This window comes from Syngnathus acus, chromosome 3 (genome assembly GCF_901709675.1).
Source record: "Syngnathus acus chromosome 3, fSynAcu1.2, whole genome shotgun sequence".
Lineage (NCBI taxonomy): Eukaryota > Metazoa > Chordata > Actinopteri > Syngnathiformes > Syngnathidae > Syngnathus > Syngnathus acus.
Window position 1 is genome coordinate 15,211,486 of NC_051089.1, and position 121,573 is coordinate 15,333,058.

The window sequence follows — 121,573 nt, forward strand, 5'->3', positions numbered from 1 at the left end:
CAGCCCTTCAACAGACAATAACAATGTGAGTGCCTTGCTTCCCTCTGAATCTTCATGCACCTATATCATATTCATTCCGTGCAGAGTTTCTCCTTTTGAAACTGTACAACATGCAAAAAAATGAACAATGTAATTCACAATTTTAAATCTGCAGGTTAATCAACAACTTTTATGTATTTATTTATTTATTTGACAATGAAGTGACGAACCAAGAATACTGTCCAGTGCAATGGCATAATAGAGGCGTAAATCCTACCCGACAAAAAATTAATAAAAATGTCAAACTCTACTTTGCGGATTTTACTTATTACAGGCATGTTTTGGAGGAAATAACCCTCGCAATAATCCAATGAACACTATATATACCCTTTCCAACTTTGACCACTAATGAATGTGTGAAAACATTGATACACAACATACAACAACTAAAATAAATTAAAACTTACCCTTTCAACATTTAGACCAAAGGAAAAAAATAAATAATTTGGCCACCTGTAAATTCTTTGGATGAATAAATTTTGCTTTTGTTCTTGGAAAAGTAGGACTTCATTCAATTACGGCCCTTTTGTTCACCCCCTCCCCCTTTATTTTTGGATTTATAAGATTATACAACACAATCATATCGGCGATTTGAGTTGACCCAAAGGTGAGCCAGGGAGGGGCACATTTTATATAATAATTTATTGCAATTTATTTTGTGAACAACTACAGCTTGCGGGCCACTGGAGGGATCTAAATTCGGGAACCAATACTCTTTCTAGCATACATTTCTGCCGAGCCAACCAATAAAATAGTCATCGTGTTCATTTGCCTTTCCAAAAATAACCTTTATCTTTGACTCATTCACCAGCCAGAATAATAACCCTTTACAGAACACAATTATTTCATTCATAGATAAAATAATTGCTTGGCATTTCTGCATTCATTTTTTCTTACATATGGAAGCATAGAAATTTATGCACGTAGGGAATTAACGGGTGGATGACGAGCAGGCTTTGAATTTTTTTTTTCCATCACCATTTGAACAGGGTTACCAGCATTATGAATTATTCAAGACATGAATGCAACTTATAAGGGATAGTTATGAGGATTGAATAAAGGTGACGGACCTTCAATGAGATTGTATCTGATATGAGGGGAGGAACAAATATCTTTTTTAGGGCAGCTCACATAAATGAATGAATGGCATTGGCGCAAAACTGCCATGACTGATATCCACATTTTCTGCTTCATGCATATAAAGCAGGCCTACAGACATGCAATACTCTGTCAAATATAGACTGAAATAGAAACATCAAATGAGATTTTTTTTGTCATATAGCACCCTTCTAGCCTTGCCCTTTCTGCTGGAGTAAAAATTAAAAATAATCTTCATTTTCACCATCAGATATGGGAAGTTCAGCTCACTGATGAGCTTGTAAATTAGTTGCTTTACCTGGCGGTTGAGCAAAAGCACCTGTGGCTAAAGCCATACTATGATAGGGTGTTACTTTCTGGACCTGGATTTCCCATCCCTGGTCAGCAACCAGGGCTCAAAATTATATCTTATTTACCTGTGACGGCATGGCTGCACACTGGTTAGCACGTCTGCCTCATAGTTCAGAGGTTATGGGATCGATTCCACCTCCGGCCCTGTGTGGAGTTTGCATGTTCTCCCCGTGCCTGCGTGGGTTTTCCCCGGGAACTCCGGTTTCTTCCCACATCCCAAAGATATGCATGGTAGGTTGATTGAGCATTCCAAATTGCCCATAAGTGTGAGTACAAATGGTTGTTTGTCTCTGTGTGCCCTGCGATTGAGTGGCAACCGGTTCAGGGTGTCCCCTGCCTACTGCCCGATGACGGCTGGAATAGGCTCCAGTCCGCCCGCGACCCCCATGGGGACAAGCGGTACAGATAATGGATGGATGGAAGGATGGATGGATGGATGGATGGATGGATGGATGGATGGATGGATGGATGGATGGATAGATGGATATATTTACTTGTGCTTCAGTGTGAATTGTGCCCCACGCCAATCTGCTTCCTTCCTTGTCCACTTCCACTTTGGTCTGTGTACAGCTGACCATACGTGTGCGTAAGTCGTTTATAGGGGTGCTGAAGGATCCCATAAAAAGAATCTAAGCACCCCAAATATTTTTTAGATCTATTATTATTGTTTTTACTGTGTGAGAGAATCAGTAGTGGAGTGCCCTCTCTAGGTCAGGGATGAGATTGTGCCCCAACTGCAGCAGTTCAACCATCTTGGGGTCTGCAGTGGGAGATCATCAGGCGGATCGGAACGGTGGCTGCCTTGATGCTGATTTTGTACAGTTACTCATTGTAAAGAAGGAGCTGAGCTGCAAGGCAAAGCTCTCGATTTACCGGTCAATCTTCTTTTCTGCCCTCACCTAGTATATGGTCATGAGCTGTGGGTCGTGACCGAAAGAACAAGATCTTGGATACAAGAGACTCAAATGAGTTTCCTCCGAAGGGTGAATGGGCTCTCCCTCTGAGATAAGGTGGGAAGCTCGATCATCCGGGAGGGCCTTAGGGCAGAATCGCTGCTCTTCTGAAATAAGGGGAGCTAGATGAGGTGAATCAAACATCTGATCAGGAAGGGCTGGATGAAGTGATGAGGAAGAGATGCAGGAGTTTCTGGACACACGTGTCCAGACTGATTCCCTCAAAGCTTTGAGAGATGCTGCAAACACAAGAGGAAGCTGCAGCGTGTACACGCTCTGTAACAAAGACAAAGATTGGATGGAACAAGCAGAGAATGTGCATGTCTCTCTGACAGCGTTATTGCATGTTGCTTTACATTATGCAACAATATGCAGCAATGGATGACACATGACAGTCGTGTGTATGTGTGTATGGGGGGTTCTTACCAGAGAGTTGCAGTTACTACTAGGCAAGACAGTCAATCACTGCAGCATGACCTGATGTTCTGTTCCATCGGTACTGTACAGTGACACACCCATAAAAGAGCAATTACACAAACACGTACAATTCAATTTTTCCCACACAACTTCAAAACACAAAAATCAACATGAATAAATAGATGCTTGCATTAAAACACAAGCACACACACACACGCCTCTTCCGTACATTCACACAATCATCCTATTTTTCATTTTTTTTCTGATCTTGCTGCAGTGACAGTATCTGACCAGTTGAGGGCAATGCCTTCCTTTCAACAGCATGACACAAACTATGCGTGTGTATTGTTAATATTTGAAAGCATGCTGACTGTTGCCTCTAGCTTGACAAAACACAGAGTTTTAATAATGGCATCAGTGATAAGAAGATATCTGGAAAGAAACATGCTTTTCATCATTCTTTTCCACGCATCACTGAATATAGAACAATGCAGTTTTTACTGTTACGTGACAGGAAAGGTTTTGGGGTAAATTGCAGTTGAATTATATTATTATGCATGCATATTATTATGTACAGTACGTAGATTCAGTTAATGTTACAAGCTTAATGCTCATAGATCCCTGCGGTGATCTCAGTGGTATTTTATATGCTCATCTATTGATCGAGTGATTAGCAGCCCAGCGGGGTCCGCCAACCTCATGTTCAGATGAGAGTAATGGTTATTGAGTGAACTGTCAATAGTAACGAAGGACACCGACCTTGGGGGGATGGTAGTTATTGGGGAAAGGGTAGCCTTTGTGACCTTCACCTGCCCTCTACACCCTGAAGTCCACAAGATTTGGTCAGACAGCAGTAGCTATGGCAACTCACCCCTACTTCCATTTTCAAGCACTGCTCATCTTTCAAACTTAAAATGGAACTTTGCCATCTATACGTAAAGTGGGTGCTGCAATTCGTCTTAGACGTAGAGCCCCCTGGTAGTGTGATGATGCAATTTGTGAGCAATGAATTAATTCCACATGACCCAGAAGCATAACATGAGAATGTATCAAATAAATGTCTATATTATTTGATAGTTTTTCAGTATTTCATCATCCTGATGCAATACAATCCACTATTTAGCCTAATTAGAAAAAGTAGTTAGATGAAAGATAATGGATGGTAAACTCTGCATCTTTGAAATTTGTGTTTGGTTCATCATTCCTCCCTTGGCAATGCATTTTGCCCAAAAAAAACAAACCAAACAAATGCCTGCTGCATCCATGTAAAATGTGCCAAATCGTCACTTACGTCTTGTTCGGCTAGATACTAAATTGTACAAGCAATAAACTGGCAAGCAGTCCATGGCGTACTTTGGATCACCCAAGACCGGACTGAGAACAAGTGATACACTGAAGAAAATAGATGCGTGGATTTCGCATTTTACATGTAAACTGGCCTGTTCATTTTAAAATGACATCAAATCACATTTTGTTTTACATGTGGATGACTGCAGTAGTGTCCACACAACTGACAGAAATGAGTTTGTTGTAAATAAATCATCTGTCTTCATCAGTTCCAGGACAAGTTCACAATTCATAACTCAAGGTGCCACTCACAGGTTAATACTTTAACTTCAAATGTAGTTGAAACGTTGAAGTCAAAAGCAACTGCAGCCAACTTCACCAGCTTTAGATGCTACATTGTACAAAGTAGAAATACATCAACTCATCCAGATAAACTTCTTAATTGATTCTGTAATCAATTAAGATTGGGACTATACTCATTATTTCTTCCCCAATCTTCCTTTTTGTCAAGACCTTGGGCACAATTGTATGCTTCCAGCTTTGCTCAAACAATTTGCAGAAAGTCCTTTTCCCATGACTGTGGCGTACGACACAAAGCAAGATCTATGAAGACTCCTTTGGATGATTTTGGTGTGGTGAAACTCATACAAAACTTCTATCTTAGGTTCAACATCTTTGGAATGAACTTGACCAGTGACCAACGTACAGCTGTGACTGTGGATGAACGAACAAAAAACAAAGCACAGGCACACTCCAGAAATCTTTTGTGGCTTGCCTCAACTGCTCAAGCGGTTAAATTCAAGGATACATTTTCTTGCACTTCCCTTTCTGTAGACCAAATACTTTTGTCTAGAACTGTATCAACACAGTCTTACTTAATCATACCATTAGACAGACAAGTAAGCCAGTTTCTGACCAGCAAAAGCTAGCCGAGGCCAGCTTTCTTCCTTTCCAACTCCCCAGGAGACAGCTGGGCAAACACTGACCCGTATCTGCCCCTTTCCCCATGACCCTCTAAGCTGACCTCACCCCATCAACTCCCTGCGTTGGCCCCCCTCAGTTCAAAGAGGCTACCTCAGCAGCCAAGCAACTGGTCCTGATGCCCACCCAGGACTTCACTCCCTCAGTGAGAACGATGCGTGAGACTGAGGGATTCCAAACCCTTAAGAACTTGAGTAAATAGAAAAGGTTGCTCCAGGAAAGGAGGGTCAGCCCGTTTAGGTAGGTAACAGCGGGCAAGACACTGGTATCTTTCTTTCCATCTTAACATATCTGCATTTCTAAACTTTCACTTCTTTGTTGCAGTTTACTCTGCTCTACAATGGCTCACTGGGGACTGAGCTAGTGTTGGCTCGTGAGTGAACGATTCGATCAAAAGAACGATTCTTTCAGTGAACGAGAGTGAACGAATCACTTCCTAAAGTGATTCGTTCTTTTTTCAGTTCATATGACTTCAACCAATAGGTGTCGGTAATGCGCATTGAAGCTGGTGCCACCTCGCCGTAAATCAAAACGAAGAAGAAAATGACGTAACTTCCCGTTCACGAACGAGTCGTGAATTGCATTTCCCGTTCACCAACTGAACGGATCTGTGAGTGAACGAGTCAGTGAGTGAGTGATTTGCATTTCCAGTTCATCGCGAGAACGGATCAGTGAGGGAACGAATCATGACTTTCCCGTTCGTGAACGAGTCAATGGGTGAACTGCCTTCCCGTGCATCAACGGATCAGTCAGTGAAGGTGTTGCGTCTCCTGGCGTGAACTATGTAAGCCAGAATGTCGATTTACGATTTGCCAAGAAAAGAAAGAACCACTCACTGAAACACCACTTCTTTTATGCACGTTTTCTCCAAGCTAACGGCTAACTTTATTGCATGAAGGGATGCGCCGTTATGCAACAACGGGGAGATTATGCTTCTCTTTGGCTAATCTTGATTTTATAACACTTGTAGTCGTTTTTAAATAACGTGTATGCATATATACGCCTAAATATTGTTATCCAATATATCTACTGCAATTTCACATTAGATTGCTGGTTTGAAATTTACTTTTAATATTATTATTTTCAAATAAACATTTATGTTAAAACTTGTCTGGTGTTTTATTCCTTGTTTTTTTTATTCGCCAATTAAAACATAAAAATCAGACATATGGTTAACTGCTTTATATGACAATATGTGTAGGTACACCTCATGGACACTTCAATAGGTACACTACACGAGGTAAATAAATAAATAAATAAATAAATAAATAAAGGGTTAATTGCACAATAAAAGCACATTTATGTACATTCTCACACCTGGGATCGAACTAAGTTCTTACCGAGCAAGAGCCCATGTCATTATCCAGTCGGCTATTTTGACCTGGAAACCCATGGTCGTCTGCACTGTTTTGTACTAGTGATGTGCATTCCAGTTGAGAACTGAATCTTTAGAATCGGTTCACTCAAAATATTTGTTCAAAAGAATCGTTCACCGAATCGTTCACTACACTTTCTTATTTATTTATTCTTTTTTCTTTTTTTTACCTCGTGTAGTGTACCTATTGTAGTGTCCATGAGGTGTACCTAATCACAGGCCACTTCAATAGGGAAAAATCTTAAGTGAAAGTGAAAAGTGCCACACCCGCCCTCACCCCCACCTCCTGATTGGCTGTTTGATCTGTGACGTCACTCGGACACTCCATTAGGTACACCGCCATTTTCAAGTGTACCTAATAACAGGCCACTTTATTAGGGAAATATCATGGTCAAAGGTCACAGGTGTCAAGCTCTAGTCCTCGGGGCCGCGTTCCAACATGTTTTCCAAGTGACCCTCGTTAAGCGCACCTGCGTGAAAAGTTTTTGGTCACTTTCACGTTCCGCAGGAGCTAAAACTTTTCACGCAGGTGCACTTAACGAGGGAATCACACGGACACTCCATTAGGTACACCGCCATTTACAAGTGTACCTAATAACAGGCCACTTTATTAGGGAAATATCATTGTCAAAGGTCACAGGTGTCAAGCTTTAGTCCTCGGGGCCGCATTCCAACATGTTTTCCAAGACCTTTGACCATGATATTTCCCTAATAAAGTGGCCTGCTATTAGGTACACTTGAAAATGGCGGTGTACCTAATGGAGTGTCCGTGTGATTCCCTCGTTAAGTGCACCTGCGTGAAAAGTTTTAGCTCCTGTAGAACGTGAAAATGACCAAAAACCTTTCACGCAGGTGCACTTAACGAGGGACTCTTGGAAAACATGTTGGAACGCGGCCCCGAGGACTAGAGCTTGACACCTGTGACCTTTGACCATGATATTTCCCTAATAAAGTGGCCTGTTATTAGGTACACTTGAAAATGGCGGTGTACCTAATGGAGTGTCCGGGTGATTCCCTCGTTAAGTGCACCTGCGTGAAAAGTTTTAGCTCCTGCGGAACGTGAAAGTGACCAAAAACTTTTCACGCAGGTGCGCTTAACGAGGGTCACTTGGGAAACATGTTGGAACACGGCCCTGAGGACTAGAGCTTGACACCTGTGACCTTTGACCATGATATTTCCCTAATAAAGTGGCCTGTTATTAGGTACACTTGAAAATGGCGGTGTACCTAATGGAGTGTCCGAGTGACGTCACAGATCAAACAGCCAATCAGGAGGTGGGGGTGAGGGCGGGTGTGGCACTTTTCACTTTCACTTAAGCTTTTTCCCTATTGAAGTGGCCTGTGATTAGGTACACCTCATGGACACTACAATAGGTACACTACACGAGGTAAAAAAAAGAAAAAAGAATAAATAAATAAGAAAGTGTAGTGAACGATTCTTTTGAACAAATATTTTGAGTGAACCGATTCTAAAGAGTCAGTTCTTAACTGGAATGCACATCACTAGTACAAAACAGTGCAGACGACCATGGGTTTCCAGGTCAAAATAGCCGACTGGATAATGACATGGGCTCTTGCTCGGTAAGAACTTGGTTCGATCCCAGGTGTGAGAATGTACATAAATGTGCTTTTATTGTGCAATTCACCCTTTATTTATTTATTTATTTACCTCGTGTAGTGTACCTATTGAAGTGTCCATGAGGTGTACCTACACATTTTGTCATATAAAGCAGTTAACCATATGTCTGATTTTTATGTTTTAATTGGCGAATAAAAAAACAAGGAATAAAACACCAGACAAGTTTTAACATAAATGTTTATTTGAAAATAATAATAATATTAAAAGTAAATTTCAAACCAGCAATCTAATGTGAAATTGCAGTAGATATATTGGATAACAATATTTAGGTGTATATATGCATACACGTTATTTAAAAACTACTACAAGTGTTATAAAATCAAGATTAGCCAAAGAGAAGCATAATCTCCCCGTTGTTGCATAACGGCGCATCCCTTCATGCAATAAAGTTAGCCGTTAGCTTGGAGAAAACGTGCATAAAAGAAGTGGTGTTTCAGTGAGTGGTTCTTTCTTTCCTTGGCAAATCGTAAATGTACATTCTGGCTGACATAGTTCACGCCAGGCGGGAGACGCAACACCTTCACTGACTGATCCGTTGATGCACGGGAAGGCAGTTCACCCATTGACTCGTTCGCGAACGGGAAAGTCAGGATTCGTTCCCTCACTGATCCGTTCTCGCGATGAACTGGAAATGCGAATCACTCACTCACTGACTCGTTCACTCACAGATCCGTTCAGTTGGTGAACGGGAAATGCAATTCACGACTCGTTCGTGAACGGGAAGGTACGTCATTTTCTTCTTCGTTTTGATTTACGGCCAGGTGGCACCAGCTTCAATTCGTTGAATGAGTTACCACCTCAATCTGCTTTTTCTTCTCAAGAGTCATGCGTAGACTTACAATACCCGACACCTCACTTTAAAGTTAAGGAATATTTTTGTTTTCCTCAAATGAGAAGAAAATGGAAATGGTCTGTTTCAACAAACTAATGACATCATGCTGTGTATGTTTGTGGCTGTGGCATTTACTGAGTGAAGCTGCGTCCTGGGGTCTAATTAATACGCACCATTGTGAATTTATATGGCTTTGCGTCATTAACTAGAATGAGAAGCAATGGGAATTACAGAAAAAACATAGATTGGAACGGCTAAGCCGTGTGACCTCGGGCACGGGGTGTGCTTCCTTTATTGATGGTGAGGAATTTATTGCTGCCTGACCTGATATTCTCAGACTGTTCTGGTCAATGAAACAGGAAGCCAACCTTAGCACAAAGGAACGCGACAAGGCCCTGAAAAATCAAATCATCAAAATGTTTTGGTCAATCAAACAGGCGGTCGATTTTCTTCGTTTCATTTGTATCAAACAAGGCCGGGTTCATCCTAGGCTTTGCAAAACAAACGTATCAAAACGGTGGATTTCCTCCTGAGTACGGATTAGAGATACGTGAGGACTGGGGTTAATGAACGGAAACATCAGAGGGTCATTTCTGGAGTTGACCATGAGAAGCGAAAAATGTAGTGGTGGTAAATGACAACTCCAATGATTGAGTTGCATCCACTCGGGTAGTCCAGTTCTGGGTGTTTAGTTTTGAGTCTAAGTAGGTTAACAATGGTAAATGATGGTTTCACTCTCGCACATGTCTGGAATCAAATTGAAATGCTGGGGGTCCTTGGTTGACGCCCGCATCGAGGGGTTTGTTGATACGGGTGGTAGGCAATGAAATTTGCAACACTTACAGTGTCCAAGCCAGCTATAACAAAGCAGTAGATGTTCTTAGTGCTTTTTTTTAGTGACGATGCTCAGGTTGGCAGTCAAATTATTTTCAAAGGCCACGTAATTGTGTAGAAAAAAAAAGACCAACATACTCTTATTCAGGCTTTTAAAAAGCATCATAGTCATTTATGTGCTTTTTTTTTTCAAACTGAGAATCGATAAGAGAATCAATAAAGAATTGCATCGTTAAACAGAATCAAAAATAGAATCAGAATCGTAAAAATCGGATCAATTCCCATCCCTAGGGACAAACAAACGCGCTGTTCCGAATGTTTCAGAAATTGGGATTTTGACCTAAACCTAAATATTGACTTTCTGTAAACATAGTCATTGTTTTTCATCTCACCATTAAATTTTTAATATAATTGTGATTTTTACTCCAGACTTAATGGGCACAAATTGAGGGTACATCAGCGTTGTAGGAATGGAACCCCATTGTAAATCAAGCACCCCCTATACATCCCTTTCACATTTTAACTGTACTTCTCTTAAACCCAAACTAAATGAAACACAAGCCCTCTATTTTTAAATTTAGTTTTTCACCCGATGACATCCATTGCTGCCACCAACATCATTCCATGTTTTTGTCTGAGCGCTTCTTTTTCCTTGGCTGCCTTTCTCTCACTGTTTCTTTGTCCTTTGTACATGTGTAGGAGATGTGATTGCACACTCTCCTCCCTCGGCCACACGACTCCTTCTTCCGCCCTTTGTCTTTCTTCAGGGCACTTGGGTATAGTATACTGTACACTCTATATCACAGATGTCAAACTCAAGGCCCGGGGGCCAGATACGGCCCGCCACATCATTTTATGTGGCCCGCGAAGACAAATTGTGCATCAAATTCGTGTGTCAATACTAGAATTGCAAATTGTCTTCACTTTTAATATTATTAGTTTTTTTAAATATTTGACCAGTTTTTACTCATCTGATTTGAAAACGAGTTATTTGTCAGTTTGTTTTGTAGCTTTTACTGTATATAATATGAGGTGCTCATACATTTATTTGGGTTGACAGTCATAATGGCCCTCCGAAAGAAGCTATGACTACAATGCGGCCCGCGAAAAAAATGAGTTTGACACCCCTGCTCTATATGGTAACCGCTGAGTAGTTGCAGTGTGAGCATGAGTGATAAATGAGAAATCTGACTGCTGGATCAGGGGTTTGGGGGGGCTGTGTCGTAGATGATGATTGCATATCTCAGCATGGGCGCCCTATGCTCAATTTCATTGTAAAGGCCCACCGATTTATCTCTCAAACACATATAAATGTGTTAGAAGGGTGTCTACAAAGTCTGCATGGTCAGCTTGAGAGAAACGATTCCCTTAGCACGCATTGCAATCACATCAGGACTCCTCTTCTCTGAAACAGTCACTCCATTAATGCTTTGAGTGCCACGTCTCCCGTGGCCTCGGCATGTTAATGTGCACATTCTCCATCACTCACAATCCATCATATGCATATTGTACACTTAAACCACAGGCAAAAGAATGAGAACGGAGAGACAGTGAACTATAGAGTTGTGTTCGGAATAAAATCAGTGGATTATAAAAAAAGAGTTGAACTTTAAAAGTCTTACAATGATGTTCCCTATGCGCACATTCTATGCCAAATCTAAATTGATCAAATTGATTATGAGAATAAAAAAGAATCTGAAATTGTTAAAAGAAAAACAATACATGGCTTCATGTTTTTTGGCCAGAATCACTGAACAAATAGTTTAGCAATATTGTAAGAGATAATTCACGTCTGGTGGCACGGTGGTTGACTGGTTATCATGTCCGCCTCATAGGTCCAAATGTGGTTCTTGTCGTCCTGTGTGGACTTTGCATGTTCTTTCTGTGCCTGTGTGGGTTTGTTCCCACATTCCAAAAATGCCAGATGGACTTTCTGCCACTCAGGAGTTGCCCTCGGTGAGAAGTGCAGAGAGGGTTAGCCTCCCTCGACTTTCGGGTTTGGAGTGGGTGCTGGCGAATGCTACTGCTGGGTACCCCATCATTCTACTGGGGAACTTCAGTGCTCGTGTGGGCAATGACAGTGAGACCTGGAAGGCCGTGAAACAGTGGAAGTTCTGTAGGGGGTGCTTCAGGAATATGGTGCACCGACCCCCCCTTGATACGTTTTTTTTTTGGGGGGGGTGCTTCAATATCCCCCAGAAGAGTTAGACAAAGGGGCTACGGAAAGGGAAATCTGGGCTTACCCTCTTAAGCTGCTGTTGTTTAATGTGTTAGTGGCTGTACTGTAAGTGCATTACAGTAATACAGGCAAAGGCAATTAAGGCAAGGATTAATGTTTCAAAGTGCTCTTGTGAAAGGAGAAGCTTAATTTTAGCCTGCTATCTGGTAAAAAAACAAACTGTAATAAAAATAGCAATTTGACAGTCCAATTTAAGATCACAGCCCGATTTAATACACAAATATGAGACTGTTGTCTTTAGAGGGCCAAGTTATTGGGTGGGATGTACGAGGGCCACTGGTACCAAACACCATAACTTCTGAGAAGAGGAGTCTTATTTGCTTTGCGGAACATAGATTTGTCATTCGTGTGGCAGTGAGAGGAAATGCCACACTCTGTTAAGGTTCCTAAAATTGATCCCTGTGGAACACCATAAGGCAGTGGGGCAGAGTGGGACTCAGAGCAATCAAGGCTATCACAAAATGTCCCAGGTGGGTCAGTTGTCTCCTAATCATATAAAAAAAAAAACAATTGTGGATTTTTTGTTTGTTCACAAAATATTTCATGAGGTGGCACGGTGGAACTATTCCGGCCTCCATGTTTGGAGTTTGCACGTTCTCCCTTGTGGGTTTCCTCCGGGTACTCCGTTTTCCTTTCATGGTCCAAAAACATCCATGGTAAGCTGATTGACCACTCCAAATTGCCCGTAGACGTGAATGCCAATGGTTGTTTGTCTCTGTGTGCCCTACGATTGGCTGGCAACCCGTTTAGGGTAGTCAGCTGGGACAGGCTCCAGCAAATTGCGACCTATGTGAAGAAAAGTGGTTCAGAAAATGGGTGGATGGAATATTTTATTAATTTCCATCTGCAATTTCAGCTTTATTTCCAACCTCACATCTTTCAATGCCAGAACTCAGGTTTGCTACACAATTATGGTTATACAGTACAATACATAATTGTTCAGTCACTTATAGGTGCATTCACTGATTATCTGTGGAATCCTACTAAAATCTTGTTTGTTCTACTCCAGCTCAGTAAGATGGCTGTGCGACACACCCTGTTTCTTCTTAGCAGTCCTTGTGGGAAGTGTCAGTCTTTTATTATTTTGCTTTCTTATCGAGAGCAGCAGCTGTCCAAGTGGCGATGGTGAAGATGAAGATGCTGAATGTGAAGGATGATGTGTATGGCAATGGTGGAGAAATTAACATTAAATTCACAGGCAACAGCTTTCTCAGCTTTGTCTGTTCCAACTCAAAATTCTCATCATGTCAGGACGAGGCGGGGTACAACAAGGACTGTTTGGCAGCGAATCGCAATATGTGATGTATTGACAAGCTACTCACGTATACCCGAACGGCCAATTAGACTCCTTAGTTAACCTAGTATGCATGTTTTTTTTTGTGGAAGAAAATGAATCAGGTTCTTTTCTCATAATCATGCAGGCAAGTGAGAAAAACAAATCAAGCTGGACACTAGAGAGCGGGGACAAGATTAATATTTGTGTTCATATAAAGGCAACTAAAACTTTCGATTTATCCACACAGTTATAATGAATTATTTCATTCACTATCATCTATTGTAAGAAATAATTATTGTTTTCTCAAGGTAATTTCATTCATGCTTTTCAGTTATCTTTGCTTACTTCTTGTGTTCATATAAACACAAAAACATCTTGTTGAGTCACCTCTAATGTTGGTGGGCCACACTGGATACCTTTAGGTTTGGTTGTATGTACATTGTGTGGCTCAACAGGCAATTTGGCAGGGGAAACAGAAAACACACACACGCACATGGAATTGGATATCTGAGACCGTCTGTATCTGATATGTACCGATGTGCAGCAGAAGCACAAATATCTGATATATATCAATCCGAGTTTCATCAAACTACACCCATTGTATTGTAAACACACACACACTCCTGAATCTGCAAAAGAAAAAGACAAACACGCCCCCCCACACACACATACACGCACGCACACACAAAAAGACTTTAAAACAGCTGTAAATTGAAAGCATAGACCATAAAATAAGATGTAAATGTGCTACTACATCAAAGGCACATCTCATTAATTATGCAAAATAAATGCAGACAAAAGTCAGTGAAGTAATGTGGAGGTTACCCTAATTTAAATGAAAAGGATGGACGAGTCAGGCTGACTGCTATGTCATGTTTCATATTACCACCGATCCGTTTAATATTTGTATTACCGTATTTTCCGGACTATAAGGCGCACCTAAAAACCTAAAATTTTCTCAAAAGCCAACAGTGCGCCTTATAGTCCGGTGCGCCTTATATATGGACCAAATTCCTAAATTTAAACTGGCCCGAAGCATTGTGTCATGAAATCAATCATAAGTGGCCCGCTGAAGACTATGAATCATGAATCAAAAAGACTATGGATCATTATTTTGTGATTATAAAGTAATTTGTTGCATCTGAAGTTGAAATAAAAGAGATAAAATGGAGAATGATTTGATTTGGATTAAAAATCTGACATGATGCATTAATGGTGCGCCTTATAGTCCGGTGCGCCTTATATAAGGACAAAGTTTTAAAATGGGCCCTTCATTGAAGGTGCGCCTTATAGTCCGGTGCGCCTTATAGTCCGGAAAATACGGTATATATTTTTTCCACTTCAATATTTGGGTGGCTCCCACATAGTTCTTTCATGTGTTCTGTCAATGTAAACACAGCCATATCGGACTTGTCACTTGAAATAGGAAAAATGGAAATACAAAAAAAAAAAAAATCATTGGACTTGGGCATTAAAATGAAATCAATCAATCAAACTTGTAGTGCAACTCCAGCTTTAGTTCTTTACAAGTTGCGTGGTTGGTGCATACAATGTTTAGCACTCTAAGTCAGAAGTCTCAAAAATTCAAACTTTTACACATTTTATTATCCATTAAGATCTGAGTTTCTCACTCAACTCAATAAAGATAGGATCAGTTTTTATCACTAGAACTAATTTATTGTTGATTTTCTTCAATCAATGTTGCACAATGAAACTGTAAAACAATACAAACCACTAAACTGGTCTTGTTTTCTTACACACATACAATATATGTGGACATTTATACAAATGTATAAACTGGCATCCCAGCGAAGAATTGTGCAGCGACATTTCAGTAATGATCCCTGACAATAATTCACCTCATATTTATAACCTGAAGTGTGTAAAGAACAATAAAAGCAGTGACATCAGTGCTCAATTATAATCGAACACGCGCACAAATGTGGGATCTAATGCTGATCACTTTGGAAGTAAAGCTCCTTTTTGCAATAGGTGAAGTTTAAAAATTGGAAATGCTTTGTTTGTTTCTTCTGGACACCCTTTGATTTCTACAAACAACTGAAACACACACAGGCCAAAAAATGAACACAATGTATAGATTCTACGTCTTTTTAAATGGCCCAATGTTTTAATGACACCACCATGTTGACCGTTTATGAGTGAAGATCTTCCAACCTTGCCCATGTGAATTACAAATATAAAAGCAAAACCAATCTGGTGTGATGTGAATAAATCATGTATCGGAGAAAGCTTCACTATGCTTCACGATGCCTAACTCAGAGTGCAGGTGTTGGAGTCAATCACACCTCCAGCGCTCCACTTTTATTTAATATCGAAACCCCTTTAAATCGTGTTGACAGCATCGATACAGAAGATACATTCTGTTCAAGCAAGCATGTTTTACGACAGTGGAATGAAGACAGTTTGTCACTTTCTAGGTAACAGAACCCGACCCCCGAGTCATTCAAGTGAGGATGACTAGTGGGAGCAAGATGAGGATGAGGAGCTCATCGGGCAATGGTGAAAGCAAGACAGATTTAGATGAAGGAACCAAAAGGTCGTTCAACCTATTTTCATCAACCCACATCATCAACAGCGCTTGACCAACAATGTGTGACAGGTCCATCAACAGCCAAAACCATATTGACATCATCACGTTTGCTTGCTATCATCTGGCTACATAGCAAGTCCAATAATAATAATCAACACTTCTTTTCCAGCTAAAATATCACAGTAGCTTTTCAGTTTACGTACAGATGTCATGTACTTTTGTCTGCATACTACCTTTCATACATTCACTTTCCTTCTTTCTCGACAGATTACGTATATACTAGCTACTAAGACTGACCTCAAATATTAAGTTCCTAAGTACAATAGCATTATATCACCATAAGACAAGAGAATAAATTACTTGGGAAATTTCAGCATTATACGTACAGACCAAGGGTCTCAGCAGGAGATGAGAGATGAATGCATCGAACAACTTATCAATTCTCAATCTTATGGAATGGTAATTTGGTACCACAATGGTTAATAACACATCATGTAAAAGGTATTCTGAGCAAATGTTAAGTGTGCCAGGCTGTGGATAGAAACTGTACTGTGAATACTGCAGTCTTTCAATTTACACAGTTTGAGCAATTAGTTATTACAAAGCGTTCGACTCTTATTGAACTTTTAGGCTTGGAGTGGTACCCTCAATGGTCATGCCATTCAACACATATTCTTATTTTCTGTATATTTCTTGACTTGCAACAAGGTGGAAATTTAGCCCTGATAGAATATGTAAAATAATTTGAGGTACAGAACTTGCCTTCACTGTAATATATAAAGCTAGAGAGTCTAACATGGATCTTATGTTTACGATGTTTTTTTCCACTATAATAAACATAAAATATTAAATAAATTCTGCAACTGAATAAAGTGATCATTTGTCTTTCTCCCCACAAATACAGTGTCGCTAATCAAACCACCATATTAATAGCATGGGTCCATGAAAAAACATTTTCTATATCCCAAATTCAGTAGCACCATACCAGCACTCGAACTGTGTAAAGTGGAGATAAACTGTTTCCACTACTGCATTGCTTATAAGAATTTTGTTAAGATTTGTAATGGAGCAGAATTTAAAGACACCAAGTACTGTTACATTTACTGTATACACTGATACTACGTAAATGCTGTGCTATTAGTACCTGAGCCACTGGAAGAGTTTCTTTCCTTGACGGGGGGCCATGGTGGAACTAACGATATATCAGGTTTCTTTTTTTTACAAAAGCCCCAAATTCTTCAAAAAAATCAGATACAGATTCATTATATATTGTCTTCAGGGGATGGGTGGAAACGGGCCAAAAGATCAGACCCCGCTAGCTCCATCACTGCCCCAAGTAAAAAGCCAAATTCCTGAACCAAGGTAATGGTGAATGGGCTAAAATAGGCTAAAAAAGAAGAAACATTTTTCAATGTGCCAAAGAAATGAAACTGTAACCTCTTTTTTTCCTCTGTTGTCTTGACTAATGGCCGTCACAACATCAGTCAGGGAGCAAACAGCTTGAGCTCATTACATCTTACAGGTTGCAATATACAGCCACCCAACAACCTGACCGATTGGAATCTAATCACCGTAAACATGATCATCACCGTGGTACATTGCCAGTGAATCAGGTTAAATAAACAGTGTGGCATTCAAACTTGACACATCCACTGGTGCCGCATGAGCAATTTCCTGTGGGAGATGAACCCAAAATTACAATGACTAACTAAATAATACAGAAAGAAAGGACAAAAAAGCTCAACGCTTGATTGTAATTTAAATCGTATTTTTTACAAAATCTTAAATAGTTATCAAGGCTGGAACAGCCTCTGAGATTCCACATCACATCAGTGGTTCTTAAATGCCCAAGTAGAGTAAGTATTATTTGGAGATGCTTTTTTTTTTTTTTTATACAAGCAAGTGATCCAAAAATGTAACTTCTATGTTTTGTACTTTCAGTTTATGTGAAATTAAGTGTGCATTAATTTCCAAGTCAGTGTCGAAATACAACTTTGGGAGCAAACTGCAAACACAATACCTTTTGACTTCTAATTTATAAATGTTGTCTTCCCTTCAAAGATATGCTATTTAGCTAGCGATCAACTTTGCAAGATTTGAATCATTTTAAAGAGTTTTACTTCAAGCCTGTGGCCAAGACCACACTTTGAACCAAAGGCACACATGCTTGCCACACTATTCAATTAGCTTATGTGAAGCAGGAGTCATTCTTTAAGAAATACCATAAAGATGAAGGCCAAATGTACATATGACTGATTTAAAATACGCTTTCAATATGATGTGATGGATAAAACGAGGGTTAAGGAACACAAAACCCAAGTAGTGTTCCTGATGCTTTGCATTTAAGAAGCTAACAAGATGTTCTCAAAAGGATGGACCTATGAATATAAAGTACGTTGATGTCTGTGCATGATTCACTCTGAGCAAATAAATGAAAGATAGTTTCTTCATTTTGTGTGTACTGAGTTTTAAGTCCCACCCACTTTACTTTTGACAGTTTATTTATTCAAAGGTAAACAATCACCAGTGACAAAAATAATTTTGACATTTTGTGATGTGAAAAAAAGTCATATGAAAAAGCCACACATTCACTTCAACTAGAAACTAAACAAGAACCTAGACTGTGATGACTGGTGCATTAAAGAGGGATTCAACATTATGTGTGTGTGTGTGTGTGCCATCCTGACTATTTCACCATCTAGTGAATGCTGACTATTTGCATATACAGTATTTACATTTGTTTGTACTGTATATGAGTGTAGTTGTGTTTCTACTCGGCATGTTTTCATAAAGACACAAAAAAAGAACAGAAACTACTGAGGTAGATTACCATGATGCATTTCAAAGCGAGACCCTGTGATGCCACTGGACCAAGAACTGTGGAGAGACAAGAACTGCCGAATGATGACATCCACCTCCCCCATTTAGCTTTTTGTTAGAGGTCATTGACATCCCGCATAATTCTGTTTCTGACACCAGTATTTACACAAGACAGAAGGCCAGTAGTGATGGTTTGTGGAATAGGTTAAAGGTAGGCTAGCGTGATGAACAACTATCATGGCTCGTCAACGTCTTCATTTTCATTTGATTTTAGTAAGAAGCTTACTGAGATTGAAGATTCAATGACACTGAATAAGTCAACATTTTGGCCAAACAATTTTTTCCCTATGTTGAGAAAGTTAGCGAATGAATCTGCCAAAACCAAAACATTAAAAACATTTTAAAAACTCGAGGAAAGGCAATTCCTTCAGTATTCAAAAATAACAACATAAGGATTGCCTATAGGTGTGAATGTGAGTGAGAAAGACTACGATCAACTCGCTACCGGTCCTGGATGCATGTACCCCGCCTCTCGCCCAAGGTCAGCTGGGATAAGCTCCAGCTCACCCGCGACCCTGATGAAATGGACTGGTGTAGAAAATGCATGAATCAAGGTCATGAACAGACTTTGTCTGACAACCCAATGGTTAAAAAGAACGTTATGTGTATTTAAGCATGCTAGCATGCTTCTCAGGATTTATTTGGGCAGCCAAAAGAGGTGGCACACATTTTGTTATAAGAGCAATGTAAGTCCCAGTATGTGCTGCTACACTGAACCTAATAACCTACTCTTCGTCACAATCCAATTAATGAAGTGCCATTGTCTGTCTTATCCAATTTGCTGTAAGTAAATGATTGACCAAAATGTTGACCTATACTTGCAAAAGTGGTTAATACGTCTTGGCAGTTTAATCAGATTTGTGCTTGTTTTTAAAACTAAACAACAAAACCAAAAATTGGACTTGCACATAACATCTACATTGATACACACACAGTCATACCATTAATTTGTGTCATTTTGCAGTTGTCCAATTGAGCATTAAATATCACATTAAGCAGTAAATTGTCTGGAAAATATTATGTCCATTGCAGCTTACGTTTAGGAGTGTTTTATTCTATCTGCTAAAGGATCTATTTCCCTCAAAATGTAAAACAAAAAACAATAGTAAAATAATCCTTCAAAATGGAACAACAGAGCTAAAATCAATAGCACATGACATCACATACATGACATATTGCATGTGGAACTGAATATGTTTGTATCCACAGACAGCAAATTCTTCAAACTGAGGAGATCAGAAACAAAGATAAACTACAACAGTGACATGAACAATATGTTGAGGTAGAACATTGACTTCAACATTTGGAAGTGCTTTATGTTGGATACTCGTTTTTTATTCTGCTTCAAGAAGCACAGGAGGAGAGAGGATTTTTGACATCTGAGGTAGAGCGGCACCTGATCTTCTAATTCTGACCCATCGGCTTCTCTGCATGTACAGTTAGCGTGAACACAGGGGAAGATAAAGTCCCTAAAGGCTTCCCACAACACATTCATTCCGGCTGAGGTAGGTTTTTGTTGAATAAAAGGTTCACGCATGCCTAGAACCTGTATGAGGGCCCAGAATTCACAACGGTGGGGAAAAAAAAGTCCTGAGACAAAACTGACTGAGTGCCTGGAAGAAGGTTTCGGTCTTCTGTGAGCAACAAGATGAAATCGTTGCTATGTTTCAGCAGGTAGCTGGCGTCTTTGATATCCACAGAAGAGTAGTCCAAGAACCACTTTGACAGAGAGATGATAAAGATACAGTACAGTATATATATATGCAAATATATTTTTTAAACTTAAAAATGATATTATCTTTGTATAACAAGGACATCTGGGGTCTCTCTTCTGTGTGCTGCCAAACACCAGAAAAAAACAAACAACCAGACAGTGAGAGTAAAGAACACTTAACTGGTAAGCCTGGCGAAAAACAAGTCCCCCAAAAATGAGTTCTAGACTCTCTAGAACATTTTAACTTACCAATAAAAATCTTTGCACAAAATGCAAACTACTTTGAAAAGAAAACCTGAGTGAGAGAGAATCTGAGTGGACACTTGGTACATTGATTAGCCTTGGTTCTGTTGAGCCGTTCGTGTCGCAGGCGACGCTTGGAAATGCGTCTCTGTGTCCTGCTCCACATGAAATTCATCCAGTGGTATTGTGGACAACTGGGTGTCATTTGGCGAGTAGGTCAAAAGGGTTGTGTCAGCCTGAAAAAAGAAAAAGATTGTTTTAAAAAGTCTGTTTTGCTTGGTTTTGATTCAAACGGATTCCAGTAAGAACTTTATTGATGGACTACGGAGTGATGTTGGAGAGACCACCTGAGTGGGGCAATGTATTGCGCCCGTGGATCGAGCGGCTGGTAGAGGAATGAAATGGCAAGACATTGATGGGTCATTTTATTTTCAAGCTATTTTTCCCAGCAAGTTATGTATTTCACTTCACTCTTCACTGCGCCACACTTCCTTTTTTTTTAATAGTAGCTCAGTGGCCCCTAGCCTGAAATTTTAGGGGTGTAAGTATAAGATGTAGGGGCGCACACTGCAAATCAACTTGTATAAATGTTCACATTTTCCACATTCTTACTATACATATTCCTGATAAATGGGCTGAAATGTGATTTGTCAGCAACAAAATACATTCAATCTTGTCGCCACTGCTCTATGAAGACTCACCACGTGTGGGTCTTGCGTGTTGGATTGAGGGAAGAGTCTCTCCAGCTCGTTGCTGTCAACCACTTTGTTCCCTTCGGCGCTGCAATTGACCTCCATTTCTCTTCTGTTGGCTGTGTTCAGCCCAGAGCCCTCCTGGGAAGAAGAGGCTTCTAGCGCTGTACTCTGTGCCGCCTGGGGGGTGGCCTGAGCTGCCTTACACATCATCAACCTGAGGATTACCATGGTCACAATTTAAAACACTCGTCTACACTTGTGACATGGAGACATTAATCCTTAACATGGGTTATTGGAACACACCTGCCACGGTAGCTGAACACCAGGAAGAGCACACAGAAGATGATACAAGTCACTCCAATGTGAATACCAATTATGATGCCAGTGGTGGATGTTTTGCTCTGTTCATCTTGCACACAGTCACAGGAGGCATCTAGAACTGGTGAGACAGGACACATTAAGTTCCAACAAGTGCACACGTTAAAGTGCATCACAGTACTCGTAAAGTACATTTGTGCCAAGCAATTACCAGATTTCTCCAAAGCCTCTCGGAGTGAAACAAAACGCATGGTGGCATTGCCATCTCCGTGTTGGTTGTATGCCAGCAAATTTATTTCATAAACCATTGAAGGATCTGGACAAAAGACACATGGCAGATATTCACACAATGAGTAAAGTACTCTTGAAAGAAACATCCATAATATTTAGTTCAAGGAGTAATCTGTTGAAGCCTCTCACCCAGCTGAGTGATGTTGTACTGGGTAGCATTGCGCGGTAAGAAAATAGGACCAGTAAACACTGCCGTGTGGGCTCTTCTGTAATACAGCCGAAAGCCTTGGTGTTGTCCCATCTTGGTGGAAGCTTCCCACATTGCTTGCACGACACTGCTGTTGACAACTTTGGCAAAGAGAGAGGGAGGTGCTGGAACTGCAACACAAGACAAGACATTATCAAACTTGGCCAAGTAGCAATGATGTTGACTACCGTATTTTCCGCACTATAAGGCGCACCTAAAAACCTCCAATTTTCTCAAAAGCCGACAGTGCGTCTTATATATGGACCAATATGGATTCGTGGATGAAGACTAACTTATTAAAGTAAGCTTTACGTGTTTATTTTGTGTGTTGTGTGATATTAACGTTTGAGCAATGTTGAGTTACTGATATATTGTTTTCACTATTTCGATTGTTACTATATTGTGATTGCATTAACGTTTGAGCAACGTTGAGTTTTTTATTCTATGCGCCTTATAATCCGGCGCGCCTTATGTATGGACAAAGTTTTGAAATGGGCCATTCATTGAAGGTGCGCCTTATAATCCGGTGCGCCTTATAGTGCAGAAAATACGGTATTTCTTTGAATCCTACTTTTAAAGTGTGTTGGATTGGGGCATTGTATTTTTCGTCTTTCTAGTAACCTCGTACAAAAAAGTACAAAAAACAAGACTCATGATTGTGGATCTGCTAAGGTGCTTTTAAAGAAAGGCACAGCAAGTCCAAAGATGTTGACACCTTCACTCTGCCTCTTATTTGGATCTCTACATAGTGCAACAATACTTGGACATCCTTTTGTGGATTTGTGGATGAGGTATAATAAAAGAATACAAAAGTCTTTGCTGTCTTTCATTGCTTTGACTAATGGTATGACGGGTGTATTCTATGTTTAGTTTTCTGCACTCACCTTCCCCATGAGTGATCTCTGCGGCACCGTCCGATGGCTTGCTGGCCCCGTGGGACGTGTAGGCTTTGACGTAGAAGGTGTAACTGGTGGAAGGCTCGAGATCGCGGATGACCTGCTGCAGCGTCACCTTACTGACTGCCTCCTCGTACTCCATTTCCATTGGGTCTGATTGTGAGCAATTAGAGCGATACGCCATAAAAACGGATGAAGTCGCAGAAAAATATGATTAAAATTTGATTATTCTTTTGCATTCCTGTGATGTTAAAAAAAGCTCTAGAGAGGAAACAATATATGCATTAGTTTCTATTACAATTGAATAGTTCTCGCTTATTCACTGGATTTGCTGGCTGGTAATTAATAGCGAATGTACTTTGGCCTTGGTCTCGGGAATTTTAGCCAGAGGTAGAGATGGGGGCGTGTTATTGCATATTATTGCTCTTAATCCAGAGACACCCAACCATAACTGCGGTCTACCTCCAGCCCTAAACTATCAGGCTATGCCATCCTGAAAGTGTAATTGCACCAACCTTATTGAATCATGCCTAGGGCCTTTAATTACACATGAGGGAGATCAACTGAGAAGAGCAGCTGGGACTGATCTGAAGCTATATAATGTACGTATTCTCTTCTCCATACTAACGTTAGCAAACGTGCGACCAATTGCTTTGATCATTAAAATGTTTTGATGAAATGTATTTTATAGAATACATTCCCCTTTCATTAGAATTTTCACTGCATACCTCTAATTGGCTCTTAATTTTGCAAGGTGGGATTTCTGGCATTAGTCAGGCACTCGCATCCTTGCAAGTCATTTACATTTTGCTCTCTGGCTTTTGATTGCATCCTCACCTAGCGTCCTGCGGATGTGGAGCACGTAACCGATGATGTCTTGTGTGTTCTGATCGGGCTCCCTCCAAGACACTCGGATGGTGGTAGGTGAGAGGGCCTTGGCCTGCACGTTGGTGGGCACACCGGGGAGTCCGTCAGCCCAGAGCACCGTGAGACGAGCGCTGGCCTGCGTGGAGCCGGCGCTGTTCTCAGCGATGCACTGGTAGATGGCCTCGTCGTCCTGACTGATGCTGTATATCGTCAGTGTGCTGCGAGAGGGAGAAAAATGAGCTTCATTATCATTTGCATCATAAAATAGCAGTAGGTGTATTGTTGTCTTAATAATATGAACCCATATGAGCTTTGGGTGGGTCTGATTCACCAGTATGGCTTCACATTTTTTTGTCCTTAAAAATTGACCTGATTGGGAAGTGTAGTTCCAAAGTTCTGTCGTCATCTTTTGACTCAAATAAGGCAGAGGGAATAGGGGGCACACTGACCAGCAACAATTGCATTTTTTTTAATTGCATTTATCCATTACGGTCAAGTGCCATCAAAAAGGTACGTATGGTGGGAGCCGTGGATTGAATTTGAAGGTCATCAGGTGTGTGTTTAGCATAGAGTTTTTCCACTATGCGGTATATGTAATTTACCGAATTGGTACTGCCAGACTTAGAATGTTTAACATTGCGAATGTAGTTAAAATGAAGAATGAATCTGAATGAAAAATGCACGTACAGCACAAATATTAAAGCTTATTAAATTGAGCTAGTGTAGCTAATATGGCCAGGGAGTGTTTATGCTGTTGTGTAAGCTGTTTTTTCACTTACAGCCAATGTCAAAGCAAATCCTGAATTCTCCCTTCACATATGGTATACAAAGCAGAAAAAAATGAGCGCCACCACCCACCCCTCAAAAATAGATTCTGTGCAGTTCTTATGCAAATGGTAAAACAAATCAATATCAAATATTGCTTTCACTGTGTACGGGCAGAGGGTTCACAGTCAAGGAAATTGTCATGCACACTGCACGCACCTCATCCAGAGCATATATTTCAACCTGGTTTGTCATCTACTGGAACTCCCTTTGGAGCATAAATCGATTTCGGAGTTTCAAAAAAAGCAATTTGCCAACATCAGTGAGCCTTTTTTTGTGTACACACACACCACACACACACACACGCACGCACACACACATGCACACGTATACACAGTCGTTAACCACAAAGCTGAGACAAACACAGCTTCCCAGACAAGGTAAATCTTTTTTCCTCTCAATGCTTTTACTTGACAATCTCGCCATTCTATCACTGCCACTGACTGTCGATCACGGCAGATTTCTCCTTCCTGGATTGTGAATTGGCTGTACATCAGACAATATACATTTTTGTGTGTGTGTGTGTGTGTGTGTGTGTGTGTGTGTGTTTGTTCTTGACAAGTATAGAAATGCAAAACAAACCTGAGTAATACAGCCGCAAAAATCAAATACATATATGACGCAGTTTACCATATTTTCCAGATTAGGAATCGCTCCAGAGTACAAGTGGCACCAGCCATAAAATGCATAATAAAGAAGAAAAAACATATAAGTCACACCGGAGTACAAGTCTCGTTTTTTGGGGGAACTTTTTTTGACAAAATCCAACACCAAGAACAGACATGAATAGGCAACAACATGTTAAACGATACGGTATGTTAACGTTGCATAAACACAAACGAGGAACTGAGAACGTGCCTGACGTAACATATTGACAGTTATTCAAATAACTATAACACAAATAACAAGTTTATCAAACCGTCCGTGTCACTCCAAATCATTAAATCCATTGAAATCTTCGTCCTCTGCATAAACAACGCCGCTGCTGACTCCGTAAGTACATGCAGCGCTGACGTCGGACTCTTCGTCAGTTGCGGTTCCAATTATTCCACAGGCCTCTATAACTATATATAAACTATAAATCAAATAACTATAACATGAATAACAAGTGTATCCGTGTCACTCCAAATCATTAAATCCATCAAAATCGACGTCCTCTGTGTCACTTATAAACAACTCCGCTGACTCCGGAAGTCAGTGGATAGTAGAAGTCAATGGATGAGACTCATCGTCAGTTGCGGTTCCAATTATTCTACAGGCCTAGAGCGCCCTCGTGCGGTTTAAAATGGACATAACATGTGAAGTGATGAGTAATGTGTTAATGATCAAGTAATAATGTGTTAATAATTTAATATAAGTCGCTCCTCATTATAAGTCGCACCCCCGGTCAAACTGAAAAAAAATGCGACTTATGATCTGGAAAATACGGTACTTCAATTGAAACAGTTCATACAAATAGTACATTATTCATTGTAATCATTTTTCTAGGAAAATGTAAATTGCAGGCTTAGAATTTTTGTAGATTTTTCGAGGTTTTTACAAAATTGCAATGCATTTCAACAGGCATCAATAATACACTGATTTTTACGATTCGCCGGCAAAGGTCCATTAAATAATTTTAAGTTGTAATATGAATCTATGTATTTAACAGTAGATGACAGACATGTCAAGTTGCATTTGCACTAGTTTTTATACCCGCCCTGTACTACAGCGTGATTAGGCTTAATATTTATTTATTTATTTATCTTTTTTGGTGTATTTGGAATGACACTCAGGATAGTACCTAAATAGTTTTAGAATTATGAGTGAGTTGATTTTGTGAAAAATATATATATATATTTTTTCATGCACTTAATGTAGGTTTGGTGTTCTGCAGTTTTGTGCCATTCTTGAATGGTAATTAATATTCACGAGAGCGCTTGGCACTGTGGAAAGCAAAGCCACAATATGTGGTTATTGTTGATGGTTCAAACCCTTTGTCATAGAAGCCTGGATCTTTTATAAATGGAATGTGAAAGTATTATGAAAAATGAAATATGTTATGAGCATGCATTTTGCATGTACGCGCGTATTTTGTTCACATGCAATGGCATTTTTTTTCATACATCTAGCTGGGAAGTGTGTGGTCCTGTGAAAGCCACCCACCCCCGGTGTCAGTAAAGGAAAAATTGTGGCATCCTCTATCATTCAAATTGCCCATCCCTGACTTACTTAAATGAAAAATATGGTGCCTTGACTGATAATGCAAAAATGTGCAAAGGCATCATCTTCAGCACCATCAAGATTATGTTGGTCTTGGTCACAATTGAATTACATGAAACGCAAATTCATTTAGCCATTTAACTTAAACAAGGGCAGCAATATCCTTAAGTGTTTGTTTTTCACATTTGCGGAATCGAGTTTCACAACAATTGTCATACCATCTTCACAACTCTGGCAGGATCATTTGAACATTGCCCAATATTATGTGTATGTATGTATATATTCCCTCAAAGCACACAAATGGGAGCGAAAAAATGAGCTTTATTCAGAGTATATAATCCATTATTTGTGGACCTTTGTATTGGCCATATGGAAAGTGGCCTTTTAGGATAGGCATGGATGATCCAAAAGTGCTCTTCTTAGTCACCAAGCCAAAATGAAGATGTGAATGATTCACTTTCCTTGTCAATTACATATAATTACATCATTACTGTTTCTTATGATGGACAGGATAAACTGTGCAATGGAGGTGTAATTATACTCTTCTGTCTGCCAGGCGGGTTGAATTGGCTCAAAAAGGACTTTTGCATTAACACCCTTTCTAAGCCAATATCACCTTTGACCTCAGAGGTGGCCGCAGTCTCCAGTCTTCCAACAACTGCTCAACCATCACACCCTTTCATACCAGCAACGGATGGAGTGATTGTAGACAGGCGACGTGACCAGGCGTCAGAGATGAGAGAGGGGCCGCCAGGGAAGCTCGACCTGATGCTGTTACCAACACACCCAGAGAGTGTGGGGGGAATTCAGTGTGAATTTTTTTTCAGCAGGTACACTATTCCGAACCTAAACACAATGATACTGTGGATGTGTAGGCTTCAGAAATACCACATCTGCTGGCAAAAAGTCGGTCCAACATTCTGAAAGGAGCTTTTGGTCTTCTCCACATTTGGAGCACAAGGGAGAAATTATGTGATTGTCTTTTTGTTGCCTTGTGCAGCTATAGAGCTGTACCATAGTGAGACATAAGAGTCTGTATGGTATTTTGAAGCATTCCAGTTAATCACAGGCATATATTATATATTACCTTTGGCGATCTATTTTCTTATGAATATGAGATATTCTGGTGACAATTTGCCAAACCTGGAAGTAAGACGTCGTTCCTGTCGAGGTGCGTTCAGTTACCGCTCACAAAGTAGGACATCTCAAAATGACAAGAAAAACTCATTCAATGTACTCAATAGCAATTACTACTACTTGAGCACATTGCACGTGTACATGGAAATATGTTATAATTTATTTGACATACCAAAATCAGAAGAGCCACGCGTCAACTCAAGTGGCAGAGAAAGATGCTCTGAGAACGTGGGTGTGTTTTATCTGCTAGGGTAGTACAGGGGTGGCGCCTCACTTTGTGATGTCACAAAGTGAAGCACCAGTCAATTTCTAGGATCGGGCGGGGGCTGCTACTGAAAGAGGTAGTAATGTGAGCAGGAATGTTCCAAGATGAGTGAATGAAGGACATTCCCACATTGTTTTTGGTTAGGAATTGGCATTTTGACATGGCTAAAAGGTTAAAAAGTTGATTTAACGTGATCATATATTTGTAGCTCACCAAATATTAACCAATCTAGATCAAGTGTCATTAATCTCAGTTAGGTCAAGTGTGATTTGTGAATTTTTTTGTTTGATGCTTAGATTTCTTGCTAATTATTGTTTGAAGAAAATTCAAATGTTGGCATCTTGCTTGGGCTAGCTATTGTTATACTTTGTAAAGCTCAGTGGTGGCTGATGAGTGCGCTGATTATTTCCACCCAAAATGCTTCTGTTTAAAGTAAGTGTTAGTCATGCTACAGCTGTAAATGTAAGCCACATTCTTTCCTACCAGGAAAAAACTACCAGAGGGATAAATGGGATCTGACGGGCTTATGGCTAAATCCCTCTTGGGTCACAAATATCACACGAAACAGCAATTGACTTTTTAAAAAGGCGATCGTCTGGTCTTGATTATATGTTTGTCACTATAAAGTATCCCAAGTTGGTAAGAAACAGATGGAAAGAGTGAAAGACAAAGTGTTTGGGGGAATGGGGGGGTAGGGAGTTGTTTGCTTGTATTGCATGAGCTCCAAAGCCAGCCTGTCCTCTCCTGACAGGATGACACCATCATTTACCCATCAGTTCAAGGTTGTTTCACGGATTGATGCATAAGGCCAGTGTGTCTGACAGTGGGGCTCTGTTGTTCCATCTCTGAGGGCGTGTTTACTTGCCATTGTCTGTGAGCAGCACCCCATCAAAAAAAACGGCATGGCTATTCCGAATCCAGCATGAGGGAATAGGACAAAGAGAGGAACAGGAAGAAAAGGTGGGGGGAAGTGTTGGGGAGACGGTCAATGAGCCGTCTGTGGTCTGAGAGGAGGGAAGGGCCCGGTGGTATGACTGATTACAGGCAAGGTCAGAGGTCAAGGCCAATGCCCAAGCCCTATGATTCGTGTGGGCTACAAACAAGAAAGAACGTCTCTTGGTGAAAGAAAATGAGCTAAAAGAATGAAGAAGAAAAGAAAGAGCCTTTTAGAGTTTGTGGAAAAATGTGTAGTTTTCAAAGAAGCCTGTTACCTCTCATGATAGTCTTCAAAAATAAACCACTCCAACCGGTTTCCTTTCTTTCCAAGTGCTACAAAGACCAATAGAATTTTTTTTTGTAAAGATGGTCAGACAGCCATTCAGTCCAATAGTCTCAAAGTGTGTCAATATTAAACAAGTGTGTTTTAATATGTATTAGCAAGGACGCAGATGTATGTGTGAAAGTGTGTGAGTTAACATGTGTCAACACGTAGCAGTGAGAACAAACAGCTTCCCCTGAGTGGCTATGTGTCCGTTTACATAAGCAGTACGAGCTGACACCACATTCAGCATTTGCCTCTTGTGTAAAGTGCAAAGGGCAACACATTTGTGCATTTTTATGTGAAACTAAGTGCTCACCAAATGAATAATAGCATTGCTGAGATATTAGTGTACATACATGCTTACTCGCTTTTTTATTAATCTGTGCATGCAAGAGTGTGCGTGAATAGAATCGATTCCCCTTCCTGCCCTTGTCCGATTTCCTCTTGAAGGTCATGAGGGATGAGGGGCTGACGGGAGTAACATTGCGGTTTGCGTATTGTTGCATAAACATACACGCCCCCTTCCGACCGTACATTAATTGAAATTGGTCGTTTGCACTCACAGTATATTCCGGCTTCCCTGTCATAACACCAATATACTTTACTGTATGAGAACAGAGGCATCGTCCTGCCCAGAGCTGTTGAATACAATTTACATATGATTACTTTTGTTTTGGCTTGGCTCAGGAGGTAAAATGCCTGGCGCCATGATTTCCCATCTACTCTGCCTCTCTGCAACACAGCAATAAAAGCAATCTACATTACAGAGGCTGTTTGAGCTTGAGGTAAAACTCATCTTCCTGTCCATGGCCCTTACCAGAAAAAAATGGACTGTTGTAACCTGAAATCAGTTGCCGTGCAAAATGAATATACAAACAAATAATACACAATATTATTGTCAGATACGTACTGTAGATTATATATTCGAAAATAGTAATGGTTGATTACGCCAAAATCAGGATCGATATTTTTGTTCCAAAGACATGACATTTTTATTATCTGGCTTACATTAGTACGTTGCTTTGTGACTTACTAAATTATTTGCAAATAACATATTTGAGCCACAACGAACTACTGGATGAAGCAACTCAGAAAATGTAAAATAACTTAAATAAAGGTTATACTGAATCTATAATTGTTTGAATGATTTGAATCGAGCAGAGGACACAATATACTAAGTCATTCGTCGACCTCCACAAAGGCCGACCAATTCTAAACATTGTCTGATATGTTGTGTTCATAATATATTGAGCGATACCATTTCACTCCATATCTGCTGCTGGCGGTAATGGACATTATCAATTGGGTAATGCCAAGCACAGAACTTTTTTTTTTTTACTGCAGTACCATCTTTTGGATCTGTCGGAGGCTGGAGCACCAACCCAGTTCATCTCAATTCAAGCAGAATGTAAATAACTTGAGAATCAAAATTTCTTTGGACATTCTCACCAGTGACACCTAAGAACATCACATTTCCTGGATTGGAAAACGCTTTACTATTACTTGGACATGTTTTTATTGCCCAAGATACAAAGTCTATTTGTATCGCGACACAAGGGAAATTTATAAGGTAGAAATATAATTCTAAATGACAGAAAGCCTTTCACGGTCAACTAGCAGTTTATGAGCTGATTAACTAATAGTAGATTACAAAATGAATCTTGATTCCCATAGCAATCAAAGAATAGTTTGTGAAGCATGACATCCACATTATAGCAGGTTCATAGATTCATAGTGGCGAGTAGAAACCCACTTCATCTTCTCATTTGCTCGTTGTACCCACTTATCATTTTGCTTTTCCCTGACAACAAAACATGGTCCTGGTCATTTGTTTTCTTCCACTCTTCTTTTCTTCTCCTTGACTAATAAAGTGTAGGCTGGAGAAGGGGCGTGGGAGTGGATGAGTACATGTGAGTGATGGTGATGTCTGCTCAATGTACTTGCTGCACTACACTGCAGCTATTGATCTTTTTTATGCATATGCAGTACACTTTCTACGTTTGCCTTATGCATAATAAAGCAATGAATAGTGGTTGGTTTCTCGCATGGCCCAAACAGAAAAAGTGAACCCTGCATGGAGTCATGTGTTACAGAATGTACGAAAAAGTATATGTGCTGGGGCTATGAAACACTGCGCGATATTTACAATAGTATGTTTTAAAAAATATTGGTCACCTTTGTTTTATTTCTTCTGAATGCACCAGTTCCACTTGGAATGAAGGCAATATTATTACAGCTCATGCATTCATTCATTTTGTACCGCTTGTCCTGTTTATGATCGCAGGCAAACTGGAGTCTATCCTAGCTGACTTTGAACGAGAGGGAGATTACAGGTCACACATAGCGACAAACAACCAGTCACACTCAAAATTCACGCCTATGGGCAATTTAAAGTCTCCAGATAACCTCTAGAGGTGTGGGCGGAAGCATTACATCTCGCAACACAGAGAAGCACATGACAAATTACACAAGCAGAGCAAGGAACCAGAGAATCTCGGCCGCCAACTGCTAACATCTCCCGTGCTGCCACAGCTCATGCAAATACATGGCAATAAAGGAAGGTGGGTACAAGCTGGTACAATGTAAATTAATCATTTAAATTATCTTTGAGATGCATTTGCAATGCCACGTTCCGTAAGACAATAAAGCAGTCGCTGCAGCATGTGGACTTTATCGTGTGAAAACATGCTCCTACAAAACTCATTGCACTCAAGGGGACCACCACGGAAAAGCATCCAATAAGGTGTACGCACATAAAGACATGCATTAAATTAGCCAGGGTAAAATGGCCAAGTTGATGGAGAAATCCCACCCAAAGGAATTTATCACAACCAGGCAAAGCAAAATAGTATTCTTCAATGTCCCAAATGTTACTTAATTGCGTCATTAAGATCTGCCCACATGTTCAATTTTGTTACTTGCCTACTTACCTGTTGTTGTTCCTGAGTTTGATTTGGCCATCAGGCTCCAGGATCTGGCCGTTCTTTAGCCAAGTGAGCTGGGGCTCAGGTTCACCCTGGGCTTGGCAGGTGAAGATAGCGGTAGTCCCCACAGGACGGGCAATGGACTGCGGAGGTTGAATAAACTCTGCAGGAGCTGAAAATGATATGCAAATGTCAGAGAAGGGTCTCACCAAAGGACACTACTTGGTAAATGTGATATATTGCAGGGTTAATCTCACAAACTACTAATTATTACCTCACAGAAGCTCTACATTTGGTTTGAATGCTTTTTTACAGTTGTAACTGGTGTCAGTTAGTATAATTACAATATCCATCCTTCCATATTCTATACCGCTTGTCCCCACGGGGGACGCGGGTGTGCTGGAGCCTATCCCAACAGTCATCGGGCAGTAGGCGAGGGACACCCTGAACTGGTTGCCAGCCAATCGCAGGGCACAGAGACGAACAACCATCCGCACTCATACTCACATCTACGGACAATTTGGAGTGCTCAAACAGCCTACCATGCATGTTTTTGGAAACCGGAGTACCCGGAGAAAACCCACGCGGACACGGGGAGAACATGCAAACTCCACACAGAGAGGGTCGGAGGTGGAATCAAACCCGCACCCTCCTAACTGTGAGGCGGACGTGCTAACCGTGCCGCCTATGATTACAATATGTCATACTAATGTAAAAACAGGAAAATAAAAAACAAAGAGGTGCAAGCAAGAGAACATTTGTTAGCCCTAATGTGCTTTAAAACACTTTAACAAATGGAAGTAAACTGCAGTTTCATCATATTATGTCTCCCCCATACTACACGCAAGCACCAATGGTCAATTAGAGCTGATAACTTATTCACATAGAGCAAGGCAGGGACTTTATAGATACTTTAAATCACATTAAGTAATTACAGTTACATCTGCCTAAGTTTCATTTTGGTTGCCGCTTTAATTAGAATAGTGATTTTTAACTATTGCGCTGAATTATTTATGCCTATGCTTATTAATAAAATGGATTTTGATGATATTTCACAGTTCACAGAGTGTAGAAAGGTGCAGAGGATAATGTTGGAATAATGCCTTGTGGTCTTAATTATCTAATGGGACCTGGAAGCATGCATGTTAGCAGTGTCAATAGTTCTTGTGAATCCTGATTAGAAAAATATCACCAAAAAAAAAATTACGGTCCCCTCCCTGAGCTGTCATCTTATCCTAGGAGAGGGCTTTGTGTGTCCCAGTGATCTAAGATAAGTTGTCTGGCGATTTATGCTCCTGGCAGGGTCACCCATGACAAACAGATGCTAGTTTAAGAGATCAGACATAGTACGGTTCATAGACCTCTAAAACCTTTGCACCTCAATTTCCCCTGCCTAGACGCTGGCCACCGGGACCTCCTCTGGAGCCAGGCTTGGAAGTGGGGCTCATTGGCAAGTGTTTGGTGGTGGGAGGGCTGCACCCATAGGGCCCAATCGGGCACAGCCCAAAGAGGCAACGTGGGTATCCCTCCCCATGGGTTCACCAAGGAGGTCATTATCAGTATCAGACTCATTATCAGTCAGTTGTGGTGTAGAAGGAGCTGAGCCGAAAGGTGAAGGTCTCAAGCTATTGGTCAATCTATGTTCCTAGCGTCACCTATGCTCATGACTGAAAGGTGGATGGATGGATGGATGGATGGATGGATGGACGGACGGACGGACGGATCATAAATGGTTTGAGCAACCATGCTGTAAATTGAACTGTCAGAATCATATCGTGGCACACCTGTTCATCTCTATGAAACAATGAGTACTGTATTTTCTGGACTATAAGTCGCAGTTTTTTTCCGAGTTTGGTTGGTGGTGCGACTTATACTCTGGAGCAACATAGGTGTGAAATTATTAACACATTATTATATCATTTCACACTAAACCGCAAGAAGGCGCTCTAGGCCTGTGTTGATAATTGTTTTGATTAGTCTGACATAAGCAACGTAGAAGAGGAAGTGCCGCATCTTCTACTTCCAGTGTTAGCGGAGTTGTTTAAAAGTGACACAGAGTTCATTGCATTTAATTATTTGGATTTACATGAATGGTTTAGTAAACTTGTTAGCATGTTATTTATGCTATAGTTATCTGAATAACTCGTTTGTTTATTATGTTAACATACCAGGCATGTTCTCAGTTGTTGTTGATGTGTCATGTAACGTTAGCATACCATACAAATATTCAGCCTGTTGTTGCCTTTATTCTATTTTTATTTTAAATTGCCTTTGAAGATGAGATGTCTGTTCTTGTTGTTGGATTTGATCCATTACATTTTCCCCAAAAATGTGACTTATACTTCAGTGCAACTTATATATGTCTTTTTCTCCTTTATTATGCATTTTATGGCTGGTGGGACTTGTACTCCAGAGCGATTTATAGTCTGGAAAATACGGTAACCTAGTAACTCACAAAGTGATGGACAAAAGAGTGTTTGACCAAGGATGAGAACATACTACAAAGTACTTCGACACATGCAAATCAGTCAAATTGTCAGATAATAGTAACACATCAGTTCCAAACCTTTGTAGTTTATTTATATACACAAAGTAAACACATGGAGACATTTTAGCCAATAGTTCTATAGTGCCTCATGCAAACATTTGAATCCATACCAACAAATTCCGACAAATGTGTCAGAATTTCCACCCACGTTTGCTGACAGCATTTGTGAGGCCTTTTACTAGCTCACTATGTTTTCTACCTTTTTCTGCTTCTTTTGTTGTATATTATGGCATGAACTTAGAGGGCTGTTTCAGGGGTGAAGGTCAGGTGGAATTCAAAAGGATATTTATTTGTACCTGTGGTATGTGTTATATCATCAGCAACATCCATATAGCTATAGCTCTTGCAATTCAATTTGCAATTCTCCTTGCATTTTTCCTGTCTTCCTTTGCAATCCAAACAATTTATAATTACCCGCATAAATTTACCGGAAGAGCTTATTTGTCTGGTCACATAATATTCTATGTGTAATTTCTATATGACATTATGCAACACAGTTGTATTAATCCTATATGGATTTTTAATATTCCTCCCAAAACCCCCATGGACAGCCAGGTTGCCAAACTTGCTACTTCTCTCAGCGGCGAGCAGGCACAGTTTGGTCCTTAACCTCACCCCTCCCACTCCCCTATTGTGTTGGGCCATCTGCCATGTGACTTAGCAGCCCAAATAAACAAGCAAGCTGTCGCTGATGTGCCCGCGCATACAATCACAGTTATATGGAGCCGCTTGCCAGACTTTCCAAGCAAAACCTAAATCAAATGTGATAGACTAACGCTGTTGCGACGCGCATGCGGAGCCGTGTCCATACGGAATTCGTATGGACTGCAATCCACACCGACTACGGTGCGTAAACTGTCCGAAAATATGCACATTACAAAAAAATGTCAGACTTCCACACATAACAATTACAAATCATGAGTTTTGAATGAACATGTGTGGTGTGCAAAGTCAACACATCACACATGAACTGAAAGTTGCCAGGGGAGACAAGAAAACCTGCAAAACCTTTGATGTCAAAAGGATGTCTTGACTTGTGTGCAGTCCAAATGGCTTTTTGAGTATTTAAGGTTGCCAATCTCTGTTCTAAAGCCATACTCCTCACGCCCATATATTCAAACTTCACAATCCATCTTTTTGCAACAGAAATCAATACCAAAAACACAGACAGTAGCACATAATTAACATCTGTTTCCCCCCTGTAAGGATAAGATGATTGTCTTTGACTTGACAGGAAGATAAAACGAAGTATTGACCTGGATCAATACTACTAAAGCAAAGTGTGGACCTGTTTAATCAATGTAAGAACAGAGTGGATGAAAGATGTTTCCTGCTTGGGGACATGTCATGCACAAGGATGCACACATCTGTCCTCATCTTAGTGGTCAAAACCACACTTATCTCTCACCTTGTCAACATGTCAACTTGCGCCATCACATGCGGATGACGAGTTGAGAAAAGAAATAATCACAGGATTATTGTGTGTCGAGGATTAATTAACAGTACAGCAAGTCAACTGTAATCAGTAATGCCCTTGTGTTTGCGTCTCACAGTTCTCCAAATGATCCAGATACCAATAAAAGCTAGCGCTCTTGGTTGCCTTGGTTCCATACACTCTTGGCTTTATTATCTTCTGACTCTGTCCATTGTACGTGTCTTTTCCTCAGTCCACTTACCGTATTTTCCGGACTTTAAGGCGCACCTAAAAACCTAAAATTTTCTCAAAAGCCGACAGTGCGCCTTATAGTCCGGTGCGCCTTATATATGGACCAAATTCCTAAATTTAAAGTGTCCCGAAGCATTGTGTCATGAAATCAATCACAAGTGGCCCGCTGAAGACTATGAATCGTGAATCAAAAAGACTATGGATCATTATTTTGTGATTATAAAGTAATTTGTTGCGTCTGAAGTTGAAATAAAAAAGATAAAATGGAGAATGATTTGATTTGGATTAAAAATCTGACATGCATTAATGGTGCGCCTTATATAAGGACAACGTTTTAAAGTGGGCCATTCATTGAAGGTGCGCCTTATAGTCCGGTGCGCCTTATAGTCCGGAAAATACGGTACTTTAAGAGTAAACTACACTTCAGAAGTGTAGGGGTCCTGGGGCAAAAACACAAACGTAACTTCCAGCACTTTATTTGGCTTATGTGTTTATTTATTTGGCTGGCAAAATAAGCTTTTGATTGGGGTAAGGAATGGATAGTGATTCATCTCCCCATAAAGCATACTGTCAAGTATAATCATACTGCAAATGTAGTTTATGAAGCAGACAAGAGCATGCAGATACTAACTTGCATGAATTTTGACAATGTGACATTCCTTTCCACCAGGACTCACCTTGAACCACTAGACGGCCCTGAGCAGTCCTCCGCACACGGGTCCCTGGTTTGTTAGCAGCACACACATAAACTCCTGAGTGCTGCACGCCAACATCAGAAATCATCAAGTTTCCGGTGCCAAGTACTTGGATACCCTCCACACCGATGGGACGTCCATCTTAAAAAGAGAAAAGGAAAGTAAGCAGATATTTGAGAAGACAAGGTGTTTCATAAATGACCTTTGCCAATGGTGCTTTGTTTTAATCAGCATGGGTTATACTGCTGCGTGATCAACCTTAGGTGTTCATCTTCTTTATTATAATCTATTTCAATATTTATGAAGCTTGGTTTCCAAATAGAATTTTAGAATAGATATAGCTTACATACAATATCTCAGTCAAATCAGAATGATCTTGTGTTGTTTATTTTCATTTAACATGGGCAGTCAAAACACAATTTTCAACAAGTTTCTACATTTTAGATTCTCTTAATGTGTATACCGTCATGAATGCTGCACTCGCTGAGTGCCCTTCACTTATTATACTATGACAAATCTTCAGCAACTTGTCTTATACAATTCAAGGATGCAACTGCTCATGCCTGTAGTGCTTTTTTTCTTTCTTTGAATGTACAGTAGTTGAGAACATACAGGTGATGTTTAGATAATGTGTAGGTCGCTGAGATAGAGATGATAATCACACATTCACATTCTATAAATTCTTAGTATTGGATAGACTAAAAAGAGCTGTAAGAAGAAACCACTTTTCAAACGCTATTTAGTTAGTTTATGTTTAATCTCCTTCTTTCATGTATCTCCAAATTAATTGAGGTGTTCAACCTTTCTATTTGCAACAGCCAAAGAGCATGTGGTTAATAAGTGATGTAGACATACAGATTTTAGCTACAGTGATGACACTTCCAACTGCAATTTCTACTCCTATCTTTGCTTCGAATAGACCGCCGCTCTTGCTGTACCTACATGATAAGCAATCACTTTTGTCTGCTCCCTATCTGCAGTCCCCACTCCAACAATGACTTGTGCCTGTCTCTGATATTAGCAATTGGGGAAAGTCAAAGGGGACCTTTTCAATCCCTTTTCAGAGTGAAATTCTGCAGCCTGTAAAGTCCGCATACAAATGTGTAAAAAGTCTATTTAACTGTTTGACTGACAATCAAACTTGTGGCCCATTTCAAAGAGAGGTCACACAGAAACTTTGTCATCTTGTAATGTAAGGTTAGGTCAAAAAATAAGTGGGTAGCATGATGGGTCCAGTGGTGAGCACGTCTGCCTCACAGTCAAGATGTCCTGGGTTTTAAATTGTGATCCAAGCCCTATTGTGTGGACTTTGCCTTTTCCCACTGTGCTCGTATTGATTGCCTTTGGACAGAAGACTCCAAATTGCTAGGTCGAAAGTCTCTAAATTGATCGTAGCTGTGTATGTGTGAATTTTTGTTTGCCTACAAGTGCCCCATATAAGGACAGGACACATAGAAAAAGGACGTACTGATCGTTAAAATAAATGTAAACCTTACAATACCAAGCGACCGGCTGACCAAAACATTAAGCATTAGCACAATAATGAAATAAAGATGTTGATAATCTTCATTATTGACGAAAAGTTATAACATCTTTGTGTTTTGTGAGGTCCGACAATGCTCAAATTGGAGCTACCGTAATTTTCGGACTATAAGTCGCGGTTTTTTTTCATAGTTTGGGTGGGGGGGCGACTTATACTCAGGAGCGATTTATATACATATATATGGGGTTTTTTCACTTTTTTGGGCATTTTATGGCTGGTGCGACTTATACTCCGGTGCGACTTATAGTCCGAAAATTACGGTAAATAAAATGATTATAATATAAATAGCAGCTAGCTTGAACGGTGCTGGGGCAAACCCTGCAGTGCCTGGCATTATAGTGTGGTTATTGTAGGTTTCTGTCATAAGTAACTCCCCGCAATTACCCGCTAGACCGCAAAATATCAATCCAGCTTTGTCTAAACAATAGCGCATTTATTCTTTCTGCCCCTATTACGGCAAAATTTCTTATTCTCGCGTTGCCTCAGCCAGGAACTAATTCACTTAGTGTCAGAAAAGAGAAAGCTGGAGCTCACAGGGCGTGGCGCAGCTCAATGAATAGGAACAAAAAACTCTGGCATTAAGCAATGAGCATTGTGAAACTATTAGCTTCATTATGCATCTTATCCCAGCCTCTTTGAAGTACTAATTCAATCTGTACAAATCCTAACGTGTAGTGTAAGATTGAAGTGTCAATGTGATTATTCTTCAACTGTTGATGGGAGGGGCTCCAGTTTATATTTGGAGCAACGAGTCAGTTTTAATAATAGGTAAGGAAAACAGATGTCATGTTGAAAAACTAATCAGGACAGATTTGAGTACCGTATTTTCCGCACTATAAGGCGCACCGGATTCTAAGGCGCACCTTCAATGAATGGCCCATTTTAAAACTTTGTCCATATATAAGGCGCACCGGATTATAAGGCGCACCTTCAATGAATGGCCCATTTTAAAACTTTGTCCATATATTTGGACACGCTTGCTGGAGTGGCTCAATATTGGTCCATATATAAAGCGCACCGGATTATAAGGCGCACTGTCGGCTTTTGAGAAAATTTGAGGTTTTTAGGTGCGCCTTATAGTGCGGAAAATATGGTAATAGTCAAGAATTACAATGAGCACCAAGGGAGGGGGAAGCTCATTGCATGTGTCTCAGCCTTACAACGCAATTAGTCTCCAGGATCTCCTCAGTTTCCTGCGAGCTTCATGAGGAGATGAACCATGTACTTATCAACAACACAATGTTTAATATATACAGCCCTTAAGTCGCATGTTGTCCCATTGCATCACATATAGTACACAACAGGTTACACTGAAACAACACCGCGTGTATTAAAAGACAACCCATGACGATACAAAGCGGAGTGGTTGTGAGAATACCAATGTAGATGCATCACCCACGCTGATATAGCATGCATGACTGAGCAAATTGATAGTCTGGACATCAGTGACATACAGAATAACATAAAAAAAAAACATACAAATGAAAAAACATATAAAAATAGACAGCTCTGATTTAATCTTGTCTTTTCATTACCAAGCCTGCTCCAAGACACAATGGGGCGAGGGTATCCAGTGGCGACACACTCCAAAATGGCCGTTTGGTGAACAGTAAGGGTGAGATTTTCTGGACCAACTAGGATCATTGGTTCTTTGTAAACAGATGACTGGGATCCTGGAAAAAGAAGGGTGGATATTTAAGATAGGAAAGGGAATGATGGATGGCATCCTTTAATTGGATTTCTCTACAGTTCCTCAGAACAATATACTATCTCTTGGATCTGACAGATAAACAATAGGTTTGGAAAATCTTGGTAAGTATACTGTAATGGTGACAAGTGCAAGGAATCAGGACTCGGAAGGCATGATTATACAGTAAAGCGCGTCAATAGTTTGTCCCACAGTGAGAATATGAAAATGCTCATGGTATGCTGCTATTAAAGTTGTGAAACAACCTGAAACGGAAAGAAGGGCCTCAGCACTGTGTTTCACTCCTGCACTGTTATGAGCCACACAGCAAAATTTGCCACTGTCCTCCTCGCGCACTCCTGTAATTTGCAGAACACCTGTAGGCAGGAGAGTGTACCTACAAGAAAAAAGAAGGTGCAAATTATTACTCACAATAGATTTGGCATTTTGATAGACTAAATTTTTATGGATCTATACAGCCAAATTATCTAAGGTGTCTTTGTTAACTTAGTGGCCTCGGGTCTTATTATTTTCTGTTGTTTGCAAATGGTGTGATCTTCAGTGTTTACGTATGTGCTTTGGCTTTTAGGTTCTTCATCATGTGGAAAGCTTAAGTGTCTCTTTCACACAGGCATTAAGAAGGAGATTGACAGGAGGATTGGTGTCACACTATTGGACCTTGGTGGTGAAGAGAGTTCAGGCAAGCAGCCAAGCTCTCGATTTATCTAGCCCACTTACGTTCCCATTCTCTCCTATGAGCATATAAGAGTAATGAGGTCTAGGTAGTGGACTCAAAGAATGCTGTTAAGCACACACAAACATACACACACAGGTATTGTAAGGTGAGGCTCTTCACCGTCTGGGAGGGACTCAAAGTCAAGACACTTATTCGTCCAAGTTAGCAGGAGCCACTTGAGTTGTCTCCAGTATCTGTTATGAATGGCTCCTGGACATTTCCCAGGTGAGGTCTTCCAGGCGAGTCCAACCCAGAGTGAAGAGGGAGCCTCAGACCTTATACACACTGTAGGGACTACGACCATGACTCACAGTTGGCCTGGGAATGCCTCTTAGAGACAATGGGAGGCCCGAGTGATTGATAATATGTGACATCATCATGTTTTTATTACTTTGGTACACTTGAAAGTAACAAAGGGACATCATAACTAATGTGTCACGACATATTGCAATTCAGACCTCTTGTCCTTGGTGTCAACAGGGCGCCCATCTTTTTCCCAGCTGATAAGAGGCTCTGGCAGGCCATGGATTTGGCACTGGAATCTGGCCACACCAGACTCCTCAGCATGCACTGGCTCTGGTTGGACATGGAAATCGGCCATGGCTATGGGAAAGGAAGAAGAGATGTTTACAGGATATTTAGTTACTCGTTTGTTAACACACGGGGGGAAAAAACAAAGGTAAGGCACAGAGCTATGTACATATAAGGTCAAAGTTTCTTCTGTGTTGTTTTGGTCTTTAATTGACATGCTTCAAAATCGGTTCACTCGGACGTACAAAAAAGCCCTCAATTTGAAAATGAATACTGTAGCTACTCTGCGGTTATATTCCGTTTTTAAGGTCCAGGTTTTGAGGGCTAAGCTTTAATTTGGACATGTGTGCCATTTTTTGCAAAACCCTAATGAGCGGATTTGAATTTGACGCTGTTGTGACGTCGAATCAAGGTAAGCGCCTGGGTGGAGGGAAAAGAGCATTAAGTTGAGAAATCAGGTTTTTGGTGGTGGTGTTAGTTTGGTATTATGTGACTCATTCTGCATGCATTCATGAGAAAGCTGATGGACCACCTCCTTGTCATCTTTTCAACGTCTGGTCAATGGTCTGTGTCTTTGTACCCTCAAGACATCTACTCAATCAATTTGATACAAAATACATTTGCAAATGATAATGGCTATGAATCAATTTGTGCGTTTGGTGTTTCCATAAAAAAATGCTGATAGATTTTCACTTCTCCAATAAGGTTGGTGTTTTGTGTGCACATTGTTTAACTTTTGACTGTTGGTTACAATTCTTAGAGTCTGAATTCCGTTTCATTTAATACGCAACAGAGATTAACATTTAAGGGAATTAATCATGAACAAGAAGCTCATATTTAACCTAAATGTGCACTGTGTGCAGAGTGTTTATGCATTTGACAGAAAATACTCGGAACAAAGACATTCTTTTCCAGGAACGTTCAGAAGAACAAGGGAGAATTATGCTTTATAAGATATACAGTATATTTCCTTCAGTAGCTGAAAACACATTGCAACCAACAATTCTAGGGGGAGCCTGGGAGCCAAACAAAAGCCCAATTATTCTTTACCACTGCCTCAAAGCAATGTGGCCTTTATGAAGTGCATGCAACCACAAGGTGTAGCCCCTCACTAAAAGCTAAAGGCTTGGCATGAGAGAATACGCTTTTAAAACGTCGGTGAAATATACACACACACACACATTCAACACAATAATGAAACATCGACTGTCCGGTTGCTGAAGGTGATCTCTGTTTACATTCGTGAAAGACATATGGATTTCCTGATATATGTTACGATATTGTATGAAGGTCAGGCAGATTTAAAAAAAATATGCAAACATTGACTAGGATGACATATGCATCAATATCGATGTAGACTTCACTTCGGCTGCATGTCACATATCAACAACAAAGGATTCAAACGCAAACTTAATTAGGGAGAGGTCCTAGTCATCCACAATGTTCTCTCCTTCTCCAACCCACGTGGATTCATTTAATGTCAAACTTAATTAACTTGGACGAGAGTGTACTTAGCCGAACGCAGTTAATATTCGACAAAAGAAGATGCCCTATTATTTCTAGACCTACTGGTATTACAACCTTCACTTGCATTCATTTATTATTCAGAGGAGGGTCAATTGGAAAGCAGTATGCAGCAATAGAAGGCTTTTTTTAGAATGACAACTTGTTCCGATGTGCGTCCTTACACTCTGTCAAGAGTATTTATGCATTGTGTCTTATATTGCTCACACACCTTTATTGTGTCTTTCTTCTTCTAATTGCAATGGATGTTGTCAATACATTTCATTATGTGTTTTTGGTCTTTTTGCTTTTTTATTTTTCAATGTTAGTGGTTTCACTCATTCACTCATGGCACATCCTCAATGGTTTAGTTTGGCGTGTTTGTGAATTTGGTAGACAAGCTATGCTTCACTGGGCGTTTCTGATCCGCCCTTGTTGTGTATTTTCTAAGAGGCGTGGGTCCGTGCCGGCGCCCGTCCAGACCGGCCGCCGGGCAAAGCTGGGTGGTGATAGGAAATGACTCCTCGTGACACAGGCATCTTGGAATGAAAAAAGATGGTATTCCTGCTCATTCTGGTGTCTCATTACCTCGCATCCGTGCACCTCTGTCTTTTCACTCGAGTCTCTTGTCTGCTCCCGTGACCCTCTGCTTTAGGGTCCGGTTTGAATATGGACATAAAAAAATAACTAATCGCTAATGCCTCTATGGGCTCTGTCCTTCTTGAGGTAAATGGTCACAATAGGGGGCAATTACCTTCATCGGGAACCGATAACACCTTCAAGCAACCATAAACTGGGTTGGGGACATTTGTCTTCTCTCCTTGCAAAGCACCAAGATCGGTTTACTTATGAGAATTGCGTTTCGACCGCCCTGATTTTGATGCAAATGAGGGACACCGCAGAAATTGGCTGTAAAAAGTCTACGTTCATTCCACCACAACATACAAAGGTGCGAAACTCTACCAAGTCGAGCAAAATACAGAAACAATTAAAACTCCTCCCATGTGCACAGTTTGACTGCTTTGCGCTAGACTTGCACCCAGAACAAAAGTAGGGCCATTGTTATTACTGCAATTTCACTTTATTAATGTTGTGAAATCAATGAATATACATGTTTTTTATTTCCGATGTGTGAATGTGAGCAAAAGCCAATACAGTGTGTAATATACTGAATTGTTTTAGAGCGCAAGTGCACTGCAGCATTGAATTAAAGCCCCAAAGGCATTACTGCTGCTAATGATATTGCAGAGGTTAGGTGTGGGCCTTGCGAAAATCTTTCCGAACACAATTCACACAAATGAGAAACTCAGGGTGACAAATAGTTTCTCAACTTAAAGACACAAAAACAAGCACTCGTACAGACCCTACAGTCTTTGCTCACGTGAAAGAAAAGACTAAATAATAAGACAACAAATGCTTGCATTTAACGATTTGGCGTGTTGATCTTGCTGACATTACTGGACCTCATCCCATCATGCATAAAACATGAGCCCAGCCCCTGCCACTATTGACACACGAGTCACAAACCTAATAGAATAATCACAATAAGGTTACATGTAAACGGAGCCAGAGTGAAGCATCTGCAACTTCAAGCACATATATTGTTCTCTGTATTGCATCTTTCTGAGTGGTGTTTAGAATATTTGGGTGTTTGTGCACTCCATGCAAATCTCAAGGTAACAAATGAAAGAGCTCCAAAGTATGGAATAAAATGCTGATCACAACATCTTAAAAACAATAGAATTAAATTGGTATCAATGATAATGACGATAAGGAAATAGTATAAAGAACTAGAAAATGCAATTCCTGGAGAAATTGCGTGTTAAGGCAAAGAAGCGGAATAAATATTTGGGGAATGCTATGTTTAAAGTTGGAACGGGTTGAAATAGTTGAAAAATGTAGAAATTACAAGGGGAAAACAAAATTTTGGAAAATTTGGTGTGAATTTCAAAATTGAAAATTTTGAATTTTTGGTAAGTGGGAAGTTGTGGAATAGGTAGGCAAAAGATGAACAGTTTAAAGTTAGAATGGGTTGAATCGGTTGAAAAATGTAGAAATTAGAAGTGGAAAACGAAATTTTGTAAAATTTTACGGAAATTCTAAACGTGAAAACGTGAAGTTGTTGAATTTAGCAATTTTGGGAATGTCGAAAATCTTCCCCAATGTCAATTGAATGTGCTAAATGATGTGAATTTCAAATTGGAACGCCTTAAATGTGAAATGTTGAATGTGCCATTAAGAATGAATGGGGAAACATTTGCCGGAAATTGTGAATTTTGCGAAAACGGAAAATGTTTGGCATGAAAAAAATGCAAGCACCCCTCGTGTGAATATTTGGACTACGTCAAAAGTGGAATGAGTGAATCGAATGAATTATGTGGAAGTAGTAGAAGAATAAAAAAGTGAGGAGAATAAAATAGAAGAAGCGAGAATAAAGTGAATGGTGTAGAATAATTGCCTTCACACTAATGAATATATAATTCCAAGTGTAGGAATACTTAGTCTGTAAGTGATTATTGGATTTGAGAGCCAAGGTGATTACACAGACATTACTGTAATAGTGTACCACTTGCACTATTCTTATGAAAGTGTCAAATTTATTTTGTACACAAACACCAATAATGGCAAAATCAGATTCTGCTGAATTCAAAATTCGAGCTAAATCCTGAGCCGCTGGCACATGAGTTGTCAGCATACTACACAAGTAGGCAGCCTACTTAAGCATCAAATTATCTTTTTTGTGTGAGGGCACAGTTCAGTCAGTGGTGAAGGATTAACTGAACATGTATGGTGGTCTTTTGGGGCTTTTTGGTCTTATTTCTGACATTTACTCCCACGTGTTTAAGAGAAGGGACGTGAGAATAAAAGCAATAAACAGCAAGACTCATTCAAAGCAGTAAGCTTCACCACACATCCTCACTTGTAATCCTAAAATATTTGTAATCATTGTATGACAAGTACAATTTTGAATTTATAAATATATATTTAAAAAGCTGTGATCACATGTGAATGCTGCACACTTTGTGTTGACATTGAATACAATGCAGCACTGATCCCTACCTGAAGCACCAAGATAAATCCTCACCCAATTATTGAATGTTATAATGTCCTCACCCAAGCTAACGTTGCCATTCAACCCACCCCCACGAGTCCGTTCAAGCTTGTGATATCATTAAGTGCATGTTGTTTCAGTAGCAGGGTTGATTGCTCTACACCCCTGCCCCCTACCTTGGTAAGACAGTAAACTAGAGATGAAACCATAAATAACGCAAATATTTCACTGTGTCCCTCTGATGCAGGAAGCTCACACTTGAACTGCTTTTAAATAGGTGTCCCTGAAATAGCAGCATCTGTGGCAGAGGTGGCATTTTAATGCAGATGTGATATTTTATTGTCCCTGTGCCTCTCTAGCTTCTCTGCGCCCTACCTTTTCAGCATTTCAGGCTGGCTGATCAATCTGCTGCTTCCTAATGCGTGATGCTTATCACCTATGACTGAATGAGTTGCACGTGTGGCTTTCTTTGTGTGATACACATTCATTTCCACATTTAATGATATACCATATCAATATCCTCTAGAGACAGTCCCTGTATTGCAAAAAGAATATCAGGTGCCACATTAAGTTAGGTTACCGTATTTTCCGCACTATAAGGCGCACCGGATTATAAGGCGCACCTTCAATGAATGGCCCATTTTAAAACTTTGTCCATATATAAGGCGCACCGGATTATAAGGCGCACCTTCAATGAATGGCCCATTTTAAAACTTTGTCCATATATAAGGTATATACATTTGGCCCGCGGGCCGGACTTTGGACACGCCTGCTGTAGTGGCTCAATATTGGTCCATATATAAGGCGCACCTGATTATAAGGCGCACTGTCGGCTTTTGAGAAAATTTGAGGTTTTTAGGTGCGCCTTATAGTGTGGACAATACGGTAGTTAGTTTTTAGTGATAAACACGCACGCACACACACACACATGCACGCACGCACACACACACACATTTATGTACATTGCCTATTTCATTACAAAACTGTGATATTAATCACAGCATAGCCTGCCAGCACTCTATAGAAGCTCACTTGTTTGTGTGTCATTGTTTTATGGACTATATGTATGTCAAATGTCACAGCAATGCACCCAAAAGCGGAATGCAACATAAATATATAACGTCTATGATTCAGCTATGAGTCATGAGTGAGCAGACAAGGCTGCGAGAAGTATGCAATTCTAGCGAGAATCAGTCAATGCAATCATGCAAACCATGTTTGACACAGTTAACAGCATGAGGAAGCTAATACAGAGTGAATGTCACGTACACGTTCTGTCATTTTGAGTTAACAATCTGACTTTTCACAACTTTCTTCCTATGCTGCACATGTCACAGGCTGTCTATGTATTTGGATTCCTCCACTCATTGCCAAACAGGACACATTTCCGACTCAATTTTCCTGTCAAATGACAAAATGCCTACTCGTACTGTAATTGGCTTTTCTGGATGTGTCACTCACTGGTTTGCATTTGGCTTCCCAGTGGTGTGACTATTTTTATTCTGGTGTGTCGATCAATACGGTGGAGCTTGTGCACAAAGTTAAATATAGTAAGATGGATGGATGCGATTAAGGCTCTCTGCAGGACGTGAAAGGGGTGGGAGGAGAGTTATCAGTCAAAACATTTTTTAACCTTTTTTCCTTTATTTCACTGAACAAGTCAATGAAAGGGTGACCCTTGGTTTTCTGAACATGAAACTTGCTCTGCCCTTTTTTGTGCTCATTTATTTCCAGCAGCGATAACACAATATCAGTGAAGACTGAGGAGTTCTTTTGAAGAGCGTCACTGTCAGTTGGAATTTTTTTATGTCCGAATTTGGACAACTTGATATTTATTCTATGAGTCTATGCCAGGGGTGTCAAACTCATTTTTTTCGCGGGACGCATTATAGTCATAGCTTCTTTCGGAGGGCCATTATGACTGTCAACCCAAATAAATGTATGAGCACCTCATATTATATACAGTAAAAGCTACAAAACAAACTGACAACTCATTTTCAAATCAGACGAGTAAAAACTGGTCAAATATTAAAGAAAAAAGATATTATTAAAAGTGAAGACAATTTGCAATTCTAGTAATGACACGCGAATTTGATGCACAATTTGTCTTCGCGGGCCACATAAAATGATGTGGCGGGCCGTATCTGGCCCCCGGGCCTTGAGTTTGACACCTGTGGTCTATGCTATTGGTCAGTCTCTTATTTTTCCAATTTAATGACCGATCTGAAGTGGCGAAAATGGTGAGATCTCCTTGAAAATAGTAGTATAAAAATAGCAATATTGTGCAATGTTTAATATGAAATCTATATACTAAACGTGTGATTAATAGTTTTAATGAACAGTAAAAATCATGCGACAAATGAATGATAGGTACGGATACATACGTAGATTCCCAAAATCCCCTGTGTCCATCTGACGGAAGCATCTGAAAGACTAAATTGGCATCCTCTGATATGATGTCACTATCCATCATAGCGGATGGTCGCTTTCTGAAGTTACCTTGACAAATGCACGTGCAAAGTACAACCTGCTGTTACATGATAATGACAAACAAGTCTGCAGCACACCTTTTTGTTCTGTGTGTTTATGCAAAAGGTATACAGAGCTTATCGTTCCTGCGTTTTCTGGAATGCATTTTAGCGAAAATGACATTTGATGTCTTATTCTGGAAATGCCTTGCTGTGGAGGCACCACATTAATTATAGCACACCCGTTAGAGAAGCCCAAACTATCTGCTGCTGACAGCAGATGAGCAAGGTCACACTCCTTCATATTCCGAACCTACAGGCAGCAATATCATTTGCTGGAGACGATTGCTTTTTCTTTTTGATGATCTACTGTCATGCTGTGTGTGGCACAGCTGTAAGCGATGCAATAATCTGGGAGTGTTCATCAACTGATATACCTTCACCTTTAAAATGCCCGTTTGAACACGGTAAAATGGCCTCTGCAAATTAAATAGGGGTTTACATGAGGAAAATCACATGGATGCTGGCCATGGTGATGCGCCAGATTCAAAAATTACACGGCACAAGTGTTTTACATTTTCTTTTCGTAGCGGAAGAATAGAAAAGACGCGAGGAGTGTTGTGTCGTTCACTAACGATTTGTTCAAATGATCAAATCCTACCTGAATGTTCACTTTCTGAACTAATTTATTTTTCCTCGTTTGAGCTGAGCTTAGTTGCAAGCGTGTGGAACTAAAGTGATTGGGGACAGCTTTCCTCGAATGAAACTAATTTGTGTCTCTTATTAAAAAATGTGGACGAGCCAAATAAACAGAATATGGCGGTTAACTGGTTAACACGTTTACCTCACAGTTCTGAGGTGAAGGGTTAGGTTCCGGCTGCGGCCTTTCTTGGTGGAGTTTGCATGTTCTCCCCATGCCTGAGTGTGTTTCCTCCCATTCCAAAGACACGAATGGTAGGCTGATTGCCCATGTGATTGTGAATTTGAAAGGTTGTTTATCTATGTGTTCCCTGCGATTGGCTGGCTACCAGTTCGGGGTGTACCCCGCCGACCGACACAAAAACTGCTGAGAGAGGCTCCGGCATGCGACTTTTCTGAGGAGTGGTTCGGAAGAAGAATGAAAGAATGTTCCATCCATTGAGAACTGTTGTCGGTTGGCAAAAGAAGAGATGACGTCATCCCTTTTTGCATTAAGTGTTTGCAATAGTCATGAGGAGAGAGTGAAACATTCGGACGCTACGTAGCGTAGCAACAGAACTATCTCAATGTAAAGGACGCCAGCTCATATGCTACGTAAGTGTGTGTTGATAAAACATCACTCCTCAGAACCTGCAAAGCCACCCACCTAGTTTGCATGGGGCATTTTTTTGCAGATTCTCCACTAATTTCTGACTCTTGTGAGAAGTTCAGTTCCGAATTGTCATCTGTTGTCAGCCTTTTAGTTTTGTTGAGCTCAGCACGGTCTACACTGCAGATAACTAACATGCTCTACATGTATTGATTGGTTTTCATCGTATAACTGTCCAGTTTACAGTCATTGTGGATGACACATGGTCTTTGCGTTTCTGCCACAAGCCTCTTGCAGAGGTACTTTGACCTTTTGAAATGCCAACATGTTTTCTTACTCACAAGTTCAACATCAACACAATTTGGACATCTGCTGTTTTGGAGTCTTTTTTTTTTTTAGAGTGGGGGAGGGGTGATGATCAGTCAAAGCAAAACAAAAAGGTTTTGCCTGCCAAGAAGATTATTGTGGAAGAAAAACTCAAACAGCATAATGACACACTGTGTATTATATCCGTATACAGATGCAGCAAGCCATCATTAATTAGTAGCAAAGTAATTGAAGGAAGGAAATGAAAGCTATTATGTTTACACAATGATGGGAAAGGTACTGTTTGGTCGCCCTGCTCACCAGCCTGCCATGTCTCCATCCCAGGGACAAAGAGCGGGTCGCTGCTATGCCTCCATCACCCCCCTTCCTCCTGCGCCATCTCAAGCCCCCTTCAGTACACACCGCACCCCATTGTCCGTCCGGCCGCTGCTCCTCCCACTGCAGCACCCCGAGCCCCTGAACACTGCCCTGCCCTGGTAGCCCCAAATCTCTCCACTAAGCCTCCTTCACTTACTGCAGCTTGCAGGCCTAATTATAGAGCGAAGCATTAAAGCACAGCAGATGCTGAAAATTAAGGGATTATTTAAATGATTCCCAGTCACAATTTGGATGAGATCAGAGATGAGTAAAATGCATTGTGTGTGTGTGTGAGTGTGTGCGTGCGTGTGTGTGTGTGTGGACAAACCTCTGCCATAAAAAAAAGCTTTTAGTTTGAGAGCTCACAATTTTAGTCATTGTTGGCATCAACTTTGCAGATAAAAAGAAAACAAGTGTTCTCACAGCGAACAAAGAGCGGATTTGATTTGATGGGTTCGAACAATAAAAAGAGAATGTTTTGTATCATTAAAGGCCTAGCCAGGTTTAAAATAGCATAATCATTGCACAACTTGAAAGATTCTCCCCTGATCATCAGAGAGATGGCACAAATGGGCTCAAATGGACACAAAGAGACACATCTATCTCGCCTCCAGGGATGTTGGGTACAACACTAGCGAGCCACAAATCCTGTCAAATGTCTTGTGTAGTGTTGAACAAAGACACCCTCTGCTTCAACATGCAAGCTGGCTTAAGCCTTTTTCTTTCTGTGCTCAGCATCATTGAGCATCTTATGGGGATTGTGTGACATGTCCTCCTCTGGACACACTCACATTAAGTCCGTTTTTATGAAGAATCCCCAACCATCATGCTGAATAACAGCCATGCAGAAAAAACTACATGGAGGCAAACATTAGAGTCGCTCTGTGGTTTATATCGTTGGATCTGGAGAACACATATTCTTAGATGTAGTTTTCCATTTCTGCTACCTGCTTCTTCCTCTTGGGACTCAGGGTTCCTCCCATTCTCGATGTGAGAGTGCGTGAAACAAGAGGATTCGGAGATAAAGACATCTCAGTGCCTCTTACTGAAGCCTGGAATCCGCTACTTGAAAGAATTAGATCTTCTCTTAGCTCACCCCCTACTTAGTTTGTCCCGCTGCCAAATGAACGTCTTAGGATGCTGCACGTGAGATAGCTGCCACAGACTTCCATGTCCTATTTAAAGCTACATTAACCTATCGTAGGCTCTGGAGGTATTACATTCCAGCAAAATTATGAGAAGAGGTAGTCCAGTCGCAAACTGTGATCTTTCATGGACCAGATTTTATTATGTTATTGTCAAATACAAATTGGGTGTTTTGCTTTCTAGAATCTATGCTGTATTTTTTAAAGTATAATGAGCCTCAAAAAAGAAATGACTGCATTTGTTTGCATGATTGTTGCTGGAAAAGCTGGGATATCCTCACAGCGCCATTAACTACAATGCCCATAGGCCACATAACTAAATAATATTGCCAATACCTCAGCATTGCAACGACCTGCTTTATAATTCAAATGCGATGGCGCTCCTATCATCCTACCTGCATAAATGAACTCTTAGTCACATAAATCACATGCGGCCTTTTATTCCAATCGTTCACTGCACATTCGCCACACAAAAGAAAAGCCCTAAATGTGTTGTTGTGACTGGAGAAACTTGAAATATTTGAACATGTTCAGCAGCTCTCGGGGTGAAATACAGTTTATATTGAAATGGAAATGCCATAACATTCTTCTTTGCATTGTCAAGCAACAAATAAGTGCGGTCCACAGACGGCCGCGGTTGTGAATAACAACCTGGACCCACATTAGGCAACACAAATCTTCTCGGTGTAACGCTCATTACTTCCCCCTCATTAGAGGACAACTGTTGGGTTGTAAGGCAGTTCTGAGGGGGGCAGGATGGTTTCCCTCTTGAAGGTTCTTGCCTTTTGTATTCCTGTTTCGATGTCATTTTGGATATTATATGAAATTCGAATTTGACGAATCCACTTGTTACACGTGTGCGTTTCATTTTTCTATAGTGGCCATTATTTAAAGTTGTTTGGGATGTCACAGGGGCTTGATTGAGGCTGAAAGTATGACCCCACATCTGGCACTCTCATGGGATATGTAAACGAGGTGGGGCGGGCCGGACCCGTGCGCTCCACTGCGTCTCACAGAACGGTGAAAACAGGCCTTCACAAATGCCTGAAACCTAAATCTCACCCTTTCTGCATCCCGGCCCCCTTCATCTGCCCCCAGTAATTGTCAAAGGAGGGAAGTCTGCTGTTCCTCAGCTGTGTGGTTCCCTTTGGGAACTGAACTCGGGGTCCTTAATGGCTCACAAATTTATCCCATCACATGAAAAAAAGCAGTTCTGCAAAAATGCACATAGAGGTCAGCATAAACTCTAATTGTTGCTGAACATACAGTTTAATATTTGCAACTTAATCAACCTTAAGTGTGCAGGATGAGCTGTCTCAGAAGAGGTGACCAACCTCAGTTATGTGGATTATACAAAGCTTGCGTGCCAACTGGGGACATGGTGGGAGAAGAAGATGCTGCCTCAAACATCAACACAGTCACAAATGGAGGTGGAAAGGCTCCAAAAACGCTCACCCCCAAATACAACACAGCCACTGGTATGCAAATCATATCATATATATGATCCACAATCCAGGTAGCATTTTAATGTCATCATTTGAGCAGGGTCTTTTTTTATCCACTGCACATTACATAATTATTGGGGAACATAAATTTTCACTGACTGACCTTAAATTGGAAAAAGATATATTTTTAATCTCTTCATGTATTTATATTATTTCAAATGACATTTTTGTATTGCCTGAACCATCTTAAATGAGAAATGTTATTTAAGATCCAAAATAGAAACATATATTTCTGGGTGACTACAATTAAAAAATGATATTAATATGAGGAAAAATCAGCTTAGAACAACTAAACATTATATATGTTTAATATGTGCGTTGTTGGATTTTTATTGTTTACTTCCCTGTTGTCACGCATCGATATTGACACGAGTTACAGAGGGTGCAATTATTTGGGTATCAGTGCATGTGGCATGGTCAGTGAATACAAATATGCTCATATTGGCCATGTATTGTTTTTAACACACATTTAAATGGAATATAAAAAGCATTAAATTATATCTGATTTTTACAATGTAAATCCAGCCTAATATTTTGTCCCACTCATGTAAGTCAATGAAAAAAGAGGCACGGCTCTCGGGATAGTTTTGTGCGGTTGTACATCACTGTGAACAATAACAAAATAATACTGTTATTATTTATACAGTATTTTATGAACAACCACAACTGTAATGACGGGCTTTACAGAAAATATAGAAGGAAATAATGAAAATAAAAATTACATCATTTAACCCAGAATGCGTGGACACACTTCTTCACGTCAGACAGCAATGGTGGACAGACATGCATACATTTAATGACATGCACAAAAATGAGTTTCTCTCCTGCTTGCATGCATGTGCACACGTTCAATCACTCATAGCCAACCCTGCCCCATCAGCTCAACTGACAGCAGTAATGAGTTTCTTCTCTGAGTAAGCCAACTGGCAACCACTCAAGAGAATTTTTCGGGCTGAATAGCACCCATTAATCACAATCCCAGGCAACGCTATGACATCACGCGTGGGGCAAACAGAGATGCGTTGATTGGTAGCGATGAGGGCGGGCAAGGGATTACCCCATAGTAAAAAGAATGATCTGGGAGTGCATTGAGAAAGAACGTAAATACTTTTAATACTGAGAGTTGTGTATTTAAAGTAATATTACTGTGTTTCCGCTAGTTTTTCTTTTTAAATTCTTGTGCATCTTTTTATGGTACGTCAGAGCATTGCCATTGCAATAAAACATGACTTAAAAGAAAAGGGGTAAACGTGTTGCGCCGATGTCATCATTAATAATATAAGCTACTCTTGTATACTAACCTCTATCCTATTCTATCATACTCGCGGGTCTTATTTCCCACGCACCTGTGAATAAAAGGATGTCTGCCTGTTATGTAATAACATGCATTAATTAGCACATGCATGCAATTCATGCTTATAGATAAAGTCAGATGGAGATGAAGTACACGAAACATAAATGCTCTATTGAGCAAAGATGACGAACTCTACGTTTTGGCTACTATTTTTTCAACCCTTGGATGATAAAACATATACGTTTGTCCAACAGCAAATTATTGTAAGTATTTTGTGCAGATAAATGTGTCATCACAATACAAATTAAGAACACAGGAATGGAATGACCGAGATAATCAAATATACCATCCAGACTACTGGATTGATAAAGTATGATGATCACTGTGACAGAAAAATGAGTTTGGAAGATTTGTACCAGTTGGGAATTGGTATCGCCTTGTTTTGAGACATCACTATATTCCCTACAGTATATAGAAGTCTGCATTTAATGTATTTTCTCATCCCAGCTTTCCGTTTATCAATCCCGCCTTTCCAGCAGACTGCATTCACCGGGGATATCACTGCCCCTCAGTGATCCCACGGCCCATGCACCCCGCTTCTCACAAAATTGCCTAATCCCGATGAATCATGTTAATATGCAGTCAGTAACCCCCTTCGACACTTGATGTGCACATGTGAGTCTCTGCCACGCCTACCACCCATACTCTAGGTCACACCAGTTCACAAAGGAAAATAAGCAGCAGCAAGGGAAGAGGAGCAAAGGAGAAGAGAAGCAAACGTAGTCACTGTCATAACCACTTTGTGTTACATGACAGCAGGTGATAAATGAAAGTCCTTTGTCTTTCCCTACCTACAGTGTGTGCGCAAACAAAGACTGCATTTGTTATGAAGGGGGTATCTATTCAATCAGATAACGGTATACAAAGAGATGCTGTGAATCTACATAAATTGAAAAACATTTTTGGGGGGCGTGCTGCTTGGCTACTTCAATCTCACAGCTTCAGAATAAAAAATCTCTAAATCTATAACAGTGTATCATTCAAATCCATGCTAATGTTTCACAATTATCCATTTTAATGGGATACTAAATGTTGTGTTATTAGGTCATTTATAGTGGCTGGGCTAAGGTGGGCTGGCAAGCAGTGTGGAAAATTAATGGTTGTCCCTGTCAGAAGGAAGATGAAACTCCAGTTGCTGCTGGTGCAATGCAAATATTCCCCAGAGATAGACTAATAAGGGATTATTGCATTTTCTTTTTGATTATGTCGGTGCATTTGGGCTGATATTTAAAAAAAAAAATTCTTCTGTAATTCATGCACAATCCGTTATTCATCCAAATGAAAATCACTCCTGTTTTTAAGAGGATGTAGGGTCAAATGCTCTCAAAATATTTGCCTTAATACAGATGTTCAGTTTTTACATTGATTGCTTTGAGTTTGTTATTGTGCATATTGTAGACAGTGGCATTTAAATGGACCGCACCGAACTGAAAGTGCTTTCTGATCATTTTTTGTGTCCATAAAAATGAGCATTGTAGGCAAAAGTTTTGATACAGCAGTTGCAATTTGATAATACAAGTGTACCTAATGTTGTGGCCAGTGGATGTGTGACAGCCCTCGTTGAATGTGAGGATCTGTCCGCTCACAAATAACACCTTTATTTTGCAAACGAGACGATGCTGCATAAGCATCATGTTTGTTCTTTTCACACCGAGGCAATGAAATGCTGCAGCAATATATGGCTTACTAATGCGTGACAAGAGCTGCTCATAAAAATGATGGATGGCACAATTCCTATATTTGATGATCAAATAAACATTTTTCATCCACTCGAGTAGCTGCACTAAGTTTGCCTTAATCCTCCAATGTGCTACTACATCACTTGCATGGGGACTTTTAGCAGCGCTCTCATTGATACAATTAACATTTCATCATTGTTTATGAACTGCCACTGACCATAAGCAATTGCTATTTTTACATATGAAGGCTCGGTATACAAGCGTGCATTTAAATGAAGATAAGCACCAGTAGCAGCGCAAAGACAATTTACAAGCATTGGGTCATGGGAGCGGTTTTTCAACATGCTCTAATAGCCGAAGCGTGTTTCCTCAAGCAAGCCCACCGCGGTTGCTTTGCATCCGGCTGCCTGTCGAAAGCTGCCCTTGAAACAAAGCTGTAGGGGTCAGGAGGTCACCGCAAAGCGCTGGAATGGAATGTTCCTTTCTGGTTCAAGGTCCAGCCTCCAGAGCCAGAGGGGCCCAGAGATCATTTGAGACCATTCGCACATGCGCCATCTATTTTACTCCCCACCACGCTTCACTTTCATCTAGCCTGCCCTCCTTTATTGTCGGCGGCTCATTTGGCACTCGCCCGCGAGCTTTCAAGTCTCATCATCAAATGACTGGTGCTGATTCACCATTGCATCATGATTAGTGTATGAACTGCAATTAACCGTCCTGTCAAAACAAGGTCTTGGCATGCACTATGTTGTAAACAAAGTGATTAGATGTGGAACAATCTGTCGAATGATTGCTTTTCGCACAGATCAAGGGTTTCAAACAGGTTATTTTCATCGTGATGGAAAGACAATAGGGCAATTTAGTTTGCAATCTTAGATGCAGGGACTGACAGTAATTCTAAAGTAAACTTTGTGTCATGGTTTGTGTTTTTCTTTTTTTTAAACATAACATTGGTTCAGTTTCCTTTGTTGTGTTGTCTTCCATGTCTGCTGCTCATGTCTTTGTTTCCACCTGTTTTTTGTATCCAGGAATGCCTTGTTGTCCTGTCCTTCTGCTTGTATTTATTTCCCTGTTTTCCATGCCCTCTTCCTCTGACCATTGTTGTGTGTCACATGTCCAATGCCGCATGTCCTGTCAGCAGTGCCTGTGGTGAGCCTGTTTGTGACTCGGTTGTTTTCTGCTTATTTTTTCTTTAAATATTTATCTTTTTGACATTGCGTTGAACTCCTGCCTTCCTGTGCTGCTTACCTGCCACCTTATGACTGCACACACCACCACCTCCACGAACCCTCATAACGCAAAACTTCTTATTTTTATGTCAATCTGCTAAACAGTATATGGACACAAACTTACTGCAGAGAACATAACAAAAAACACACTGGAAAAAACGGCTTCCATTATGCCTGTTTTTATTGTTATGACAGAGTTGCTACCAACACCATCCCAAAATCACAATCACTTGTTCATTGGGGATGCTAGGAAACTGCTAGTTAATTCTGCCATCATTCGGCAGAATTTAGCCAGCTGATCTGCTGTTTCCCATTGCCTAATTTACCTGGCAACAGTTGACTAAGGGGAGTACCACTACTTATTTTTTCCCCACTTAAAGCACTGGGCTGGCCGGGTATACAAACTAAAGGCTCAGGGTGCTAATTGAACGACTGCTCGACGACCTTATTTGCTTCTTCTAAGCTTGTTTGAGTCAGGGTTGAAGTTACATTATTGTGGCAGGTTTGGGCCACTTTTATTCACTGCCAATGCCAAGGTCACTGTCACTGCCCAAGGGCCATCAGGCCTCCACTGGGGAATGAGGACGCTGAGCGATGGAGGAGGGGAGACCTAATAGATAAAGAAGGGGGTAGTGAAATTGCACCTTAGTGCAAGCACAAAGGTCAACATTTCCCAGCTACACTCCCCCTCTCCATCAACCAGCCCTCAACACCTTTGACCCTTTCGTTTCAAAGTCAATGCAGAAACAGAAGGAGAAGGAGAGCGGGCAAGGGTGCAATGGGAAACACACCCACCCAGAGTCAGTCACAACAAAAGGGGGCCTCAGCCGCAGAGAGCTGATTTGGTCTATAGAACAAACACTCGGGCCAGCTTCACACAGCAGAGCCACTGCAGATTGCACATCCCCACAGCCTCTGCTTGTTCCCAGCCACTCAGCTGCCCCCTAGTTCACCAGCAACAAAAGGTGCTGCTCCGCTCCCAGAGGTAACGACACACACAAACACACATTCGAGAGAGTGGCAGCTGAGGCACGGAGAGGAGTGGCTGCCTAAATGGTCCCCCATTTTACAAAACACACAGCTGGACTCACGACCCCAAATATTTCAACATAAAAACAAGTTTCATATCGGGAACCAATCAGTAATCTCTGGCTATAAGTAAACACAGACCAATCACAAACACTATTCTTTATTCAATGATAGACCATGTGGTATATTTTGGCATTGATGCCTCATCTGTTACTTAACACCACCATGTCTGCCTCCAATGTCAGCATCCTCACAATCTCTGGCAATTATTTTTAAAGTATGATTAAATGATCTGATTCCACCTACGAACATGCTAAACTGTGGATTTTATGGACAATAACAATTTTTTCTCTAACTCTAACCTATTATGTGTTTTTGCAAATGAAATGCAACACAAATATAAAATCAGATGTGGCATTTATTTTATGTATTAAAATATTAAATACATGATTTTGCATTGTTGTTAGGAGTACATGTGACGGTGATTTCATTTCTCATAATCGTTGTTTCTGAGGATGGTCCCGGTTTGCCATATATTTTAATATTTAAGCAGATTAGATGTGGAGCTCAATACTTATTAATTAATGAACGTCTTGAAATACACCTCCCATCAGTCTTAATGCTTTTATGCCTTTTACCCAAAGCAACCTAAAATCCTACCAAAGAAAAATATGTTTTGTTGTTATTGTGGTGGATGATGTCGACTAAGTAAAGGCTTTTAATGAATACTGTTGTACAGACAAACTACCAATCCATCGGGTGAAGACACAATATTGGAATGGACAAACAGTCTTCAACCCAGTTGTTTACCAAAGACTGCTTTTGTAAACTGATACTCCAGCATTTGGTCAGCCTTGTGCAGCCAGTGACTTGGCCTTTGCTCTCCTTTCCTTCACCTTTGCACTCTATTAATGAAGAGCGCCTCCCATGAGCCTTAAGAGCAGACTAAAGGAATTTTAGGCCCCCTTTTCATTTGTTTGTCTGAGAATAGCAAGGGTGGTCCAGAGGCGCGAGGAGACCAACACGCATTTTATTAACAAAGTCCCTCTTTGCAGTCTAGACAATGGTGCAATGCCAACATTGAACTTGAATTTCAAAATAGACGTTTCTGAATGAGGACGTTGTCTGGATGATTTATTTGACCTTATTGACTCGATACTTTGTCAACTTTTATTCAATTAAATCCCAATTTCATACAACAAATGCACTAAAGTCAACATTTAAAAGATGAAGTCTGTCCTAGAGGAATGAATTGGGGATTTTACTTCTACCAGTTTTCTTTGGCCCAATATAAACATCTATTGATGCTATCTAACATGCCTCATTCATGTTCCAATAATATGTTTTGAGATTGGAATTTATTTTTTTATTTTTTTTGTACTTTGTGTTTTATACACTTTATTGTTCAGTTATATTTGTTAAGTCCATCCATCCATCCATCCATCCATCCATCCATCCATCCATCCATCCATCCATCCATCCATCCATCCATCCATCCATCCATCCATCCATCCATCCATCCATCATCCATCCATCCTCTTCCGCTTATCCGGGGTCGGGTTGCGGGGGCAGCAGCTTTAGTAGGGACTTAATTTCTCCATTTTGGTCACACATTTTTTAAATATATCTAATGTATTTGATTGTATCAGTGTTTCTCCTAAGTGTCTCCTCTCTTGTGTTCCTAATTTAGTGGCTTGATTTGCCAAGTGACTGTGTGTGTGCGTGTGCGTGTGTGTGTGTGAACCAGTGGATATTTTTAGAGTCCCAGGGTTTTGATTCTATTCCACACAGTAGCTCACTGCTGAAGTTATCGCCGCACTAGCTGAAACTTGTTATGGCTTTTCACATGCACGTGCCCCTTGCATGGCGAGAGAACCTCTCAGCAGAGATCAAGCTCAAACCACCCTGACAACTTTGTCCCAAATAAGATTGCATTTACTGTTATTTCTTCATATCAGGAATAATTCTCATGCTTTAGCAAAGCTAACAAGTTTCTTTTTCATCACACGATCTCTGCAGTATTCTCAATACCAATACAATTGAAAAGAGTAATTATGCATCACATTTTAAGGGGTTGCATTTTAAGGGGCTGTTCCCTAAAAAGCCTTAAATCTAAAACGTACTGGAGGCTCTCAATACGCCACGATATTTCTAGGAGATGAATTCAGTATGTATATAACAATATACTGTATTAGTTTTAAGAGCCACTGGGCATTGAGATAAATTCTGCTCTGCAGATAAGAGGAAGAAATCAAGTATTATCTCTTTAGGCATAGGAGACAGACAGACAACCGGGAATGTTACGCCTCTATTGCCCGTTCACTCCTCTGGGTTAACTGATGAACACACACAGGTCACACATGCACACACATACGTACATACACGCTCACAGAAAAAAATGAATATGTCCGAGCGCTGTTGCGGTCTTTGTAAATGGGACATGCAATTTGGAGAAGCAGAGCACTTATTTTGCTGACAATGTTGAGCACACCTCAGTGGCAGAACGATAGCGCATTAACATTCTGTGTTTGCTTTTTGCTGCCATTAGTAAGTTCTGTGAAAAAAAGTAGGTTCGACTTTGACTATGTTTTGTTGAAAAGAGGCTAACAAGAGTTTATCAATTCAAGATATATTTGCTCTCACTCTTGCTTGTATAAAAGCTTAGGGTATTTTTTGTTGACAATTGCACTATTCGTTAAGTTTTTGGTGTAAAGTCGATTTCAACCACAAAACAAAAAGAAAACCAACCAAAACAACTAGCAAAAAAAAGTTTTTATCAGTTAAAACCATTAATTGGCTCAAAATGAACATTATTATTATTATTATTAATTACATAAATAAATTGGGATTGCATAAAAAGCCATACCAAATATTCAATTTTGAGTAAAATATAGACTTCTCTAGAGTCCCCCCCATTCATAAAAAGTTTTATCACCAAAGATCATTGATAAAATCCCCGTTCCCAGCCCTTTTCAAATCACACATCTCCCAGCCATTTAGTAATTACCTGGAAACGTGTGTAATTACACAGACAAGGTCAAGGCTCCTGGGTACAGATATAAATCCCATGTTTCTTAACGTCTTTTGACCCACTGACATACAGATGGTGAGGTTCTGCCCACAAAGTAGGGGGAATAGTTCTTTAACATCAACTCATCCGTCAACCAAAACAAATGATTAAAAAATGTCAAATGTCAAGTTCCTTACGCAGAATGTGATTGTGAGAAATGTTCTGAATGGCCAAAATGAAAAATGGCTGACGGTAGAGAATTAAAATCCCCATTTTAATTAGTCACTATAAATGTTCAAATTCAATGAACATGAAATATTTTCATTCATTTCATTTCCAAACTAGAGGCTGACCAGTGGACGACGCTGATATTTCAACCCGAGTTCAAACCGTTCAAACGTTTTGCGAGGATTAGCAAATTAAACACAGCCACCTTATGTTTAAAAGTCAAAACAAGCTTATGTGGTATTTGGTTGGCGAATCTATATGACAGAGCTGCGAGCTAGGAGAAAGGATGCATTGGCAGAAAAGGGGGGTGTGGTGCGGTGAGGGCGGGGCGGGGCTTGGCTCAAAGAACAAAGGGAGCTGCAAGGAGAGGTAGGGATGGCGCTTCAGCGTTCACCCCAGCAGGAAGCCATGAAAGGGGTTGGAACAGGAAGGTCGAAGGGTAATGGCCAGCTACCAATTGACACTCGAAACGCACGCACACATACACATGCATGCATGAGTACTCCATAAATCACTCTCACGTTTTGCAGCATGGTGGAAGCTGCTCCTTCCACCGTGTAGGATGATGAAACATTTTATCTTCCACTAAAGCTGCTCACATTGCTCCTATCAACTCTGGTCTGGCTTCACTTGAAGTGAGAAGCTTTATTTTCACCAAGCAGGGGCAGGAGTACAAACAGAGACGATTTTACGAGCAACCTCTCGCTTCTCCTATTTCCTTCTTGATTGATGTCGCTTTTTCATCTAGCTCTCACTCAGACGTCTACTGTTATAGCTGTAGTAAAACACTCATTTTGGAATTTAAGGGAAAAGCTATCATCATGAACAAAGTTGTAACACCAGTGACTGTGGGCTCTTGAGCAGTATCATATGTAACACTTGGATAAATTCTTTTTTTTTTTTATGACATTTCCCATTCCAGCTTTTCAGGTTTTTTTTAACTGAGCACAGACGTTGCCTCCATATAATACATGTGAAAGAGGAAATTCCCTGAAAAAGTGTTGACTCTTTCCCAATTAATTTCAAGCAGATATACAAAAGAAAGTCATTTCAACTGATCCTAAAAGCTATTTCGTAACAGGGGGGCTTTTGTGGTGTGTTGCCTGGTGACGCTGGTGTGCAGTGGGGGAGGGGGCAAAGGCCCCGGCTAAGTCGACTGTACCAAGCTTGTCATTCATTGAAATGATGAAACGCTTCCATAGTCGAAGCCAAAGTCAAAGAATCCAGAACTCGAGGCTAAAGTTAATGAGAAAGTAAGAAATAACATTTAGGGGCAAAAAAATGTTTCCTGGGCTCTATGGCGATTTAGAGGAACAACAGGGAGTCCGTCCTACACAAGCCCCTGACTGTGGGCTCACACAAATGGCTGTCAAGCTAATAAAAAGTAAAATTTATGGAGGGAGGTAGTGTGGAGAGTAAGATGGACGTTTTATCCACCGGGAGGGCTATAAAGAGGCTTCGCACAAGCCATTGCATCGCAGTGGTACAAGTCAGAGCTCTGTGTAGGAGGCAGTGGAACACGGCAAATTACCTCAGAATCACAAAGAGAACATCAGCATTAACAAACACTTGGAAGAGACGAAGAAACAAACACTAGTTAGCAATCTTGGTCAGAGAATCACTTATTCCAACTCAAAGATCAAATGCCATTTTAAAGACCCAGATAAAACTAGTAAGCCACAGAACTTATTAAAATGCTCCTTCAAATAAAAACTCATGTGGTAAATGACTACAATTCCTGACCAAAACGAGAGAAAGCCCGATTATCTGATGTTTCAAGATTGCGAAGTCAGAATATCTCATGGTACTTCTGGTTTGGGAGATGATATTGATTTTTAATCTTTAGTGTGTGGTGTTGGTGAAGAAATACTTCAGTCTGTCATTTACACACCTTCGTGCCATATACGAGCTTTGCATGGGACAAGCCTAAAATTTGTGTGCATCCTGAATATTCTCTCATCCATTTAAGCACTTTTCCTCTTACCGTATTTTCCGCACTATAAGGTGCACCTAAAAACCTCCAATTTTCTCAAAAGCCTTATAATCCGGTGCGCCTTATATATGGACCAAGTTTTAAAATGGGCCATTCATTGAAGGTGCTCCTTATAATCCGGTGCGCCTTATAGTGCGGAAAATACGGTACAAGCTTTTGAGGCTGTGGTAAATCAAACCACCTGAGATGGTGAAACGTCATTGCACTTGGGCTTTGGATGCAGATGCAATACATGCCACACATGTACTAACACTACCGGGTAATGGATTTTAAGAAAGCTATCACACGTGTTGAACTGCCAATGCCAAAAGTGTTTTGATTTGCTTTCGTATCTTTTTTGTTTTTTCACAACAGTTAGCATACTGTGCTGGACACTTACACTGACCTGAAGGCTGTTTATCAGAGAACAAATGGAAGAAAGAAGGGTGTAACAATGCCGCAACGGGAGACGACCGACCGCACATATATCGACCACGTTTGAACATCCCGGAGCTCACGGACGTCGAGTGTTTGCAACGATTTTGTATGGACAGTGAAACTATCATACAGACTGTGCCGGCTTTTGGAGGATTAGCTCTCCAGCCACACCAATCACCCTAATACCTTGTGCCTTATTAATGTCTCGGTGATGCTTATTAAAGTAACAAGCTAATTGATTTCAATCTAGAACATGGGAGGTACACCCCTTTCTTATTGATTGGCCTCCAAACATGCATTCATGCAAATGTTCTGGTTAAATTAGTTTTATTAGGTGCAGCTCACACAGAATACAAAGTAATGCTCACCACAGAAGTCTGCACGTCCTGACTATACGTCCTCCTATAAGACCTTTTGAAATGTAAAGTGTGCTTTTTTTTTTAAAGGATTTTCAAGGATTTCAAAGACATTCGCAATTTCTGAGAAAAATAATAAATTGACTACGTTGTCAATGAATCTCTTTGTATGGCCGCGCTCTTGTCAACTTGTGAAGCGGTGGTTATGTCAGAGGTCTGGATGGGAGAATATGCGTCAATGAAAAGTGCTCAAGACAAGGCGCTTATAAAAGAACGCACTTGGCCGTGGCCCAGACCCCTATTAGAACACATATCACACATTTATTGCTGTAATCGTGATATTACATTTTCAGACAGTTCCATTTCTCAAATTTGAAAAATTTTCAATTCTTTAAATAACTTTAGGTGATAGCAGAGTTTGCAATTCTCTATTGTATCACCAATGTACTTTCTGTGACTTCCATACATGTAAAATAAAGCAATAAAATGAAACTAATGAGAGGAGCCCCTACACATTGGAACACATTTACAAAAAGGGACAGTACACTGCGAGTGATGTGTTCTTTTTTGCGCATGCGGGTCACTGCATTTGGTTCACATATCAGTCTCACATTTGTTATGTGAATCCCATAAAATCGGATTTAACCACACAATTATTTCCAATCTTTTTTTTTGGTTAGGCTGTGTCCATATCTATTTGCAGAGATGAGCAATGCAAACATAGGTCATTTTCAGAGAATGAGAGTGAACACAGCAAGGTGCTGAAGGTACTTGTCAACAAATGTATGAACAGTGATATTACTGCAAGTGCAATTGGGATAATATGTTTGGAATATTCTTCTCGTTGGTGATATCTTACCACTTTGGGGAGAGACTCCATTAAGTACCATACATCATTACAGCAGTCCTGTTAAAACCTTCCATACAGACCTTTTTAAATACCAGTCGTCATCTGAAAGGAATATTTTTTCACACAAGGGTTTTCAAGGATTTTCAAATCATCCATTAGCCTTCTAACACAATTAGCAAACACAATGGACCATTAAAGAACTGGAGAGATGGTTGCTGGAAATGGGTCTTTATACACCTATGTAGATATTGTATTAAAAACAGAAGTTCGCAGGTACAATTTACCACATTAACATTGTATAGAGTGTATTCCTAATTAGTTTCATGTTATCCTTGTTGAAAAGATAGCGATTTTATTTTAAAAATAAGGGCATTTCTACGTGAGCCCAAACTTTTGAACGGTATTTTAAAAGATGGACCGGCAGCAGACGTCGAGACGGAAGCATATCCTACAAAACCTCATGCAAGTGTGAGGTAATATTAAATGTAATTTACTAGAATTTTCACAAGCTGCCTGGCTGGCAATGTTTTCAAAGTAATTCAAATAGACCCAACTAAAGGTTGTATGTTTGCAGAAATGTGCTTGAAAGTGACATTTGGAATGAAACGTCAGTCCTGGAGGCCTATGCCCGAGTGCTGCTGCCTTTCATGCAGATGACATGGATTTAATTTTCAGCCAGAGCCCCAATATACAGCCAAGGCCAGTCTCAATCCTGGATTTAAAAATGAATGGGTTACCTCTGGAAGGGCATCCGGCGCAATACTGTGCCAAACAAATCACGTGAGTGACTCGTGGTGTCCCCTGATGGGACAAGCTGATATTGACAACAAACAAGCCTTAGAGGCTTTGAAAGGTTCGATGTGTTCTCCACTGTGCAGGAGGGTCTTGACCAGTGAGATATCCGCGTCTCATTGAATATAAAAGCCCGTTTGGTTACAACAGCACAGCAGTGTGCTGTCCACACAGAGCTTGCGAATCAGTAGGCTGCTCTCAGCCTTTGTCCATCTCTCTAGTCTAGGACATATAAAACAAGTGTTTTCAGAGTGTCTCAGCTCAGCAATACATAGAAGAATACAGCGCCACTAAATCTGCTGTAAATTCTCAGCATGAATGCACCGGAATGTGTAATATATTGAAACCTGGACCTTATAGGTGCCAAAGTGACAAAGGATGTTGTATGAGCATTTGAAATAAAGAAAGAGATGTAAAGATTTTTTTGTGGTCCTAACTACCAGTGAGTGGGCTGCAGGGCTACCCAAAGCTCATTGCACTTACAAAGCATCATGGAGACACTCAGCATGAGGGCTTGTTAATACTGAACTCAAAGACCTGAAGTAGCACCATCAGATAGCTCATTAAACCCGTATTAAAATCTGCAAATCTCTCTGTAGTCGACCTCAAAGCCGTAAATTTAGCAACACAAAACGGATTTCAATTTTACTGTATTCACTTTTTAGGAACATAAAGCTCTCAAGGAAACTTAACTTAATGGTTGTTTGAATGTTTAAACATACATTATGACATATCATCATTATCATACAGTGCTAATTTGAATATTTCTGACAATAAAACGAAACAAGACTTACTGGCTGCTTGGATGCGTGCCTTACGGCTCACCACCAACCCAAAAGAATTCTGGGCCATGCACTCATAGTCCCCTTCATCCGACGTGTTGTCAGATTTGGTCTTGAGGAAGTGGCCGATGAGAAGCGAGCCATTGGTGAAGGTTGTGTGATACTGGTCCTGAGATAAAAGTATGCTGTTGTGCCTCCATTGCGTTGTGATAGGGGGGATACCATCCACTTGACAATGGAGCATGAGGGGCTGCTCTTGCACTGCGATGATGTCACTTGGCTCCAGGGTGAAGGAGAGCTCCGCACCATATGACACACCTGGGAGAAAAGATTGGGCATAATATTGTGACATATCTATTTTGATATTTTGATCATTCATCCAGAGAATCATCCTGGCTTACAAAACAATTAGTGCAACAGTTGTGTCCCCAAGTAATCATCTCCATATAAATCCTCGCATGAAGACACACAAAGTATGCCCGTGTGGCATATCACATCTGATGGCTCACCATACCTCATGAATGAAACGTTACCTCCAGGCAGGAGGGAATGCATGTGTACTTATCAAACCATACACATTCACAAAGCCTTCAATGGGTGGTAAGAAAGATGACTGGTGGCAACCACCTATTCGGCGACAAGCTTACATTTTCCTTTCCATGTAAACAAAGTGCATGCCTGAAATGTGTTTGCACTTTGAGATTTCCTTCCTAATAACATGGCTGCTATGATGTTCCATAGTTGTGGAACCTGTGGGGTGCGGGGTGAGACAACAAGAAGTAGAGGATGTAAACAGCCTAACCTGACTTGGTCCTGTAAAAGTGGAGGCTCTCTTGGTATCATGTTTCACTTGGTGATGGACTAAGCACTACCAGTCTCTGCCCCAAGGCCCAGGAATCCGGTGGTAGGGGAGGGGGCTAGTGAAGGGCCGCAGAGAGGGCGGAGTTGAGGGCACAAGGGTCAAAAAAGAAAACCTTCATCCATGAAATTTCAGCCGAGAAATACTTTCAAAGAAGAAATTGGCTGAATACAGTGATCACATGAAGACTTAAACGCAATGAATAATTTCTCCCTCTCCATGTGGCCCCCATTTTTTATCTCTCAATGAGCACTGTAAGTAAAAGGGCAATGGGACCTGAGAGACATCGGTGCTGCCACTTGTGAAAAACAAGGGGGAGGTAGTAGAATTGTTTAACCCTTAGCTGGCAGGTGTTGAGGTTGCCTCCAAATGAGCATGCCACGCCCCCAAAGACCAAAAGATTTGTTCTAAAAAGATCATTCAGGATATTGTCATTTCCTGGGGATGTCATAATAGTGATGATTTACGCACTTTATAGAAATTGTGTTGCATAGTGGTGTACATCTGTTTCCTACATTGTTAAATGATTGTTGATAATTACTGGGAGAAATCATTAACATGAATTAAATTGACAGTTTCTTCACATATAGATGGCTATTCATACTGAAGAAAAATGTGTCATTTTAGAAGTGTGTATCAAATTGGTAACTCTTCCTATTAATCTGTACTCAAGAGTTAGTGTAGATGTTGGCTTCCAAAAGGTTGTTGATGATTAACAGTACACAAAAATGCTGATGGACAAACTGAAGACACTAAAACGACGTATTTGTGTTTGTTTCCTTTGGAAGTGTAATTTGAATACTGAAGTTGGGAGTTTACTGAAATAATTAAGAATGAAATGACAGTTTCATTGGTTGGTCAGCAGAATGCAACGTTAACTTTTTAATGACTTTGGCATGTTGCCAGCAGGGGCTGGCTAATGCAACCCTGAGCTCCAACTGGGAGCAAGGGAACAGGCGGTGTGAAAAGGTCACAGGAAATGATTTTCAACACAACACTTAGTCATCCAACAGACCCAGGATGCAATGAAATTGTCATCAATAAGTTAAGGTTATTAATGGAGGCAGATCACAGGGCTGTTTAAAAAAAAAAAAAAAATTGAAGCACATACGTACAGAATTGAATGTTGCAGACATGAATATGTTTGATTCTCAAACAAGGAGAAATGTTTAATACGTTTTTTTTCTTTGCTTTTATTTCAGTACCTATGCTGCTCCTCATTCAGTGCATTCTTCTATCCTCTTAAGAAATACAAAAAGAAGTTTCACAGAAAAAATCCCCCCCACACACACACACACTTTCACTTTGTGTTGGTGTAAGTGTAATTAATTTGTCAATATAACAGCTATAAAGATCCTCTTCATCACAACAGGATCTAATCTCAAAAATGTTGAAGAGCTTTATTTCTTTAACATATTGCCTATATTTGATTCAATGACAAACTGAATTGTGACTGATGTTTCCGAATTCCCTGACAAAGCATGCTATGAATTTATGATTCCAGCCAGGCCTTTGTGGGTCCCTGTGTGACACATATTCCCTATCCCTCAGTGCCTTTGAATTTGGGGGCCCTAGCATACACAGAAACTGTCAGTCACAGTGAACAAAAGGCACACAGAAAGAGGATTTGATAAGGGGGGAGTGAGACAGTCTTGACATCTAATATGTACAAATAATCTCCCCAGCAGGAGTCAAATAGGATGTCCACATAGTACCTATGCAGACTGATCAGTCAACAAGTCCCTTTCATTCAACCATATGACATTGAAAGAATCTCCTCCATCTATAATTCTTACCTATCTTAATTCTTATGTAAAAATAATGGAATGTAACGTTTTCATCCAAAATTCAAAGAAATAAGAAGTCATTTTATTATTATTTTTTAATCATTATCATAGTGTAATGAGTTGGCGCTCACTTTTCCTTTGAAAGCTCAATTTGCAATATTGCCAATAAGTGGCGAATAATTACTTGCAAACAATTGATATAGCCACAGATGTGCGGTGTTTTGTGGAACGTTGTCAGATCAAAACAACTCACAAACTTTGTCTCACAACGCTGCAAGTGGTTTAAGTGCAACCAGGGACTCTGCACAAATGACACAAGTTGAACTTCGGGAGCATTGCGAAGCACTGGTTGCGTACGACCGAAAGAAATGTCCACAAAGCTCCTCCACTTTCCTGCGAAGTGTCATCAACGGCCACTGACTGTCCGCAGCCAGAGTCCAAGTTCACCATTGCACTCATCTTTCTCTCCACGCATGCATCAATTAAGCCGGGGAGGAGATTAGACATCATCGAAGCAAACGCACAGCGGAATGAGAAAGAGGATGATGCCACTTACCCATGCAAGCATTCAGCAGGATACCCAAAAAGCACGGAGCGAGGCGGCAGCGCCTCTTGGATGCCATTTAAGAGGATTTTTTTTAATCCAACACTTGCACAACGCGAAGTTAATGAGTTTAAGGGGGAAAAAATCGGCTACATATTCCGACCTACGGGTCTACTGTTTGGTGACACGCTGGAGTCGAACAAGCTTTCGCCGTTCCCAACCATCTATCAGTAAGCTGTCTGCATCCCTCTCCTCCTTTTTTTTCTTCATTCACTCCAATGGAACCGACCATGCATGAGCACATGAGCACCCTCTCTCTCTCTCTCTCTCTCTCTCTCTCTCTCTCTCTCTCTCTCTCTCTCTCTCTCTCTCTCTCTCACGTTCAGTCTTGGAACAAAAGAGTCGAGTTCGTTTAGGCTACAAACGGTTTGTAAATGGCAACAAATAAGGATTTTTATATTCAATGCGAGTAAAATACAGCAATTCGGTGCAAATCACACATTTGGTAATTTTCATTTCAAATGTATCTGTTGGTGTAATAACATCACGATAAATTGTCTATTCAGCTGACATTGACCACATCATTATTATCTTGTGAATTTTAAAATATTCTAAAATACAGCAATAACGTAGATGTCACTCAATTCAGCATAACAAAAGAATGTTTTTAAGACGATTCTCGGTACAAGACCAAGGGGAGTCTGAAGGATCTTAAAGGGTGATAAAAGGCAAAATATTAACTGTAGTTGTGGGAGGTGTGTTTTATTTGAAGCTGAATGGTTCAGCGTGAGTGAATCGCACATAAACAAGGAACTTTTCCCCTCGCTGGGAACAAAGCAGCGCCTGTTAAACAGTATTATATTGCCCTCTAGCGGGCTTTGTAACACATGTAAATGCTGCCTTTAAGAAAATACATACAGTATGCCTCCATAAATTCTATATTTAGCTTTGATTGTCATTTTCAGAGACGTATGGATTCAAGTATTGATTAGTGTTATTGTACTTTGCGATATTGTTTAATTACAGTGCCTCTGAGTGAATCTTGCTAATATTTTTAGTACTTGAGCATTATACAGCCGTTGCAATCAAAACCAGCTAAACCAGCATAGTCCCAATTAGCGGATGTCTCCAAAGATATCTTGAATGATGTGTAAAGGGCCTTATTAATAGTTATTTTTCTTCAGTGATCTGCATTGGGAAATGGTCAGGACCAGCCATAAATGTTAAACATGTTAAAAAATAATGGATTCATGATGGCAAATCCTAGAGCCTTTATGGACAGAATTTCTAGGCGCAGGCAATGCACTGAGGGGGTTCGGTTTGGCGACCTCAGCATTGCATCTATTGCGTTAGCAGATTACGTGGTGCTGTTTGCTTTTTCAAATCGTGATCTCCAAGTCTCAACAGAGTGGTTTGTTGGCGTATATAAAGCAGCTGGGATAAAAATCAGAACCTCCAAATCTGAGACCATGGTCCTCAGCTGGAAAAGGTGGAATGACCTCTCCAGGTCGGGGGATGAGATTGTTTCCCAAGTGGAGGAGTTCAATAGAAGGAGCTGAGTCGAAAGGCTAAGCTCTCAATGTATCGGTCGATCTACATTCCTGCCCGCACCTATGATCACGAGCTGTGGGTTATTGCTCCTCCACGTTGAGAGGAGCCGGCAGAGGTGACTCGGGCATCTGATTAGGAGGCTTCCTGGATGTCTCCCTGGTGAGGTGTTCTCGGCATGAGCAGGAGACCCTGGGGATGACCTAGGACGGCCTTGGAACACGTAGGGATCCCTCTGGAAGAGCTGGAAGAAGTGGCTGGGGAGAGGGGAGTTTGGGCATCCCTGCTGAAGCGGCCACAATTACATAGTGCTCATGTTTAATACCCATTAGAGACGTCAACAAGCACAATATTAATAAACCACTTCATATCGCAAATTCAGCGAGCTAAAAGTTAAATGTAGATGTAGTCAGACCAGGAAAATATGGTGCACTATCTGAAGTGGCCACAAGGTGCCGGTATTGCACACAAATTAATTCCCGTCGTTTCGTCGGCACCTCGTGGTCCTTAAAGTATTTTTCTCAGGAGATTTTGCCTTTTTCAACCTGTGCCCGGACCACTGCCGATTTACAACCCACATTTCTTTTCTGTATTTTGTTTTACACTCACACTGTCTGTTTCTCGCACACGTTGATGCAGAGGTACATTGAGCCGATGCAAAGCCCCTTTGCCACTCCCCTTTTATGAGTACCTTCATTACTCAGGCAGCGTCTGGGAGCAAGGAAGGGATCACTTACATCTCTCCTCTTTTCAAACGTGCTAAAAATGCCTGCCGCCTTCTTTTATTGACGGTGTGCGTGCATGGTGGAGGCTTGGTCGAGCCAACAGTGCCTCAGTGGCATCACCGGTCCGTGGCTTCCCGTCACAGCCGCTGTGACTGAACACACGGTTGGCCGCAATGAGGAGAATAACGGGCAAGGCGAGGGATGAAACTTTGATCGAGCTGCAGGGCACCGGAGACGTTCACACGGGAGGTAGGCCCATTTGGTTTTGCATCCTTGTCGGTTCTGCTTTTCTTTTAGTTTATCATTGATTTATGTCAAGAAAGTATGCCATATCCACATCAAAGCTATTTTTCCATTAATAAGTCAACCGTAGATAAACATGAAAGCCGACTTCATAACGTTAGCGTAAAACAGTCAGATAAAAAACAAGTCAAAACTTCCAATTACTTTGTAGGAATTCCAGTGCAAACATATTAACATAGCCGTGCAAGTGTACTTTGTGCTTTCTCTGATCAGCTCAGCTTCTATTGATCTTATGCAAATGGTCTGAAAATGTACTGGACTTGCAACTAAGACTGTTTCTATTTTTATTGTTGGTTCAACGTGTGTCATTTCAAAACATACAGTGGGGTGACCCTCAAAGGTGTTTCCATAACTAAAACGGTGTTTTTACAGAGATTGATCATTAGATAAGACAATGTACATCAAACTGGAGAAAATTTTATTTTTGCCATTCATATTTAATAAGATACTTCTTCAGTGACGGTCAAGTCGTCAGTGTCTTTACCAGACCCTAAACCACTTTCATTGTGGCCTGAAACCATAAGGGACATTTTACTCGGTATGCTTTCAGATGTTGGCTCATCGAAGATTAATTGCTTTACCATTATTTTGCCCTAATGGTCCTTGTATTGTTTCACTCTCTTCATTATGTCCCTTATACTAAGTACCTGCCTAAGTAAGATTACCTTCTAAGCATTCGCAAATAATAACACATATGTACCCATATATGTTCACATTGAACTGTTATGACCATGGAAGAGCAGTACAGTGATCCCTCGCTACTTCGCGTTTCGTTTATCGCGGCTTCACTACATCGCGGATTTTTTTTCCAAATTAAAAAAAAAACATTTAAAAGTCAAAATAAAAATTCTAAATTGAGGAAACGTGTCTAACCTCTAGGACAATGTAGTATTGTTCCAAATGTTCGTTTACATTCCTTTAGAAGTCCGTTTTCGCGTGTTAGCACGATCGTGAATGTTTTCAACAAGCAATTGCAACAAAAACTTAAAATAAATGTCAGAGGTCCAATCAAATGTGCTTAGCTGGACTAATCCATCAATACGTAGATGGAATAGTGTACCTGGGCTCCAACGTAAACAACAATGCTCTAAATCCCTAATTTTTCATGACGAAATAAGGACGCAAATCATTGGGATCAAATGCCAGAATGGTTCAAAATTTGTAGCTTTGCCTTTTCCGATGTCACAAATCACAGACTGGAGCAATTGAGCAATATCTTGACCATCCAAACCATGTTAAAACCTTGTGATCTCGTTCAACGCTGAAGTGTTATTTTTAGTTTTGATGGTTTAACCTCATGACTGGATTTGTTGCATATTGTTAACTACTGTATCTGGACTGGCAGGCGGAACAAATAGTAGTGAGGCGCATCCAAAATTTGCTGATTCGATTGCAATAAATATAGACATCAACTTGTTTCCAACACTAAATTGCATTTATTGAGTGCTTAACAAAGAGGTGTGTGTTTACATCAGGTCTGCGGTGGGTTGATAGACTGCACTTGTGCCGTGGCATTGTTGAGGCGCTTATCAGAGCAGACCTTCAGCCACATTTGAAAGGGGAGGAAGATGTCTGTCCTCACGTTCCTCTGGCTCTGTTTTGACTGTGGTACCTTGTTCACAGCTGCCCAAACATGGATTTACAGGCTTGACTGACAGACTAATGTATTTTTTAGTACAGTGAAACTTTTAATGTTGAACACGGTCTATTCTGTAATGCTAACTCGGAATCTGTGTTTGGGGAGACATTGACTCAAAGCAACTTATTCCTTAGGAAATAATGTCAACTTAATCAATCCATTTCATAGTATTACGTTTCCATGATAGAACCTCTATTAGCTATTCGGGCAATGTTTTTTGTTTTCTCTTGCATATTGAAACATGTTCTTTTTGCCAACACTAGCTGGGTTTCCATTACAATTTTTCGCAAAATAAAAGCAATATTTCCGCAATTTCAATGAGGTGGATTTGCTACCCGTAGGCGTTTCCATTTGATAGAGTTTGACTTCTGAAGCGTAATTCTTGTAACGTTTCGTCTCAGAAGATTTCGTAATTCTCGTGAAATCCTTTCATGAGACTTGTGACGGGATGAAATCGTTGACAGGTAAACTGGTATGTCCACACATGGAATTTATCCCTTCATGGTGGCGGCCGGCCTGGGCCTGGCCGGGGATCACCCTCTGCCATAACGCTCAGACCGGTATGCTTCCCCCGGCCGGCTCTGGGTCATCCTGGAAAGGAGTGGGGCCTCGGTGGGACGGCGAGGGCTCGGGTTTCAGTCTCTGTCGCACCACGGCACTCTACAGCGCTCCCCTGACAGGACCTCGCCGCTACCCTCGGGGCTGCGGCACAGTGCTCGCTGAGCCCTCGACTCAGAAGGGGCCCCTTCGGCACTGGTGTGACCTGCTCTCAGTGCAACCCGGATGGGGACCGGCTCATTAGCATGTGTCAGTGGTCCGTGGCAATGTTCGTGTTGAGATGGTCCGGATCGGCAGAGTTGCCCCGGAAACCCCTGTTCCCTCTGGTTCCGTCCAACCAGCGCTCGTCACTATGGTTGCTGGAGGGGCTGAAGTCCTCGGTTTCACCCTTTGAACACGACTGAGCGGGGTCAGATGACTATAGTGGAAATGCGAAAAATGGTTTCATTACACTTGTGCAATATACTTCCATTTTGACACATCTCAAAAACCACCTCATGAGAGCGTTTGAACTTATTTGCAACATTTGAGTGTTTTTAATTTCTATTTCTACTACCAGTTTGATAATGTGCATTTGTATTTTGCGCAGTCCTTAGGACAAGAATAAGACACCTGCTTTAGATACTTATTCTACTGAATTGTTAACATTGCCTGTGCAGTTTGAATTCTTTTTTTGTGTCTATTTGGTCTAGTCTGTAGAAATTCGAATTATACTACGACAGAGAGTTTCGACAGGTTGTACTCGACAGGCCAATTTCTCTTGGCAGAGTCAACCTGAGCGTAGCCTCACTATCAGCACTTCATGAATAATGAAAATAAAGGAAAGAACATAGATTTTACAATTGTTTTACCATTGCCTTGAATTCATAACATCAAGTAATTTAAAAAAATAAAATAAAACTAAATAGAATAAGTATAAAATATGAATTTAAAATATAAAATAAAACTAAATATTAGTATAAGTATAAAACAGGACAAGCTGATATATGCTGTCTACTATGCAGATGTAATATTAAAAAAAAAAAAATCTGATAGACATACTTATTAGATACAACTTTACTCAGTGAAATGTTGATTAGCAGACGCAAAGAAGCAGTAAACTTTTATCTGTCTATTTATTTAAATGTTCCCCCAAAATTTTAATCCCCCCTTCTGGAGGCGACATTGGCATCCGTACCATTTCCTTTTATTGCTAAATAGTTATTTGTCTATTTATTGGAGGCTGAAACAGTGACAAACGCTGCCTCTCTTGGGAATTGCTCTCCCTCAGTCATAATACATCTACTTTTATAAAATCCCTTCGCTTTTAAGGGTTCTTCAAAGCTATTATTGATTTCTATTTGGATGCTTCCTTCAAAGCTGATCTCACTCTCCTATCTGCATCCAGATGAAGTCATCACCCAGTTGGAGTAGAAACAGAGCCAATGAGTTGCCATGGAAACTGACCCTGTAATTGTATTACCCATGTGATGAAGGCACGATACTAAATCACACATAAAAAGCCAACTCTTTCTTCTCAGTCCTACATGCTGCACTCATTCATCTTTGAAATAACATGCTCAGAACCTTGCTATATGATTATATGAGCCTCGGTCACTCTCCCTGCAGATGCATTGAACTGAGGAAAACGAATAAATACTATGTCAGCAAATAATTTTGAAATGATAATTCATTTGTGGAAAGGCAGGATGAAGACTTCCTAAATGTGATTATAATAGAACCTAATCTGCATCTCCAGGCGTTCCTTGGAAACAGTTGTAGACTTCATGCATATCATGTCTGCAACCACGACTGACATGCTATTTCGACTCTTGTAACTTGTGTCTTGCAAAGATAAGACTCTGTCTTTTCTTTCTTGAACATGGATTCTTGGATTAGGGAGTCACGCGCATTTTGTCAAGGAAACCTCTGACTGATTAAAGAAAATTATACTTTATTCCTTGTGAAAATGCTTTGTGAGCACTGCGAGTGCATTTTAACCACTTTACCTTGTTTTTTTCGCTCTACATTGAAATAACATCATTTAGGCTTCTTCATAGATGCATCATTGAAATTTTCAACAAAAACTCATCAGCAATTTGTTCAAAGATCTCAATACTTTTATTTTACGCTTGAACACTCGGATCATTCATTGCTCGTTCAGATGCATTTAAAGTTCCGTGCTAACCTTACTAACCTCATACATGTGCTACTATAATGTAACGTGTGAATTTCTTGCACATCTGTCATCTTTACTTAGAGGAAGTTAAATCTGTTCCGAATAGTATTACTTCCCCTGTTTTGTTATTACACAATGCCAAGCTGTGGTTGTTCAAGTGGCAGACAACTCCTGTCTAAATTTAAAAATGAAGCAGCTACACATGAGCTGCTATGGGTGCTACAGACTCCCACACAGCCTACCTAAATCTTCCCAAATGAGCATCATGAAATGAATTATACGTTATACTCAAGATATTGACTGTACTCTGTTTGGTTGAGTCTGGGGCTCTCTCCTTTTCAAGTTGAATTGTTTTGGTTCTTTCCAGCAACTTTAATACGATTCCTGTCGGCGAGAAAACACTGCAGAACAACATTCTGTCTTTCTTCTTTAATTTATCCAAACTGAGGCATTATTAAAAACAAGACCGATGTTCACCAGCATTTACAAACACGCTTGTTTACTCCCCACTGACAGCATGAGAACACTAATGCGTATATCTGCTCCCTTAAGATGGTCCCGCTGTGCTGACTGCATTCAGGATCAACCTGCACACAGGTACGGGCAGATCCGAGGCTTAATGTGATGCCTGTCTGTCCGTCCTTTCATTACTTTCCTCCCCTTGTCTCATTTCATATATTTGTCCCCATGACGGCAAGCTGTGCTTAGTAGTTTAGCATAACTCTGCTTCTGTGTGGCTGTTATTTCTGCACTGGTATGTGTGCTAATCACACCCAGAAGGGTCTTTGCCTCTTTGCTGTTTCAGCCTCCATATTGGCCCTCAACTGCAGGTTGTACAGTGTGCTGTGTTCATGGCTGCACAGAAATGCATGTACATGTGCTGTTTTCAGGCATGATAACATGAATAATGAGGCGATACATGTTTTTCAACCATCAGAGAATTTGTTAGTGTTGACGCTAACAAATGTGCTCGTTCCTCCATTCACAGCATTTGTTCAAAAGCTGACTTATGTATTCCACACTGAGAGACATGGAAGCTGTGACCAGGGATTGACGGTGCTAACACCTTTATTATAATACCATATTTTCCGCACTATAAGGCGCACCTAAAAACCTCAAATTTTCTCAAAAGCCGACAGTGCGCCTCATAATCCGGTGCGCCTTGTATATGGACCAATATTGAGCCACTACAGCAGGCGTGTCCAAATATATGGATTTATATATGGACAAAGTTTTAAAATGGGCCATTCATTGAAGGTGCGCCTTATATATGGACAAAGTTTTAAAATGGGCCATTCATTGAAGGTGCGCCTTATAGTGCGGAAAATACGGTACCCTTTTATGTAACGCCATTCCATACCATAGTGACTAAAAGTGGTTATTGTTGAAATTTTCTATCACGCATATAAACACTGCACAAAACTGCTTCCAGTCTCATAACACAAATTCTGGTGATGTGGTTTGGTTTGGACCCCTGGTCACTGCGGTAATGACGCCGCTTTATAAATTATATTACTTATTAATGCTGTTGTAACCATGACTGACTTTTTAAAACAACACCCAAAACAATTACTTGTGAATATGCATTATCATAAAGTAGATGTGGATGTTACAAAATACAATAAATGTACATAAACTATTATCAAATATTTCATAAATACTGCCCAACCCTGTGTTAATTTCCCCTGCATAAAACCATTAGTCTTGTTTTGAAACTTGTATTAATATTAGATTTGGTGCTTTGAAAGAACTGTGAAGAATGGGGTTGTTGACTTCCCAACGGTGCAGATTTCCTGGCCAGAGGCAATCAGCATACAAATGAAACTTTAATCAAGTTATGTTTTTTTTATTCAGGCAAAGATCTTGAAAGAGAAAATGTGCAATCACTTTCTTCGCCAACTTCTATGATTACCAAAGTGGGCATGTGAGATGTTGGCCTGTGTGCTTTCCCCCAGGAACATAACATGGGACGCGCTGTCTCAGGCTCGCGGTCGGATATCAATGATGGGTCTGAGACGCAGTGTTTCTATACCATTTCAATAAAGCTCTGTCATTTATATCATAATAACATTGGTCAACTGAGATAAATTACTTGTTTCCAAATGATTCAGTTCTGTTGCATACTTTGGTTTTCATACATAAAAGACAAGACAAACCATTGATAATATAAAATGAGAATACTCTCCATACTATATGCAGAATCAAATGTGTGCAAAATCAGAAAGAATAGACTGCAGCATTACAAAACTGTATACATACTGCACCTGGATATGAGTGAATGAATAAATAATAGATAAAATGTTATGGATGGGCTATTTAGAGCAGCAGCAGAAAGCATGGAGCTGAGGTTCTAGTCCATTACCCATCTGGAATAAAGAAGACTGTTATTGAATAAATGCATGGATGGATTATTGTAATGGTGTCCTGCGTTGGGTTATGGAAAATTTCCACCACAGATGATAAGGTTTACTTTCCCACGGAATACCCCAGCTGTTTTTATCAGCCTGTCCAATTTCCTCTTGTCAGCAGCTGGAATGCTGCTGCCCCAACAGCCTGAATTGAGTCATAGAAGGTGGGAGGGCTCCCTCAGAATGGAGTTTCTGCTGTGGCCTGTTCCAGTGCCTGTCTAATTTATTGTTGAAGTGACCTCTAGTGTGTCTTTTTATGTCCTTTCCCTGTATGCCTACCTACGTCGAAGGAGTGCTGCAGGTATATATGTAAATGCTTAATAGATGGGCAGCAATGCCTAGGTATGCTTTTATTTTGAAGTTGTTTTGCGAAGCGTGCCGTGGCATAACAGCGGACTTTCCTTCTCTTCCAGATTTCATTTAATAGCACTTTTGCTACGACGTCTTGAAATAAAATCCAATCGCTAATCAAGTGCGCTAAAAAATTACTTATCACGGTGAGACTATTGTTGGGCGCCCGATGCCATCTTTTAGCGGCGGCTCCAGCTTTAGCTGCTCGGTGCCAAAGCAGTGATAAAAATCTCCTTGTTATTTTTACCAACTGAAAAACAAAGATGTGATTTATAAATGAGTACGTTTTTTTGCAAGTACCTCAAATTTGTGGTGCATTTTGAACTCCCAACCAAATGGACATTAATATTTATGGTGTGTAGCTCTTTGCCTCACACTTCTAGAGCTGACAGCCTTATTAAACCTGGTTTCACCTTGAGGGAATTCCACTGATTCTCCACATCATTCCATTCTGCCTTAATAACAAGACTGAGAACTCAGTCTGGAAAAACATTAGCCATCTGACATATGTATGTTTGGCTTTTGCTGACAGCAGCCTTATAAAACATGAATAAAAATAAAATTCCAACTGAGCAGATAACATTCTCTATGGTAAGATTTGAAACAGAAGTTGTGAACTTTATTAATACCCCACCCTAGAGAAAGAACTGTACAAATTGCTCATTAAAAAACTGCTGCGACAAAGTATCACAAAAACAAGACTTGTCGTTTGTGCCTCGTATTTTGTTTGCAATTGTGTGTTGCATCCTAATTAACCACCTAGGACAAGTTCATTTATCAGGATCCTATGGACCAGAGACTCAGTTGTTACATCTCTAGCTTCATAATCTCTCGACCATTAGTACAGAAGAGTTCCAATTTGAATTTCACACAAGATAAAATAGAACAAATCTCATTTTGTTAATCTAAAAACAATTTTGTGACCTTATTGAGATCACAACAATCTCCAGTGAAGGCTTTATTCCACCAAGCCAAATACTAGTGGAAGTAAAAATTTAAGAAATGTTTCTGTTAAAAACAGTTCTGTCCACCTGAAAAAGAAATATACTGTATTATTATCACGTCTCGTCTCGCTGTTTCCGTCGAATCGTTCTGTTAAGTCTCTGTTAGTCTGTCTCTGTTAAGTCTCTGTTAGGTCTCTGTTAGCCGGTCCTGTTTGTCAGTCCTGTTGTCCCGTCCTGTTAGTTCCTGCCGATTAGTCCTATCATGCTCTCCTGCTTGTTTGTTCCCCTCACCCTCTCCTCCACCACCCTTTTCCCTTCAATAAACCCCTGTCCAAGCTGCATTTGGTCGCCCTGCTCCATTTCGCCCGTGACAATTATCCAGATTTTTAAAACCGTTTGCCCATCTCTCCATAATGTCTGACATGCTTTCAGTAGCATAAGATCAAGAATAACATATCATATTAAACAGAATTATCCTCCTTATCTGAAAACTGGAGAATTGTATATGCCAATTATGAGAAGTTATTGCAATATTACCTCATGCTGATCTTTGCCACCACTGGTGCTTTGGCTTAAGAGCGTGGCCCATAACATTTCGACATAATTCTCCTTCACTGACGTGTGGTGGAGAAACTTGCGAGTATTGTGTAAATCCTTCATGTTCTGTCACTACATTCAGAACCGCTCTCTTGCAGACACATGTCCAGAAAATATTAGTTGAGTAATTTCACACTTGATGGGTGAGCAAGTACTCGAGCTGAGGGACCCAAATATTTGCTGCCTGAGACCAAGTAAAACATCTTTGTATTTCTGAACTAATGTTGGATTAGAATTTCTTGGCCTTAATTACATAGTATTTTTTTTTCTTTGAAACTGTTTATCAACATGATTATTGACATTTTGAAATGACCCTAGTCTTCTGTATAGTTGCCCCCTCCGTGGAAGGAGCTACACTGCTGGCCCTTTGCTCCTATTTGCTCAACCCAGATAACTGTCTGTGTACATGTCACGTGAGCTCATAAAAGGAAAAAAAAATCTACCGCAGTCAAAAATAGAACTTCAGCTACAGAGCTGACACTTCTTCCCATGATCCCAGTGACGTGTTGTTGTTTGTCCTCAGGGATTCTTCTGCTCTTATTGACGACACATTTCTATTCCTCTAGTGTCTTCATAGATATTACACAGAAAGACCCTTTTCTATTGGCCCCCAATGCTGTCTGACATCTTTTTATCCAATCAGACGCTGCTGCCTGAAGAAGGCAGAGGATTGTCCTTTGCAGGCTGAGTTCGCGTGGGACTTGTGGCCACTGCAGATACGCATTTGCTCAGCCCCTCCCCCTCGCCGTCTTCATGCACGTTCCAACCTCCCCCACAGGAAGTGCCGTGTTCCCAGCATTCAAGAATAAAAGAGGGCGGCAGACAGCAAGCAGCAGTGCCTGCCACGCTGGCCTGCTGGAATGCAGTGTGTCATTGTAGTGCAGACAGACAGGAGCACGTGTTGCATTCATTCCTTATCACAACGTCTGAGCATCCCTATATTGTCTCCTCACCAGAATTATGAATGTTATTTATAGACCTAGTTAGGTTGGCAGAGAGGCATGTGCAGCCATCTTAACCAGGTGGTAACTCTTAAAGTAGATTTCACCAAAGTTGAGAGCAGCTGTTGTTTAAATAGAGTGGAAAGGCAGTTAGAGATCACATGGCTCCACAGAGTTGAAGTATATGCACATGTTGATTTGTTCATATATTGAATACATTCCCTGCTTTACAAATAATTACAGTGAATGCATGCTTTTTTTGGGCAATTCGTTCCAGTCTTAATATAGTCCTTTAAAAACATACACGCACGCGTACACACACACACACACACACACACACACACACACACACACACACACACAATCTTTTTAGACAATCGGTCTCAAACTTAAGGCCCGGGGGCCAGATACGGCCCACCACATCATATTATGTGGCCCGCAAAGACAAATTTTGCATCAACTTTGTGTCATTACTAAAATTAGAAATTGTCTTCACGTTTTCAAAACAGAAATATTGCTAGCAATTTTTATTACCATTCATCTTTTTAAACATTTTGAACAGTTTTGACTAGTCTCTGATTTCAAAACTAGTTATTCATCAGTTAGCCGTGTAGCCTATACTGTAAATAATATAATGGGTTGACTGTCATAATGGCCCTCCAAGAGAAACTATGACTACAATGCCCGCGACAAATATGAGTTTGACACCCTTGTTTTAGAGTATTCCTTACTATTAATAGCAATAATGCGAGTTGTACTTTGAATACAGACTATTGACCCAATCGTTTTCATTCTTGTACAAAGCTTTGAACTTTGTGTGTTCGAGGAGTAATACATGTAAAATATTGTGGATAGGAGCTCTTGATGAGTCAGTGGCCTCTGCTTTGAGGGATTAAAGGATTCCTGAAATGTTTGAAACAACCGTGTGCCTTTGCACTCTGCACATTATTTTAAGACATAACATTTGTTGTTTTCAGACATGCACTCTGTTTCCTTAAAACCCGCCTCAAAATCCATTTTTATTCCCTGACACAGCTCAAGCCTCTGCACTTGTTTTCAGAGGCGTAGCCAAGCCGGGGCGAGCCGGGGTGGCGCCCCGGTTAGGACTCCCTGCGCCCCGGTTGAAAAAAATCGAGCTTTTTCGATTCTTCATTTTCATGCCGTTTTTTTCTTTCGGTCTTGCGCGAATGTGCTTGCGCTATTCTATGTGCGCGATGTTATCCATTCACCGTTTGCCTCCCGGACCCGGATGTTGTTTTAGCGATCAGCGAACGGCGTGGGTGATGTTCGATTTTTTTTCCTGTGGGCGTGCGCCCCTACTGGAAAAATTCCTGGCTACGCCTCTGCTTGTTTTAGTGTTTTATTTATTTTTATTGTTTTAATCGTTGTTGTTTTTTTAAATGCTGCTACGTTTAACTGTCTTTAATTCAATTTGTAGTTATTTACAACACTTTTTACAACACTGTATTTAGTTCAATTTGTAGTTATTTACAACACTTTTTCAGCTGCCATCACTCTTAAAGTACTATATAAATACATTTGAGTTGAGATGAGTCACATTTTTATGATGGCTTGTGCATCTATATCAAGATAATGTATGTAACGGCCACAGAGATGCACAGTCCAAATTAGGGATGGGCGAGTATCTGATAACGGTATCAGCAGCCCTAAGGAAAATTGCTAGATTAAATATATAGGTCTTTATTTGAAATTATCTGACTTTTGAGGGGAAATTTGAAGAATAAAAATACTAGTGTTATCGGGACTTGGTTTCGTTATTGGTGACTAAGCGATCAATACTCGTACTGTGTAAAAAGTGGTATCAAACATCCCTAGTCCTAATGGACAATGGTGTTATTTATCATTAGTGCAAATCTTCACAGTAATCTTAATTTTGCAATTAAGGAATTGAAATACAAATATTATTTGATTTTAGTAATACTTCTTTTTATTTTTCCAATTTTTCCTTATCAATTAGTAGTCTTGCGGGTGGCTTTTGTGTGGTAGATGTATAAAGACTACAATGAATCCAAAAAAGTCATTCATTCAGTTTCATGATGTGGTCAATGAAAAAGCCAGATTTACACAATACTGAAAACTACCTTTTTATTCCATAGATGAAAATGGTGGAACTGATGTTAATTCCTTATCGGAGAGAACAACCCTGCCGGGACACACTGAGGTAAGACGTAGTACATATACATCATCAATTCCTTTCCCACTGATGGTATGCAGCTCAGAACACTAGTGCATTTTTTTTTCATGAGCTGGACACCACTGAGTAATTGTGAGATTTGGGGCCTTATTTTTTCAGAGTTGACTATAATGTGGATCAAATTACAATTCAAGCAAATATACATCATTATGTGGTCTTAACATTCAGCTTAGGAGCACTGAATGATAGTCATCAAAGTAGTCATTTTGATATGGTCACATAATTTGCTGTGTCATTTTTTTGACAGCAATTTAGCTGTATAAGAGTACTGGAAGAATACACAGAATAGCCTATTTGTCACAATGAGGGGTTTTACTTGTTCAGTGTGCTTGTGCAGCAGATGCTTGATGGCCTTTGACTGACTCGCCGCTCTCATTGCTGAATCACAAGACTTCAGTTATTCAAAGAGTTCTTGTCATTCTCGAACAAGAGGAAACTAAATATTGATGCTCTGGTGGGAGCCAGCTGCGATGATACATCTTGACTGAAAAGCCTGGTTATTTGACTTCAACCCTCTAATGGAACATTTAATCAGTGCTACTCGGTCAACGATTTTGATGCTCAGGCACTATATCCAGTTAACTTCCACTTGTAGCTTAATATCACTCATACAAGAAGGCGTGTACGTTGGGTGTGGTGCTCTGATAAACACGGTGGGTGGGTTTTTTAAAACTACCTTAACAGTTGCTCCCCCAGTTATGATATTAACTCCATGTATGGACTTTTACGCTTGCTTTTTCATTCCCCTCTAACCATATAGCGAATGTTTATTCTAATAATATGTTGAGCACTGGACTGCAATATATTTAGGACTCTTTCGTGCAGTTGTGTTACATCATGAGATGTTTGGTTAAGTGCAGAAAGGTTTGCACTTACGCTAATAAAAACAGCACTGCAACAAGATGTAGAAATTGTCAAATGCTATCAAACTAGCCAAAATGCTGGGTAAAACAATAATGGCTTCAGTTTATTAGCAGCATAGGGATGACATCATGCTGTCATGCATTTGTGTGAAACACACATTTCTGTGATTGCAAAGGTCTTCGTGTACTTTAATAATGTAAATAATAATAAATATTACTAATGTAAATATTCTGTTAAGAGAAATATTTACTCATGATATCTTAGTATATGAATTAATTGGAACAAGAGAAAGTAGGGAGGAATGAGAAATGCCCAACCATTATTTTTTTCTGAGGTTTCATGTACATTCTTGTATGTCAGAGCAATTGCCAAATGTGCCCCCAGGGACTGTGAGCATTAAACAGGAGTTGATAATGTGCAGAGCAACCTTATCAGACACAACAAGAGAGGTATCCTGGCTGGTCCACCAATATAGACCACTAAAGTAGGTTATCAGAGGTTAGTCAGAGAGCCACTGTGCTGTCTAAATGACGTTGAAGTTGTTACTTGCAGTAATTTAATTACAGTAATTTCTTTACATATTGTTAATGTCATTTTCTTTGTTTCCCTTCTCGGTTCCCTTTTAACTACAAAGCAATCAACTTTTCAAATCATGTTCCTACTGCGTGCGTGGATGGAGTTTTCTTTCTCAAGTATTTTTGGAGACGTGTCGGTGGTGCCACCTGATGACGGTGCTTGGTTGACGTGTTCGTCCGATGACTCGGACTGGTATTAACGCGCGTCTGAGGTTAGCCCCCCACCCGCCCAACTCCGGCTCGGGGTTCTGTTTTTGGGACGTCAGGAGCCGTCCCTTGAAGGGGGGGGGGGTTCTGTCACATGCCTGCGTCACCTGACTCCAGCCACGCCCCCCAATCAAGCTAATCACCAGCACCTACCACGGCTCGTTGGGCCCGCTCTATTTAAACTCAGTGAATCAAAGCAGCGGTTGTCAGTTCGTCTCCTTACCCTGCCCGTGATGCCACTGCGCACTGACCGAACGATTCCCGTTGTCGGACTCGCTTGTGTTCCGACCCGACCCGATTCGCCTTGCTCGCTGCTTGTCCTGTCCTGACTACTCACCTGTACTTGACCCTGTTCTGGTCGCCGCCTTCCTCGACCACCCACCTACCTGCCTCTGACTACGTGCTGCGCTCTTCTGCTCAGCCAGACCGGCAGTCCAGTCTTCCCCTTTCCCCTGTTCAATAAAGGTTCGTGCTACATTTGGTCGCCCCGTCTCTGTTCCTGACGTGCTGGTAGAAATGGATGTTTGCACAGTTGTGCGAGTGACCACAGCTGACTTGATTCCCAAAGCTATTGAACCTCTTATTCCTTTTAAGTTCAGTGCAGGAGAAACTCTTGGTCTACTTGGCAGCAGCTGGAGTCCATGCAGGACAAAGGGCATTTATGAGGAACTGCAAGAAAATCACTTGCGCATGATGTAAAGTTGGCTGGCTGCTGTGACATTGCCTTCCACCCCCCATTATGCGTTAACGTGTGAAAATCCCGTCACCCCCACCCTACACATACATTCATAGTTGTGGTCAGGGCGGTATTTCAAAATTGTATTAAAGATCATGAAATGAAGAAGCGTCAGTTTTTACGCCGAGCACATGTACACCCTCTACAAAAACAGAGCTCTGTGTTTTGGAGTAAAATTTATTTTTTGTTAGTTCCCCATCATGGTAAATGATAACTAACATTTTCCTTTCCTGTCGTTCATCTCATAGACAGAGAAACTGCAACCAAACAAAGACACAGTATTCTTCAGGGATGGAGTGCGAAGAATCGACTTTGTTCTGTCTTATGTGGATGACAAAGATGGAGAGAAAAAACAGGTAACAAAGTTGACTTTCATGCTGTAATTTTACTAAACTGGCACATCAGATGAAGTAGACTGACTTTTGGATGTTAACCTTCACAGGGCCACAATCTGCCCGTTAAATCGCTGCATCAAAATCCGGCAAATTTGACCTTATCCCATCCCAGATTTGTACTTTACACAAAGGCCAGCAAACCAGGAAAAAGCTGTAAAAATGTGGGCTTAGATAGACTGGAAAGAGGCTAGCAAAATAACAAATTGCCGTCAGTTGATGACTCATCATTTTACTGTGACAGTGTAGTAGTGTTAGTTTTGTTACACAATCCAGAAAAGGAACACCTGATGACAACAGGAATAGAAAGTGATGACAGTAATCCCTTTTTCATTGACTTAAAAATTTAGACTATGATCAAATTTCTTGACACTCAGCTGTGAATACTACAGATCAATAATAGATACCGTAATTTTCGGACTATAAGTCGCGGTTTTTTTCATAGTTTGGGTGGGGGGGCGACTTATACTCAGGAGCGACTTATATGTGTTTTTTTTTTTTCAAAAAATTTCAAAAAAAAATTTCAAAAAAAAAAAAAATGAAACCGCGATAAACGAACCGCAATGTAGCAAGGGATTACTGTAATTTGAATTTCAAGTGACGACAGCAGCGCGAAACCATCTGCGTCACTCCAATTCATTAAATCCATCAATCGTCCTTTGTCAACAATGCGTGCGCGCCGCTGACGGCTTTTGCACTTAAAAATATTCCACAGGCCCATATAACGATATATAAATTATATATCAAATAACTATTATATAAGCAATAATGTTATCAAACCATCTGTGCACTCTAAATCATTAAATCCATCGATCAAATTCCTCGTCCTTTGTCAACATCGCCGCGCGTGCGCCCTGACGCCAGCCTCGTCGTTATTCCACAGATTTACTATATAACTATATTGTAGCGTTAACAAAGTTCAAGGAAAGACGTGGGTTTGGTAAACGGCTCTTTATTTAACAAAACAAACTTACAGGCGTGTGGCGGCGTGGACGTCCAGCCACGGAAGTGGACGAGAGCTCCATACGATAGGACCGGGCGTGCGTAGAAGCATTGTCCGAGCACCATCCACCGTCCTCGGACAGCCAGCCGGCTGAGCGCCGGCCCTCGACTTCCATCCACGGAGCTGAAAGGCAGCTCGGTAGAGTAGGACCGGGCGTGCGTAAAAGCATTGTCCGAGCACCATCCACCGTCCCTGGACAGCCACCCGGCCGAGCGCCGGCGCCCGACTTCAATCCACGAAAGTGAAAGTAAGCTGGACGAGTGACGCGCGACAGCAGCGCGACGCGACGTCGCGCGTCAGCAGCGCGACGGTTGTTTACATAAAGGACAAAGATCGACTCGTCCAGCTTTCTTTCACTTTCGTGGATTGAAGTCGGGTGCCGGCGCTCGGCCGGGTGGCTGTCCAGGGACGGTGGATGGTGCTCGGACAATGCTTTTACGCACGCCCGGTCCTACTCTACCGAGCTGCCTTTCAGCTCCGTGGATGGAAGTCGAGGGCCGGCGCTCAGCCGGCTGGCTGTCCGAGGACGGTGGATGGTGCTCGGACAATGCTTCTACGCACGCCCGGTCCTATCGTATGGAGCTCTCGTCCACTTCCGTGGCTGGACGTCCACGCCGCCACACGCCTGTAAGTTTGTTTTGTTAAATAAAGAGCCGTTTACCAAACCCACGTCTTTCCTTGAACTTTGTTAACGCTACAATATAGTTATATAGTAGATCTGTGGAATAACGACGAGGCTGACGTCAGGGCGCACGCACGGCGATGTTGACAAAGGACGAGGAATTTGATCGATGGATTTAATGATTTAGAGTGCACAGATGGTTTGATAACATTATTGCTTATATAATAGTTATTTGATATATAATTTATATATCGTTATATGGGCCTGTGGAATATTTTTAAGTGCAAGAGCCGTCAGCGGCGCGCACGCATTGTTGACAAAGGACGATTGATGGATTTAATGAATTGGAGTGACGCAGATGGTTTTATTAACGTGTTATTTATGTAATAGTTTTTTGAATAACTCTGAATTTTACGTCAGGGCCGTTCTCAGCTCTTAGTTTGTGTTTATGTCACGTTAGCATAGCTATCGTTTAGCCTGTTGTTGCTCGTTCATGACTGTTCTTGGTGTTGGATTTTGTCGAATAAATTGCCCCCCAAAATGCGACTTATACTCCGGAGCGACTTATATATGTTTTTTTTCACTTTTTTGGGCATTTTATGGCTGGTGCGACTTATACTCCGGTGCGACTTATAGTCCGAAAATTACGGTAGTTGTTTAAAACCAAAAATGAGATCATGTGCAGAAATCTGTTACAAAGAGAGCCTGGAGCCTTACATTAATCAACACAATGTTATCAAGTCTTGTAACATTTTTCTATTTTCTTTTGTTATCCGGACCTGAAGTGTTTTCAAGAAATGTAACAAAGTACAAATTAAGAATCAGGAGACATCTTATTTGGACAGTGCTTCCAGCAACTGAGGCTGTTTAATACGCTGTGTCGCTATTAGCAACAACTTCTCAACTTTACTAGTTGCTGCTTGAAGGCCTGAGTCCAACAAATTTGTTGTTTGCACTTGCACCACCCCCCACCTAGTTCTCAGAGTGCTGTGTGTGTAGATTACAGAAGTAGGCACTGGCACTTCAATGCGCTGCGAGCCTCAACCGATTGTTTAAAACGTGCATGAGATAATAATTATATATTTAAATATTTATTGTCGGACAATAATGAACAACTGCTTTTCTTTCAACTGCGCCTATATCCTCTTTTTAATTTTTGGATCTTTATGGCGTTACCAAACACATGACGGTGGTGAAGATCCATTTTGTGATAACATTCACTGGGTGGGCAGAAGCAAAACCCCAAATGAATAATAATGTTGCTCCTTAACTGCTGGATGTGAAACTAAGCAAATTGAAATCTTGCTTAGTCATCAGTTTGAGTCATGTTAACTTGTTTTTGCTGCCCCCCAGGGGAGTAAGTATTAATCAAGTCTTGTTTAACTGATGTGATCACTAGGGCTACCTCCAGCTTTTATTATTACTACTAGATATAAATATATTTTTCTAATCACTGTTATATTCTTATATTGGCTGCAACATGCAGTCGTTGTTAAACTGGAATTGGAATGGGTGTGAGGTCCGCTCAAAGTTTTAATAGCACTCACCAAATCTACTGTCAACAATTGTCCTACTGTATTTTTTTAAAGGTTTTTTGTATCCCACCACGGCTGTCTAACGTCTTACTTCCTTTTTTATTATTAAATACAATTGCTGAAGTTGTAATTACCGAATGAAAAAAAAGCTTGAAGATCAAATTCAAGCACAGGCACAAAGATGCTAGACAAAGGAGAAAAGAAAAATGTGGTTAGTTAAGTGCCCCTTCTGCTTTCATTCTTGTGATCAGTGTGATGTGTGTGTTTGCCCTTAGGAGAGGAGGAGGGAGTTTGAGGCCAACCTTGAGAAAGCAGGACTGGAATTGGAGACAGAAGACAAATCCGTAAGGGACCACAACACAGAACACTTGCGCCACCTAGAGGACGATATGGAGTGACACCAAATCTTAGTGGCAAAAGACTTAAAGGGGAGGCTCACGATAAACATGCCACCGCCAATTTGATGGATTAGCCACGGATTTGTTTATGAGGTGCAGAACAAACTCTCTTCCTTCATCTTCTTTTACCAGGACTCTAAAGACCAGAAGACATACTTCTTAAAGATCCATGCTCCATGGGATGTTCTGGCCACCTACGCTGACGTCTTGAAGATCAAGGTTCCTTTCAAAGCCAGTGATATCCCTCACGGCCGGGATGTTCCTCTGGAGTGGCTGTCACATCCTTTCCGCTTGCCAGAACACATAATGCACCCTCAACCTGACTATTTTACTTACCCCTTTGACAAAGGCAAGACTGACTTCTTTCTCATTAACGACAAGGACACCTTCTTCCCACCATCCACAAGGAACAGAATTGTGAGTTCTTTTCGAGTGTTATATATTTGCATAAATAGTTAATGGCTTTGCTTTGAATGACTTGGTTTGAATCTTCTTTTCCTCAGGTGTTCTACATCTTAGCTCGATGTCCTTATTATAAAAATGGACAAGAAGACAGAGACAAGACAGGAATCAAGCGCTTACTCAGCAATGGGACGTACACAGCAGCATTCCCACTTCATGATGTAAGCCATGATGAAAAAAACGTACATGGGCAGATAATTTTTTGTTAAATGTTTTGAATATTAAGCAGTTTAATACTCAGAGAACTTTAACCAACTGTCCATATTATTGCCATCTTCATTTCCCTGTACATTTCTTTTTCTTTCAGTGCCGTTACTGGAAGAGAGCAAGAAATGCGGAATGTGAGAGTGAGCGGTTCAATTTGTACTCGCACTGGGCCAGGTTTCTCTGCTTTTACAAGGAACAGCCACTTAACCTCATCAGGTATAAGAATGGAATAGAACAGTTTGATAATGTTTACATTTGATTTTGAACTAACCCCATGAAGTCAGACGAGTTGTTGAAATGAAACTGTGCTCTCAGGAAATACTACGGGGAAAAGATCGGGATTTACTTTGCGTGGCTGGGATTCTACACAGAGATGTTATTCTTTGCTGCTGTCATGGGCTTTATATGTTTCACCTACGGAGTGTTTAGCTATGACGACAACATATCCAGGTTGGTTGGAGAAAAACAAAGTACATTCATGCTTTTAAAACCTTTTAAAACTCACAGCGGAATCCAAATCACATAGTAAATACTGACACTCTGTTGTGGAATTTCTTTGACCTTTCCTTTCTCTTCCATTAGCAAAGAAATTTGTGATGCTAATATCGGGGGCAGGATTGTGATGTGTCCATTGTGTGACAAAAAGTGCTCTTTCTGGAAGCTCAACTCGACGTGCCTCTCATCCTGGGTAACTAACTAACTTCTTTTGACAGCTGCTATTTCATGATAATTGACAGTGTGCGAGGAATTAAATATAACCTGCTGAGTCGGCACCATACCGCCATGTCGCTGCTCATTTTGTCATTTCCTGTATTGCTCTAATGAACTGATCCCATTTCATGTTTTTACTTCCAGCAATCCCACCTGTTTGACAATGAGGGAACTGTGTTCTTTGCCATATTCATGGGGATTTGGGGTGAGTAACGCACAATGCCGCGCTAATTGTGTCCAGCTAACCTCAATCTGACCACAACCCTCCCTCCTTCACTGTCAAAGTCTTTCATACTTAGTCATCTAACTAGCTCACATGCTTTTTATGGACAGATCAACTTGCCAGTACGATTATGTTATACTACTGGGTTTTCTGTCTATTGGAGCATACTGCAGGCTTTGGATAGTCTGGAAGGCCTTACAAGGGGCTTTATAAGGATTATGTTTTGAAAATATGTGATATAAGCTACAGCATTAGATACTAAGTCTTAGATATGATTTTGACTTATGATTTCAGGTTTTGGGTGAAATTTTAGGATAAAGCAGCAAAATTCACAGCATGTGGTTGACGAACCAATCATTGACCATCGTCCTCGTTTTCATCTAATTTTGAAATCACGAGACCAAAACAACACCTAGCAACTGATGAAACCACAACAACTGTTTGACACAGCAATATGTTCAGATTTCAGATATCAGGTTTGGCCACTGAGCTTACTGTGTCATCAGTAGATTGAAGAATCACAGAATGGCATAGAAGTAGACATATTGGAAATATTGCTTCATTGATCCAAATCCTTCTGTGTATTTTGCTGTTTAGTGGCTTGTTGGAGAGCTGCAAGTTAAAAAAAAAAAAAAAAAAAAAAAGTACTGAAACATTAAACATTTGGACATTTGTCTATGAAAAGGTCATTTGGTGACAAGAGTGAAAAACACCTTACTTCTTTTCTGCAAACACGCTTTACAGTAACTCTCTTTTTGGAGTTCTGGAAGCGTCGTCAAGCCCGGTTGGAGTACGAGTGGGACTTGGTGGACTTTGAAGAGGAACAGCAACAGCTTCAAATTCGTCCCGAGTTTGAAATTAGATGTACAAACAGGAGACTCAACAAGATCACTCAGGTACACCAATAGCTTCGTTCATTTCCATGACAACAGTTATACACAAGCCAATGCTATCAACACACAGTGTATTAATCAAATACAAATTCTCAACCAGGAAATGGAACCATTTCTTCCTGTCACCAGCAAGTGTGCTCGCTTCTGCCTGTCTGGGGCCACTGTCCTCTTCTGGGTATTTGGATGTTTGATGTAAACAATGACCCAGGCCTCATCACACTCGCCCAGCAGCAGTTTGTGTTTGTGTGTTCTTTGCAGATCTCGCTGATCCTGGCCTGCATTATTGGGGTCATAGCGTACAGACTGGCTGTGTATGCTGCCTTTGCGAGTATCATTAAGGACCCCATGAGGAAGATTCAGGTGGTGGGCAGGTTCATAACACCGCAACTGGCCACCTCTGCGACCGCCTCTTGCATCAACTTTGTCCTCATCATGATCCTCAATTTCTTTTATGAGAGGGTGGCTATCTGGATTACTGATATGGGTACAATAACCTCATCATAGTGCCTAAACATTATATATTTGATATTGCTGATATTTATAATGTTGTCTCTGATCATGTGGTTCCTTCCTCCAGAGATCCCAAAGACCCATCTGGAATACGAGAACAGGCTCACCATGAAAATGTTTCTCTTCCAGTTTGTCAACTATTACTCGTCTTGCTTCTACGTGGCTTTCTTTAAGGGCAAATTTGTGGGTTTTCCCGGTGCATACTCATACATGTTTGGCAAGTGGAGCAAATTGAGGAATGAAGAGGTGTGCATATCTGACTTTGTAAACAAAAAGCAGTTTTTTTTAATAAAATCCCTTCAATCTGTTTTTTCCAAATGCCTCGCTTAACGAGCTTCTTGCTGTTTTAGTGTGACCCCGGAGGCTGTCTCATAGAGCTGACTACACAGTTGGTGATCGTCATGGCTGGAAAACAACTGTGGGGGAACATCCAGGAAGCCCTGCTGCCGTGAGTTTATGAAATCTGAATTCTATACTTGGTTTTCCCCCACATTGTATTGTCAGCCTGTTTTCCCCACATTGTATTGTCAGCCAAATTTTCACAGACGACTCATGTGGTCCTTGAAGGCTACCTCGTGCCCGCAGGCCCAATAGTGACCCCTGGTATTCAAGAACAAAAATCAAAATGTATTATTAAATACTTTTTAGGCTGAATTTACATGGTAGGGCCAAGTGGCCAATTCAAATTTTATGTCTGCGCCTGCGCCATGTTCTTTTGCCATTCATGCCATGATGCATATCTGATACTGTATGCAACTTAAACCTGAGAGAAAATAATCAGAATTGTGTCAGCTGAAAAAATGATGGTGTAAATCAAGACTGAGCATTAATTCATTTGTGAAGACATTGTTTTGAACGAGAGCTCAAGTGTCTATAGATAAGTGACGCAACATAGTTGACTTTGCTGGGGTCAGAGGTCACATTGGCAAATGTTTATAATACTTTTTAAAATCAACAAACTGGATAGCTTGTTGTTTTTTTTGTTTTTTTTTTTTAAGTGGTTGCACCCTCTGCCTTGTTTTGTCCCACGTGAGCTGTCTTGATGCTCACACTTTCTCATTTAAATGACAGTGCGTTTGCTGCACGTACTTTACTTCCATGCTCTGTGTTAGGGTGGTGCTCACTCTAACTTATTTTGCGAGAACCACACGGGAGACAAGTAAGTCCTTTTAGACACCTGCAGGTGGAGAGTCCATTCGTCGCTGTGCTTACAGCGATGATCGAATGAGGTCTGACTCAGGCCTCTTGCAGGAGCATTTTTATTGAGAGAAACAGGGTGGGGATGAGTTGAGAGTGGACAGGATGGGGTTGAAGCCCCTGGCCTGCTGACCAAAGCATAGCAGGGGAGGGGGTCTTTTACGACGTTGTGTAAACAAAGCAACTTTGATTGCTTCCTCTGCAGCTAGTCAATCAGTTCAAAAGATCTTAGCACTTTGTTCTACTACTTTTGTTAAGACAGGACAAGCTAGGTAAATTATTACAGGTTACATTCCAACATAATCATACGATGAAGATAATCTGTAAACCCTAACACTCTGGACAGCCACATAAAATGAGTTTGACACCAGTGCATTAGCAGGACAACTGTCTGTATGTCATCTTTAATATTTTTTTAGATGAATCTATAAAAATATTGTTTCCAGAGATACTGTACAGCATGTTGTAAACCCAACAGTGAGCTCTATTTCTCTGTATTTTTCCCTTGGTAAGAAAACTACGAGACTAAGTATAATGCATCGGAGTTGTGAAAACCCCCAATGATAAACATATACCTTACTAACTATGGTTGGCTTTTGGCAGGTTGATGCGTAACTGGTGGAGTAGCAGAAAGGGGAGGCACCATCCTGAGAACCATTACAGCCGCTGGGAGCAGGACCACGTCCTGCAGAACTTCAGCCAGCTGGGATTGTTCTATGAATACCTGGAGATGGGTAAGATAGCTCAAGTAGTCTGCTCTTCTATTTGATATTTTTAAAATAATCATGCTGTCCTGGACTACTTGATATACATAACTTTGTATTTGTTTTCTCTGTTGTGTTTCTTTTCATTCTCTCTGGCTCCTCTCAGTGGTCCAGTTTGGTTTCATCACTCTATTTGTTGCATCTTTTCCTTTGGCTCCGCTTCTGGCTCTGTTCAATAACATTCTGGAAATTCGGGTGGACGCCTGGAAGTTCACCACTCAGTTCAGACGACCTGTGGCAGCCAAAGCCAGAAACATTGGAGCTTGGCAGGAGATTCTTAACGCGGTTGCCATATTGTCTGTTGTTACCAATGTGAGTTTGTGTCTCGCACTTAATTTGATACTTCATTTTGCTCCATAAACGGTGGAATGAATGCAATTTCCAATGTCTTTTTTCCACAATGTCTTTCAAACATTCTTGACAGTCTCGTGTGTGATTTCAGGCGTTCATCATGGCGTTCACCTCAGACATGATTCCTCGTATGGTCTACTTGTACGCGACTGGCAAAGGAGCCTCAATGAGGGGTTACGTGAACAATAGCTTGTCGGTATACAACATCTCACAGATCCCCTTCCGCAACATGCCGGAAGAACAGGATAACTGGTTGGATAATTCAACATCCACTTGCAGGTATTAAGCAAATTTAGTCGAGGGTTGTAGTAGTTAGCATGTCAGAGTCAAGAAGGTTCTGAACTAATCTTGGGCTCTCCGGTGTGGACTGGCTGGATTTCTCAAGGTACTCCCACATTCTAGAACATCTACTCTATATGTTAGGTTAATTCATCCATCACTTCTTATGCTGGTCCGGGGCTCGGTCATGGGTCATCAACAGCATAAGGAGAGAAACCCAGTCGTCCCTCTCTCCAGCCACCTGACGCAGCAGGATCCTGAAACATTCCCAAACAGAGAGTTGAAGATCACAACTTGATGAGGAGAAAAGAAGCACATCTAGAAAAATCATAGATGCAACAATGTGACCATGTCTAAATTCTGTCCTGAAAAGCTGTGAACAGAATCTGTGCAGCTTTGGTGTTGTCTGACAGTGACATCGGTTGTCCTGTGTTAATCAGTTTTTACATTTATTATTTTTTTTAAATGGTTATTCTTAATTGTCTATAGGTGTGAAGTTCTTTGTCCATATGCGCCCTGCAATTGGCTGGCACCTTGTTCAGTGCTCCCACCTAAAGTATGCAAGCATACGTTCTTGCCCATTCACAGAATGGAGACGTAATTTTTATAATTGTGACCACTAATATCGTTCTTTCGAGTTACTGATTTCCAATGTCAAAATGGCTGTTGTGAGTTATGTGCATACGTCTTCATAGATTTTTTGGGGTTTTACAGATACAGAGATTACCGTTACCCTCCGGGCCACTACAGGGAGTACGCTCACACCATGCAGTTCTGGCATATCCTGGCAGCCAAAATGGCCTTCATTATCACCATGGAAGTAAGACTTTAGCCTTTGTTCAAATAATTGTCAAAGAAGATTTGAATGTCGTGATGAGCTTCAATTGCTTTGAATTGCTTTCAATTGTTTACTCTCCCTCCGCAGCATGTAGTCTTTGTGGTGAAGTTCTTTGTGGCATGGATGATCCCTGATGTGCCTTCAGGCGTGAAGGCGCGATTTAAACGCGAACGCTACCTGATTCAGGAGTATCTGCATAACTATGAGGTGGAGAGACTCAAACTCCAGTTGAGTGCCAGCTTCATCACCGAGCCCCTTTCAGAAGAGTCCGCTGTGCCCACCAAGCATGAAGTGCTGTCCGAGTGCCTCTAGCTGCCACTTTACGTATCACAGTGGCCAAGCCAAAATTGGACTTTTGAGCTTGTTTAGTTACCTACTGATGATATCCATATGCAAGGGCTTTTGTGTTTAGGCAAAAACAATGCTGGCCTTGTTTCATGGGCATAATCGCCTGCTGTAATGGATTCCTATATTAGGATCTGAGCGGACATAGTGAAGAAAATCATTGCAATCAATATTTTGCATCCGCTTCTTAAATGCATGTGGTGTATCTGTGCCATAGAAAATATGAATGGTCGATGTGAAAATTAACAGCAATGAGCAAAACAGTTGTGCAATTCTCCATGTAATGCCTTCTTCCTTTCTGTAGCATTAGACCCTAATAAAAAGCTCTATGTATTTATGGATGTGCTTGATAACGTATATGACATTATAATACCCCTTTAAATAATTGTAATTGTAATATATGTCTCAGCATGTGGTACTTGTAAAGAGGGTATGAGATAAATGACTGGATTTGTCAGAAAAACTGTATGGTGTTTGGATAGTAGTAATAATGAAAATAAGTCGTGCAAATATGTGTTCTATGTATTTCAGGCTGTCTTATATCCATAAAGATATGGCAAAAAAATCACACTGATCCAAGAAATAAACATTACACTGCCTAGAAAAAGTATTCATACCGCTTAAATTTTTTCCCAATTCGTGAGCTTACAATTACATATGTGAATGTATTTTTTTTGTGATTGTATGCGATAGACAAACAAAGTAGCACATCATTGTGAAGGGGAACAAAATTGATATACAATTTTCCAAGTTAAAATAAGTTACTCTTAGTATAAAAAAAGAAGTAAGAAGAACGGCATTGTTGAATGACTGTATATCCAAAGAATGATGGCGCTATAAAGTATTGATTGGTAAGGGTAAAAACAAATGCTCACTGCATTTTTCAGATTTTTATTTACTTAAAATCTTGAAAACTATCATTTCCACTTCACTCTTATGTGCTACTTTGTATTGGGCAATCACTAAATCTCCATGGATAATATTAATGTGTTGTGGTTGTGAGGTGGCATAATGTAAAAAAAAAAATCAAGGGGTACAAATACTTTTTTATGGCACTGTAGCTAGGCTATAAGAAGATGCTTATGTTACCATATAGGTTTCTTTAAAACTATATAGAAAGAGATTTTTCAGCAGTGGTTAAGGTTTTTTGTTTTTTTACTTTGTCCCACTTGAGTTAAAGACCGAAATGAGGACCGACTGACACAATGGCAGAGACTATGGAATCCTGCAACTGTATTTCTATGTTGCTTTGGGACCAATTGTTATATTATCTCTGTCACTGCAGAATAAAAAAACGAAAACTTTTTTCCTGAAATGTGTGATGGAAGTTTATTCATTGTGTTTTCTGCACAAATAAAAATACCTTTTTTTTTCTTGTGAAATTAGTAGTTCTTTTATAATCTATTATTTTATTATTATTATATACTATTATTAGGTATCTTCTATTGATGCATATTATAGCTCAAAACTTCAAACATCAGCTCTCCCCATTCTTTTTTGCAGTATGAATTTGTTTTTTTCGCCACCTGGTTTCAACCAATAAAGATGCAGAAGAACACAACAGTTTTCGAAGAGCAAAGTGATCTGATTACAATTTTAAGGTTGGTGGTTCAAATCTTCGCTCTGGCCTGTGAGGTTTGGATGTACTGTTTGTGCCCCACATTACAAAAACATGCAGTATGCATGTAGGTTGATTGAAGACTTTAAATTGCCCATTTGAATGGTTTAAATGTGATCTCTGAGTGGCGATCAAGGCCTCAGCTGGATCAGTCTCCATGCAAACCAACACCCTCCCTACGACACTAATGAGGACAAGTAGTATTGAAACTGGATGGATGGATGGATGATGGATGGATGATGGATGGATGATGGATGGATGGATGGATTTGCAAGGACAATTTTATGCTACAAATCTGGCGATTAAACTATCACTCAGAAATGGTTATGCACTCTAATTTCTATTATACATTTATCATTGCACTTTTATGTATTATTATAAATCAACAATTATAGGTCAACAATTTTAAATTCGAAGAATAGGGACTGTGTCGTAACAAACCAATAACCTCGTTAGTGTTTACTGATGTTATTTTTATGGCCACCAGGTGGTGGTCTTTACCCATAAATGAAAATCTTCCGCCCCCGTCATGGCTCATATGTAGCCTCACAAACTATTACATATATGTCAATACTGAATTATCTGGCCAAATTAATATTGTTATTGATTGTTAATATCATCACTGTTAGTTTGTATATATTTTTAAATACATACAATATGTATATATTTTGTGTGTATTTTTGTGTGTGTGTGTTGTGTGTGCGCGCATGCATAAATGCATGAGTGGTGTCCAATTTTTTTCCCAAGTAAAAAAAAAGATAAGTACTAAAACATTTTTCCCCATTTTTTTTTTAATCGCACAATTTGTTCATGTATCGTGGTTGTCTGGGAGATGAACATGTGGTGAGACACATACATTATTGATGGATTCCTACGCGGAGCAGGGGAGGTGGTTGGAGGGAAAATCTACTCTTGCTCATTCGGTTTCCATGGCACCGCCCTTGGGGGCTGCAACTACCAAATAGGGGATTTCTACCCTTATATGTTTGCGAGTTAATTGTGCGTTTTGATGTTTTTGTCACATTCAATTAAAATCATCACAATAAAATCGCACCATGCAGTTACCTGGAAGCAACATATAGAAAACGGCTCAAATTATTTGTAACGTACGGTTACTACGTTATAAACACATGAATAACTGGGGGAAATATGTTTCGGTGTTGAATGGTGATTTTTGGCCTTATTCATGTTGCACGTGTCCAGATGTTAAGGCTGTCGCTGACCTCGGTGCTGAACACGCTGTCAGATCAACCTGCGCTCAGCACAGGAGACAGCAGAGGCTCACTCCCGCTTTGATTTTATACACGCAACTCTACATCGCTTTCATCTATAATATCAACTTTGTCGCTTTTCCTCTTTCCTTTTCCTATCTGGGTGAGTGTTATCGTTCACTCGTCGTCCACTCATTTTGTGGTTTTTGCTGCTCGCTGCTGGCCAGTTGCGCCTCCTGCTCACCAGCTCGCCATCCAGGAGCAGAGTTGGTGCTGGATGAAGGCGCTCACGTCGTCTAACCCAGTTCACTAGCAGATAGCGCTTTTCTTTGAGGAGATTCATCGACAAAGAGCCATCATTTGGATCCTGTCTGAACTGGTCTGCTCTATCAGAACTTGGCTCGTTATTCACCGCCCGAGTCGGCTCTCCCGCGAAGGAACATGACGTACAAGCAGTAAAAAACAGATTACAACAGCAACGACAGCACGGGCCTGCACATACAGACTGGATATGGAGTCCATCAAGACCAGGGCCACGGCGGGAATGAAGGAGTTGGCGGGGAAGACCCTGGGCCACATGCACAGGTAAGGAGGCGATGGCTTCTAACTCATCGTACCTGAACGGAGAGCTGAGAAAGTCTTCATGTCATATTTTTATTTGTAATGAAAGATTTAACACACCTGCAAGCCACTGACAAGTCATTTACAACTGCAGAGAGAGGCACGCCTCTTGAAGTGAGAGGAATTATGCAATCGAGTGCGTGTGTATGTGCGCGCGCGCGTGCGCGCGTGCTTGATGCCATTTTCAGGGGTCAGTCAATTGATACAGGGACACTTGCAGTGTGATACTGTAAATCAAGTTGAATTATATCGTATGGCCCACAATGGGTTGAGACATACAAACATATATATGACTGGCTGAAAAAATAATAATATAAATATATGAATGACTAAAAAAAAAAATCCAGCTTTATTTAGGCACCCCCTCCAGGCGTGGTACGGATCTTTCATTTTCTTTGCTCAATCGGGAATCATTTCTCATCGCACTCTGCTCGATTCATTAACATGCAGCGAAATGTAGTTAATGATAAACAATTGATACGGGGTTTTTTTTGTGTGTGGAATAAACCTACAAATGGGTTCCAGTTAAATACTGTTTATTTTTCTTGCGTTTTAACCATCCAAATACATATATATCCCTTAATTGCACAGAAAAAAAAAATGCTGCGAAAATATGTGCGTGAGGGGGCGAAAAAAAGAGGGAAGACGTTTGAGGGATACCCACACGTGCGTGGGGAGGTGCTCAGACCGCTGAATGCTAATGAGCATAAAAGTGATGCTGCAATGCGGTACAAGGACATATTTCCATTTTCCCCCTTCACTGTGGAGAATGATGAACCTGATGACATTTAATCATCTCGTTATTTTCTTTTAAATTTGAATTCATTGGAGGTGTGTCTTGAGACGCCTAAGGCCTCCCACTACCGCGTGTTGTCTATTTTATAAACCAGACATGTAAAAGCAGACATTTATTCCAGATTAAACCAAAATGAAACATGGCCTCACGTTGGTGTTTTTTACACGATCTTCATGCATGTCGGTGCGGTCTTGTCCCGGGATCTGTACAGGGTGATGGAGAAGCGACAAAAAGGCTCGGAGGTGATCGAGTTGACCGAGGACGGACGGCCGCGTGAGGCCGCGGAGAAGAAGCCCCCCTTGTGCGACTGCAACTGCTTCGGCCTGCCGCGCCGCTACATCATCGCCATCATGAGCGGCCTGGGATTCTGCATCTCCTTCGGCATCCGGTGTAATTTGGGCGTGGCCATCGTGGGCATGGTCAACAACAGCACCATCCACCAAAACGGCAAAATCATCATTAAAGAGGTGTGCCCAACACCTATCGTGTCCAGCTATAGACAATAGGATAGAACGACAAAAAGCGTGTGAAAGCTTTTCGTGACAAATAAGGCCCGTGTCTCCAAATGCGTGAAAACGTTTTCCCATATCTGAAAACAATATAGAAAAAATTAGGAACGTCTTATTAAAGAAGTAAATATATCTTTCAATAGGTCGATGTGGATTAGCATGCATAAGTGACAGACAGCATTTCGCATTACTAATTTTAGGTGAAAGACTTTGTCATTTTTTATTTTATTTTAGGCCTATCGAACAAAACGTATAAGAAACAAGCAGAATATATATAAATAAAAATATAGGTCTCAGTCATAGTGCTGAATTAAAGGAAAGCCAAGATTTCGTAGTTCAAGCATTGCGTTTGTAATGGGAAATTACTAGGTGACTAATGCAGAGCTTTATTTTTTTACTCAAAGATATCGGCCCACAAATATTCCCTCTGGAAAATATATATTTTTTTAAATCATCAAAATGTGTTCTTTATATTTTTTCCGAACGATTTACCAGAAAGCCAAATTCAACTGGGACCCAGAGACGGTGGGAATGATTCACGGATCTTTCTTCTGGGGCTACATAGTGACTCAAATCCCAGGAGGATACATCTCATCCAGGCTGGCTGCAAACAGGTATATGCGGCAGCTCCACATGTCACACCCGCTGCCCACGTCACCCAACTCAAATGTGCATTGAATTAAAAAAAAAAAAAAAAAACTATTCATATTTTTTGTTGTTCCTTAAGAATTTTTATTGTTCGCCTATGTGCAGTAGTCTATGAATACATATCCACATACATTCAGTATTTTGTCATATGGGGGGATTTGATATGCGTTGCAGCGGGGGGCCGCCATGCATGTTGGGGGCATATAGGCCCCGGTGTCGGGCTTTGTGCCACCTGTTAATGAGCTCTCTAGGGGCCGCGGGCTCTAATCTGCAGGGGCGTGGTGAGGAGACCACCAATGTGTTGTTGCAAAAAGGCCTTTTATGCTCATGCCATGTCTATGTCATTCGTTTATATAATTCCTTTATATATTTGATTACAAGATTAATAATAATAATAATAATAATAATAATAATGAAAATAAAATTATATATTGGTATTTTTAACTAATAGAATAGAAAGTGTCCACTTAATTTTTTTCTTAAATTCAACATTTCGATATTCTCATGCGTGCTCTACTGCACGCAGATGTAATTGCCGCCATGTCGGTCCCGTGCCTGACACAGGAGTCGACCGGATTAGGGTTGCCCCCTCCCGCGTGCTGCAGATGAGGAAGGCGGAGCATGTGACAGAAATGAGAAATAGCTGTTTGCATGTATTTGTGTGTACGTGCGTGAGTGCGCGCGCGCGCGCGTGAGTGTAGTCAGATATACTTACTTTCCTCACGCCTCTAGTTCTCGAATTTCATGTTATTTGTTTATATCACAGACGGGCGCACATACACTTGGTGTCTTGGATCACATTTATGAAACGCTTTTGGGGGGCAAGAGCTCCGACTTTGGTTGCTAGGCGACATGGCGATGGGACGTGCCTGTGTTAAATATTTATTTCGATGACGTCTGCTATGCTGCTGAACCATTGGAGGAGAACGATTATCACTCTAATGGAATTACAATTAAATCAGCATTAATGATCTCAACACGTTTGAATATTCACGTTTTTCTTTACAATATTTAAAAATCGGGTTAAAAACAGCTTTGTTGGACACAAACGTTACATTTGAAATAATTGTGAGGGTGATTGATATGATTTGTGTTATTCAAATGCATTTGATCATTTTAGGGTGTTTGGTGCAGCCATTGTGCTAACATCAATCCTCAACATGTTCATTCCCTCGGCTGCTCGAGTCCATTATGGTTGTGTCATTTTCGTTAGGATACTACAAGGACTGGTGGAGGTAAGCGGCCATAATTACAAAGCCATCCGCACTTTTCCATTATAGGGCTGTATGATGCTTAGCTATTACAGACATTGGCCTTTTTGGATTTTTACACAGCGGAAAAGCAAAAGAGCGTAAAGTGCACTTGATATTCAGCCAGTGGAAATTCGAGATGCGCAATATTGATCGAGTCCACTATAGCTTTGTTGCCTAGAGCCTTCTTTTCCTTGACTGTACTTTCAATACAAGAAATGCTAATATATATCATTCCATTTATAAGTCTGGTTTTTAGTAAAAAAAATAAAATAAAATACATGACACACACACAAGAAAATCCAGATTGTACGTCTGTGAACAAATTATGTCCAATGCTTTGCGAGTGAGATAATTTTCATATATCATAACCTGCAACATTAAAAGGACACAGCTCTACCCCGTATGGTTGGCACGGCTTGTACAAATTAGCATGTGATGAACATGTAGCTACACGGTTGCTTTGCTCAGCAACCACGTTCATTAGCTATCATTTGTTCAGGCTAATTACAAGAATGAAAATGATCATCTTGTTAGTTCTTGTTAACCATGGGTCATAGAAAAGGGCATGCACTCAGTACTTAATACATATCAAATTGTAATGACGCTTTTGTTCGAAGAAGAGCCTTTGCTTGACTTGTATTTCTCAAAAATCTCATTTAGGGAGTCACCTACCCAGCCTGTCATGGCATTTGGAGTAAGTGGGCTCCTCCACTTGAAAGGAGTCGTCTGGCCACCATTTCTTTCTGTGGTAACTATTCAGGCTATTGTCTGCTATGGGAGGATTTTCTATTTAGAATGACCTTATACCTTCTCTGTTTTGTCTTGCTTCTTTTCAGGCTCCTATGCTGGCGCTGTGATTGCAATGCCTCTGGCTGGAATACTGGTGCAGTATACAGGATGGTCTTCAGTGTTTTATGTCTATGGTATGGCTAATTACGCCACTGACTATATCTACATAACAGTAACAAAATATGAAAGACATTCACATTGGGTCCTACAGCTTGCTTACATTTTTATTAAGGCAGGGAAAGCATAGAACTGAAAAATATAATCACAAAGGTTGATTATCAGTGCATCCAGTCAAAGTCGAATGGATTTTTAACCAGGCAGACCAAGTATTGATTTCCTCCCCCAATGTTTTGCTGTGCTAATAACTGACCCCCCCATCTTTCTCTCTGTACTGGAAACAGATACATAGCTGTCCTGCCTGAGCATTAGTCCCTCAGGCATTTGGAAAGTTTTATCAAACAATTTGAATAAGCACAGTTAAAATGGGGGGGGGGTAAAAGCACATCTTCAGGGATCTTAAATCCTTATACATTTTTTTCTGTTTGTATGTGATGTGTAGGATGCGTTGGCATCTTTTGGTACATGTTCTGGATATTGGTCTCTTATGAGAGCCCTGCTGAACATCCAACCATCACTGATGAGGAGCGCTGCTACATCGAGGAAAGCATCGGAGAGAGTGCCATGTTAATGGGCCCTGCTGAGGTGAGGACATACATACCAACAAAGCCAACAACATTACCAGTGAACAGTAATTACTATGTTAGTCCATAATTTAGCTTGAGTACATGTCTATTTATTGAAGTGTACTGCTTTGTTCTATATGTGCCCATATAGTGAGATGAATTGCAGAGAAATATTCTCTTACAGAAATTCAAGACACCCTGGAAGAAGTTCTTCACCTCAATGCCCGTCTATGCAATCATTGTGGCCAACTTCTGCAGGAGCTGGACATTTTACTTGCTACTTATCAGCCAACCTGCATACTTTGAGGAAGTGTTTGGCTTTGAGATAAGCAAGGTAAATCCCTTTCATGCCTGATAGATTGAAATGTTGAGTATGTGTGAAGTGACCAACACATAAGCAAGTCCTAGTCAAACGTTCAGGAGCACGGAATACTTTGCTCTTGGAATAAATCGAACACTCAATGAGACTTTTGTCTATGAACTGCAGAAATTGCATAACAAGGCCACAACGATGGCAATAATCCAGACAACAGGACTGAAAAAATAGGTAATGGCGGACGAACCAACAGTGTATTCTAATTAGTTACGCTTTGTTGATGTGTGATTTGGAACAAGTACAAGGGGCGGGAAGGCAGAAAAGTGAGGAGGTTTAATCTTTTATTTTTATGCCTTCATAAAGTTGAATACAACTGAAGTGAAGCTCATTGGTACACCAACTTTAGTACCATCTGGAAAAATATTTAGGTATCAAAATACCACCATAATGACCAATTTTAAACTACAGTAGCACAGTTGACCCAAGTATTAATCTAAAACAAGACACTTAATTTATGCTTAAAACATATATTTAATATTGTAAGTAGAGGTGCAACGATTAATCAACAACTACTATTGAATTATCGATAATGATTTTTTATAATTGATTGTTTGGATACACTTTTTAATTAAAAGTATCCAAATTCTCATAATTTCAGCCTGTCAACAGTAAATATTCTCTGATTTGTTATCCTCCATAAGAGAAAACTGATTATTTTTTGGTGTCAAATAAAAATGAATATTGACTTTTACTTTGGAAAACATAGCTCAATATTATTGCCTATTTTACAACATGTTACAGACCAAATTATTAACCGAATCGTAATTGTTTCAATTTGAAATACGGTCCTATTTTTAATAAAGGGATGGAAATAAAAACATGTTTTTAATATGATACATCGATAAATCTTCAAAAGACAGATTAATTGTTAGGTTGTGAGCCCCAACAACTTTATGAAATTTGAACATTTGTAGAGGGCTTAAACCTTGAAAATTTTCAAATTAAAATACTCAAATGATGGTATTAAACAGAATTGTGCCAAGGTGCATGAGGATGTGGGCCCAAATGCAGAGAAGCGGGGCTGGCGTTCACTCAAAAAGGATTTTATTTACAGGAACAGAAAGGCAAATAACTTAACGAGATACACGTTGACCAAAGGGACACTAGGCAAACAAAGTAAGATCTAAATCAAAACCAAATCAAAAACGGATCGACATATTGTACATTTGCTTTTTCAATGCACCTAAATACATTTTTGCGATAAAAAAGTTCAATACAACAGACTTGACAGTGATTGTTTTGCTTACCAGTAGAGGGAGACATTGTACCGTTGGTGGTGTATGTAAAATACTTCGAGAATCATTACAAACGTTTATAAACAAGTAAGGGGTTAGCGTTTAATAGAAAAAAGAAAAATCTAATCATGACTCAAGATTAACTACTGATGAGATAGTGATAAAGTAAGATTAATAAACTCAAGCTTTTGTCACATAAACATTTTCCTCACATGTAGTTTGGACAATCAATCAGAGCCAAAAGCTTGTAGGAATGATTGGTTTACATTTATTATTCCCTGTGGCCATAGGTTGGTATACTGTCTGCGCTGCCCCATTTGGTGATGACCATTATTGTGCCCTTTGGCGGCCAGCTGGCCGACTACCTGCGCAGCCAGAACATCCTGTCAACAACCACAGTCAGAAAAATCATGAACTGCGGAGGTGAGAAGTCTCGGCTGAGGGCCCAGTATCAATTTTCACACCTCTTTTTGCACAACTAAAGGGTGTGACTGTCGTAACATTGGATACACACTGTTCCTTTTTTGCTTTGGCGGTCAGTGTGCTGGTGCGATGCTCAATACTTGCGGTCGGTGATTGTCATTGAACGTTGATTTCATTTCCGCCCCTTATGTAATTGAGAGAAAATCATCACGCTCGCTTAATTCAATTGGCATCGTGATGGGCAACAGCCTGCGGGCTTTGGGGGCTTTCATGTGCCATTGTATGAAGCCTGCCTCTTTGATAGGATTTGGCATGGAGGCTACGCTGCTACTCGTGGTAGGATACTCTCACAGCAAAGGCGTGGCCATCTCCTTCCTGGTGCTGGCAGTTGGCTTCAGTGGATTTGCTATATCAGGTTAGTAGATGTGAATATTACATGAATGATATGCCAGTAGGAATGTCCTGAAATTTAGTCGGAAATTCTTCCACGGGATTTAGAAACCAAAGGGGGGATCACAGACTAAATACACAGAATGAGCTACTGTCACTGCTGCTAGCTTCAACCACAATAATAAATATATTGTTAAATTGATACCAAAATAGGCCCATGTTTGCTTGAAAAATATTGAAAACTGTTAAATATTCTGTTATTTAGATATAATTATATGAACAGATGCACTGTAAGCACAGGTTATATTGCATAAATTTGGGTCCTCTGTCTGGACAACCTACAGCTGTAATTTGTGGTCGGCCTGGAAATGTTACGGGAGCCGAAATCTATCAGTTGTGGCAGACGTGTCACTAACTTAAAATTTTAAAATTTGTGATTTCTTTATATCAACTAACCCACAGTTTACTGCAGTGAAGCTGGGTAGCTCTACCAGTCAAAAATTAAGAGTGTTTTAAATATTTGACACTGCTACTATATGGCAGCACTGTTTATTCTTGTGGTGTCTGGATATAGTTTACAATAAGACAACCTGATTACTTTCTGCAGTGGTCTACATTTGATGGCATCTTTGAAAGAATTTGCCATTTTTTTGAAATAAGTCTTACTTTTTGGTATTATTTCAAATCCCAATGTGTATTTGTGGCAATTTGCTGAGAGCATTGCAATAAAATGTCGAATTTGCATCCACAACAGCCCCTCTATCCATGTGCAACTGTAATTGCTGCAAGGCCTTTTATCCATTTTATTTTTGGGTGTTGTTGCTGCCAAATCAGCTGATTAATAACTGTTTATAATAGTTAGAGAGCAAAGCAAGGTTTTTGCCTGCATGCAAAATGTGACTGACTGCCTGTTGTTCCTGAGCTTTCTCCTGGAGTGTTAAATAATTCACAGCCAATGGTCTCAAGAGATTTGTCAGGCAGACAGAATGGAGCAGCCACTCAGAGTGGGGGAGCGGGTAGAAACATGGCGACTTATAGCCTGTTTCTCCACTGGTAGTCCATCTTTTCCCAGCCACCTCTGTCACTGTCATTCTGTTTCTTGATGCCTTACAATATCTCCTTCTATTCGATTTTATAATCAGGTTTTAAAGACTCGTCATGAATTAGACACAAATCCACCCCAATGATTCCTTCATATTCTATTTTCAGGCTTCAATGTCAACCACTTGGATATCGCACCCCGTTATGCCAGTATCCTGATGGGCATCTCTAACGGAGTGGGTACCCTGTCTGGGATGGTGTGTCCACTTATTGTTGGTGCCATGACGAAACACAAGGTAAACGAGCTTGCCGAGAAGCTGACAAGCTAATTCACTTTCATTTCATGCCTAAAATAACCCCCCCAAAAACAAAATAACACAATACAGACTTAGTCTAATCACACATTGGTTTATGATCTGACAAAGTGCTTTGTTATAGTGACAAATGTTGCGAAAGCATGATATAAATAATCATATATTGTATTATGCTGTACCACAAATCAATCCAATCTTGACAAACAGACTCCTGCCCCACTCATCAAAGATTAATTGAAATTGTCCGTAATCTACAAAAACATTGTATAAAAGCATACAACTGTCAACTCATAAGGTATTTTCCAATCAATATGATTTATAAATGACATAACAAACATACAATATCCAGATTCCTGAATGAAGTATTGAAGGCAGAATGAGTTTTGCTAGTCGAGCCTGACTTGCTGTGACCAATCAATCTGAAGACACTGACAAACTTTAATAAAAGAGACTGTTGATGTGGGGTACACAATAGTTGTCACAATTTAATGATAGGTCGTCTACTTGACATGGTATGTATTTTTGTAACAGTTGCGTGCAAGTAATAATAAATATGTATGAGAAGTCCAGTTTTTTAGTCAGAAGATACTTGGACACCCATGCAGGCAGGTTAAAGGCAGCTCGAGGGTCCAGATTCAGGGAAAGAGAGGAGGGACGAAGATCCAAGTGAGTAGTGTGGGGAAGCCGCGTCTGGGACATGTTGTAGTACATGAGACCGGATAAAAGGAAAAGGCCGTTACAACACTCTCAAGTTTCTTCATCCAACCCCCCCGTGCGCTACATTGATATAGTTGAAGTTACATTGGCTGAGGGCCTTAATTGGACAAAGTACATTGATATAGTAGCACTTAATTTAGAACCTACAGCTGAATGGACAAAAAAACATGCACAGACACATACTGGAAGCAGTGCGGCCAAGAAAAACGCTTCAAAATGGAGAAAATAATAAAACAAAAATTACCATTATGGTTGTAGATGTAGGTTAGTACATATCAGAGACGGTCTTTCTGGCTCTGGCTGTTAATATTTGTAATTATTAATGCTTAGAAATTCTCATTGGCAGGGCTCTACTTGTTATAAATTCAATATAAACATTGTTCTCTCCTCCTTTGCTCACTTCAGACCAGAGAAGAGTGGCAGTACGTGTTCCTGATTGCCTCCATGGTGCACTATGGGGGCGTGGTGTTCTATGGGATCTTTGCATCGGGAGAAAAACAGCCCTGGGCCGACCCCGAGGTCACCAGCGAAGACAAGTGCGGCTTCATCGACGAGGACGAGCTGGCAGAGGAGACGGGTGACATCACACAGAGTTACGGTGCTTACGGTGGGCCTGCCAAGTCGTACGGCGCCACCACGCAGGTGAACGGAGGCTGGGCCGCCAGCTGGGAGAAGACGGAGGAGTATGTGCAAGAAGAGTCTCAGGGAGGAGGCTATGGATACGGGCAGCAGCAGGAGGGATATTCTTAGACCAAACACAATGATACATGCGTAGACCTCTCGGGTGTGTGTCAATATAGTCAAAAATAACATCATCAAATAAGAAAGATAAAAAAATCAAAGTAAAAAGGAAATCCCGATCCATTGTTGTTGTTTCCACAAGTAAAATGTATCAATGAAAATCTACTAAATATATATTTCAATCAAAAGATGTTGAGCACATATCAAATTGGCAACCTGTAAATGTATTATAATGCATATTGATGATAGATATAATTATCTGGAGTGAAATTGTGTTTTAATGTAGAAATTCTCATCCCATCAGCAGAGGCCTCTAAAAAAAAAACATGCAGAAGCCTGTAGTAGGAGATCCCTCATTAATCACATGACCTGGTTCTGGATCGAATACCACAAACTACAATCCAGACACAAAGATCTCGAAACTTGTCACTGCACAGCTTTGTAAACAGAAACTGACCACCGTCAATATTGATTGTATCGCATCACTATTAAGAGCACATTTTTTGGGTTGTTCTTGTGTAGACATTTGACACGTGACATAGTAACTTGTGATTGGTAACTGGACATTAAGGTTTGTCTCTTTTTGATGTTGATGCGCTGTGTGCTCCATTTTGTAACATGGTACCCCTGTGTGATGTTAGCAACCCCAGCCGTGTAGTGCAACAAGTGGCATTTCAATATCGCAAAAGATTGGTCGTCAAATATGCACACGTCAGATCATCGCCAATGCAGAGGTGTTAACAGCATTCTTTTTAGTGGAAGAATATTCAGTGTGAGATTTAATCGGAGGGTTGGTGCAATGCAAAGACAAATTAGCCCGTTTGTCTCAGAATACAAAAACATTCGAGTAGCACAACTAGAAAATGCACATAATTTAAGCACATTTTAGCTACCAGAAAGATGTTATATGACAAAAGATGAAGTGAACATTCCCAAGAGTATATGGATATTTACCTTTCCTGATATTTAGAACAAAGTCCAACTATTAAATACCAGTAAAATCATGATTTTCCATCCAGAAAATGGCCTTTTGACTATTTGTAAATACAGAGATCACAAATCGTATTTATTGGCCTATTACATGTGCACATAGTGTAACAGATAAAGAATGGGTCAACACATTCCATTTTAGAATTGCTCTAGGGGCCAAAGTTCACTCTCAGTGAGGGCCATTCATCAGCACTTCACAATATAAATGTGTGTGAATGAGTATTTATGCATGAGACTTTGTGGTGAAACTTTCCTTTTGCTCACCCTCCCCTTTCGAATGACTATGCTTGTGTCTCAGAAACTGTTACTGATATTTCCATTTCTTCGCACAATTAACCAAAGGTGAAGAGCAAAAATTGGTTTTGCAAGAAAGTTACATTTTCTAAGCGAGCAAAGACCATCAGCAACAAGGTTGCAGTCTGGACCACCAGTGTACAAGTGGCACCAAACATGTCTCTGTACTGTACAAAGCAATAAATCCATAGTAACAGTTCTGGTCCAACTCTAAAAATCACCGTTACTCAACAACAGGTTGTACTGTGTGCATTTCTTCAAAATGTGTGTTTCTTGTTTGGGATAATCGATGTAAAAAATTACAGACAGTTGTAAATAAATAAATAATTAAATAAATAAATAAATGGATAAATAAATGAATAGATAAATAAATAAATGAATAGGTAAATAAATAAATAAATAAATAAATAAATAAATAAAGACTAGCATTGGGCCAAAACCTTGTAACTCCCAAATTTTCCCCAAAATGGTCAAGTTTGGTTCAATCACTAGCTTTGCATCGTGAATAAGAGCAAGCCACTTTCAACACTTTAGATTAAACAATACTTTGTAAAAAAATAGCACCCACACATACGAACTGACCAATAGTAGAGATTTAAGAAAAATGATGAAATTCGGCCAAATGTGAATTGTGAGGTTTTGGCCTGACACCAGCAATATATTGTATCAAAAGATGCTATACTAATCAATAGTATATCACACAATATTTAGACTGCCGCAAACATCTTTGATAACATCCAAAAGCAAAGGGTTTGGGATGGTGTTGCTCACCAGATGAGAAAGCTTGGCTCTGTAAACAACGGCTGCTCTTTTAACGTCATGTTGTTCCGTTCTCGTGCTTGTTGTATGTTTTTGTGTCCCTTCTCCTCTTGTCCATCCTCTTTCTCTCACACACACAATTACATTTTTAGTTTGATCACATTGTTCATCAAGTGTTTCGCTTCTGAACCTCTATGTATCATTTGCATTACTTTCTTGTGTTATTTCCTGATTTCACTGCCCAAACAATCAGTGACGCAAATAGACAATATCTGATTCTGTATTTTCCAAAAAGACAATTGTGCAACATAAAGTAGTTTCCTGTTTTTGTGCCTCTGAAGTTGAAGTGTAATTCTTTGCCTTCTGTTGCTGTGTAAACTGAGTTTTGTTGGTGTCAAAAGAAAATACTCTAAAACATGTTTTTTTTAAAAAAAACAACAGCAAAGCAAAAAACAATCTCTGTGTCCTTTGTTTGTTTTGCAACCTGATAGTCATAATTGCAAAGAATGTGCCAATGTGCAACGTTGCCAATGTCACAATTGGTCAGCATTGATAAAGATTTGACATGGAATACTCCAATATGATCTTATGATGCGATTCCAGTGTTCTTCCATAAACATAAAACACATCAATTATTCTTTTCAAATTTGATGGACCTAAGCTGTATAGATCTGACAATAAACATTGACTGGTCCCATGCTTGGGCTTAAATGTTCTTCTCAGGGTATCATGGTGGTTCCTTCAGGTGCTCTTCAGGTAAAGAATTTCCTTTAAACTCTGAGAAGTCAAACTTTTGACAAGATTATATGGCCCTGGTTATTTTCAAGTTCAGGCCCAGCCTGGTCAAAGAGTCGTAAAGCATGTTGGAGCTGACGCAGGCTTGCTACACTTGTGAAGGCATAAGATGTGCTCAGCTAATGGCCACCCTTCTTCCCTGCTGGTGGTGAGATCAATAGTGACGTGGTGGACAGGACCTATTGACAGCTCTAACCTCTTAATGGAGATGAGAGGGAGGAAGAGTGCTTATTGAGCTATTTGGGAGTGTTATTTCGATTGAGGAGACCTCTTCCAACGGAAGCAGAGAAGAGCAACCACCAATGGTGTGGTGAACCTGTTTAAGAATACATTACTTCAATTATTATTTTGAACATTTAACAAGGAAATGTAGTTCTCACTAAGATGTGAGAATTTAGTTAGACAAACAATTGGGAGTAGTTTTCATTGAAAATCGTGGGTCGACCACACAAGTCTAAGAAAATGTGTTCAGGAGAGGAATACAAGATCATGATTTGAAGTTCATTTTAAGATTTCAGGAATATGTAAACAAGTTATAAAAGTACAGAATTGGCAACAAACATCTGTCTTCAGCAAGTTTGCACCTCTAAATTCAGGACTGGCTTGCTACAAATGATGAGCGTGGTATTTCTTAAATGTACCGTGGGTAAGGAGTGACAAGTTCTGATATCATTTTACACAAAGATGTTGTACTAAAAAAAAAAAAATAAGAGAAAAGAGAGAGGCTCTCAATTTAAACATTACAGGTCAAATGAGGCCCCCTACAAAACGTGTAAGATTGCTGGTCGAAAATCAACCATAACATTAACACCAACTTTGATATTAACATCTATGGTCGACATTAAAAAAGAATGCCCCGTGTGCACTGTCTCCAGTTCACTGGTTTTGTTAATTTGACAAGCTCCATAGACGTGTCACCAGCCGCACCAAATGTTATTTTCTCAGAGTCAACCAACCAGAACTGACGACCTGTCCCAGTGCAAGTGAGGGAGGTGACCCATAACCTTGTGTGACCATCAATCCGCTTATTACATAAAACATGCCACTCCCCTCTGCTCCATTGACCACCCCCACCATCTGTGGTTAATAGAGGTTAAAAAAAGAAAAAAAAGAAGGCACAGTCTTGCAGTTCCTGTATGGATACACGTGTGGAAAGACGTCACCGACAAGTTTACAGACGTCACCGATTCTTTGAACGTTCACTTGACATTTAAATGTTTTCATTTGCTTAGAACACGCAAATATAGCGCGTGGGCGCACCAGCGTGGATTCTAAATTGAATGCTGGTGTGCACATATGCTCAGCGTCTTAAATGGCTGTTCAGTGTGGGTGGAGGCAGGTGTTGCCATAGCCTCGAGGGACATCCAATGTATGTGTGCGGGTGGAAAAGTGGACGCCAAAATCACTCTTTAATGACTGCGAGGCTGTGCTCGTGACGTGTGAAAGCCCCTGAGAGCCAACGCGGCTCGTAAATAAGCTCTTGATTTGCACACTGTGCTTCCGGCAAGATTTGCTGGATGATGAAAAAGTCTAGAAATGATATTGAGTCAGATGCAATCCAAGAAGATGAACTACGAGTAAACAAATGCACGTTCCAATTCAAAATATTTAGAGCGATCTCAGTTCAAATTATTTTCAAATTGTTCAACCTGAGAAGTGATATATTGTTTTAACTTGTGATGCCACGCCTCCTCCTCCCAGTTGTCCTCTCGCACGTGTGCTGTCCATGGTGCTGAACAAACTGCTTCACACAACCTTGCAGGGGTGAAAGCTTTGAATAGACATAGTGTGTGTGTGTTGGGTAGAATAAAAATAATAAAATACAACAGACATCACAGTATTAGTGCAATTCTATGTGTTACATTTCTATGTGCTGGTTGGTTAATGCTGAGAAAAGAAGGCGTGAATCGTCAGTGATAGGCTCTGAAAGTGACGACATGATCCTCCAGCACGAGTCAGGAAGCATGATTAGATGCACATGCCAGCCTTCAGCAGTAACACCAGAGCTGATATATTTAGCAGCCCCTCCCCTCACCCTCTTCCCCCTTCCTCCACCTTGTCAGAAAGTGCGTCATATGCTCGTCAGCAAGGAGCCTCTGGGGTGAGTTACTCTAAAATTAGCAAGAAAGAAACTCTCCTCTTTTACTCTCCTTTTTCCTCAACACGTGCTGCCTCACAACAATGAGATGAAAGATTTTGTGCCGACCCCTGAGTTGTTTGGAGAAGCATTTTTTGCACTTTTGTTCATGCAGCGCTGCCCCTTACTTTTGAACGGGCTGAATTTGCACACTTGCTGAAGACAGAGGTGCTTTGTTTGTTGCCAATTCTGTACACAAACATGCTGCAGCATCCGTCACATGGTTCCTGCATAATTCAGAGACTAACAAATATTTGAGAGACCCTGACTTTCATTGCTGAAAATGTATAATCCACTGAATTGTTTTTTAAATGTTGCTCTATTTTATGCAGCTAAAAAAGAGAGGTTTTGTTTTCTTCATTGTGGCAACAGTTAGCGTTGCTATTAATCTTGCTTTTCATTCAGCCATTCAATTTGTACTGCGTATCCACATCATACAGTAGAAACCTATATGAATGGGAAAAACACTTTTAGGTAGAAGACAAAATGTCTCTCTCTATCCGTCCATCGCTCTCTGTCTCTCTGTCTCTCTCTGTCTCTCTCTCTCTCTCTCTCTCTCTCTCGCTCTCTCTCTCTCTCTCTCTCTCTCAAAAGGAGACAAATAGTGCGGGTAAAAAGCAGACTCAATCAATTGATCAGATCCTAAATTAGTGAACAAAATGTTTATATTTACAAGAAAAGGAAGCAGGGAATTACTTCACCTCTTGACAAGATGATGTATGAAAGATTGCCTTTTAATGGCATGTCACCAGATGGGTGCGTACATGCATGTGTGTGCGCGCGTGTGTGCACATGTGCGCGTGTGTAAGGGGGAGGGGGTGTTTAATTCCAAAAAGAAAGAAAACAGGAATCAGGCCTCCTTTTGTCCTCTTGTGATGGCCTCGCAGTAGGGTGACGCATAGACATAATAATGCACACGCACACATGCACTCCAAATCTCATTAAAAGTGAAAGGGTGAGAAGCTTTTATGGAACAAGGAGGCAACAGCGAATAAAGCTACCTTACTTTTGAGTAACACTTGAACTGTTTTGCATCAGAAATATGTAAATGTCAGTGACAGATAATGCTCTTGTTAAAAAAAAAAGAAATGAAATAAAAGTGAAATAGATGTAAAATAATAGCGATTCTATACACACAAAAACTGATATTTTGGTCTTTTTTTTGTCGGTCTATTAAATAAAGTGAGCTGCTCAGTGCACATGCCTCGCCGCGGTAAAACAATTTTCTTTGAACGCCACTTCCATTAGATAATGACAACCCTGGTTATTATATAAAATTGTTTTATTGTCCTGTAGTTACCATAATTGCTAGTGTGCGTGGAAGCACACCAAGCCCCTTTTATACCCCCCAATTTAGCCATTAGCGTTAGGAATTGCTTTCTAATAACAGGAAATTGCACTTCAAAATAGTTGAACGGAAAGAAAAAAAATACACACAGATGACTAACTGCATTACAACTTTGACCTTCATAATACCCACGCAGGAAAATTGATTTTTGATTTGTGTTATTGTGGTGCTAAAATATTGATGAACTGCGCCTTTAAGAGCAGAAGCTGTGAGAGGCAAAACACCTTATGACAGAGTGTAGAGGAAAACGGAGACAGAAATACACAAAAAGGCTACAATGTAAATTCCAATTAAGACCTAGACATATTTACTCTTTGTGATACTTTGTGTATTTATTCTAGATTCACAAAATAAATGACAAAATAATAGTGTTCCAGCAGAAGAATTTCTGTGTTGAGTCCTTTCAGGATGAAAATCAATGAACAAATGAGTACTATTGTGAATGTGATGATAGGCTCGGATAAGATCACTGACTCTCTTTCAACACATCAGCGTCCTTTGTTATCGGCTCCTCCGCTCGGCCCGCGCCCTCCCTCGTGCTGTCCCTCGCATGCGGGGCGACTGCTGCATGGTGACTCACACACTGCAGAGAAGCTACATCTCAATGATGGATCGCATGAGTCACACACTGTCCGTTTTGCAAAACTTTCTTTTTCCTGTTCTACTAAAGATTCAAAGCTGCTGCCATCATCCATCTCTCATCCTCCTTGGCATGTTTTCCACCCAGAACTAAATAAACTGTTGTTTTATTCCCCTATTTTCATTGTCTAGCTGTCATTTAATTTCTGCCTAGTGCCTGTATTACGTCTCAAATTGTTTGAACCCAGTGATAAAACATTACAGAAAGTTGTTATAAGACATACAAACACAACCTCTTTTATAGCACATCACATGCAGCTCAAATGTTGTCATATTTTTGTTATATTTGTCAAATATTTTATTGGACAGTCATTTTGTGAGCCAGACCCTCATATAAAAATGAAATAAAAATCAAATTTTGCCATAGACATTTTTAGCCTTTATGAGTCACGTTTTTTTCCCCCACTTTGATCCTTATAATTATGGAATCTAGTCACGAATAGAATAGAATAGAATAGAATAGAATAGAATAGAATAGAATAGAAGAAATGTGTCCAGGGAAAGGTCTGGGAATTATAAAAGTAAATATTCAGTAAATGATCATTCTTACCTTGGACACACTTGAATAATGAACATTTTGATGGTGCACAGCTAATGTAAAAATCTGCTTTATTTTCAAAGGATAAGTGGACCTGGGTCAAATTATTCTATACTCAAACACATCATCTTTATGCTGTTTCAATTTTACATGTGTATAACAAAAAGGGCCAATCCTTGAATATTTCTTTTGCGTTCATCTTTTGTCTGCCATTTGAAAACATCCATGAGTTGCTATGGAGACTGGTGCAGGGATGAAGTGGGATGAAGAGAACTGTGGTTGTCAAGAAACAACATGGGGTTCAAGGTTCAGAGCCCCCCCCCCCCCCCACTCCTCTTTGTATCACCATCATCCCAGCAATATTCAAAGCTTGAATACAATGTGAGCCAAACCCAGACTGATCATGGATTTATGTTCATTCACGTGGGCCAGCCTTGCCCGCAGAGTTTACAATGATGGCTGCCACAAAGACTTCTCATCATTTGGCAGTGAGGTTGTGATCCTTCACGTGCTGACAGGGGTTAAGCGACTGGACAGTGATAACGCAGACGTCTGAGGCACTCTATCACTTGGTAATTACATTACACTGCTACTCCATTGCTTTCACCCGCTCCTGGTAATCTTGTTAAAATCCGGTGATTGGAATCACGGTGACAGAGAGACAAATGGCCCGCGGAGCCGAGCCTTCCTCATCTGACTGATGCTTTTGAAGCACATCAAGCTTTTGTTGGGTTGCCATGGAGCTGCATAGGCATACAGGTACAGAAAGGAACCTTAAAATGCAGGTATGCCCTTGAGCTGGCGTTCAAAGAATAGCCATCTGACATTTGCATACATTTAGACGTGTCGGATTTCATTCTAGGCAGATTTGCTTTTCTGTTTTGCCTCTGAAGCCAGATGAATAAAATGATAACACAATGGCGCTACCCTCGCCATTAAAAGTAGACAGCTCCTCCTTATCCCCCCCCCCTACTCCTCCCCCTTTTTTTCCACAAGAAAAAAACAAAAATTGACAACCACGAGCACAAGTAGCTATGCTGCTCTCTGGTGGACAGACATTGACACTGCATTACAAATAATTATGAAATGGGATTATTTTCGGCATATTTGCTGGAAAAAAACAATGCGCAAAAACGTCCAAAGAAATTATTTTTGCTTGGGAGTGGCATCAGAGGTAGTGTGCACTTTTTAATACGTCTGATTTGGCTTTGGTGCAACATTTGGGTGCTCCATGTGGCAGGCAGCTTAATTAAAGAAAAAGTCTAGCCTGCAGCGACTGACCCCCTGCCACGGCCAGCCTGAGCCGATGTAGCCAGCATCCATTAGTCATGTGTGAAAGTAGCTGACATATTATTAGCTGGTCTTTTATATGAACGCCTCGCAGCCACTCGCCCACATGGCAGTAGGTTTAATAATCTGCAGGAGAGATCAGTGGTAATTAAAATGACGCAAAAGACAAAGGACGCAATGAGTTAAATTCCTTGGAGGGGAAGCGTGGCAACGAGATTCTCTCATACGCAATATTACAGTCACTTGGTAATGAAGAATGCACATCATTAAATGTACGTTTTGCTAAGGCTTTGTGTTGCAAGAAGCGATTCACAGTGGTTGCGAGAAGAGTTTTTAATTCATGACAAAAAACACTTTTCATGGTGTAATAATAATAATAATAATAATAACATTTCAAATACATACAAATGTACCCTTTCTGAGCTATAGGCGGGGCAGCGAGGGGCACTGGCCTTCTTTAAATATGCTTGGAACCCCTAGGGTACCGTTGGATATTTTCTAATTTTAGGGAGATTTGTTTAACCACACCCCCGTTTGTGTGTGTGTGTGTGTGCGTGTGTGTGTGTGCGTGTGTGTGCGTGTGTGTGTATATATATATGTGTATATATAAGTGTATATATATATATATATATATATATATATATATATATAGATAGATAGATAGATAGATAGATAGATAGATAGATAGATAGATAGATAGATAGATAGATAGATAGATAGATAGATAGATAGATATAGATATATAGATATATAGATATCAATTCAATGACATGAGAGCATCTCATCCAACCTCACAATGCTATCAGATTTAATCTGACAGAAAGATAAAACACTTGTGAGTCTCTAATAAGTGTGTCCCCCATCTGATAGGCCTCGGGTCCTCTTGACCCATGGGACCAATTTGAGTGGTATACAGCACATGGTGCCTTGTGCAGCATTATCGATCCCCCACCACTAGTGTAGTGGGGGGAAAGAGGGGCTCTGTTGTCTTGGCAACCTGTAATGCCATCTGTCATGTGTGTGCTGATCATCATTATGTGGCTGAGACATTGTTTTAATTGAATAATTTCTTCACGGAGAGACCGACTGCTAACAGAGGGCCCTTTCCCAATTTATGTCCGGGAAACGTGGAGCGGGAAGATTTATATTTTGAATCAAAGTAATCAAGGAACATTTTGTTTAGAGGCAGAAGTAAATTGTAACTGCAAAAGCAATCGAAAAAGAAAATCATAACCAGAAAAATTATCCAGTGTATATATAATGACTTTCACCACCAGGGTTATTGGATCAAAAATGCATTCAATGAATTCCTGCTTCTGTTCTGTATGGTACTGCATGAACTCAAAACTTATTTTGGGTACATCACTGTTAAATTGTAAAAG

At 40.5% G+C, this 121,573-nt stretch overlaps 3 protein-coding genes across 4 annotated transcripts; 2 read left to right on the top strand and 1 right to left on the bottom strand.

Moving 5' to 3' along the window:
- Nucleotides 1-18,505: 18,505 nt before the first annotated feature.
- igdcc3 (immunoglobulin superfamily, DCC subclass, member 3) lies at nt 18,506-70,848 on the bottom strand. The gene is made up of 14 exons (XM_037246834.1): nt 70,550-70,848; nt 67,360-67,665; nt 41,911-42,055; nt 40,983-41,113; nt 40,565-40,702; nt 37,469-37,627; nt 32,584-32,749; nt 23,934-24,181; nt 23,085-23,249; nt 22,143-22,331; nt 21,934-22,038; nt 21,708-21,843; nt 21,411-21,618; nt 18,506-20,945 (listed from the first exon to the last, which is right to left on the bottom strand). The coding sequence occupies exons 1-14, from the start codon at nt 70,614-70,616 to the stop codon at nt 20,802-20,804; spliced, it is 2,307 nt and encodes a 768-aa protein (XP_037102729.1). The 5' UTR covers nt 70,617-70,848; the 3' UTR covers nt 18,506-20,801.
- Nucleotides 70,849-72,766: 1,918 nt separating this feature from the next.
- On the top strand, nt 72,767-99,351 carry ano5b (anoctamin 5b). Of its 2 annotated transcripts, XM_037246832.1 has the most exons (21): nt 72,767-73,059; nt 78,021-78,065; nt 84,827-84,891; nt 87,555-87,662; nt 91,134-91,202; nt 91,389-91,673; nt 91,760-91,879; nt 92,026-92,141; nt 92,241-92,375; nt 92,508-92,613; nt 92,781-92,841; nt 93,604-93,755; nt 93,853-93,927; nt 94,011-94,236; nt 94,330-94,508; nt 94,613-94,710; nt 96,063-96,193; nt 96,330-96,535; nt 96,666-96,853; nt 97,568-97,673; nt 97,779-99,351. In XM_037246832.1, the coding sequence occupies exons 1-21, from the start codon at nt 72,984-72,986 to the stop codon at nt 98,001-98,003; spliced, it is 2,772 nt and encodes a 923-aa protein (XP_037102727.1). In that variant the 5' UTR covers nt 72,767-72,983; the 3' UTR covers nt 98,004-99,351. The 2 variants fall into 2 exon arrangements, with proteins under 2 accessions (XP_037102727.1, XP_037102728.1); XM_037246833.1 differs by lacking the exon at nt 78,021-78,065.
- A 1,334-nt stretch (nt 99,352-100,685) lies between these two features.
- Nucleotides 100,686-113,889, top strand: slc17a6b (solute carrier family 17 member 6b). The gene is made up of 13 exons (XM_037247978.1): nt 100,686-101,450; nt 102,494-102,749; nt 103,287-103,405; nt 104,560-104,674; nt 105,353-105,440; nt 105,529-105,615; nt 106,041-106,183; nt 106,349-106,498; nt 108,066-108,198; nt 108,503-108,613; nt 109,798-109,925; nt 111,066-112,996; nt 113,069-113,889. Exons 1-12 carry the CDS (start codon nt 101,377-101,379, stop codon nt 111,408-111,410), a joined length of 1,749 nt encoding a protein of 582 aa, XP_037103873.1. The 5' UTR covers nt 100,686-101,376; the 3' UTR covers nt 111,411-112,996; nt 113,069-113,889.
- Nucleotides 113,890-121,573: the final 7,684 nt, after the last annotated feature.

Coding starts and splice junctions, on each gene's coding strand:
- igdcc3 (XM_037246834.1), bottom strand. CDS start 70,616: ATGGCATCCAAGAGGCGCTGCCGCCTCGCTCCGTGCTTTTTGGGTATC. Junction 41,114..41,910: donor GTTGACACCAAGGACAAGAG/GTCTGAATTGCA, acceptor TTTTTCTTGTAG/GTACACTCTCCTGCCTACAG. Junction 24,182..32,583: donor AAACTCAGGAACAACAACAG/GTAAGTAGGCAA, acceptor TCCCTCTCGCAG/CACACTGACGATATACAGCA.
- ano5b (XM_037246832.1), top strand. CDS start 72,984: ATGAGGAGAATAACGGGCAAGGCGAGGGATGAAACTTTGATCGAGCTG. Junction 84,892..87,554: donor CCCTGCCGGGACACACTGAG/GTAAGACGTAGT, acceptor TTCATCTCATAG/ACAGAGAAACTGCAACCAAA. Junction 97,674..97,778: donor CCTTCATTATCACCATGGAA/GTAAGACTTTAG, acceptor CTCCCTCCGCAG/CATGTAGTCTTTGTGGTGAA.
- slc17a6b (XM_037247978.1), top strand. CDS start 101,377: ATGGAGTCCATCAAGACCAGGGCCACGGCGGGAATGAAGGAGTTGGCG. Junction 105,441..105,528: donor GGCCACCATTTCTTTCTGTG/GTAACTATTCAG, acceptor GCTTCTTTTCAG/GCTCCTATGCTGGCGCTGTG. Junction 108,199..108,502: donor AAAAATCATGAACTGCGGAG/GTGAGAAGTCTC, acceptor CCTCTTTGATAG/GATTTGGCATGGAGGCTACG.